This window comes from Carassius gibelio, chromosome A6 (genome assembly GCF_023724105.1).
Source record: "Carassius gibelio isolate Cgi1373 ecotype wild population from Czech Republic chromosome A6, carGib1.2-hapl.c, whole genome shotgun sequence".
In the NCBI taxonomy this organism is placed as follows: Eukaryota; Metazoa; Chordata; class Actinopteri; order Cypriniformes; family Cyprinidae; genus Carassius; species Carassius gibelio.
Window position 1 is genome coordinate 10,652,189 of NC_068376.1, and position 121,896 is coordinate 10,774,084.

At 37.2% G+C, this 121,896-nt stretch overlaps 3 protein-coding genes across 9 annotated transcripts; 1 reads left to right on the forward strand and 2 right to left on the reverse strand.

The window, feature by feature from the left end:
• The first annotated feature begins 29,742 nt into the window (after window positions 1-29,742).
• lhfpl4a (LHFPL tetraspan subfamily member 4a) lies at window positions 29,743-69,721 on the forward strand. Its single transcript, XM_052599329.1, has 3 exons — window positions 29,743-30,809; window positions 58,111-58,347; window positions 68,889-69,721. The coding sequence occupies exons 1-3, from the start codon at window positions 30,404-30,406 to the stop codon at window positions 68,891-68,893; spliced, it is 648 nt and encodes a 215-aa protein (XP_052455289.1). The 5' UTR covers window positions 29,743-30,403; the 3' UTR covers window positions 68,894-69,721.
• Window positions 69,722-76,325: 6,604 nt separating this feature from the next.
• LOC128015475 (histone-lysine N-methyltransferase SETD5-like) lies at window positions 76,326-110,172 on the reverse strand. 7 transcript variants are annotated; one of them, XM_052599335.1, is made up of 25 exons: window positions 110,077-110,172; window positions 109,711-109,887; window positions 100,703-100,938; window positions 98,313-98,415; window positions 91,012-91,265; window positions 90,398-90,456; window positions 88,223-88,410; window positions 87,939-87,977; window positions 87,555-87,800; window positions 86,496-86,644; window positions 86,222-86,339; window positions 85,943-86,052; window positions 85,596-85,842; window positions 85,409-85,489; window positions 85,052-85,255; window positions 84,616-84,957; window positions 83,725-83,970; window positions 83,404-83,527; window positions 83,021-83,283; window positions 82,833-82,889; window positions 81,411-81,896; window positions 79,669-79,928; window positions 79,109-79,254; window positions 78,946-79,028; window positions 76,326-78,703 (listed from the first exon to the last, which is right to left on the reverse strand). In XM_052599335.1, the coding sequence occupies exons 3-25, from the start codon at window positions 100,771-100,773 to the stop codon at window positions 78,164-78,166; spliced, it is 4,416 nt and encodes a 1,471-aa protein (XP_052455295.1). In that variant the 5' UTR covers window positions 100,774-100,938; window positions 109,711-109,887; window positions 110,077-110,172; the 3' UTR covers window positions 76,326-78,163. The 7 variants fall into 7 exon arrangements, with proteins under 7 accessions (XP_052455295.1, XP_052455291.1, XP_052455292.1 ...); XM_052599331.1 differs by adding an exon at window positions 80,566-80,658 and having other exon boundaries at window positions 76,326-78,700; window positions 91,012-91,295; window positions 109,711-110,160; XM_052599332.1 differs by adding an exon at window positions 80,566-80,658 and having other exon boundaries at window positions 109,711-110,159.
• Window positions 110,173-112,391: 2,219 nt separating this feature from the next.
• On the reverse strand, window positions 112,392-120,641 carry LOC128015476 (probable peptidyl-tRNA hydrolase 2). Its single transcript, XM_052599337.1, has 7 exons — window positions 120,381-120,641; window positions 119,956-120,038; window positions 119,593-119,664; window positions 118,523-118,597; window positions 115,221-115,318; window positions 114,346-114,460; window positions 112,392-114,058 (listed from the first exon to the last, which is right to left on the reverse strand). The coding sequence occupies exons 2-7, from the start codon at window positions 120,034-120,036 to the stop codon at window positions 113,972-113,974; spliced, it is 528 nt and encodes a 175-aa protein (XP_052455297.1). The 5' UTR covers window positions 120,037-120,038; window positions 120,381-120,641; the 3' UTR covers window positions 112,392-113,971.
• Between the last annotated feature and the right edge of the window lie 1,255 nt (window positions 120,642-121,896).

Consider the following 121,896-nt stretch of genomic DNA (forward strand, 5'->3'; position numbering starts at 1 on the left):
GACAGAATGGATGTTTCAGGCAAGTATACAGTTCACATGCAGTGGAAGGAGCGAACACTTCTCACCATACAGTTGAATGGCAGGGATACAGCAGACTCGAAGTCAACAGGTTGCACAGGGATTTTAGTAAATAGTAAATATAGTAAATATTTCAACAGGTCATCTCTTCTCCTATTAGTAAAACAAGGGGGTTAATTCACATCCCAGATGATAATTCCTCAACATCCAGACAGTTGGAACAGATCAATGTCACAGAACTCTTACTATTGACAGTCAGCCTGCATAACACATGGAGATTGCATGGCAAAAAGGAATATAACTTCCACACACACGACAATTCCACTTCAAGCATATAATGTGGGGGAAAACATCAATTTTAGGCACTGCAAACTCACCTCACAAAGTGCAATTTAAAGCCAGCACTCATGTTCGGGTCTCTGTCCGAAGGGAGGGGGGGGGGGCGCGATCCTCTATGCCACTGACGATGTTCTGAGATGTTTTTCTTCATGGTCACAGGCAGAGTTCACATCACCATTTATAAAGAAGGGAGAGGTAAGGGATCGGTAATGAATCAATACAATCAACCCAGTGATATTTATGATCGTGATCCAAACACTCCAAACCACATCCAATTCAGTGTCAAACGTGTATAATTACGAGAGGCAGTTCTCAGCTACTTAGCTCCTCTCCAATGCAAACGGGGTATTTCACTCTCCTTCTGTTGTCCTCGAATCCCTCATCAAAGCAACACTTTTCTCTTCATTCACCCGTCCTCCAGTAACTATTACCACCCAATAAAACGACTTTTGCAAGGGAGAAAAACCACACCAACCGCCTCTCTCTCTTGCTTTTTATCCTCTCCAATGTTGACGAGGCCTCATCCAGACTCTCCGAGTAAATCCCCCACACCTGTTGCCAATCCATCATTTGGGGTTGTCATGGCCACAAACGCACACACAGGCCTGGGGACGGGGTTACACTCAAACCGTCCCACCGGGAACACTGCTTCAGCGGGAATAAGTTCCATATGCCATTTGTCACACCGTGACAAAACGATGGATAAAAAATAAAAGAGGAAAACATGTACGGAACAAAAGAAGACTTATGATAAGGCAAGAAGTAGGACATGTGTAAATATTAGATCAAAGTAAGATAATATGTTTAATACATGTTATGATCGGACACAGGATATGAGAGATCCAAGAGCAGTGTATTTATTAGGGAAATCCAAAAATCTAAATCAAGTTAGCAAAGGTCAAAATCCAGGTAAGCAGTCAGAACATTAACAAACAAGAAACAAAAAACAAGAAACTAGAACCACAAGGGAACGCGAGGAAACTGGGTGACGGAAAATAGCACTCCATGACACAGACAGAAAACAGACCGGTTTATATAGACAGGAAAATGACAATGAAAGTGAAGTCACCTGAGTGCAATTAGCAGGTGTGCAATTACCATGATGAAGTGACAAGGCTTTGTGGGAAATGTAGTGTCTGCGGTGAGGTGCCTATGAGGAAGGGAGACCACTAGTGGACACCCAGGGAAACACAAACCAGACACTGTGACATTACCCCCTCCTCTACGGAGCAGCTACCAGATGCTCCACCCGAACACAAGAACAAACCAAGGAACACCGAGACCAGGAGGGAGGTGGACCGGCGGAGGACCAGGGGGAGGGACGGAGGGCCAGGTTTATTCCACGACAGAATAAGTCGAGCGCTCAGAGAGTTTGGCTAAGACATGAAAAGGCTCTGGAAGTTCCGCAGAGACGAGGAGAGGCTCTGGTAGTTCAGCAGAGACCTGGAGAGGCTCTGGTAGTTAAGCAGATATGTGGAGAGGCTCTGGTAATTCAGCAGAGACATGGAGAGGCTCTGGTAGTTCAGCAGAGGCATAGAGAGACTCTGGTAGTTCAGCAGAGAAGTGGAGAGACTCTGGTAGTTCAGCAGAGACGTGGAGAGACTCTGGTAGATCCGTGGTGTTTTGACTGGATTCAGGAAAATCAATGGTGACTTGACTCTGCTCATGAAGATCATTGGTGACCTGACTTTGCTCATGAAGATCATTGGTGACTTGACTTTGCTCATGAAGATCAATGGTGACTTGTATTTGCTCATGAAGCTCAATGGTGACTTGCCTTTGCCCATGAAGAACACTGGTGACTTGACTTTGCCCATGAAGAACACTGGTGACTTGACTAGTCCAAACCAAGTTAAGGTTAACAATTTAATTGAGGTTCAAGAAATAAAAAACAAATGCAATATGGATAAACAAATGATAAAGATTGGCTTATTGAATATCAGATCCATTTCTACGAAAACACTTTTTGTAAATAATATGATAACTGTTCATAATATAGATGTGCTCTGTTTGACAGACACTTGGCTAAAACCTGATGATTACATTATTTTAAATGAGTCCACCCCCCAAGATTACTGTTATAAACACGAGCCGCATCTAAAAGGCAAAGGGGGAGGAGTTGCTTCAATTTATAACAACGTTTTCAGGATTTCTCAGAGGGCAGGCTTCAAGTATAACTCGTTTGAAGTAATGGTGCTTCATATAACATTATCCAGAGAAACCAATGTTAATGATAAATCCCCTGTTATGTTTGTACTTGCTACTGTATACAGGCCACCAGGGCACCATACAGACTTTATTAAAGAGTTTGGTGATTTTACATCCGAGTTAGTTCTGGCTGCAGATAAAGTTTTAATAGTTGGTGATTTTAATATCCATGTTGATAATGAAAAAGATGCATTGGGATCAGCATTTATAGACATTCTGAACTCTATTGGTGTTAGACAACATGTTTCAGGACCTACTCATTGTCGAAATCATACTCTATATTTAATACTGTCACATGGAATTGATGTTGATAGTGTTGAAATTATTCAGCCAAGTGATGATATCTCAGATCATTATTTAGTTCTGTGTAAACTTCATATAGCCAAAATTGTAAATTCTACTTCTTGTTACAAGTATCGAAGAACCATCACTTCTACCACAAAAGACTGCTTTTTAAGTTATCTTCCTGATGTATCCGAATTCCTTAGCATATCCAAAACCTCAGAACAACTTGATGATGTAACAGAAACTATGGACTCTCTCTTTTCTAGCACTTTAAATACAGTTGCTCCTTTACGCATAAGGAAGGTTAAGAAAAACAGTTTGACACCATGGTATAATGAGCATACTCGCACCCTAAAGAGAGCAGCCCGAAAAATGGAACGCAGCTGGAGGAAAACAAAACTAGAGGTATTTCGTATTGCTTGGCAGGAAAGTAGCATATCCTATAGAAAAGCATTAAAAACTGCTAGATCTGATTACTTTTCTTCTCTTTTAGAAGAAAACAAACACAACCCCAGGTATTTATTCAATAAAGTGGCTAAATTAACGAAAAATAAAGCCTCAACAAGTGTTGACATTTCCCAACACCACAACAGTAATGACTTTATGAACTACTTTACTTTTAAAATCGATACTATTAGAGATAAAATTGCAACCATTCAGCCATCAGCTACAGTATCACATCAGACAGTGCCCTATAGACCCCCTGAGGAACAGTTCCACTCATTCTCTACTATAGGAGGAAGAATTGTATAAACTTGTTAAATCATCTAAACCAACAACATGTACGTATGTTAGACCCTATACCACCTAAAAGAGGTGCTTCCAGAAGTCAAAGATCCTCTTCTGACTATTATTAATTCCTCATTGTCATTAGGATATGTCCCCAAAACCTTCAAACTGGCTGTTATTAAGCCTCTCATCAAAAAACCACAACTTGACCCCAGAGAACTTGTTAATTATAGACCAATCTCGAATCTCCCTTTTCTGTCCAAGATACTAGAAAAGGTGGTATCCTCACAATTATATTCCTTCTTAGAGAAAAATGGTATATGTGAAGATTTCCAGTCAGGATTTGGACCGTATCATAGTACTGAGACTGCTCTCCTTAGAGTTACAAATGATCTGCTCTTATCATCTGATCGTGGGTGTATCTCTCTATTAGTTTTATTGGATCTTAGTGCTGCGTTTGACACAATTGACCACAACATTCTTTTGCATAGACTTGAACACTTTGTTGGCATCAGTGGAAGTGCATTAGCATGGTTTAAATCGTACTTATATGACCGCCATCAGTTCGTAGCAGTGAATGAAGATGTATCATATCGATCACAAGTGCAGTATGGAGTACCTCAAGGCTCAGTACTAGGGCCGCTACTCTTCACGCTTTATATGTTACCCTTGGGAGATATCATCAGGAAACATGGTGTTATCTTTCACTGTTATGCTGATGATACGCAGCTCTATATTTCCTTGCAGCCCGGTGAAACACACCAATTTGAAAAACTAATGGAATGCATAGTCGATATAAAAAATTGGATGACGAGTAATTTCTTACTGCTAAATTCAGAAAAAACTGAGATGTTAATCATAGGGCCTAAAAACTCTGCTTGTAATAACCTAGAACACTGTCTAAAACTTGATGGTTGCTCTGTCAATTCTTCATCATCAGTTAGGAACCTAGGTGTGCTACTTGATCGCAATCTTTCCTTAGAAAGCCACGTTTCTAGCATTTGTAAAACTGCATTTTTCCATCTCAAAAATATATCTAAATTACGGCCTATGCTCTCAATGTCAAATGCAGAAATGTTAATCCATGCATTTATGACTTCAAGGTTAGACTATTGTAATGCTTTATTGGGTGGTTGTTCTGCACGCTTGGTAAACAAACTACAGCTAGTCCAAAATGCAGCAGCAAGAGTTCTTACTAGAACCAGGAAGTATGACCATATTAGCCCGGTCCTGTCCACACTGCACTGGCTCCCTATCAAACATCGTATAGATTTTAAAATATTGCTTATTACTTATAAAGCCCTGAATGGTTTAGCACCTCAGTATTTGAATGAGCTCCTTTTACATTATACTCCTCTACGTCCGCTACGTTCTCAAAACTCAGGCAATTTGATAATACCTAGAATATCAAAATCAACTGCAGGCGGCAGATCCTTTTCCTATTTGGCGCCTAAACTCTGGAATAACCTACCTAATATTGTTCGGGAGGCAGACACACTCTTGCAGTTTAAATCTAGATTAAAGACCCATCTCTTTAACCTGGCATACACATAACATACTAATATGCTTTTAATATCCAAATCCATTAAAGGATTTTTAGGCTGCATTAATTAGGTAAACCGGAACCGAAAACACTTCACATAACACCTTACTTTCTACATCATTAGAAGAATGGCATCTACGCTAATATTTGTCTGTTTCTCTCTTGTTCCGAGGTCACCGTGGCCACCAGATCCAGTGTGTGTCCAGATCAGAGGGTCACTGCAGTCACCCGGATCCAGTACGTATCCAGACCAGATGGTGGATCAGCACCTAGAAAGGACCTCTACTGCCCTGAAAGACAGCGGAGACCAGGACAACTAGAGCCCCAGATACAGATCCCCTGTAAAGACCTTGTCTCAGAGGACCACCAGGACAAGACCACAGGAAACAGATGATTCTTCTGCACAATCTGACTTTGCTGCAGCCTGGAATTGAACTACTGGTTTCGTCTGGTCAGAGGAGAACTGGCCCCCCAACTGAGCCTGGTTTCTCCCAAGGTTTTTTTCTCCATTCTGTCACCGATGGAGTTTCGGTTCCTTGCCGCTGTCGCCTCTGGCTTGCTTAGTTGGGGTCACTTCATCTACAGCGATATCATTGACTGGATTGCAAATAAAAACAGACACTATTTAAACTGAACAGAGATGACATAACTGAATTCAATGATGAACTGCCTTTAACTATCATTTTGCATTATTGAGACACTGTTTTCCAAATGAATGTTGTTCAGTGCTTTGACGCAATGTATTTTGTTTAAAGCACTATATAAATAAAGGTGATTGATTGATTGATTGACTAGACTCTTGAGGTTTAACTGTGGTAGTGCGTAACTCATGAGTCTTAACGGTGACCTGACCCGACTTTGGAGTTTTAACGGTGACCTGACTCAACTCTGGAGTGTTAAAGGTGACCTGACTTGACTCTGGGCGGTCAACGAGGACCTGACTCGATTCTTGAGGGTCAACAGGAACCTGACTCGATTCTTGAGGGTCAACAGGAACCTGACTCGACTCTGGAGGGTCATCGGGAACCTGACTCGACTCTGGAGGGTCACCTGCGGCGGCCATCTTGTGCAGTGGCCACCTTGCGCGGTGGTGCTAGGCGCCTTTGCTGTGGCGCTGGGCTGGCGGCCATCGTGTCTGGAGAGAAGGGTGTGGTCTGAGTATCCCATTGACTACGATGTTGAAGGTAACTGGTGAATCCCCAAAAGTCCAGAATCTCCAGCCCCTTCATCTCCCACCCAGGCAAAGGGTCATCCAGGCAGCCGCTGAATAGGTCCTTCAGGGCCTCATCATTATACCACAATCCTACCGCATAAAATACAGAAATCTTGTGCCACACCACCCACCTCATTCCCCCTTTGACGGAGGGTGGTTAATCTACTAAAACTTCTTCTCTGCTCCTCCATGCTGGCTGGGGAACGGAGACAAAATCCCACACTGCTGGATCTGATTGGATGGAGTCCTTCTGTTACGATTGGAAACAGGAGACGAGAGATCCAAGAGCAGTGTGTTTATTAGGGAAATCCAAAAAATCAAAATCCAGTAAGCAAAGGTCAAAATCCAGGTAAGCAGTCAGAACATGAACAAACAAGAAACAAGAAACTAGAAACAGATGGGAATGCGAGGAAACTGGATGACGGAAACTAGGACTCTAGTATAATATATAGACAGGAAAATGATGATGAAAGTGAAGTCACCTGAGTGCAGTTAACAGGTGTGCAATTAACGTGACAAAGGGACAATGCTTTCTGGGAAATGTAGTGCCTGCGGTGAGGTGCCTATGGGGTAGTGAGACCACTAGGGGACACCCAGGGAAACACAGACCAGACACCGTGACTATACAGCAGATTCTGTCATAATAGTTGCCTGGGTAGTGTACGCATGTGTGGGGCAGAGCTATCAAAATAGGGGCAAGACCCTTTCGGATTAGGGACATGTTTGTTTTGGTGATTTGAAATATCAACACTGGCTCCAAAAAATAACTTATCCCACCTTTAAGATGTATAAATAGAGGTCTACACAACAAACAAAGACCAACAAATGAAGATCACATGAACTGAAGGTTTACTGACATTTGTAAGCATTTAAATTTACATTAAACAATCATATGTAAATCATTAGGTAATGTTTAGTAAGTTCATTAATAAAAATTAACAAGAACATTATCTCATATTTCTAGCTATGTGAATATATATTAATTAATCATCTGTTTTATTTATGATTAATACTTTTTTATTTTCTTTAATGGGCAAACAAAATATTGGATTTACAGATAATTAAACCTTTTGTAAACCTCTTCCCCCAATCCACCCAAATAACGTGTCAAATACAGTTACTTGTAGATTGCCATCATAGGTCTAACAAACACAAATAAATTCATTAAACTTCAAATTAAAAAAGAAATAAAGAAAGAAAGCACAAAATATCACAGAATAAATATAGCGTTTCAGCGTCAGTTCAGGCAGGCCATGTAGTCAAGCTCTGCTATCAGCTGATACCCAGATCTAACAGCTTCAAACAGGGCGCCCTATTTAAGTGCATTTTCAGTCTGATGCTTGGCTGCTTCCACTGCATTGCTTGCAAAAGTGCAGCTTTTTTGCATACAATGAGATTACGCTTATATTTTGCAGTACTCACCCAACTGCTGACCATTTCTACCACCGCCGCAAATGATGAAGATCAATGGCAAATTTAATCCATCGAAGAATCCCAGCAACAAATAAGTAAAACAGAAGAAGCCATTCAAGATGAAAGCAATGCTTCTGTCCGTCGGAGCTCACGTCTGTCAAGTAAATCATATAGTCCTCTCAGCATCATTGACTGGCCACTACTGGAAACCTTGTATAGTCAAGATATCCCAGCACTGACTGGAGCTATGCATAAGGAACTTTTTGCTTTGCTCTGTGAAAAAATGTACGTCCCAGCAGCAGATTTTCCTCCTCCTCCTTTCTCCGACTGGAAACAGGCGCAGAAGAGAAAGAATATCGACCTAGCTTCCACTCTGACTGATGTTGCACCCAAGAGGGCAGGTGGTTCAGTCACAAACCAAGCAGTCAACTCTTCTTCAGTCCAAAGCAATGACCCAGTGTTGTCTGTATTGTCCAGCATTCAGTTTTCACCCTCCGAAATGAACTCCAGAATACAGGTTTTGGAGTCCAGTTCAACATCAAAGTCCTCGGCAATTCTTCTCTCCTCCGACAAGTCTTCTGAGAACTCCTCATCGGCCACGGCGCCGGCGCGGCTGTCCATGCTGCAGGACGATGACGTTATCAATTCGGGGACTATACCACGAAGAACGATGGGAAGTGCAGTTCCAGTGTCTACAGGCTCTCCATTCTTTCCGCCGGCTGCTGCGATTTCTCATCAGTTGAGAAGCCAAATTGTTGCAGGTAATGATGTTAATCTTGTGAAAATACTGCTGTGCTCAGAAATGAGTGAGAAATGTGTTGTTGACTGCGGCGATGTATCGGTTATGCTTAAAGACACCGATCCCGGGCTTTCCAAAATGTTAACACTAGCTGAATTTAACGCTGCATTTGGTGTTTACAGAGATGTCATATGCGAAATCTTACACCTATTTAGCAATTATTTCTGATTTGGCTTTGACTTATGGAGGAACTCCCTTTTATGACTATCATAATTCATTCTCTGCAAAAGCTGCTATGTTTATTCAACATTTCAATCAGAGATTGGACTGGTCAGTTGTCGACTTAACCCTCATAAGCAGACATTTCACTGGTCATCAAGCTATCTCCTGCTCAATCTGTGGCTTTCATTCTCACGCTCTCAATCTATGCCCAAAATCTGTGTCTCCTCAACCCTCTAAGTCTGGCTTTCAAACTGTTGACTCTAAGGTATTTGTTAGCAAATTTTATCATTGTAAATGTGTTCATGCTTGTAGTTACTGTGGGGATGGCCACCCAAAATCTGTGTGCCCAAGACGAACACGCTTTATGAAAAAGGAGAAAAAGAAATAAAGCCATCAACCCTAGTCAATGTTCCAAAACTGGGACAGGCACTGAGAAATCATCCTAACCTCTGCTTTGTCAATTATTTAATAACTGGACTTATTCAAGGTTTTTTTCAGGACTGATATGGTTGCCTAATTTTTGGTTTTCCTGTAATAATTTGCTTTCTGCTGTAAAAGAACCTGAAATTGTTGATACTTTGTTAGAAAAGGAAGTTAAGTACATTTTTCGGATTAACCCTATAGGGATTGCTACTCGAAAATATTCAGGGAAAAAATGCTTAATTTTTGACTTGTCTGCCCCTCATAATGACGCCGCTCAAAGTATCAACAGTCTTATTCCACTAGCTCCGTTTTCTCTGTTTTACGCAACTATTGACGATGCAATTAAGTTCCTAAAAATTGCAGGTAGGGGTGGATGGCTTCCAAAGGCAGATATTTCAGATGCCTTTAAAGTTATGCCTTTACATCCATCGCAGTGGCATTTATTTGGCATCAAATGGAGGGAAACATTTTATTTTTCAGTCAGGCTCACTTTTGGCTGTCGCAGTAGTCCAAAAATAAAAATCAGAGGCGCTATGTTGGATTCTCCTTAATAACTGCAAATTACCAAATGTGCTCCATCTTTTAGACAATTTTCTGCTAGCTGATTATAAAAATGCAAAGGCAGAAAGATGCATTTCGATTTTAAAACACACTTTCGCTGATTTAGGTGTTCCCCTTTCTGAGGAAAAAAACTTTAGGTCCTCTTAAAGTTATCAAGGTTTTTTTTGCCTGATAATAAAATGTCCACCGCTCTGTTGGAATTATATCCCATAGTTATAGCTGGTATTCTGTGGAGCAAACAATGGTCTGGAAAATTTAGTTTTTTTGCGACAATGAGGCAACAGTTAATATTATTAACAAAGGTCATCAGGCGCCTCATTTTTCGAGCTGCTCACATTCCAGGCTTAAACAATCAAATTGCTGATTCTCTTTCTCGATTTGAATTTCAGAAATTCCACCTCCTGTGTCCAGGTTCAGCATCAGTCAGCTTAGTCTGCCCTCCTTTCAGCCAAACCGTAATAGATTAGACATGACCCTTTAATCTTATTTACATTCAGCAGTAAAGTAAATGCGCAGTGGTCTAGCAACTTCAACATTAAAAATGTACGACACTGCTTGGTCTCATTTTAGTTCTTTCTGTGCCACCTTCTCTGTAAATATATTCCGTCAATGTATCATTTGTTAGTGCATTTATAGTCCACTGTTTTGAGTCCCGTAAAATGCAGCCTTCATCCATAAAAAGTATGATCACCTGCATCCAATTCCACCTGCACTGCCTAGATCCATCGACTCTCAGCTTGCTCAAAAATTCATAAATTCGTCTCCTGCTAAACGGACTTAAAAACGAGAAACCTAAAGGCAATGATCAACGTCTCCCTCTCATACTTCCGCTTCTGAAAAAGTGAAAAATATCACGTCTGAGAGAGGGATGCTTTGGGACTTATTCTGATATGATGTTAGAATCTGTTTTGCTTATGGCTTTCTATGGCTTTCTTAGAGGTGTCGAGTTTTTAACATGAACAAATTCCTTCAATCCGTCACATGACCTCATAATATCAGATGTTTCAATTTTTTCTCACCACTTCACCATATTGCTTAAGCACTCAAAAACTGACAGTAACAAGGAAGGATCTGTTGTGTACATTTCTGAAGCTTTTTGTCCTCTGTTGTCTATGTTGTCTTATCTGAGGAGTCGTCCACAAGCTTGTCTGGAGGACCCATTATTTACAATGGAGGAGGGAAATCCTATGTCCAGAGCCTGGTTTGCATCCCGTCTCCGCTTGCTTTGTCAATACTGCGGGCTTCCCCCAGAGTATTATTCAGCTAATTCATTGCGCATAGGGGCTGCTACAACTGCAGCTTCCTCTACTCCTGTTTCTACCCTTAAAGCTATGGGAAGATGGTCTTTGGCAGCTTATGAACGGTACCTCCGGCCAGATACTCAAGCCATCCTTGATGCTCAGAAAGCTATGAGTAATGCTTGTGATCTATAGTTGAAATAAATATTGCTTCATTAACTAATTGGCTTATTTAATTAAAGCTTTGTTAGCTCAGCTTCCTTCCTCTGTTAGCTTCACGTTAATCCATTGGCTTATTATTTTTACTAATTAAGATTTGGCTTCTTGAAACGCTTATTTTGATCCTCTGCTGGCTCTTCGATTTAGCCTGGTATGGTCTGTTTGGGGGGAATTTTATTTGTTGCTCTCCCAGTTTTAAATGGGAGATTGTTCCCAGAAGCTGCTGCTGTTCCCTGACTAGCTTTCATGGAGCTCATGAAAAGGATGGGTAACTCAGAACAGAGCCATACCGCCAAATGTAACTTTAACAATCATGCAAATAAAAGATATACAAATTTGACTTAAATAATTGTCTATGGTATTTTTGACCCAATCATCCTGAGTGAACTCATTTACATTCTTACAATGTGTCTCACCACAAGGACTTTACTAAGCATCCTCAATAAATGCCATACATTTACCCAGCCTATGTAAACATCTATTTTTTTGACTAATCTATATGACATGTTTTAACCTGCTGTCCGCCATCCCCTCATAATATTTTTTCTCCCTATCATAATACTTATTTGAATCCACTCAACATCAGCACTTATAAAAAAATAAAAGCAGATCTCCTTATACAGTTCATAAATACTTGGAGAAAATTCAAAGCAGCATCCTGCCACATCTTAAATTTAGTTATGAACCTAAACCCAAAATTCTTGTATTTAACATCAAGTCTACAAAGCATGCATCAGGTCTCCGACTTCGCTCTCACATCTCCAGCCTACAGCAGAGTGCTTTAGACCAAGACTAAAAAGTCTGCTCGGTGTCCAATAAAAACGATTTCATATTTTTTATTGTATTTGTGAACAATATTTGAGAGAAATAGAAAAAATACATAGAAGAAGTCTTTGAGCTAATGTTCAGCTAATGAAAAATGGGGGCAAAAACAATATAATTTTGTTCAGTGTACTTATATTTTAACAGAGTTAAATATCTCAGGCCTTCATGTGTGGTGTTTTTCATCCAATTCACTCTCTTTATTTTTCCTTTCTAAATTCGCCAAGGGTGTGTTTCCCAAAACCATAGTTGCTAAATAAGTTAGCAACTTTGTTGGTTGCAATGCAATTTCCCATTGCCAACCAACTAGGTTCCTAACAGTTTATCAACTATGGTTTTGGGAAACGCACCCCAGGTCTCCATTAGCATACTGAATGATATAACCTCTTAACACTGCCTTCAAAGTTTCCCAAGCAATTTCTGCAGAGGGCACTGTTGCCAAATTTGTCTCTTCGTAAATTTTGATTTTAGATTTTAATGCCTCCTTAAACTCTGTTATTTGTGAAAGTGAAGGATTATAGGAAATATCAATCTGTAACAATGTTGACTAATCTGACGTGGGATAATTTCCATACAAAGAGAGACACTTTGGGGTCACTTCATCTACAGCGATATCATTGACTTGATTGCAAATAAAAACAGACACTATTTCAACTGAACAGAGATGACATCACTGAATTCAATGATGAACTGCCTTTAACTATCATTTTGCATTATTGACACACTGTTTTCCAAATGAATGTTGTTCAGTGCTTTGGCGCAATGTATTTTGTTTAAAGCACTATATAAATAAAGGTGATTGATTGATTGACAAAGAGAGACTTTGATACCAAAAAGTAATCGATTCTAAAATATAGTTTATGTGGATCAGAATAGAATGTATACTCTCTCCCATCTGGATTCAGAATCCTCCAGATATCTACTTACCCAAAAGCTTTACACATATTTTTTTTTAATTTCGTATAAGGTTTGGGTGTTTTACTCTTCATTAAACTGATCCAGTCAAGCACTGGGTCAAGCATGAGATTCAGATCCGTGCCTAAAATAATGTCACACTGCCCACAGATTAATATTTAAAGATTAAAATAATTAAAGGCATACTCCACCACAAAATGAAAATTTTGTCATTAATCACTTACCCCCATGTTGTTCCACACCCGTAAAGGTTTGTTTATCTTCGGAACACAATTTAAGATAATTTAGATGAAAATAAGAAGGGTTGTGTCTGTCCCATTAACTGCCAAGTAAATTACACTGTCAAGGTCCAGAAAAGCATGAAAGACATCATCAGAATAGTCCATCTGCCATCAATGATTCAACTGTAATGTTATGAAGTGACAAGAATCATTTTTGTACATGAAGAAAACAAAAATAACAACTTTATTCAACAATTCCTCTGCTTTGTATCTCTCCACATCACTGTAGCACAATTTTGGAGAATATCTGCTTTTCAAGTCATGAAAACACAATCATAGAGTTTTTCTTTTGCTATTTGAGCAAATGGGGCTGCAAAAAAAATATTTTTTTTTTTGGTGGTAGTCTCCAATTTATTGCTATACAGTAAAAGTTTACTCAACCATGACAACTACTGCTGCTGAGAAACCCAGAAATATTAGGGTGACCAAATGTGCCATTTTCCCAGGACACGTCCTGGCCAGGATTTCTATATTGCCTAAAATATCTACGTTTTGGCATGTTCAAGTTCTTGTTCTGTCCAGGCTGGACTATTGCAGTGCTCTCTTGGCAAGTCTTAACCTTTACAATTAATCCAGAACGCGGCAGCAAGATACATTTTTAATGAGCCAAAAAGAATACACATCACACCTCTATTTATCAATTTGCACTGGCTACAAATAGCTGCTCGCATAAAATTCAAGGCATTGATGTTTGCCTACAAAACTACCACTGGCTCTGCACCGATTTACCTAAATTTATTACTTCAGACTTATGTGACCTCTAACACTAGCTTGCTCTATTCTTTTTCTATTCTATCTGTTTTGTTTTTATTTAGTATATTATTTAAAAGCCCTTGCTACGTGTACTGTGTTAAGGCAATTGAGACTTGTTATAGCACTTTTTTATCATTGCTCTTTTTGTTGATTTTGATTGCTTCCACTGTCCGCATTTTTAAGTCACTTTGGATAAAAGCATCTGCTATATGAATAAATGTAAATGTAAATGAATGAAGAGGTATCATATTGATCACAAATGCAGTATGGAGTACCTCAAGTCACCTGTTAGGAACCTAGGTGTGCTATGTGATAGCAATCTTTCCTTAGAAAGCCATGTTTCTAGCATTTGTAAAGCTGCATTTTTCCATCTCAAAAATATATCTAAATTACGACTTATGCTCTCGGTGTCAAATGCAGAAATGTTAATCCATGCGTTTATGACCTCAAAGTTAGATTATTGTAATGCTTTATTGGGTGGTTGTTTTGCACGCCTAATAAACAAACTCCAGCTGGTTCAAAATGCAGCAGTTAGAGTTCTTACTAGAACCAGTTAGTATGACCATATTAGCCCGTTTCTGTGAACACTGCACTGGCTACCTATTAAACATCGTATAGATTTTAAAATCTTGCTTATTACTTAAAAAGCCCTGAATGGTTTAGCACCTCAGTATTTCAACCCGCTCTTGTTACATTATACTCCTCCACGTCTGCTGCATTCTCAAAACTCTGGCAATTTTATTATACCTAGAATATCAAAATCAACTTTGGGCGGTAGATCCTTTTCCTATTTAACGCCTAAACTCTGGAATAACCTACATAACATTGTTCGGGAGGCAGGCACAATCTTGCAGTTCAAATCTAGATTAAATACCCATCTCTTTGGGTATTTAACACATAACACACTAATATGCTTCTAATATCCAAATCTGCTAAAGGATTTTTATGCTGAATTAATTAGGTAAACTGGAACTGGGAACACTTCCCATAACACCCGATGTACTTGCGACATCGTTAGAAGAAAGGCATCTACACTAATATTACTCTGTTTCTCTCTTATTCCGAGGTCACCGTGGCCACCAGTTCCAGTCTGTATCCAGATCAGATGGTCACTGCGGTCACCCGAATCCAGTACTTATCCAGACCAGATGGTGGATCAGCACCTAGAAAGGACCTCTACAGCCCTGAAAGACAGCGGAGACCAGGACAACTAGATGAGTCCCAGATACTCCATTCTCCATTTTGTCACCGAAGGAGTTTTGGTTCCTTATCGCTGTCACCTCTGGCTTGCATAGATGGGGACACTTCATTTACAGTGATATCATTGACTTAATTGCAAATGATGGCAAAGATACTATTTAAACTGAACTGAGCTTGATGATGACATCACTGAATTCAATGATGAACTGCCTTTAACTGTCATTTTGCATTATTGACACTGTTTTCCTAATTAATGTTGTTAAGCTGCTTTGACACTACCTGTTTTGTTTAAAGCGCTATATAAACAAAGGTGTCTTGACTTGACTTGACTTATGAGCTAGTGCCCGAAGCTTATATGACAGTGTTTAACAATTAACAAAAACAGTCAATCAAACTTGTACTGAATTTGCTCGAGAAAAGAAAAATCTCTTTGAAAAGTAGTTTAGTGAACTGTGTGAAACAAATTTGTGCTCACCAACAAAAATGTTTTTCCAGTGAGCCAGGGTGTAGGGTGTGGAAGCAGAAAATTAGCATCAAGGCTAAAAGAGTCGCATTTGTTCAATCCGCTGCTGGTGTTGAGAATTCTATGATATCAAAAGTCTCTGGTTATGAACCTTTGGTTAAGTGGAACCGTTTCACTCTCCCCTGATTCCCACGCTTACCTTGTCTCGATTCTACGTGACACTGGAGCTGGTCAGTCCCTGATTCTGGATAGTGTTCTGCCTTTTTCACCTTAGTCTTACACAGGCACAAGCCTCTTAAGACGCTTTTCCACTATTGGGCTGAATGGTTCTAAGAACTGTCGGCTATGGTTCCAGTGGTATTTCCACTTGAGCCTGGAACGGCACGCACGGCACAATTACAAACCCGGAATTCTCAGCATGGTTAGACAACTGTGCTGTTAGAGTGCACATGTGTGACATCGCCAATCTGTTGGCTGGCTACCAGTTTCTCCATAGCTGGCTAAACAGAAGTGTTCCATTTAATCAAACAGCCAAGTAAACAGCTATGCTATGTGCAATATAAAATATAAAAAATGTCTGATACAGTTTTGGCAGTGACATAATTTTTTTGTTTTGCACAACATTAATTGACTAATCAAATCAGCAGCACATGTGAGAGTGTGAATGAGTACTAGTCAGTTTAAATCACAATCATACAAATTAAGAGCACACTGATTACAATAAAAGGAGGGAAGAAGTGCTGGATGGAATCGTGTCACCACCAGTACAGAGCTTGCTCAGGAATGGCATCAGGTTTATGTGAGAGCATCTGTATGCGCAGTTAGACCAAGACTTTTGGACAATGGCCTGGTGTCAAGAAAGGTAGCAAAGAAGCAACTTCTTTCCAAGAAAAACGTCATGAAGAGAATGAAATTCTTCAGGAAGTTCAAGGATTAGACAGCTGAAGACTGTAATAATGTAGCACTATGTCACAAGACAAGAGTGATAAAGAAGTGGCTTGAAGATTATTACATTTAAATTTTGGATCCATGGTCACACAACTCCCTGGATCTCAATCCCATAGAGAACCTGTGGTCATTCCTCAAAAGGTGAGGGGACAAGCAGCAGTCCACAAATCAACTCCTAGAACTAATGAGGCAAGAATGGATCACCATCACAAAATGGAACGGTTAAGGAAAGAGAAACCTTCGGCCCGATAGTGGAAAAACTGCTTTAGTTCGAGGTGTCGATTTACAACACTGTTCCATAACAGTTTAACCCAATATATTCAGATCTGTGCAGCAAATTTTACAGAGGACTTTTTCCTGATCCTGTGGGAGTACAGTACAATGCCGGCTGTTCTGACTCACAGACTGTAAGTACGTTTTCAAATTTAAAGGATTTGCCACTGATCATTCAACTCAAGTTTTGAGCAGTGTAGAGATTGGTGCTTGTTGTTTGTCATTTCTCCGATCACAAATGCAGACATGGTTTTACATGTCCACCTACCCCAAACCTAAACCTACCCTTACAATAGGATAAATACAGTGTTGCATGACATCACAGTATGTTAATGGGGTATAAGCCTAATTTCAAGGAATGATCTGGCAGGTAGCAAAGTGTTTATCAAGGTGTTTATCAGGTTTATCAAGTAGATAAAACTGAATTTTGTGGTCAGGCAAATTGATCATACCTGTTTTTCCACTGCATTTCCTGATTGTTCTGTCCACTGTCATGCACAAGAATACGATGATGAACGATGCTTGAGCATTTATTTGCAATCAAGTCAATGATATCGGTGTAGATGAAGTGACCCCAACTAAGCAAGCCAGAGGCGACGGCGGCAAGAAACCAAAACTCCATCAGTGACAGAATGGAGAAAAAAACCTTGGGAGAAACCAAGCTCAGTTGGGGGGCCAGCTCTCCTCTGACCAGACGAAACCAGCAGTTCGATTTCAGGCTTGAGCAAAGTCAGATTGTGTAGAAGAATCATCTGTTTCTTGTGGTCTTGTCCTAGTGGTTGTCTGAGACAAGGTCTTTACAGGGGATCTGTATCTGGGGCTCTAGTTATCCTGGTCTCTGCTGTCTTTCAGGATAGAGGTCCTTTCTAGATGCTGATCCACCATCTGGTCTGGATACGTACTGGATCCGGGTGACTGCAGTGACCTTCTGATCTGGATACAGACTGGATCTGGTGGCTACGGTGACCTCGGAATAAGAGAGAAACAGACTAATATTAGCCTAGATGCCATTCTTCTAATGATGTAGTAAGTACATCGGGTGTTATGGGAAGTGTTCCCGGTTCTAATTAATACAGCCTAAAAATCCTTTAACAGATTTGGATATTTATAGCATATTAGTATGTTATGTGTGAGCCAGGTTAAAGAGATGGCTCTTTAATATTGATTTAAACTGCAAGAGTGTTTCTGCCTCCCAAACAATGTTAGGTAGGTTATTCCTTTTTTAGAGTTTAGGAGCCAAATAGGAAAAGGATCTGTCACCCGCAGTTGATTTTGATATTCTAGGTATTATATAATTGCCTGAGTTTTGAGAATTTAGTGGACGTAGAGGATTATAATGTAAAAGGAGCTCATTCAAATACTGAGGTGCTAAACCATTCAGGGCTTTATAAGCAATAAGCAATATTTTAAAATCTATACAATGTTTGATAGGGAGCCAGTGCAGTGTTGACAGGACTGGGCTAATATGGTCATACTTCCTGGTTCTAGTAAGAACTCTTGCTGCTGCATTCTGGACTAGCTGTAGTTTGTTTACTAAGCGTGCAGAACAACCACCCAATAAAGCATTACAAGGTAACACTTTAGAATAAGGTTCCATTAGTTAATGTTAGTTAACTACTTTCGTTAACATGAACTAAGCAAGAACAATCCTTCTACAGCATTTATAAGTCTTAGTTCATGGTAATTTCAACATTTACTAATGCATTATTTAAATCAAAATTTGTGCTTGTTAACATTAGTTAATGCACTGTGAATTACCATGAACTAACAATGAATAACTGTATTTTCATTAACTAACATTAACGAAGATGAATAAATACAGTAATAAATGTATTATTCATTGTTTGTTCATGTTAATTAATACATTAACTAACATTAACTAATGGAACCTTATTCTAAAGTGTTACCCATTACAATAATCTAATCTTGAGGTCACAAATGCATGTATTAACATTTCTGCATTTGACATTGAGATCACAGGCCGTAATTTAGATATATTTTTGAGATGGAAAAATGCAGTTTTACAAATGCTAGAAACGTGACTTTATAAGGAAAGATTACTATAAAAAAGCACACCTAGGTTCCTAACTGATGACGAAGAATTGACAGAGCAGCCATCAAGTCTTAGACAGTGTTCTAAGTTATTACATGCAGAGTTTTTGGTCCTATAATTAACACCCCTGTTTTTTCAGAATTTAACAATAAGAAGTTACTTGTCATCATATCATCAGCATAACAGTGAAAGCTAACACCATGTTTCCTGATGATATCTACCAAGGGTAACATATATAGCGTGAAGAGTAGCGGCCCTAGTACTGAGCCTTGAGGTACTCCGTACTGCACTTGAGATCGATATGATACCTCTTCATTCACTGCTACGAACTGATGGCGATCATATAAGTACAATTTAAACCATGCTAATGCACTTCCATTAATGTCAACAAAGTGTTCAAGTCTATGCAAAAGAATGTTGTGGTCAATTGTGTCAAACGCACTAAGATCCAATAGAACTAATAGAGAGATGCAACCACAATCAGATGATAAGAGCATGTCATTTGTAACTCTAAGGAGAGCAGTCTCAGTACTATGATATGGTCTAAATCCTGACTGGAAAACCTCACATATACCTTTTTTCTCTAAGAAGGAATATAATTGTGAGGATACCACCTTTTCTAGTATCTTTGACAGAAAAGGGAGATTCGAGGTTCGTCTACAATTAACTAGTTCTTTTGGGTCAAGTTGTGTTTTTGTGATGAGAGGCTTAATAACAGCCAGTTTGAAGGTTTTGGGGACATATGCTAATGACAATAAGGAATTAATAATAGTCAGAAGAGGATCTATGACTTCTGGAACCACCTCTTTTAGGAGCTTAGATGGTATAGGGTCTAACATACATGTTGTTGGTTTAGATGATTTAACAAGTTTATACAATTCTTCCTCTCCTACGATAGAGAATGAGTGGATCTGATCCTCAGGTGATCTAGAGTGCACTGTCTGATGCAATACTGTAGCTGACGGCTAAATGGTTACAATTTTATCTCTAATAGTATCGATTTTAGAAGTAAAGTAGTTCATAAAGTCATTAATGCTGTGATGTTGGGAAATGTCAACACTTGTTGAGGCTTTATTTTTCATTAATTTAGCCACTGTATTGAATAAATACCTGGGGTTATGTTTGTTTTCTTCTAAAAGAGAAGAAAAGTACTCGGATCTAGCTGTTTTTAATGCTTTTCTGTAGGATAGGTTACTTTGCCGCCAAGCAATACAAAATACCTCTAGTTTTGTTTTCCTCCAGCTGCTCTCCTTTTTTCTGGCTGCTCCTCTTTAGGGTGTGAGCAGGCCCGTCGGGACAAGACAGGCAAACCAAGCAATTGCTTGGGGCCCCGAGCTGGCCTGGGGCCCCAAGACAACGACTGGTTAAGAATAAAATGCAACGACACTGTGTGAGTGCCCCTTTGATCGTCAATGCAGTAACGTGTAATGACACTGTTATCGGGATCCCCCTCAAGGGGGCCCCTCTCAGTTGTCGCTGATAGCAGCCAGCCAACCTCGTGATCTCACGTGATGGACTAATATCTGTAAATATTAAGCCGGAACAGTCTATTTAAATATGAATCCTGCATGTTCTGCGTGTCTCTGTTAATGAATGGAGCAGAAGCGCAAGTTCCTTTATTAACACACAGTGAAGTGCGCGTGATGCTCTCGGTAATTTCAGCGTCTGCTGTCTCACTAAATAAGACGAGAACACATGAACAACATCTCCAGAACTGCTCTGAGAGTCACGTCATGACCGTTTGAGTAAAACTAGTGTCACATCAAATACACAGAACTGTAAAGGTACGTCAACCCGTCAAAATTAAAGTCCTGTTTTAGACAAGTATTTGCCAGAGATGTATTTCTATTGTTCAGCAGAATGTACATAGCTTACTACTAAAAAAAATCAAACTTTATTTTTTAAGGTTTAATCACACAAAATTTCTTCCATGTTTTATTTTTAATAGTAAATCCCCATTGTTTACCAAAAAGTTAAGTTTGCTTAATTTTCAATAATTTAAATAATAAATTAAATTAATGTTTTGTGTTTAATGTTTAATGTGCATCTCAGAAATTGCTTTATTTAAAACCCCAACTGAATGGCACTTAAATGCACTTAATTCATCTGTCAAACTTTATTGTCATTGTTCACAGTACAAGTACAGACAAAGAAACAATGGATAATAATTAAATGTTTATTTTTGATGTATGCATTGCATTCTATGCATTTAAAAATAAAAAAAATAAAAATTTTCTAAAAAAGGAAACTTATTTGTTCATTTTAAGAGACCCAGGAGTCTTATTTTCTGTTGCATAATTAATATTAATAAGCAAAAACACATTTTATCCGATTACTTGATTATTCGATGGAATTTTTGGTAGAATACTCGATTACTAAAATATTTGATAGCTACAGGCCTAGATGAAAGTGGCATAGCAAATAGCATGCTAAACTATTCCACCGTGATAATCTATTTACCAAATGGGGGTTAGGAAAACCAAACAATAAATTCTGTGCATCAAACATTAGCTTGGGATGTTTTTAAGCATAGGTAGTGAAAGCAGCTGCCTGCATCCCTTCGCTTCTAATATCAAAATATGGAAATGCTAACATATCTTAAATTTTTCGGTAAACTTTATAATAAGTAAAAATACTGTTTGCTAACAGTTAAATGACAATTAACTCAAGATTAATTAACTATCAATTTATCATCTTTTAATGATTGTTATTACAAAGTGTCTACCATCTAACTTAGTTAGCAACTATGCTTTTGGGAAACGCACCCATGAGCTGTTAATAGTGACCTCTTTCAATATGCTAACAGTGAAATGGTAAAACGTACTTCACAGGTAATTTCTGATTTTTTTTCCAATTATTTTCCCAGCTACACCATCAACTTCATCCTCAACATCAACAGATGAATCACTTCTCAGTGCTGATGTTTCCTCTATATAGCCAAGGTACCACAAGCTCTATAATTATAGCTGATATCCTGCACAGCCCAGAGTTTAAACTGATAAGTGTGTGCTGTCATATTATTAGAAAAAAAACAGTGCAAATCACTACTGAATTCCCACCAAACTATTTTTTCAAGCAGTATTTGCACTGTAAACCTTTTTTATTTATATAAAGTGTGGGTGAACTTAAACTGTATGGCTATGCTGTGGTTCCTGTAGGCTTTGCGTGCGCGCGGGGGTTGGGGGGCCTCTATGTCCATTTTGCTTGGGGCCCCCAAATTCCTTCAAACGGCCCTGGGTGCGAGTATGCTCATTATACCATGGTGTCATACTGGTTTCCTTAACCTTCCTTAAGCGTAAAGGACCAACTGTATTTAAAATGCTAGAAAAGAGAAACTCCATAGTTCCGTTACATCATCAAGTTGTTCTGATGTTTTGGATATGCTAAGGAATTCAGATACATCAAGAAGATAACTTAAAAAGCAGTCTTTTGTGCTAGAAGTGATGGTTCTTCCATACTTCCAGGGCCGTATACAGAATTCCTAAAAGAATTTGCAGATTTCCTCTCAGACTTTCTAGTTACAGTTGATAAGGCGCTAATCATGGGTGATTTTAATATTCACGTTGATAATGCAAATGATACATTAGTACTTGCGTTTACTGACCTAATAAACTCTTTTGGAGTCAAGCAAAATGTCACTGGGCCCACTCATCGTTTTAATCATACAGTAGATTTAATTATATCATATGGAATCGATCTTACTGCTATAGATATTGTACCTCAAAGTGATGATATTACAGACCATTTCCTTGTATCGTGCATGCTGCGTATAACTGATATTAACTATATGTCTCAGCGATACCATCTGGGCAGAACTATTGTTCCAGCCACCAAAGAAAGATTTGCAAATAACCTGCCTGATCTATCTCAACTGCTATTTGTACCCAAAAATACACATGAATTAGACGAAATTACTGACAACATGGGCACTATTTTCTCTAATACATTAGAAGCTGTTGCCCCGATCAAATTGAAAAAGGTTAGAGAAAAACGTACTGTACCATGGTATAACAGTAATACCCACTCTCTCAAGAAATTAACTCGTAGTCTTGAACGCAAATGAAGAAAAACTAACTTAGAAGTTTTTAGAATTGCATGGAAAAACAGTATGTCCAGCTATAGACAGGCTCTAAAAACTGCTAGGGCAGAGCATATACACAAACTCATTGAAAATAACCAAAACAATCCAAGGTTTTTATTTAGCACAGTGGCTAAGTTAACAAATTACCAGACCCCACCTGATTCAAATATTCCACCAACGTTAAATAGTAATGACTTTATGAATTTTTTCACTCATAAAATAGATAACATTAGAAATACAATAGCGAATGTAGATTCTACAGCGTCTAACACTTCAGTTTTATCCATCGCACCCAAAGATAAACTGCAGTGCTTTACAAATATAGGACAGGAAGAGCTAAATAAACTTATCACTGTATCTAAACCAACAACATGTTTATTAGATCCTGTACCCACTAAATTACTGAAAGAGTTGTTACCTGTAGCCTAAGAACCGCTTCTCAATATCATTAACTCGCCGTTATCTTTAGGTCACGTCCCAAAACCATTCAAGCTGGCGGTTATCAAGCCTCTTATTAAGAAACCAAAACTAGATCCTAGTGTACTGACAAATTATAGGCCTATTTCAAATCTTCCATTTATGTCTAAAATTTTTGAAAAAGTTGTGTCTGCTCAATTGAGCACCTGCATAAAAATGATCTGTATGAAGAATTTCAGTCAGGTTTTAGGCCCCACCATAGCACAGAAACTGCACTTGTTAAAATGACAAATGACCTGCTTGTTGCGTCAGATCAAGGCTGCATCTCATTTCTAGTCTTACTTGATCTTAGTACTGCGTTAGACACCATAGATCATGACATACTCATAGATCGATTACAAAACTATACAGGTATTCAAGGGCAGGCTCTAAGATGGTTTAGATCCTACCTGTCCGATCGCTACCATTTTGTTTACTTAAATGGGGAGTCATCTCATTTATCATCAGTAAAATATGGAGTGCCACAAGGATCCGTCCTAGGTCCCCTTGTATTTTCAATATACATGTTGCCCCTAATATTATTAGAAAATAGGGAATTAGCTTCCACTGTTATGCTGATGATACTCAGCTATATATCTCAACAAGACCAGATGAAACTTCCCAATTATCTAAGCTAACAGAGTGTGTTAAAAATGTAAAAGATTGGATGACAAATAATTTTCTCCAATTAAATTCGGATAAGACAGAGATATTAATTATTGGACCAAAAAACACTACACAGAATCTTGTAGATTACAATCTGCAACTAGATGGATGTACTGTTACTTCCTCTACAGTCAGAAATCTGGGTGTTATATTAGACAGCAATTTGTCTTTTGAAAATCATATTTCCAATGTTACAAAAACTGCATTCTTCCATCTTAGAAACATTGCCAAGCTACGAAATATGTTATCTGTTTCTGATGCAGAAAAGCTAGTTCATGCATTCATGACCTCTAGACTGGACTATTGTAATGCACTTCTAGGTGGTTGTCCTGCTTCTTCAATAAACAAGCTACAGGTAGTCCAAAATGCAGCAGCTAGAGTCCTTACGAGGTCAAGAAAATATGATCATATTATTTTACAGTCTCTGCACTGGCTACCTATTAAGTTCCGTTTCAGTTACAAATTATCATTACTTACCTATAAGGCCCTAAATGGTTTAGCTCCTGCATACCTAACTAGCCTTCTACCACGCTACAACCCATCACGCACCCTAAGGTCACAAAACGCTGGACTTTTGGTAGTTCCTAGGATAGCAAAGTCCACTAAAGGAGGTAGAGCTTTCTCACATTTGGCTCCCAAACTCTGGAATAGCCTTCCTGATAATGTTCGGGGTTCAGACACACTCTCTCTGTTTAAATCTAGATTAAAAATGCATCTCTTTCGCCAAGCATTCGAATAATGTATCTTTTAAATTGTGAGTGTAGTTGCATCTGATCAAAGGTGCATTTTTATTCATTAGCTTGGGTTAAACTAATTTTACTTTATTGGATCAGCAGCTATGCTAATGATGTCTCTATTTTGTTTCTATGTTTCGCCATGGGATTCACATCCTGTGGTAACTAGGATTTACACAAGCTCCAGTCTGGATCCAGAACACCTGAGAAGAGATGATGCTGACCCTCAGAGGACCCCAGATGATGCTAACCCTGAATCAACAAACAGAACTAACGAATATTGCTACATGTGTGACTGCATCATATAATAACTTAATTAATAATATTGATAGTTCATCGTCTAGCTGACTACGTCTTGTATTATTATTATTATTTTTATTTTTTCTAAAATCCTGTTAAATGTGCACAAACTACTAGCTACTACTAAATATTGTAGAAACATAATTTTCTGTAAAGTTGCTTTGTAACGATTTGTTTTGTAAAAAGCGCTATACAAATAAACTTGAATTGAATTGAATTGAATACTTGTAACAAGAAGTAGAATTTACAATTTTGGCTATATGAAGTTTGCACAAAATAATGATCTGAAGACTGAAAAGGAGCAACTTGTTGCTATGCAACAGTCAGACACAACCCTTAAGCATTGCATTGAAGCTGCTAATGTGGATATTAAGCCGCCAGCTGGGGTGCAGTATATTATTGGGACCATGAAGTTTTGATGCGGAAATGAAACCCCAGTTTAGCTGATGATGCTCTTGCTAGCTATCAAATAGTGTTACCCTCTGCTTACTGCTTGCAAGTTCTAAAGCTATCACATGAGCATGTTCTTGCAGGTCACTTAGGGATTACAAAAACTTATAACCATATCACTAAGTACATGGAATTAAGTGTTTCCTGATTCTGTAAAGCATGTCACACATGTCAATTGTCCGGTAAGCCCAACCAGAAAGTGCTCCCAGCCCCTTTAAGTTCAGTACCAGCAATGGGAGAACCTTTCCTGAGACTATCCCTTTGCACTCTATAAATTAAGTAAATTATCAAGTTTCTTTCTACCTTCGGGTACCCAAAAGTCATCCAGACTGACCAAGGGACTAACTTTACTTCAGAGTTGTTTGGGCAGGTATTAATAGAGTTAGAGTCATGTGCTGTCTAGCGCATATCATCCAGAGAGTCAAGGTGCTGTGGAACTCTTTCACCAGATTCTTAAATTGATTTTGCATGTATATTGTTGAAAGTCTTGAAAAGGATTACCCTTATTGATGTTTGCCATCAGAGAAACAAAACAGGAGTCAGTAGGGTTTAGTCCAGCAGAACTGGATTCTGTGAAAGCTCCTCTTAAACTGCTGCAGAAACATCTACTCTCTGTAAATCCAAGCCCAATGTCTATGTTGGATTATGTCAGATGTTTTCATGAGAGACTTCAAGCTTATAATTTGGCTGAAAGTCACTTGTTAACAACCCCTTTTTGACCACACATTTGAGCATTAGGTAGTTTCGGGGAAAGTGACTTAAAGAAACTTAAATGGGAAAGAACTGGTGTAAACTACTGTATATTTATTTAGGTGCGATAACATTGAATCGATTTTGTACAGTACACCAGTGAAACACCAGTAAATGTGTATACCCTAAGGCTGTAATATCAAATATTAAATGTATGGATGGAATCATAGTCTGAAGCAAAAAAAAAAAAAAAAAACAAAAAAAAAAAAAAAAAAAATATATATATATATATATATATATATATATATATATATATATATATATATATATATAAATATATATATGTGTGTTGTGTGTGTGTGTGTGTGTGTGTGTGTGTGTGTGTGTGTGTGTGTGTGTGTGTGTGTGTGTTTGTGCCCCATTTACATTACGCAATTTTCTGAAAATCTGTAAATTCTATCAAAATCCACTGACTGGCCCTGACTTTCGACAACTAATGTTGACTCATCCAGATTATTATTTGGGTTATTTGCAAGTTGTAGTTTTTAAGTAGATTTTAGATGTAGTTTTTTGTTGTTGTAGTTGTTGTTGTTTTGCCAACCCAAAGAAATCACTGGGTTTTGATGTTGCCGAACAGCTTACCCCTTTCCCAGGAAGCTGATCTCCAGCAGATGGTAAAGCAGGTTTAAGGGCATCTCGTTAGTGATCCCCTGGCAGACCCATATTGTCGCTCATGACATCAGATGGGCAGAATTTTAATTCAATGTAAAATAGATATTTAACTTAACTTAATTTAAGTTTACTTTTGAATATAATTTGAATTTAGTTTGAATAAAAGCCTAAATTAAAGCTGTTCAGATAAACAGATCATGACTCTTAAGAATACTTGGGTTAAACCACTCAATTCATAGACTACTTTTGCCATGTGTCAGAGAGTATTCATTTGTGTTTCGAAGATGAACAAAGTTTTTATGGCTTTGGAACAACAAGAGGGTAATGCGTAAATTATAAGATTTTTTTTTTTCGGGTAAACTTTAATCCATTTAAACTGACAGAAATGTTTTAATTGTCAGTAAAGAGAAAATTACTCACTGCTGTTGACTGAATACTGAATAACTTTTTAGCTTTAATGAGAATTGCAAATGAAACAAAATTATAATTCATACAGTGAAGACTGTGTTTTTTGAGAAATTTGTTGTGATAACTGCACTGCATCTGTTTTGAAAGGATTGTAGTGTGCATGAAGGAGAATATGTTAAATTAAGGACGGGAAAGCACTTGGTTTTCTTCTATACTATTTATCTTAGGCTACTGTAATGACAATGTTCATTTTCTCTTCACTTCTTTAAATGATTGTTTGTAAAAACAAATCTAGCAAAATAGTTTATATTGTTACACTTATAGCTCTAGAAAAAGGCATTTGCTAAAGTTTCTTTTTTGTTGTATTCTACATAAATTACTGTCAATAGATTAAAATGTTTAATTTGATTAACCACACACAAAATTCAGTTTACGAAAACATTTCCAGAGAAATGGCCGAGCGTGGTTACAGACGATCCTGGCTCCAATGCCAGCGAAAAATAAAAAGCCTCCGAGCCAAATACAAACATTCATGTTTAACGTTAGCTACTTCCGCAAACAACGAGTGACGTCGTTCACCATTGAGTACTCTTCTGCGCATGCAGGTCACTTCTGGGTCATTTCATGTTCACACAGGAGATCACAAAAGGTCGCATTTAATTGGAAATGTGAACGGCCTTGCAAAAAAATCATAATTGAGCTTTAAGCCCTGCAGTGTGAACGTAGCCTAATTTTCATTTTTGGTTGAACTAACCCTTTAAGGATTTGACTTAATCACATGCTTAACTTTGACAGCCCAAATTTTAAATTGATTAGATTTTTTTGGTAAATATAGGCTACTTTTTGATTGTATTTGTTCCCATTTCTGAGATCCCCCTACAGGATCATCAGGCAGCAGCTGTTTTGAGAAAGACAGATTGACAATTCTGTTCCTATCAGGGACGCCCCCAAGGGGTGGCCAAACTCTGGCCACCCCTGTGGCCACCCCTAGGATGATTTGCAGTGGGTACTATTAATTTAAATGCAGAATGTAAATTCACAATAGTTTAAGAAGTGAAAAAAAATGCAGCACCTGCTGCAGCCACAGTTTTGAGTCTCTGAGCAACATTAAAGTGCTTCGTTCCTGAATGAATCAACCATTTAAATGATTCGGTTCAATCGCAATGACTCACTTATTAACAGTGACTCGCTGCCACCTATTGGCGGTTTTAATTTCACATTTTATGGAACCTTTTCATTTTTTAATAATTTCAAACATCAGTTTTCAATGTTTTATCTTTAAAATATAAAAACATTATTTATTCATTTGTAACTGTAGGCTAAAGTATTCCATGTTCCACAGAGCTGCATTCAACAGTGTGTAAAAACATCTAAATGGCACTTCAGATGCAGCTTCTATTTTATCTGCATTGCAAAGATCAATTTTGTTTATAATGATTGCATTTGCTTGGTAGAAGCCCAAATGCAAGTATTTGACCTAAAAGATGGGCACACTTTTAGAAACAATGGTGTAAAGGTAAAAATAAAATTTAAAATATCAGGTGTCAGCACAATTAAACATAAGATATCAGCAAAATAGCACTCAGCAAAATAGTCTAATTATCGTTATCGATAAAATACTAGAACTCACAGAGATATAACTTTTTGTCTATATTGCAAACCCTTAAATTTTTTTTTCCTTCATTTTTTTATGTGCCACCCCAAAATGTACTGTGGCCTCATTTGGCCACCCCTGTTAAAATTGGCTCTCCTCATGCTGTCCTGACAAACTGATGTTTGAAAATATATATATATATATTATCTGAAAAAGCTTGATTAGAATATTAGTCCATTGACTTGATCATTTTCTTTGGTGTGTTGGTTAAAAAAAATTATTTGATTTGCACACCAATTGTGTCAGCAGACAATAAGAGAAAAATCCTGAGGTCTACATATAAGAGACCTAGGGCCCTCTCATTTCTTTGTGGTAGAAAGAATCAGTTTGCAATCTGATTTGCAATCAAGCAGTACTGTAACTTTAAAACAGACACATTTACAAATTGGTCTAAATGCCAAATGACAATAGGAGAAACTTTTTTTTTCAATAAATGAATTTGTGACATGAAAATAGTTATTTAATGTGACATATTACTTTAGTGTTACAATCTACAGCCATTTTGGTTTCATTTATTCTATTTCATATTTTTGGTTTTCGATACTTATCATTGATAGCATCAGTTCCTGTCTCCTAGTGTAGGTTAAATTAAAATAAAAAGAGCTATACAATTGTAAACATATAACGGGCATGAAAAATTACAACTGAACAATTACAGTTACTACTGACGCATGTTAAAGGGGCGTGAACTTATAGACATTTCTGCAATATCCCAAATCGTGTGCGCGCATTCACCGGCAGCTCTGAACATCACCATAAGCGTGTGCGCGCAAAGAAGAAAAAGCCCGGACAACGTTGACGCGGTAGCTAGGAAAAAGAAAGAAAAAACCTAAACTGCGAAACGGAGTGCTATTTTTAATGAGATTCAGATGTTTTTGTCGACGGACGCATACAGGTTATTACGACAATGTGCGATGCCTGTCTCCAGATTTCGTTAAATCTGCTCTCGTTTCTTTGAGGAAGATCCATCACTGAGATCTTGACAGCATTACAGCCGATGAGAGGTGCACCGGATATACTATTTATACCCATACACAAAGAGCAGCAATAATGCTTATTGTCGATTTTGCCATTGCCATTTGTTTTGCAATGTAATCTCAGTAGTCTCACTTGTTTTCTAGAACAGAGGTGGAAGGAACAGAACGGGATTTTTTATTCACCGAATGCATTATACTACCAAACATTATTTATTTAATTCATTCATGAACAATTCTGGTGTGACAAAAATACTTATTCTATCTGGTCAATCAAATCAAGGACGGACAAATCCTTACTACTTAAAATTTGATCAAATCTTCATTTATCTCCAGTCAGTGGACTCGCGGCAGAAGCGCATTTCTGAGGGTACTGGTGGGGGAGATAGGGGGAGATAGAGACGCCGGAAATAGCTGAAACAAGTCACAGGAGAGTAGACGGTTGGGAGCAGCGAGAAAAATGCTTCCTTCGCAAGAAGCCTCAAAGATTTACCATGATAACTATATGCGTAACTCTCGAACCATCGGCGTCCTGTGGGCCATCTTCACCATCTGCTTCGCCACCATCAACGTGGTAGTTTTCATCCAGCCTTACTGGATCGGGGACAGCGTGAGTACACCACATGCCGGTTACTTCGGGTTGTTCCATTACTGCGTGGGCGACGGAAACTCGAACCGGGAGCTGATTTGCCAGGGAACATTTTCCGACTTCAGTTCCATCCCGTCCGGCGCGTTTAAGGCGGCCTCTTTCTTCGTGCTGCTGTCCATGGTGCTCATTTTGAGCTGCATCGCCTGTATGGCGCTCTTCTTTTTCTGCAACACAGCCACCGTCTACAAAACATGCGCTTGGATGCAGCTGCTTTGTGGTGAGTATTTGTTTTAGTGTTTTGTGGGAAATAGATACATCAAGAATACGGCATAATTGTACATTTACCTTAAGTCTAGAATAGATGTATCTCTCCTTCCAACAAAATACACGTTGGTTTAAGAACTGATGCCTGATGCTTGTTTATTTGAAAGGAGCTCATCGTGTGTGCGTGTGATTTTAGGAGGGTCAGTGATCATGTCTTCATTTCCTTGTTAGCTCACAAAAACAAAAACAAAAACAACAATAAAAAAATTATATATATATATATATATATATGAATAAATTTTCAAAATGCATTTTCAAATTGAATATGGCACAATGTAACGTATGCTATTTCTCACATTTTTATACAGAAAAAAAAACAGGTAAGGGTCAAAATCAATGAAGCACTTTTGTGTTTTCTGTGCACTTAATGAATCTCTTTTTATGTTTGCAATATTTTATATTGTACATTTCCATATGAGAGTGATCTGTTTTCCTACAGAAAACAAGTAGGCTAATCTTACTGTTTTCCCTGGGGTAATTTACATTTCTGTGGTTTTTAGATATTGTTATGTGGTGTTATATGTTATTTTAAAAAGTAAAGAAAACCACAACAACAACAAATTAAAAGAAAGAAAAAGAAAGAAAAATCATATATATATATATCAGTTAAGATACATCCACACTTAACAAAATGCAAACTGCACATATTCTTACCTATCTGCTCTGAGCCAACTCAATTGTGCACAAACACTCTATCATTTCTTACATTCCTACAATTTCACATTTCTACCTGATTTAATACTTCTACTTTGCTATATTTATTGTGCTCGTCATGTTTATTGCCAGTTATATTTAATCTGCTCTTATGTCTGATCCATGTTGTCATGAACACGTGTGTATATTTGTTTTGTCAGTGTCTTTGCACCTTGGTCCCTCAGAAACAACATTTCGTTCTTCTGTATACTGTGGAAGAATGAAAATAAAGCGAAGCTGAAGTTGAAGTTGAGTTGAAGGTATAGAAGATCTTGAATAGAAGCAAAAACAGCTGGGCGAGCCCATCCTTTTGGAAGGCACATTCATAAATATGTCTATAAATATAAATTATTTAATTACATAGTGTCCAATACTTGTCAAGTATTAAATAAATTATTTAAGCGATTTCCTGTGTTTCTGATTTTAAGATATTTACTTTGATAGATTCATTTGTAATCTTTGGAGTCACAGGTCAGCAGGTCTTTAACAGACATATTGCAAGTCCAAATTTTGATATCTTTAATTCATATATATGAATGTATGATTATTATTGGTTTTATGAGAATTAAAATTTGGATTTTAGTGAATGAAAGCCTTAATGATAACAGCATACTACAGTTACTAACATCATCAGTACATATATATATAATATATATATATATATATATATATATATATATATATATATATATATATATATATATATATATATATATATATATATATATATATATATATATATATATATATTAATTTTACAACAAGGTTTTTTGGATGATTGTGAACACTGAAGTGTTGTTTTGTTTTTTAGTTGTTGTTTTTTTTACTGTAGTGTTTGTTTACATCAATGATGCTGACATATTTAAACTTTGGAAAATAATATTTGTGAGTTTCTTTCCATCTTTTTTTTCTTCCTCCTACACGTTCCCCTACCCCCTTTTGTATGGCTTCTATACAATCTGTTATTCATACAGGGTCAGACAGCCTGAAAGCCATGCCTGCATGGGAGCTGTTTTTTTTTTTCTTGTGCCTGCAGTGCTGTGAAAACTTCTTTGTCCCTCATTTTGTACACATATTTATTTGTGTGTGGTAGTGTAGCTTTGATGGTTAAACTGACACAATCATTTGGTGCAGAATTATCCAGAACTCTCTAGAACCCTAGAGCAACATTCAAAGATGAGGACTTTTTTTGCCTTGGTAAAGGTCAGTATACATGACCCTATCATCAGAAATACACTGAGCATACACTGAGCTAAAATGGTATTCATGGTGGAAACCATTGTTCACAAAAAAAAACAAGAAAGCTTGTCTTATGTTTGCTAATAAGCAACTGAATGTTCCTCAAGATTGTCACATGTCACATGTCACATGGACTACTTTGATTATGTTTTTATTACGTTTCTGGACAAGGACAGTTTACCATACATACATTTTCAATGGAGGGACAGAAAGCTCTCGGACTAAATCTAAAATCTTAAACTGAGTTTTCCGAATATGAACAGAGGTCTTACGGGTTTGGAACAACATGAGGGTGAGTCTTTAATTACATAATTTTCATTTTTGGATGAACTTACTCTTTAACATCAGTGTTAACTCAGCAGTAGAGTTACTCTCAAGGGTCACTGCACTTATTCACAAAAGAAAAAAAAATTCGCATCTGCTTTAAAGCCTTATTGGTTATTTAAATGTTTCATTTGTGTGCTGTTTTGACATGCAGTTTTTCTGAGCACACTCAAAGTGCACGCATGAAAACTGTGCCTGATTGCTGAACTTTAATGTTAATAAAACACCTAACACAAAGAGAAAAATCACTCAATACTCTTGACTGAAATACTTGAACACAGTTGCTTTAATAGGAATCAATGTACCGGTATATAGGGCTTTATTTTTATTTGTTCATTCAATTTAATAACAAATATAAAATAATGACAAAGATTTGGTCTAAATATCTACAATAATTTATCATATTTTGTACCTTTGTCTTTTTTATAGGGATATCAGTTTGGCTGTAATGATCAATCAGCTTGCAAAATAGAAAAACCAACATGACAAAGAATTTGCAGTAGCTTTCAACATTTTTAATAGCTTTCAACATTTTAATGATAGTCTATTTTCAGGTAGGATGAAAGTGCTTTATATAAGTGATTTATTTTATTTTATGCTTTAATAAAAGTGCTATCTAGAATTTCCTAGCAATAATATATATTTCTTATTTCTTCTTATTCTTATTCTTTGATTGAAACCTTTGGTCATCTCATTTAAGTCTTAAGTGTGATGCCAGCTGTCATGATTACACTAGCTATCATCTTTGCATAGGAAATAAGTAAAAGCGCCTCACAATAATGTGCTAGATCATAAATAACTGGGTGGTGAATAATGGCAGCTGGTAGAATACAGCTGCATATATTTACAAGTAATTTAAAATGGTTGTACAGTTGTGTGGGTGTTAATAGCTATGACCAGTAATTTTTTAAATCAGCAATGAATGATGGTGGTCAGGATTTGATGGATTTCTGTATCGATCAACTTCGTTATTTTGATCAATTTAAAGCTGCAGTCCATAATTTTTGCCTCTTTTTTGCCATCTCTGTTTGAAACCTGCAGTTGCATTTATTTGAAGAATTATCTTCTTTACGTGTGTTGTGCATCGGCATGGCATGCAGATGAATCTAATGTTTCAAGGTGTTTGTGAGGGCTGTCAGTCAAAATACCAGTGTAGATATTCACTGTACTTCGGAATTGCAGATAGTACATCTTGTAAGTATGTCCAAAATAAGAAGTTTCGCCAAAAATGTCATCTGAACAAGCAAGTAACATGTCTGATAGTTTTGTTCTGACCAACTGAAAAAAAAAATGTTTTACAATAAATCATGCTACCAATGGTGATTCAATCTAATGATCGCGAAATTAGCTCAGACTGCATCAAACCGCGCAAGTTATTATTGTTATACTTAATAGTTAATGTTAAAAACATCAATATTACGTGATTACATATATTTTGTGTTTATTAGCATTAATTGTAGATTATATTTCCATACAGCATGATCTCTAATTGTCATATTTTTCAAATGTTATAGAATTTTTTGTCTTTTAATCTCGAAAAGCAATTTAGTGTTCTTTAGAGCTCATTCTCTTTAAAATAAAAATCTTTTGTAAATAAACAGGTGCTGGTCATATAATTAGAATATCATCAAAAAGTTGATTTATTTAACTAATTCCATTCAAAAAGTGAAACTTGTACATTATATTCATTCATTAATCACATACTGATATATTTCAAATGTTTATTTCTTTTAATTTTGATGATTATAACTAAAAACTAAGGAAAATCCCAAATTCAGTATCTAAGAAAATTAGAATATTACTTAAGACCAATACCAGTGTTGGGTATAGTTACTTTGGAAAGTAGTTAGTTAGGTTACAACGTTACCATCAATTAAAAGTAATCAGTTATGATACAGCGTTACCTATTCATAAAAGTAACGCGTTAGAGTACTCATGCGTTACAAAAATTAAAAGCCGTTCGCAGCGGCTCACACACGACACACGACAGACATAGCCCCTTGCCCCTTTAAATGCACCTAGAAGTCGTGACTCCCGACAATGAATAACGTCAGACATCCGACTAAATTAACACTGCAGGATAACAATAACAGGAAAGACAGTCAGCAATAGGCTATTCCACATGGCGTTTTATTTATTTATTATCACAGAACATATTATTAATCAAAATTCGCACTTACCCAGCCCGGGAAGCCTAGGCTACTGTATATTATGAGCACCACAAGATAACTCCTGATTTTTCTTTAACTTTAAATAATGCAGTTATCAAAGTACAAGTATGCTTACTTGTAAACACAACCTTAAACAGGCTTGCAGATTTAAATCCATTTAAAAATGATGAACAATCAGCCAGCCAATGATCTAACAGAAGTTAACAGCTGCCTGTCAAACAAAAATTATAACAAACCGAATTAAATCCTTCACCGCCACACAGGCAAATGACAAATCGCTTAATAGCCGAACTAATTATTATTAAAGTGTCACTCACAGTCAAAAGCCTAAATTCGCTTTAACACAGTCCTCTTACATTTACTCTTCCATAAACCAAACGCTGTCCTCTCTGCTATCTTGCCGGGAGTTCGACACACACAGGGTCAGGCGCAGGGCACAGACGTTTCACAGCCATTGACTTTACGATCACAGAGCTTCGGCTCCGCTGATACATCCGCAGGTGGCACAGTAGACCTAGGCAAACTGTCTGACAAAAAGCAGGCTGCAGTCGGGATTTTCCTTTCCTTAAAATAACGGATTACTTTTTTTAAAAAATAACGAAGTTACTGATTACTTACGCACGAAACTAACGCGTTAAGTTACACATTTCAGGAAAAAAGTAATTAGAGTACTCTAACGCGTTACTTTGTAACGCGTTACCCACAACACTGACCAATACAAAGAAAGGATTTTTTGAAATCTTGGCAACTGGAAAGTATGAACAAGAAAATTATGAGCATGTACAGCACTCAATACTTACAGTAGTTGGGGCTCCTTTTGCCTGAATTACTGCAGCAATGTGGCGTGGCATGGAGTCGATCAGTCTGTGGCACTGCTCAGGTGTTATGAGAGCCCAGGTTGCTCTGATAGTGGCCTTCAGCTCTTCTGCATTCTTGGGTCTGGCATATCGCACCTTCCTAGATTTTCTATGGGGTTAAGGTCAGGTGAGTTTGCTGGCCAGTTAAGAAGAGGGATACCCTGGTCCTTAAACCAGGTACTGGTAGCTTTGGCACTGTGTGCAGGTGACCTTGGACCTCAGAAAACACAGTGGACCAACACCAGCAGATGACATGGCACCCCAAACCATCACTGACTGTGGAAACTTTACACTGGACCTCAAGCAACATGGATTGTGTGCATCTCATCTCTTCCTCCAGACTCTGGGACCCTGATTTCCAAAGGAAATGCAAAATTTACTTTCATCAGAGAACATTACTTTGGACCACTCAGCAGCAGTCCAGTCCTTTTTGAAGCGAGATGCTTCTGACGCTGTATGTTGTTCAAGAGTGGCTAGTCTTGCATACGTCTCTGTGTAGTGGTTCTTGAAGCACTGACTCCAGTTGCAGTCCACTCTTTGTGAATCTCCCTCACATTTTTGAATGGGTTTTGTTTCATAATCCTCCCCGGGGTGCGGTTATGTTTATTGCTTGTACACTTTTTTTCTACCACATCTTTTCCTTCCCTTCGCCTCTCTATTAATGTGCTTGGACACAGAGCTCTGTGAACAGCCAGCCTCTTTTTTCAATGACCTTTTGGGCCCTATCTTGCACCCAGCGCAATTGACTATGTACACTGACGCATGTGTCATTACTATTTTGCACCCGTGCAAAGCGCGCTTTTCCCTCCACAGAAGCACGTCGCTAAACTAGTGAATGAACTTGCGCTCCCTGGGCGGTTCAGCGCAAAAAAGGAGGCGTGTTCCGGCGCAAACAATCCCTGGTGCTATTTTGCTGTTCCATTAAACAATTGCGCCACTGACCAGAAAAAACCTAGTCTAAAGTCAGTGGCGCGTTGCGCGTTGTTCATTATGCTATTTTAAGGGCGCATACACTTTGCTCATGTAATCTACACAGATGCAACAGTTATTTTTGCAAATCATAAATTGTTACACTAAAAAATATTAACACGTGAGATGACGGAAATCATTGTGGTGTGCCACGAAGATGTGAAAAAATAGGCATAAATCTAGCTTACAAATTATTCAGGCTAATTGTAGTAATTAAGGATCAGACCTGTTGGCCAAATAGTGGCAAGACATATGTGTATATAAGGACATCTGACAAATTGTGGCTATTTCCTCCCACGCCTGTTTAACCGACGCTATATTGGGTGGGTTTCTCCGATCCCCATACAACACAACTTCTCTGTCTTTCACTGCTCTTACAAGAACATCAGTCTCCTTGGCTGTGAACCGCTCCTGGCGTGCGCCTGGTAAATACGCCATAATAATAGCAATCCATAATGGAACTTGCGCACCTGCTTTTAAAGGGAATGTTGAATGAAGTTCTGACTGGTTTATTTCACGTTACGCCCAAACCACACCTATGAATAATGAAGCTACTTCAGACCAACCCATTTTAGATTTGCGCCGAGTGCAAGAGCCATTTATCCCGCCGGGAAAATAGCAACAGCGCCGAGACCCGCCCACAAAGTTACTTGCGCTTCGTGCTTTGACACTTGCGTTTCAGATTGTTAAAATAGGGCCCTTTGTGTCTTGCCCTCCTTGTGCAAGGTCTCAATGGTCTTCTTTTGGACAACTGTCAAATCAGCAGTCTTCCCCATGATTATGTAGCCCACAGAACTAGACTGAGAGATCATTTTAAAACCTTTGCAGGTGTTTTGAGATAATTAGCTGATTAGACTGTGGCACCAGGTGTCATCAACATTGAACCTTTTCACAATATTCAAATTTTCTGAGACACTCAATTACTGGGATTTTCCTCAGTTGTCAGTTATAATCATCAAAATAAATACAAATTTGAAATATATCAGTCTGTGTGAAATGAATGAATATAATATACTTTATATAATTGTAACTTTTTTAATGGATTTAGTGAAATAAATCTACTTTTTGATGATGACCAGCACCTGTAGTGTAATACCATATTTAAAACTAGACTATAATTTCAGTCACTTAACAGGGGTTTCATTACCATCATGCACCATTTAAATTATTCCAGCTGCTGAAAGAAGAGGCTAAAAATAATTTATCACGTGCAGCATTCATACACGTGATATTGTCTCAGTGTGCCAAAGACAAGGATTAGGAGAGATGCATCTAATGTAAACTTCACTTTTATTAAGTAAACACAAACTCATCACAATGGAAGTATCTCCGTGAAATCAACTGAGATGAATGTTACACTGTATGGGAACAGTCTTATCTGAAGCACCCGGTTTCCAGTCCACAGGGTAATGAGCACATAAAGATCTTGAAAGTAGGCAGAGCACAGGTAAGTAACATTAGGCATAACCTTGAGACCAGCTGATGAGCCAGAGTGGTGAGTGTGCTATTACAATGATCTGATAATGAGGTGCAGGTGCTCAGTACTCTGGTGATTGGGGCATGGCTGAGTAAATGGATCTGTGGCTGTGGATGGTGTCTCCATGACATATATAGCCTACTAGCCAGGACACCTTTTTTATGTATACAGACGTGACATAATGTTGCAAAGATGAATGAATCACTCAAATTAGATAACATTACAAACTAACCGTAGTGAATCGAGCTAAATTAAGATAATTTTGAACACTGATTATAACATAACTGACAGTAAACACTGAACATTACAACAAAATAAATTATATAGATATATAAATAAGCAGATCTATACAGGTGGAGCTGTGAAAGGTGGAGGGTTTCTGAAGTAAGCTGTGCTTTCTTACGGCAAGCTCTAGTCATATATTTAAATTTTTAGCAGCAAGCTTATTGGCTAATAATACAGGAGAGAACCAGTCAGCTGTGCCATGTGATGATGTCATTACGTCATATTGAGTTAGACCTATCGGACTGCATCAGAGTTTCATGCCAGAACTCTATATTAATTAAATCAAAATAAATAGTCTTCAGGGATTTTGTAAGCCAACCCTGAAGTTAACATTTCCCTGGTTTCCATGAAGAAAAGCAAATAGGATTTTTCCATTGGCTTGTGGATTTTTGCAGAAAATATGCTGTGTTACCAAGAAAAGTTTTGGGATTGTTACATATTTTGTTCGTCAGAATATTTTTCACAAAGCAATGAAAATGTATTGATTTTTGTATTGATTGAAGCCTAAATACAATCAGAAGAAGTAAATTAAAGTTAAAGAAGCTGAAGTTAAGCTATAAATGAACTACACCATGGCTGCACAACTTGAACATAACCAACACTAAGCTTATGACAAATCTTTTAATCTTTATTTATAATCTACGAGTTGGAAAATGTTTGTTTTCCAGAATAGTTGAATAGAATAATTTTCAAGGGCAAAAGTATAAATATAACAATACATTTTAGTAGTATATGGTAATAGTATATGAGGATTCTTGTTCACAGAATGCTCCCCAAAACCTCCCATTTAGTCACTTGTTTGCATTATTGCAACATTATTTTCATGTTTTACAATGTAAAGCTGCTTTGACACAATCTGAATTGTATAAAGCGCTATATATATATATATATGTGTGTGTGTGTGTGTGTGTGTGTGTGTGTGTCTGTGTGTGTGTGTGTGTGTGTGTGTGTGTGTGTGTGTGTGTGTGTGTGTGTGTGTGTGTGTGTGTGTGTGTGCGTGTGTAGGTGACTTGATTCTTTGAGATCTCACTTTAAACAGCAAATTCAGGAGATCTTCTTTTTGATGAATTGCAGGTTTGTTCAGAAGAGACTAATTTGTTAGACTAGATTGCAACATATGTGTTTGCGCATCATTGCATATGTCCTCCCCTAATACTGACATGTCTCTACTAATTTAGGATAGAGTGATGCATGAAAATTTATGGAAGACCATTGATCTTGTACACTATTAATGGATAAAAATCATTGAGGTCCTCTTATTTAATACAAATGTAGACTGAATTTTGAGACTATTCTCTGTCAGACAGAGAATGTCCATATTAATCAGCTCCAAAAAAAACTACTGCTTCCTAAAAATAAGTATTAGACAGCATCATTGTAATGGGTTAAAATTAGTTTAATTTCACCCACATAGACCTTCTTTGTTGTCTCCTACCGGAAAATACATTCCTTTTTACTTTTTGTGCCTTTGGCAGTAACTCAGTTAATGACTAAAGTGGAGTCCTGAGTTTAATTAAAAGTTGAAATTGCCATCTTAATAATCTCATTAAAGTTTGTTTCTTTTTCCCACCTAAATTACAGTTGAAATGAAATACAGTTGAATGTTTCACCAGTTGATCATGGAATACACTTGTACTTACAATGTTTAGCTGTCTGTGTTTATTTGCTTACCAAAACTCTGGGTCTAGCTTGTTTAATTGGGCCTTACTGGATCACCATCAATTTATCTATGCTGAGAAAAAATAAACTTCCTGAAGTGACAGCCAAAGGTTTGTATTCACTCTTGTTCCTCTGTTAATTCAAGACTGTTCATGATTAGATATCAGAGTAGGAAATGGGGAAAGATCTGCCCAATTTCGAAAATACTAGAGTAGGAAAATGAAAATATTATTGAAAAGCTTTACTATAAGTGGTTTCAACAGCATGGGTCTAGCCCATTTAATTTTCCTACTATGTTGGAAGCAACAGTTGACTCCAGGATGGAAATTAACTCTTGGGAGGCCATTGTTAATTCAGAGATTGTGTAGCTAGAGGTAAAAAAATTTCTAGTTATGTCTTATAAAGTGCATAAACCAATTTGTTCTAAACATGTGACAAGCTTCATATTTAGACCTTTAAAAGCTAGTAAGACATTGTTTATAGTTTAGTTTCATATATTAGTTTAAGTGGCTCGGCCCGTCAAAAGCTCTGATAGAAAGGCTGCATATGATGCTGACAGACACTAGGCTACTCATATATATATATTATTATTATATCCCATATATATCCCAATATATATATATATATATATATATATATATATATATATATATATATATATATACATAAAATACAGATTTTTTTATCCAAATACAAAAATTAAAATACAGAGATAAATTAACATCTCGCAAATCAGCCAAAAAAACACAGAGATATGAATTTTTTCCCATATCGCCCAGCCTTAATATAAAGGTCATGATAGGACAAGTGAGAATGAAGCCAATAGATATGGGGAAACAGAATGAAACCACCACCAGTATCTGCAAAGATAAACATGTTTTGTTTATAACTTAAAGTTGCCTGCTGAGCATTTGACATAGTTACTAGAACTTGAATGGTGAGGATGACCATGGACACAAATGCTTTACAGAGTTCTGCTGTGTTCGTAGCAGCACCTGTCCAAATGAATGACCTCTGTCAAGATAAGGTGATAGCCAGGGTTCTCTCCATCTAGACCACTGCATTGTGACGAGGTGGTTGTTAAGTTAATGAAATGGGTAGTATTTAAGTATTTAAGTTCTAACAGAAAACTCAGAAAAACTGTTACCGAAATAAAAATATAAATATTTTGGGGCTTGACACACTGCCCTCTGAAAACCTCTACATGAACACACTTGGCCAAATTTTTTTTTACATTTTATAAAATGTGGAAGTGAAGACACATCCCCTGCGTTTTCTATGCCCATGCACATGACACGAATTCGCAGGTCAGAGTTAACCAAGCTTGCGTTTTTGGTTTGATGAATTTGCATGAGTATGTATATGCAAGTCAGTGGGATGAAAAGTGAAGTGTGACCGCCCCAGGGTAATACTCATGCAGTAAAGGGCTACATGAATGAAGAAACATAAAGACAAAACATACTATTATGAAAACCGATGGCTTAACGTGAAAGAATAATACAAACAACATAGTCTTTATCAGTGGAAAATTATATGAAACCACATCAGATAACGAAAGGTTATTTCTAAGACTGGATGTTATTGAATGAGTCTGAGTAAAAACATGTCAACTCTTTCCCCGAGTTATCGCGTCATTTAGAAGACAAGGCTTCCCAGACAGTAAGCAGTTTCGGCCCAGATCCGGCCCACATCTGGCCCACATGGATTTCACGTGGGCAAGATAAAACTGAATGTTGACTGAGTAAAATGTTGATGAAGGAAGTGGAACAGGTGCATCTCAATAAGTTAGAATGTCATGGAAAAGTTCATTTATTTCAGTAATTCAACTTAAATAAATTCAGTGCACACAGACTTTACTAGTTTAAGTCTTTGGTTTTTTTAATTGTGATGATTTTGGCTTACATTTAACAATAACCCACCAATTCACTATATCAACAAATTAGAATATGGTGACATGCTAATCAGCTAATCAACTCAAAACACCTGCAAAGGTTTCTTGAGCCTTCAAAATGGTCTCTCAGTTTGGTTCACTATAGGCCACACAATCATGGGGAAGACTGCTGATCTGACAGTGGTCCACAAGACAATCACTGACACCCTTCACAAGGAGGGTAAGCCACAAACATTCATTGCCAAATAAGATGGCTGTTCACAGAGTGCTGTATCCAAGCATGTTAACAGAAAGTTGAATGGAAGGAAAATGTGTGGAAGAAAACGAGAGAACCGCAGCCTTATGAGGATTGTCAAGCAAAATCGATTCAAGAATTTGAATGAACTTCACAAGGAATGGACTAAGACTGGGGTCAAGGCATACAGACGTGTCAAGGAATTTGGCTACAGTTGTAGTATTCCTCTTGTTAAGCCACTCCTGAACCATAGACAGTGTCAGAGGCGTCTTACCTGGGCTAAGGAGAAGAAGAACTGGACTTTTTCCCAGTGGTCCAAAGTCCTCTTTTTAGATGAGAGCAAGTTTTGTATTTAATTTTGAAACCAAGGTCCTAGAGTCTGGAGGAAGGGTTTCCACAGTCTGTGATGATTTAGGATGGAATGTCATCTGCTGGTGTTGGTCCAATATGTTTTTTTAAAACTTGTTTATCAAGATATTTTGGAGCACTTCATGCTTCCTTCTGCGTACCAGCTTTTTGAAGATGCTGATTTCATTTCATCCAGCAGGATTTGGCACCTGCCTACACTGCCAAAAGCACCAAAAGTTGGTTAAATGACCATGGTGTTGGTGTGACCAGACCTGAACTCCACAGATTCTATTCTATTCTATTCTATTCTATTCTATTCTATTCCAAGATACCAAATAATGCAGATGAGCTGAAGACCACTGTCAAAGAAACATAGGCTTCCATACCACCTCAGCAGTGCCACAAAATGATCACCTCCATGCAACGCCAAACTGAGGCAATAATTAAAGCAAAAGGAGCCCCTACCAAGTATTGAGTACATGTACAGTAAATTAACATACTTTCCAGAAGCCCAACAATTCACAAAAAAATTTTTTTATTGGACTTATGAAGTATTCTAATTTGTTGAGATTTGTGAATTTGTGGGGTTTTGTTAAATGTGAGCCAAAATCATCACAATTAAAAGAACCAGACTTAAACTACTTCAGTCTGTGTGCACTGAAATTATTTAATACACGGGTTTCACAATTTTAGATGCACCTGTATATGTCTGTGCAAGCTTTGGAGGTATTGATGGAAGTGATTTACTGGATTTATGCTTTGATAATCATACTGCATATTAAGTATTCTCTTCAGTTGAAAACAAGTAGTAAATGCTTCACATCAAAGTTTGAAAAATATATCATGGTCATGTTTCTATTAAATGCACGTTAAAGGTGACAGCTGAGCTTTCAAAGATCTTGCAGTATTATGTGAACCAATCAATACATTCTATCTGTTCTCAGTACTGTACTTCACCAATAATATGCTGAACAAGTAATTAAAACTTAATTATTTCACAATCGCACTGAGCCAAAGTGCAACCTAGGCTCAATGTGGGTTAATCATGCAGTGCTAGTCTGCTAGACTAACCTCATATACGAAAAATCACACCATGAGTGTTCACTTAATATGAGCATGCACTTTGTCTTAAACACTGTGAGTGAGTAGCCTAGTAGTGATGTTACATTCAGCACCGAGGATTTGAAGATTGTATCAAAAAGAAGCAAATCATCTCAATGCAGCACTGTATCAGCTTCACAAAGCTTGGTTTCACCATCACTAGTGAATAAACTTCCAAAAAATAAATTCTACACCACACCACATGTGTATAAAATACTTATCATGGTGTTAGCTGAAAGAGACTAGCAGTCATGTTTTTTGATAGGAGGCCTGGAGAGTCTAAACTGAAAGTTTACATGTGCCTACAGACAAAAATATAAATTGGAGATTAAAATGTGAGTAAAATTGATGTGACAGCTCGATGAGCATTTGAAATGATTGCTGATATGAACTTAAAAGCCACACTATTGTTTCACATTTTCCACTGAGAACATTTTTAACGCTTGTAGTGGGATGGTCAAACAACTGCATACATTTACATTGAGATTAGTTAACTAACTGATGCATCGTGAAAGGAATGTCATTTACACAATCATTCACAGAAGGTTAATTTTAAATTATATGTCATTATTTTATGAAAACCTGGGCTAAAGTTTTAAGAGACTTCTCTGACCAAGTAGTGAATGCCGGCGTCAGTATCTGTGAAAACAATGATGAGTGGGAACAGAACTTATATACTCCAGGTGTTGTGTACTGATTGGCTAGATCTATGAGTAATGAATGACATGACAGTAGAGACTTCCCGGCTGAATTTGCAATAAAGCTCCCATTTATTCACCTGCTTTAGAGGAAATAATGTCCATACCAGTACTTGCTTTTCTTTTCCACACAAATCTCGCTTACCACATAAAGATTTGTTATCTAGCTAAAAAAGGTGAATGGGAAGAGCTTTATATGTTTCCTCTTGACTGTGTTGTTTGCTTGAATTCATCACTTTAATTTACCCTTCTTGTGCATTGGCTTACTGTAAGCCAATCACAGTGATCTCTCTCACTGCCTGGCTCTGCTGCTGATACAACATGCTCAATCAGCCAAAAAGCCACTGATACGTTTCTGAATATTGCTATCGTTGTAGAACACAGCGTCAAGTCTACAGATGCTCAGTGACAGCCTTGTGTTTGTCAGTGACTGACCAGCATGGTGTGTCACAACCTTTACTTTTGGTTATTTTATTTATTGTCTCGTCATTAACTTTATTTGTGAAAAATACTGTAGAAGGGTAGAACCACTAGTTTATGAAACCTCACCTATACCATGTTTGGTATCTACAAATTTGCATTTTGATGATTTAAGGAGAGTGTATATTGTATGTGGATACCCGTGCAACATATTAGTGTTCTAGGAATCTTTCATTTTTTTTCATCAACACCCAATCCAGTTACATATGCAAAATACCATGTTCAAAGACAAAGAGTCATAATTTTTGCCTTCAAAAACTCACTGACCCCTGGAGGTATGACATCCATAGAAGTTAAAAGACCACAATAGTGATCTCATTTCTTCTCTCTTCTCCGGCGATCTTACCACCTTACCTCTTGGACATCTAATTCACCCACAACCCATGGGGGTTCCCCCCGTGCCTGCAGGACATCAAAGTTGCAGCAAGCCATGTTGCAACTTTTCACTCGGAACAGAACTCTCCCAATAACAATTGAGTCAGAGAAAATTTGGGTGTTCAACACTCTTCAACACTCTTTCTAACACCACAAAACCTTCAAACCTTCAAGACTTTTATCTGAGACTGCATCTGGACACTCATTCAAGGGCCATATCAATGCAAGTATTGTACATTTAACTAAACCAAACAGAGGTTTAGTATAAACTGTAGACCCTGTTGTGAAATGGTATTGATTGTTTCTGCTCAGGTGGTTAACTATTTTCCATAGCTGCATTCTCTGGTTTCATTCATTCTCGTTAACTCCCCTTTTTATGTATGTTTTAGTGATGTTAGTGTATTTTTGTTAGACTAGTTTAGTGTTAGTGTTTAGTTAATAAAACCTTTGTGCACAAATTACATGAGTTTCTGATTCTGTCACTGCTTGTGGATAATGTCCCTTTAATGATACCTGATCTTGTAACATGCTCTAATGCACTAGTACTGTAAGAATGTTATTTTCTGAGACAATGAAAACATTATTTTTCAGTTGTTATGAAATTACACTGAATGTTCGCTGGACAAACAGTTTAGTTGATGGCAATATTAATTCTGCTACAGTTACTACTGGCAGCTGTTATATTATAATTAATTGTTGTTATTATTTATATACATTTCCTTTTTAGCCTATTTGCTGCATACTATCTTAAAATGAAACAGTGTGATATCATAAAGAACTACATCAGCTTTATATCAGCTTTGGCTATCCTGCTCTTTAAGATATCAGCATCGGCCATCAAAACAAAAATAAAAAAATAAAATAAAATTCCATAGCAGTGTACTGTTCTTTTATCATATTTTTTGACAGAAAAAAATCTCTGTTCTTGAATTTCCATGATTTCTTAATATAGTATTAATATGCTATAATGTTATAATATTAATATGATTCAATTGATCTAATTTTGCCTGCGTCTGACTCTCATCTTGGTTTATCTATTTATCATTGCAGTATTTTGTAAGGTCTGTAGATTGGAATACTGTGTAAAAAGTATTTAGAAAAAAGTCAAAACGTCTCTGTCTGTATTTTATTCAGCTACAGGTATAGCTGGATGTTTTCAACCATATTAGGGATTTCCTGGAACCTCTTAAATTGTATTACTCCTGTGAGTCTGTGTAAGGGTGTCCTCATGCGTTAACTATGAATGAAACATAAATTACATGTGAGGGTTTAACACTCTATTATGGGTAGATAAAAAAAGGAAAAAAGAAAGATATTTAAATAAACGATAATCTCTATCTTTTTACCTGACACTTTTAGACTAAAAGCCCAAGGGAATGTAAATATAATTAAACATAGACAGGCTTTATACCCATTTCAAGGTTAACAAAATAATTGCAACTTACTCTCTGTACAGTGGCCAAACCTGCAAGATAACGTGGTGGAGTTGGGTGAACAAGTTGGTGGTATTTCAAGATAACAGGTGGTGGTGAGTGAGTGGTGGTATTGCTCCCTTTTGAGCTACGACAGAGTCCTGCATACTGTCTATCATATCCCACCACACTAGAGAAGTAGTTGTGCATTGTCTCTGCTTCTGTTTTATCACCGGTGGCAACCAGCATTAAGGCTTTTGTCTTTTTTAGGCATGGTGGCATATTACATTCTGCTCTCATTATTTTGCCACTACTCCATTATTTTGCCACCACAGATCCTCTATTGAAGTTCATAAAGACATGCCAAGAAACTGGTCAATGTGTGATGCCTCTGCCATAACTGTGGTTGCTTTCTTCTCACAACTGCATAATGGCATGGACGAAGACTGTGGCATTTATATCAGAGCACTTGTCACAAAACCAGCAGTTAAATTCCAGGCTGCAGCAAAAGCTGATTGTGCAGAAGAATCATCTGTTTCCTGTGGTTTTGTCCTGGTGGTCGTCTGAGACAAGGTCTTTACCTTTACCTTTATTCTTCTAATGATGTAGCAAGCACATCAGGTGTTATGGGAAGTGTTCCTGGTTCCGGTTTACCAAATTAATGCAGCCTAAAAATGCTTTAACGGATTTGGGTATTAGAAGCATATTAGTATGTTATGTGAAAGCCAGGTTAAAGAGATGGCTCTTTAATCTAGATTTAAACTGCAAGAGTGTGTCTGCCTCCCGAACAATGTTAGGTAGGTTATTCCAGAGTTTAGGCACCAAATAGGAAAAGTAATTCTGATAAGCTGTCGGACACGGGCCGGTCTAGGGCCTGAGTGTCTCCGGCTAGGGCCTAAATTTGAGGCCCATGCAGGGCTCTAGGCTGGTCTGCCTCAGTGGGCCAACAGCGCTCGTCAATGTCAAAATGATCGAGATGGCCAGTCAAATCAAAGAATGTCATTTTGATGGCAGTGAATAGTTTCTTTTCTTTCCCATTAAAGTAAAATAACTGAACATAAGCATATAGGAAAATAACAGAAAATAATTATTTTAGAAGAATTCGTTTAGAAGAAACCTAGAACTTATTTTAGCATTCTTATTTACTTATACATATGATGCAAATTCAAATTTACCTTTCTCTTTGGAGTGTTACAAGAGATTGGTGGATAAAGAAGATCTGTAAAGTTGCAAAGACTAAAGTCTCAAATCCAAAGAGATATTCTTTATAAAAGTTAAGACTGCAACTCCACAACCAAAAAAAGGCTCATTCAAACATGCCTCCACATGTCTACATCACTATGTGGAAATATTTGCATAATGCCGCCCACATTTTCAAACAAAGAAAGAAGGAGTGGTTTCAGTAACCACAGTTAGTGTTGAAGCAGCCATCTCAGGAAGATGCTGTGTATATCTAGGCGAAAGCAAAAGCACTTTATTTGGTCTTCCAAAAGAAGATGCATTAAGCTTCATTAAGTTTCATTAAGCTAGGAGAGGAGGTAATTCTGACATTGCTACAACAATCTAGCGCTTCTGAATCAGCTACTCTAAGAATGTTTTGTTATTGGTTTTAGTATTTGCTATTGAATGTTCAAAAGTGAAGTTTTGAGCACCGTGTGTGTGTGTGTGTGTGAGAGAGAGATGGTCACACAGTGGAGTGAGCTGTCTTAACCGTCCATGGCTTGTGTACTGAAAACACATAAGAGCTTCATCACTGTGTTTGTCACACCACTCTGTTTTCTGACTTTCAGGCTTGAACTGATGGTAAAACTAATGGACATTATTTACTGTCTCTACATTTATTTTGAAAGATGAAGCTTTTATGGAAAAGGCCGTTACATTTCCGACGAGTGCTTGTGGTGATCGGATGGCCAATCACAATGCAGTGGGTCAGTTGGCCAATCAGAGCAGAATGCACTTGTCAGGAGGGACTTTGTAGAAAACAACGCATTTGATTGTACAGTATTTGAATTTTTTTTTTTTTTTACATTAAAGCATGTCAACATTTTCTGTTAAACCAAATGCACAAAATAATGATCTTTAAAAAAGCATTATATGACCCCTTTAATTGCTTTATTATTATTATTATTATTATGCAGTAGATCCTTATGAGTGTGTGGCCTCACAATCAATCAGGGCTGCGTTTCCCAAAAGCTTCTTAAGCCTAAGAAGTTTGTAAAAACGATCGTACAACTGATTAGGGTTAATTCACCCAAAAAGGAAAATTATGTCATTAATAAATCACCCTCATGTTGTTTCAAACCCGTAAGTTATCCGTTTATCTTCGGAACACAGTTTAAGATATTTTAGATTTAGTCCGAGAGCTCTGTCCCTCCATTGAAAGTGTGTGTACGGTCTACTGTCCATGTCCAGAAAGGTAATAAAAACATCTTCAAAGTAGTCCATGTGACATCAGAGGGTCAGCTAGAATTTTTTGAAGCATGGAAACTACGACTTTATTCAGCATTATCAGCATTATCTTCTCTTCCGGGTCTGTTGTGAGCGAGTTCTAAACACTGCAGTGTAGTGATATCCGGTTCGCGAACAAATCACTCGATGTAACCGGATCTTCTTGAACCAGTTCACCAAATTGAACGGTAACACTTTAGAATAAGGTTCCATTAGTTAATGTTAGTTAATGTATTAATTAACATGAACAAACAATGAATAATACATGTATTACTGTATTTATTCATCTTGGTTCATGTTAGTTAATGAAAATACAGTTATTCATTGTTAGTTCATGGTAATTCACAGTGCATTAACTCATGTTAACAAGCACAACTTTTGATTTAAATAATGCATTAGTAAATGTTGAAATTAACATGAACTAAGACTTATAAATGCTGTAGAAGGATTGTTCTTGCTTAGTTCATGTTAACGAACGTAGTTAACTAACATTAACTAATGGAACCTTATTCTAAAGTGTTACCAATTGAACTGAATCGTTTGAAACCGTTTGCGTCTCCAATAAGCATTAATCCACAAATGACTTAAGCTGTTAACTTTTTTTATGTGGCTGACACTCCCTCTGAGTTCAAACAAATCAATATCCCGGAGTAATTCATGTACTCAAACAGTACACTGACTGAACTGCTGTGAAGAGAGAACTGAAGATGAACACTAAGCCGAGCCAGATAACGAACGAAAGATTGACTTGTTCGGTTTTCGGATCACCAGTAGTGTTGGGAATTTCAGTTCTTTTCCGCGAACCGGTTCTTTCGGACAGTTCAGTTCAATAAAGCGGTTGAAGAAAACAGTTCACCGGTTCTTTTGTGCTTGACATAATGACATCATTGGCGAAGATTGCCCTTGATTCAAGCCTTTGGTTTATAACGTTAGCACAGAATCAGTTCAGAATCAGTCACCAAAACAATCAGTTCAGCTTAGATCCGCTGTGTGTCAGTCTGCTTCACACTAAATAACACATGCGCAGTATCATCAACTCCTCGGTTCTCAAATCGGATGCGTCTGACAGAAACGGTTCTTGACTCGAGAACAAGTCAATTGTTCGTTCGTTATCTGGCTCGGCTCGGCTCATCTCCCTTTTTGGGTGAACTAACCCTTTAAAGGTTTGTTTCCCAAAAGCATTGTAACTTCAGTGACACTTGAAAATCATTGTAGATCTGCGAGTGCTCTGGAATAATCATAAAGCCTTGAGTGCATTGTAAGAAGATGGATTTATGCAGTACAGTCGAAAGATTGCATCTTAAATTTTATTCTCTTCGTGAGATATCTATACTCTTTACGAGAGGTTGACGAGATACAACCATTATTGGATGATAAGAGCAGGTCATTTGTAACTCTGATAAGAGCAGTCTCAGTACTATGATACAGTCTAAATCCTGACTGAAAAATCCTCACAGATACCATTATTCTCTAAGAAAGAACATAGCTAAGAGGATATTGACTTATTATTGTAGACAAACAGCATCAAAACTTTAATGGTATGGAATAAAATGTCGACCAATAAAGAGGTAATAATTACAGTCAAGCTTTAGGGTGTTGATTGACTCCATCTACTGTATGTTTTGATTATCATTCTGAATCCAATTCATAGTCTTTTTTCAGCTTGTTGTTCAAAATGTTATTTCTTTATTTTTTATTAAACTTACCCACATTAAAGTGTTTTAAAAAAGAATGCATGAAGCTAGAATAAAATGTTTTTTGTTTACAAGCAGATGCCCTGTTCTTTCTTTGTATGTTTGTATGTTCAGATATTCATACGACAAAATATATACAAATTAAAACCTAAACAGGGACATAGTTGTATACTTAAAGTATGATGTAACGTTCACTTAAAGAAAACGTATAAGTATACTTGCAGTATAAAACTACTAAACTAGTAGTTTACTGAGACTATACTTCAAAGTGTACAAAGTATTTAATTAGTAAACTATGAGTTTACCTATAAGTTCACTTTTACTATAATTGCAGTACAAACTAAAAACATAGAGGCAAAATAGTTTGCTACTGTTATACTTAAAAGATGCTTAAAAGTACACTTTCAAATATACTTGAACTTTACTTAAGTATCCTTAATAAAATAGACTTGAAGTACTGTACACTACTTTTTGGTAAGGGTGGTCATTTGTAACTCTGATGAGAGCAGTTTCCGTACTATTACACAGTTTGGTACTAGCAGCGATTGTAGGTAGGGGCAGCGAATTACCAGCGCTCTCTTCCACCCTTAATATCACAACTGAATTGAGACCCTTGAGTAAGTCACCAAATACCCAACTTCTCCCACATATTATGGGGCACCATACTTGGCTACACGTCACTTTGACTAAAGTTTTCTAACCATTTACCGAATGACAGTCCCACAACATATTTTCATGTCTGATACCTGGTGACTTGACAGCATACCATGGCAGCATCTTGGAACCTTGGAAGATTGTGATAAACATCAGCACATCTCCTTTGATACACTGTAACAGTGTAATGGTGGTGTCCCATTTCTTAGGGGAATATTTTCACCCCTACTCTTTTTGTTTTTCATCATTTTGTTTCAAGGGCCAAGTGGGTTGGTGTATATAATAGAATTGTGATTGGACCTAAGTGTAGCGGTGCAGACAGATGAAGTTTTTACCTTGCATGCTCCTTACAGTAGGCTGCTCCTGCTTGTCTGAGGTGCCAGAAGGTAGTCCAACATGACAAGATGTGTAGAGTCAAGTCAAGTCAAGTCACCTTTATTTATATAGTGCTTTTAACAATATAGATTGTAACAAAGCAACTGAATAGCATTAAATAGGAAAATAGTGTGTCGATAAAGCAAAAAGGCAGTTCAATCAAGTCAACGAAATCACTGGTAATTAAGTATTCCCAACTAAGCCAGCCAGAGGCAACAGCGGCAAGGAATCAAAACTCCAGGAAAAAAACCTTGGGAGAAACCACTGTAGTGATTCCATGTCTCATCAGTTGCATGGTCAGAGAACTTGACATACTACTGGGACATATCAGAATGTTTGTGAATTCCTTAGTACTCAACTCCAGGTCTGTAGTGTCAGTTTAGTGCTTAGCATGTCTGTTTTTGATCTTCACAGCTTAGTGAAGCAGGAATTTGGTCAGCTTAGTGGATATTAATGTTCCTATAGCATCAACATCATGCGAGTATGTCTACCTCAGACAATAAAAGTTGATGATGTAATGTAGGCACCTATTTATATACACTGGTGCTCCATGTGATGTCATTAGGACCACCATCTGAAAATATAAATTCTCCAGTTTGTATTACAATCCATAAAGGTCAGGTGAATAAAAGACGTTGCCTGAAGGTATGAGTGTATGAAAACATAAGTGTTTTTTAGTCTTGTTATGGACTGGCCACCTGATGATGACTGATGATGAACTGGCTCCAGCATTCTTCGTCCCTCATATCGTTTGTATTAGTAGTATTAGTCTCCTTTGTCATATTCTCAGAGGGAATTTACGTATCCAGACCAGATGGTGGATCAGCACCTAGAAAGGACCTCTACTGCCCTGAAAGACAGTGGAGACCAGGACAACTAGAGCCCCAGATACAGATCCCCTGTAAAGACCTTGTCTCAGACGACCACCGGGACAAGACCACAGGAAACAGATGATTCTTCTGCACAATCTGACTTTGCTGCAGCCTGGAATTGAACTACTGGTTTTCGTCTGGTCAGAGGAGAACTGACCCCCCAACTGAGCCTGGTTTCTCCCAAGGTTTTTTTCTCCATTCTGTCACCGATGGAGTTTCGGTTCCTTGCCGCTGTCGCCTCTGGCTTGCTTAGTTGGGGTCACTTCATCTACAGCGGCTTATTGACTTGATTGCAAGTAAAAACAGACACTATTTCAACTGAACAGAGATGACATAACTGAATCATTTTGCATTATTGAGACACTGTTTTCCAAATGAATGTTGTTCAGTGCTTTGACGCAATGTATTTTGTTTAAAGCACTATATAAATAAAGGTGATTGATTGATTGATTGATTCTCCAATAGTGTGTAAGAAACTGACTCAAATTTCCAAGCATTAAGCATTATTTTGTAAGTTACAAAAAATTATAAAAACACATTTTCACATTCTAAAAGCTGTAGTAGAGTCCAAGTGAGATTCTTGACTTGGCAGGTTGTTCGAGATTGATGAAGTACTCTCTTCAATAGTTGTGCAGTATAATTGTATGCATAGAGTAAAATTTGCAATAAAGTGTATTTAAAAAAAAAAAAGGATTAATTAAGAGAGCTGAGTAAGCTAAATATAAACAATATGCCAAAAGGCAACAGAAACAGGAAGTGATTCTACTTTCTCGTAGCTCGATGTAGATGTTGTAGACAGGATTTTAGAAGAAAATGTTTGGAATTTTCAAGGAATTTTGAATAATACATTGTGCCTTTTCCATGCATTTACAATAAATTCATTATATTTAAAGATAATTTACAATCTCTGTAACACAAGCATAGTTTATTTTAATAATATACCTTGCTGTGTTACATCAAATAAAATATTAACTTCCATATGCATATTGAAACTGAAACTTCATTGTATTGATGAGTGAATATTAATGCAATTTAATAATAACAAAAATTACAATTTGACATAAAAATCTTTTATTCAGAAAATGTATATACAATACACAAATTCAGTTGTCCTCTCAGGAACATACACTTCTACATTTAGCAGCTGGTATTGCTGTACCCCCTTTGACAGAAATAACTGTTTGTAGTCATTTCGTAAAGTCTCTTACATCAATTATGAAAAAATGCTATTTCTATTGCAAGAAATTCCTTTAGCTTTAAAAAATGGCTGGGTATGCATGGCCCTTAACCATTTAAAAATATTTATGGGCTCAAAGTACTGACACACTTCGGATGGCTGGATATAGACAGCTCATATCATGGAAATAAATCATTTCATTGTCACCGCTTACAATACTCCCCGACGTACAGATTTAGATATTGTGTGATGTGATATTATATACATACACACAGATACACACATACACATATATACATAATTACAATTATAATGAACATGATGCAAAAAAGCTGGTCTAAACATACACACATTATTAATAAATAGATGAGAATGTGACTGGGCAATTATGTAAACTCTGTGTTATAATACTACAGGGATATTGCAGACATGAAATCTGACACTTTATCAGCTTCTTGTAGAGCAAGACACAGATTGACAGCACTGCTCTCTCTGGTCTTCAAGTGGGCATGCAGCTCTCATATATTATATATAATATATATATATATATATATATATATATATATATATATATATATATATATAATACAGATTAATTATATTTAGAAAAAGTTGTCTCATTCAAAAACAGTGAATATGGTGCATATTAAATATGCAATTACCGACATTTCACGTACCATATCAAATTGGTATGAGATCAGACGCTTGCATATTTTGGGTCAGTGCCATGTTTAAAGGTCCAGTCATTTTTCAAATTCAATATTTTTTGCTTATGGCTTCTTATTTACCACCTTGTTTTACAACAAATATGAGGTTCATTTTTTCACATGCAGTGTTTTGTTTACACTAGACATGACATTTGTAAATGTGATAAGACATCTAAATATATCTAGATAGATTTATATATCCAGAGCAAATTCTTCCAAAAGTCCTGTTTCTTATATGATATGAAAGCAGAGACACCTACTGTATGTAGGAAATATTTGCATTAAGGTAAAAAAAAAAGGCATCATCACTATGCAATCCAGAATTCAGAGACTTTAATTAGTAGTTTAATCTCCTTCAAGACGTCAGTGTAAATGTTATGATTGGGTAAAATCTTTCCTGTCTGTCCATATCACATGGCAGTGGGCCAAAGAGGCAAGGATGAAGTAATTTTCGATCTGTTCCTGTGCAGGCAGTCTTGCATTGATGTATTCATCTTAATGACATCAGATAGAAGTAGAAACATGGAGCCTCCAGGAAAATTTCAAGGGACTGGCCTGAGGGTGACAAAAATCCTAGGTTGGCACACTAAAACGTTAACCTGCATTTCAAGGATATATTTCTACTTGATCTATCCCATAACAATTACTTCCACTGATGCAATCTGTCAGTTTAATTTAGATATTGCTGACATTAAAAAAGTTAGATTCAATTATATTTTTAGCTAAGAAAGGTAATATATTTTATTAATTTAAGATCATTTCATTGTAAAGCTGTGAAATTCATCTGCGTGAAGAACAGGTCCACAGTTTAAGCAATTATTTATAGAAACCCTTCCTCTCTGCTACGCCTGTTTAATTTATAGTACACCCACAAATTTCCCAGTCATGTGGAAACAAATCACACTTATCGCCATATAAGGAAATAGGAGGAGTAAAAACGGCATAAACTTAAATGTCCCTCCCCTGCATTGTTGCTGTGCCAAATTTGAATATACAGAAAATACAATGAGAACTAAAGGTAAATACATATGGAGGGTAGGACATGGTACGGCAGCAAAGCTCCTTGATTATTACACAGAATTGAGAGTATAGTTCTTAGCCATATGATCCTAGAAAATTGCAAATTTTCATTTTCCTTCAGTCTTTGTACATGATGTAACTACAGAGGAGTCAAGTTTTAAATAGGAAAAATATAAAAACTTTTCAACGATTACTCTATTAATTGAGACTTTTATTCACATCCATTTGACACACACACACGCATCAGAACTGCTAAACCAAAGCTCAGACATAATTGCCTTATGCTTGAGGACCAATCATATTTTGTCACATGTGGTACACAAGCACATATGAGCTTCCACAAAAGCCATTGAAGTTTGTTTTCAACAATCTGATGAGCTTGTTGGAGTCCTGAACTAAAATGAACAGGATTCATATAAAGAAGAAGCAAATCCAAGGAAAACAGTAGCAGCTGAAAAAAGATTGCAATCAAAAAATTAAAAATAGAAAAAAATAGAAAAAAATAACAAAAGAGCTAAAACATTGAACATTTGCATTTCCACCATTAGGACAACAATTAAGGAGTTCCAATCAACAGGAAATGTTACAAATCTGCTTACAGTATATTGTCTGTGTCTGTGTCTGTACTGTCTTAATGCAATGTGAGGAAGACCATTTGAGTGGCCAAAGACTCTCCAAGGATCACAGTTGGATAATTGCAGAAAATAGTTGAGTCTATGGGTCAGAAAGCCTTATAATGTGCCGTGATTGGATCGTCCAACAGAACAATGATCCAAAAGCACCATCAAAATCAACACGGAAATGGGTCATAAGCACAAGAGGAAGGTTCTGCCATGGCAGTTCCCTGACCTGAACCGTATAGACAACTGAAGTGGAGAGGGTATCAACATGGATCTGGAAATCTGAAGGGTCTGGAGTGATTCTATATGAAGGATTGGTCTCTAATCTCTTGTCAGGTGTTCTCCAAACTCATTATATCAGGCATTTTAGGCGAGACTTATAGCTGTTATATTAGCAAACAGAAGTTGCAATGAGTATAAGAGAAAAACATTTATGAGATTACAATGAGATTTCACTTTACTACATCACTCTACCATTTTACTTCAATGAAAGGTTAGGGGTTTGGGATTTATATATATTTGGGATTTATATATATATATATATATATATATATATATATATATATATATATATATATATATATATATATATATATATATATATATATATATAGACTAGAAACACAACATTAATCTGAAGTTAAACCTGTTTCCTGGTAGGTTTAATTTAAGCCTCAGTTTAATAGTTCTAGTCTTCCTCCAGAAAATCAGCCTATTAAATTCTGGTCTAGACTATAAGACTATTTAAAGCCATAACAGAGAAAGCAGATTTCTGTTAATCTGGTTTAAAGGGCCATTTTAGTCTAGGACTTAATATCTGTGAGTTAATAAATATACTCTATAAAATATATTAAAATGTAAAAAATGTTTTTCAAGATATCCACCTTTTGAAAAGAAGGCTGAAGCACATGTTCATTACATAAATAGTTAAAATGTATAGCAGTATGTCTGCATCTAGTTATAAATAAGATACAATAATTTAATTAAAATTTAAATGAGATACATAATTTAAACCCACTAAAAGCTGTATCATTTTACTACATTCTTATAAAAAGTAAACATAAAATATTCTATAAGTAAGAGTAAAATAAGTATGTTTTCTGTAAATATACTAAAATGACACAAAAGTGTGCTTGTATTTTAGCTTATTTCTAGCTAACAAAGCATATATGTATTACCAAAGTACTTGTAGTATACATATATAATATATATAAAAATGCAATTCAATACATTTTTTATGGATTTCAAGTAAGTATGTTAGGAGTATAACTGTAAATGATTTTGAATTTCAAGTACATTTATAATTCATAGTACATTTAAGAGTACCTCTTTTTCATCTGGGTTTGTGTAACTAGTGTACATATATTTTACAAATATACACCACTGTTTCCTTTTTAAATTTATTTATGCTTTTGTTAAACTTTTTGTTATACAATCCTTTGTCTCAGTCTCTCAACCTTTCTCTTTTGGCAGCTGTGTGCCTGGTGCTGGGCTGTTTGATTTTCCCAGATGGCTGGGATGCAGAGGTCATCCGAGATATGTGCGGAGAGGAGACAGGAAAGTACACACTGGGCAACTGTTCAGTGCGCTGGACTTACATACTGGCCATCATCGGCATCCTAGATGCTCTCATCCTGTCCTTTCTTGCATTTGTCCTCGGAAACCGCCAGAACGACTTTATACATGATGAAATCAAGGCTGAAAATAAAGGTGAGAGGTGGCCTACAGATTTTTAATCAATGAATTAATCAATTCTAATCAATTGTTATTATTTGATGTGGCAAAACGGTCACAGTATTGCTGTGGATTTTTTGGGACAGCTTCAAGGTGCCATCGTTTTGTTAGCTCCGCTTTGGTGACTCATATGGTTTGTACAGAAGCTTGAGTGACTGGGGATATTTACACTTGGCCATCATAACTATTTATTTATTTAAAAAAAAAGTGTAAATGCCTTCCAAGGCACATTCAAGAAGCAATGCATTCCAGTCTTCAGGAGTTGGTTTAGGATTATTTCAGTTGCAAATCTTTCAAATGTAAAAGCATCTGCTTTTTCATGTAACATATGCAAGCTTTACTCCTTCCAACTGGGAGTATGTCAGCATATGGAAGACTGGTAGCCCTATAATCCACACATGAGTAAGCAATGATGGGTGAGACGCATGCAGCAACCGCAAATCTCAAACATTAATTGCCATATGGACAGAAGAGAGTGGTTTTATTACAACATTTTAGTTGCATTAATGCAGGAAGGGTATAACAAATTTATGTTTGATTTGTGGACACACATTTATCTAGCCAAACATTAATAGAACAAGCTCAATTGGATAGCATTCCAAACAATCAAAAATGCATGAAGTGGCCAGGTATAAATACCACTCTGATGAGTGCATGCAGAGGTATACCACATGTTTATAAATATTTCATATCTTAAATCAGACTTTTTGACAGTATTTCCTTATTTTCCTCATCATATGAGTGCTTTTACTACAATTAATAACTGGCAAGAAAAAGAGAGAGAGAAAATCTGAAGAGAAAACACCCGTAATTTTTTTATAGCATGAAAAATCAACTGGGGAAATTGATTACATGATTACATGTCCGATTCCAGCCAGATAACAGGATCTGCTGCTCTCTCCCCAGCAACTTGATTCTCCATAACTGTCATGGCACATACATGTTCTCTATCATCCTCGCTCTTTCCTGATTCATTTGGAAACAAGGCACATAAGTGATGATGACAGAAAGGCAAAAAATGTGAAAGCTTGTGTGCACATCATCTGTGATATCTTGGGCATAAGTCCTGAAAAATCAATACACACCTTTTGGTAGGTTGCCAAACCTCCCTTAACTTCCTTGTGTTAACTCTCCCTGAAATCTACTCTACTGTACGCCACCATCTCATTTGACCCCCAAAATCTTTAGTTAAATCTTATTCATTAAAGAAATTAAATGACATTTTCCACTATATGCATTCTGTAGGTCTAATGTAGAAAGACCTACTGCGCTTTAAGAACAAAACCACCAGCACTTGCATAAAAACTAGCAAAAAATAAAACATCAAAACAATACAAAGTAAAATGACAGATAGGCCTACTTGGACCGCACATTATCACGAATAAACAGGTTGGTTGTTGGCACAGTTCGCATGACAAGCAGGACAGCAAAATCAAGAACACCGAACCTAGACAAAAATAGCAAGAAGATTTCCATTGTCTTTACAGTCTTTTTTAAAGGCTTTGGGGAGAAACTCCAGTATTAAAACTACTAAATACACAAAACACACCTTACTAAACAATCGCTTCTATTCTGTCTTCACAGATTTGGCAGGATCCAGGGTAAGTCGTTCAGCTGCTGTGACTTTTGTGCTTGTGTGGTCATTGTAAAGTTGTTGTGGTACAAATATTAGTCTTGTAGTTTCTCCCTGACTATATGTACTTTCCGTTGTCATGGTTAGCAATTAGCTTACTTTATAAAATCCCCATTTTTGCAGACATATACTTATTTATGAATGTCATCCATGGGTAGACATTAAAAACACAAAGGATAAAAAGTCATTTATTATTCAACGCAGGTAAAACACTGCATGAAACAGTGCATGTTTCAAAAGCTATGTTGGATGTTTCTATACAATAAATGATTAGACAGAGGCATTCAAAAAAGATTCTATGTGCAGTGTTAACAACTCTACATTTGCCATATTTGGTACATCTGATTGTTGGTATTTTATGTATACATTAAAATGTGTGTGAACGGTTACAGTGTTATCAGAATATTATTAACAACCGTTTTCCTCCACAGCAACCTCTATGTGTAGGGTCTTCTCTTCGAGTGGATGGAGTAAGCTTAACTTGAGTACAGTTTAACTTCACTGTTTTTTATTAATTGACCCACTCCCTAAAAAACTATGCATGCAATAATAGCATGTAGCTATTATTACCAAAGAGCTTCACACTTGACAAATTATATTTAACACTCCCTCGTTGTGTCATTTTGTGTGCAATGTCCTTGGCAGTGGCATGACTATTTGCAGTTCAGGTGGAGTTGGGCCCACAACAACCAGGCCCTTTCACATTGTTTTACATTCACAGCTTACAATTATACCCTAAAAGTAAAATGTTACATGTAAAATAATAATAATAAACTTCAAATAATATTCAGTGCTTAATTTCACTTATCTTTAAATTTAAAATGTAAGAAAACTTCTGGCCATATACACATACCTCTTCCGAGTGCTGTTATCCCATGCTGTACCAAAAAAATCAAATAGTAACAACTGCATTTTTAGAAAATCTGCATAGTGTGTTTGAAGCTGAACTGAACAAATAGTTTTTCAATTGTTTCTCCTTTTCAACTATAGTCTGATATATTTGGTTTGTCTGACTCAAAAAAAATCCCATTCTGTCTGATAAATTACAGAAATTAAAGGGATAAATTGTCATCATTAACTCACTCTTGTGTGGTTCCAACCCTGTATGAATGTATAATATATTTTGAAAAATGTTGGTAACCAAACAGTTTTGATGACCATTGACTTCCACTGTATGGAAAAATAATATTTTCTCAAAATACAATGTGTCTCTTCCACAGGAGAAAGAAGTTTATACAGTTTTGGAATGACATGGGGGGGGGGGGGGGAATTGTTTTACAGTATTTTCTTTGTGAGAAGAAATCTTTATGTTCTAAAATGCTTTTAGAATTAATGTTTTGTCTAACCATAGTTGTACTATAACGTTTACAGAGCGAGACATGGTTGATATTAAAATAGGTGCAGTTTCTGTCCTTTGGACAATCAGTCCCTACTCATGAGAATTCGTGAGAGTGTGCAATTTTACATTAATTCACTTGATATTGATTTTGTAGGGAAAATGTCAACATGACTATCAGGGAGCAGATTGTACAAAAACATACAATACATTCATACGAATTTGCAACCAATTCACCATATCATAAAATACTTAAGAATTTCTGGAAAGTATGCCCTAGAGAAAGGAAAACAGTGGGATCATTTGGATGATATAACAGACTAAGACGAACTATTAATCAATTGAATAGTCTCTAAGATGAATAATTGAATAATCCCTAAAATGTTATGTTTTTATGATTGACATGCCTTGATAAACCATTTCACCCCTAGAAACAGTATAAGATAACACAAGATATGAATGTATGTTTATTAAGAATTCCACCTCTAAATGTTTTTGTAGCTTTTGTTACAAAGTTGAGACGATGTGGCCCACCACAGTCATAATAAAGGCATCTTAAAGGAAGAGACTAGTATCTACACCTGACTTCTCATGCAAAAATACTGGTTAGAAACTGATCCTAACAACATTTTTAGTTTATCTCTGGTAACGCTATTTATACTAAATTTAAGAAAGGATGTTATAAATAGGGGTATAAGATTGCCACAGAGTTAAAAGTGTCATATGCAGATTATTAGAGGTTTTATAAAAAATTGTTCCTTGTATATGGCAAATTATTGTTTGTGTAATCCATCTTTACATTACTGTAAATTGCATTCACTCCCAAAACCCACAATGATTTATTATGACTCATGTGTGTAATCTCATTTGTGTAAAATTGGCTTATGCTTCAACATGAGTCATCAGAAAGTGCTATTATTAAAACAGCAAAACAAGTGAACTTCCATAGAGACCCAGGCCTCAATCTACAACCTTAAATCCAACCCTTAGAGAGAGAAAAAACAGACAAACATGAACTTTACGTGTAACCACATTAAAATCAGTGCAATATGTGAAACACAAGTTAAAAAACATGAAACACACATGAAACATGGTTTCGAAACATAATGGAGTAAATGATGTGAAACCCATGTGATGACATTGTCTAAGTCCCCACTATTGATCACAATTGATCACATGGATTTCACACAATGTTTCATATGTGTCTCACACGAGTTTCAAATCATTTCACATGTGATTTTAACATGCAATTATACATGTGAAATTCATGTGGTTTTCTGTAAGGGAGGCCAGCATTCAGATTTATAAAAATGGTCTTTAACATGGAAAAGTGCTTAGTATCACATCAAGGTCTAAGCAGGCATACACACTTTTTGATGTCTGAGTACTGCAGGTATTTGAAAATTTAAGCATTTCTTTTTGCTCGTCTTTCAAGTAAAGGGTTTGGACGTCAAACCATTCATCATTTGTAATTTATAAACTTCATAGCTGACAGAGAGATGTACACACGTTTTGTGTGTGTTCGTTCGTTCTCTGAATCACATCTATGCACATTTGAGAAATAATCAAAAGATTAAATGTAGGACGGTTTCTACAAAACATTTTAGAAATGAGGACCCTAGTGTCCCACCACTCTGTACATTTTCTCTGTCTTTTATCTGACACATTCATACTTATTTCAGTTAATAGAGCTCTCTCCTAACGAGCCACTGATGTGAATCAGGTGTGTTAGATAAGGAAGACATAAAACATGTGCAGAGCTTTGAATCCCCAAGACCAGAGTTAAAAACCACTGCATTAAGGAGTCTTAGTATAATGGTCAGGAGTGGGTGGTGGGTTATTGTGTCACATGCATTTGTTTTTCCACATGGACTCCCAGCATTTCAGGCAATTTTTCATCTGTGGAATCACCCATACCTGTCTTGTTTCACCTGTCTTGGCATTTTCATTCAGTTACCCGTTGAGTGCTTTATCTTCATGTTTCATCTGTCCCTGAATTTCCTCACCTGTTCTTTGACTGTTTTTGTTGTTTGTTTGTTTTTGTTGAGTTAAATTTAGTTTGCTTTGCTTGCTGCCTAGCAGATATCCATTGCCAGCTCTGTCTATGTTCCAGTGTAGCATTCAGGAAGGCAAAGAATATGCACATTATTATGCAGCTTACTGCTGGGGAGTGGCTGTGTGGGAAACCCTCTCTCCTTTTTTCTGATTTTCCCAGGGAGATGAAGAAGTATTATTGTTTACTCTATGGCAAGGAAGCACATCTTCTCCTTCACCTTCATCAGGGGAGCTGAATATCGCACTATACCACTGAGTCTGCATTGACTGTTGTTGGGAATTACGTTTATTACATTGTGGATAGCTGAGTCATTTTTCAGCAGTATGTACAGTAAAAGCTGATGCTTGTCAGTAGATACATTTTGCTGCTGTGTGCAACACTGCTTTCTCCCACATTCTCTGCATTCTTCTCCCAGCTACACTAAAATGTAGTTCCCAAAGTCACTAGCTGTAGATTTGCAACAACTATGGGACTAACGAGAACTTTCTTTGCATGGCACTGGCAGACAAGGATGGGCTACCTGTTACTGAGTTAAGCTCCCCTCTGAGTGCCCGTGCCCTTAACGGTCAGTGCCTCGCTTAAATCTCCTAGGCCAGTGGTTTCAAAGTATAGCATTCCCTGGAGTGGTTGCCTAGGCCTAATCTGTCCCTCTTTATGGTCTGTGGAGCCTGGTTTCCTCTTCATTGTCAAGGAGGATGTCTCTCTGTAACCATGTATTGACTATGATGGGTTCATGTCTTCTGCTCTGGGACTGCAAGGAGCCATCATCTTTACAAAGATAGATGGTCAGAATGCATATTACCTGGTCAGTATTCAAGATTGAGTACTTGGTGATGCCCTTAGTTTGACTAAATGCATCAGTTGTCTTTCAGGGACTAATAGAAAATCTGTTGCAGGACGTCACCTTTGTCTAACAGTGGTTCTCAACTCCTGATTAACAACAAAACAACAAATACTTGGGTTTGCATTCTTCTTACTAAGGTTTGTCCATAATTATAGCCAGATGCCCCCACCCCCTTAGTTGCCTGGCATATCTCTGCTCAGAGGGAATTCGGTGACTTTAACATTTACAGATTCACTTTCCCAGATACTGATGTCCATTTTATTGCAAGCAGCCCTCTTTCAACACTGTACCCAAGTACAGCAAAGTGAATCCTTCTATGTCTATAGGATAGAGAAACTATGACATTGGAAATCATAAACTGTTGTCTGTTAACTAGATGTTGGAGTAATTATGACTGGATGAAGGGATCAAAGGTGTCATTACTGGTGTGAATCAACTATAGAAACCAAGAATATATCCAAGCAATCAAATGTTCGAACTACCAAGGCAGACGATGTTCTGTTTGCTTCCAGTTCTCCCATTCTTACTGTGCAAGATGTCTGATGGCTATCCCTTTCCTTCCCCAACGATTGGTATGGCCTTCTTTTTTGTGGGACAACAAGAAACAGGTTTGGAGTGCTCTCCAGTGCTACTCTTTTGGATGTTCTTTTTGCCATTATCTGTATGATATAATTTCGTTAAATACTGTTACCATCTATCTGCTAGTGGATTTCTCATTCAAATATAATATTACTCAGCAGCAAATCCTGTTATAGAGCAGTAATGCATATACATGCACTGACATACAACAGCCATTTTGATTCATTATAGAAAAAAATATTTATATGATCCAGGATCCATAGACTCCTTGCACTCACAAGCGTAACTATCTCCTCATCCCATATATACATATTCTCACCCCAGGAGGGTATCCTAGTAATGCCACTGTCTGTTATATGCACATGCTTGTTTACCCTCATCCTTACCAAACAAAGACTTAAGTTGAATTGGAAAGAATCTGTAATATTCTTTTAAACAGTATTTCAGGGGTTCTCAACTCTGGCCCACAAAGTCAACTTTCCTGCAAAGTTTATCTCCTACCCTATTCTAGTCTTAGCCTCAGACGTCACACCCATGGACTTTTGGCTGAATGTCTGATGCATACTGTGCAGAAAGTTGGAAACACTTCATGTTTTGAAGTCATCATCAGATTGGTTGAAGTATACAGGATTTCTGGGAGACGTGCATGTTGCATTCTTTAATGTCCTGCAAACAAACAAATATTCTGTGATGCCAAACCCACTCATGTTAGAAGAACGCTGTCATCTTTCCAAAAAGTATGTAAAATATTTGAAGTTTGCAGCATAGAATCTTTAAAATATGATTTTTACACATGATCTATTACATTAGGGACTTTCCACACACCTAAACATGACGCAGCACAAACCGAAAGATGATTGGATGCTTTATCTGTCAGTCATATGGCCTCTTGGGCATTCCTTGCCATTTAAAGCGGCCAGAGTTCCCAGACCTTCTGCTGTCAGTCTGAAGGTCTGGCTACGTGAGACTAACCTAATCAAACACAACAGAAACCAGCTAAAAAAGGTCCTCATGATTACTAGAAAGTTACAGACAGGTGAGATGATCAAGGTTGGACTTAAACACTACAGGAAATTGGACCTCCAGGGCCCGAGTTGAGAACACCTGCAATATTGTTTAAAGAATATACTTGGGGAAAATATTGATTTTTGCTACATTTGAAAAATCTTACCCTATATACAAGTAACTGCAATTTCATTCTAAAATGTTTAATTACTCTCAAATTGATTTTCTCCAGTATAGATGAAAACTGATAATGTACAATATAAAAAAGAAACTCATAATGTCATTAAATAAAGTTCTACAGTATTCACTTTTAAATACACCAACACAACCAATGGGCATTTTTAACCCACTAAATCTAAACTTAATTTTAAAACCCAAATTAGTCCTTCCCCGAAATCATACTACCTCAACGAAATTATCTACTGTTCTGACTCTTGCACACTTTTCAAAACTTGTTCTTCTCTTCTTAGTCCACCTCCACCTCCACCTTCATTGACTCTTACAGTCGATGACTTTACAGTTTTCTTCACAAATAAGACAAGAATCATCAGTGACCAATTCTCCTCACCGCAGACTGATGATAACTTTATAAGGGCTAATACACACTCTCTCTCCTCTTTCTCTCCACTCTCAGAGACGGTCGTTTCCAAACTTATCCTGTGCAATCATCCTATCACTTGTCCACTTGATTCTATCCCCACTTACCTCCTTCAAGCGATTTCTTCTTTAGTCATGCCTTCACTTTCTCACATTATCAACACCTCTCATCACTCTGGTACATCACTCAGGTAAGCCCGCTGCTTAAGAAACATCTCTAAATCCAGCACTTCTAGAAAACTACAGACCGGTATCCCTTCTTCCATTCATTGCAAAGACACTTAAGCAAGTGATGTTCAACCAACTCTCTATGTTTCTTGTACAGAACAACCTCCTGGACAGCAACCAATCTGGCTTCAAAAGCGTCCACTCAACTGAGACTGCTCTGCTCTCGGTTACTGAAGCCCTGCGACTGGCAAGAGCAGCTTCCAAATCCTCAGTACTCATCTTGCTGGATCTGTCTTCTGCTTTTGACACAGTTAATCACCAGATTCTACTGTCTCACCCTCATAAAGATGGGCATTTCTGGAACCGCACTCCTGTGGTTTAAGTCCTACCTCTCAGATAGATTCTTCAGGGTGTCTTGGAGTGGTGAAGTTTCTAAGACACAACTTCTTGCTACTGGGGTTCCTCAAGGCTCAGTACTTGGACCACTTCTCTTCTCCATCTACATGATTTCATTAGGATCTGTCATTCAGAAGCATGGCTTTTCTTATCACTGCTATACTGATGACACTCAACTCTACTTCTCATTCCAACCAGATGATCCATCAAATTCAAGGTACTGATGCTTGCCTACAAGATAACCACTGGCATGGCACCAATATACCTAAACCCATTAGTTCAAACTTGTGGGCCCTCCAGAAGCTTGCATTCTGTGAGGGAATGACGCCTTGTGGTGCCATCCCAAAGAGGTTCAAAATCACTCTCACTGACCTTTTCCTGGACTGTGCCCAGCTGGTGGAATGACCTCCCAATCTTAATTTGAACAGCCGAGTCTTGACCAACTAATACTAGCACTTACCTTTTCTTGACTATCCTATTCTTGGGAAGAAAAAAAAACAGCTACGGGTTCTGTGGTAGACTAACTGAGACTTGTCATGGCACTTGTATACTGTTGTTTTCCTCTAGTTGGTCTTATTGCTTCTATTGTCATCATTTGTAAGTTGCTTTGGATAAAAGCATCTGCTAAATGATTAAATGTAAATGTAATCCTTAGAAAGATCCACATAAATTTCCCAAGCATTTAAGCCACTTACAATGCATTCAAGTTTCATTCTATCATTCTATTATTTTGCATGTACCCTTGGAATCATTGATAGTGCCATGCTATACATTTAGAGCTACAACAAAATATAGCTCTAAAATGTAGACAATAAAACATTTTCTCCTCAAGCTGCTTATTTTCATATAACATGTGCATTATATTATCCAAAGGTTATTAGGCTCTGTGACAGACTTGTGAGATGAACGCCAAAAAAATGCTATTTACTATAATCTCTCTCTCTAATCTTCATTTGTCTTAATGGAATTGGAAATCACAGTGCTTTTAGTGGTCACTAGTGGTCAGTTCAGCTTGAACCTGCAATGATTTCTACCTGCAGTAAAAAAAATCTTTGCAAAAAATATGTGTAGGGTAAAATATTTCTCATGAGACTAAGTAGGATACCTACGTAAGTAGATCTTAAGTCACATAGACTGTCATTTTACCATATTCACAGAAATATTATATATCTATAAATTATAGATGTATTGTGTATTCAAAACAATTGAGTCTCTTTTTGGTTATGGTTTGATATGTGGTTTTCACATGTTCTTCAAAAAACTTTACCTTACAGGGACCAAAGTGTGTATGGCGGTAGGAGGATGTGTTATTTGTCTGAATGAAACCTTTCCCTTCCTCTGTCAGTCTGTGCTGATCCAGGATGCTATATTACTCCTGTCCTCTTTCCCCTGATTCCTCCTTTGCTTGAATGTCCCCAGACAACTGAAAAACAAAAAATTTATATAACGCAAAACAAAAATGCCTATCAATTACTGAGTGTAGTGCTGAATTATTGATGCTTATTAGGTAAATAATTTTATGCTGTAGTAATTCCAAATTTATTAAGGTAATTAATGGGATAGTTCACACACATAAATAAAAACAATTCTGTCATCATTTACCCACTCTCATACCATTTCAAACCTGTATAACTTTCTTTCATAAAACTCAAAAGAAAACGTTATGTGACCATGGACTTTCATTGTGTCGACACTGAAACACTGAGACATTTCTCAGACCTTTTCCTTATGCTCAACGTGGAAAAGTCATAGAGTCTTGGATTAAATACATGATGACAGAATTTTCATTTTTGGTGAACTGCCCCTTTAAATCAGTCAGTTCTGATCTTTAAGGTCTTTACTGTTCTTTGTTCTTTGTATAATTTTCTTGTTCTTCCCCCTCTCTTTTTATTATCTATTTTAGATTGAGATCCGGGCTAAAGACCCTCGATTCGGTGTCCAGCAGTTTCCGTGAGGAGACAGCATCCTCCCTCCTTTATCTTCTCCTCCAACCCTCTCTCCTTGTCCTCAGGCCTGCGTCTCTAAACTCAGTCAGGATGCTGCTAGTTCAGCTTTTGTAATATTGAAAAAGACTGGAATACACTTCAAGAAGAGAACATATTCAACACCTATTTAAAACCATGAGAATTTAAAACCAATAAAAAGAAGAAAAGATCAGCTTTACACAAACCAACAACTCTGGGAAATTAACAAGTTACATATATTGCTACTGTTATTTAATAATGCTTTGATGACAATTATGATGATAATCATGATTATGCTTGCAACAGCGATATTATGTTCAGACTTTCATATTTTATCTAAAATGGGGAACATATTTGTAGCTTTAAAAAAATATAATGAATCAATGCATATATGTACAAGAGATTGGGTGCTACTCTGGACACGCAGATGAAAAGGAAAAACATCAAGCCAAAAATTTAAATTGAAAAAAAAAAGACAAAAAAAAAGAAACATTTTGTACAACACAAGATGTAATTTTGAAGGCCATTTTTTCTGACAAATTTTGAATTCCCCTCTTTGTACAAGTGGTCAGCAATCAGAGTTAATTGATGAATTAAATAGTTAATTTGTAAATTCTATATTTATATGGATACAGGGTACAGCCATTAAGCATTTATTCACCCACATCATATTCCTTCTACAAACTGGAGTGGATTTATCTCTCAGTTCACCTAAAGGTACCAATAACCCTTCTACAACTGTGCAACAGAAAAGGCTAACAACAGTTAAATACACCACTATCCCACAGACATCTAATTTGGCATGAAAATCTCTTTTTTACAGACACGTTCTCTCTTGATATTTCCTTTTTCACTAAACCTTTTGGAGAAAGTGAGATGCATTTATCAATAGTGATTAGCATGTAAATATTCTTTGGATATTCTTTTACATTGATTTCCTAATTATTCATTTTCTGCAGAGTTTTGTGGTCATTTAGACCAAGAATTTGTTTTATTGTTTTCATTAACCATTTGTCTTGAGAAAAAGCCCTGCATGCTGCATTTTACTCAGGCCCAACATGTTCTTATCTGCCATCTCCCACATTGGAGCACAGTGGTACAGCACAAAGTTAACTGGAACACATCGAGGTGACTACTAAGACTTGGTACACAGTCATGAAAATGACGACCTCTATGTTTCCAAGGCAAGATGTGTAGCACAATGATTCACAATGATTCAAGCATAAACTCACCATACATTCAATGGACTGATGTGGCTTAATTGTTCACAAATGGAACCAACCAATGATATCAACGGTACCAATTGCGAATAAGACAAATATTAATATTTTGTTAAAGATTTCTTAAATACTGTACCTGCACCATGGTGCACCATCGAAATCTGAATTTGTGTGCAAAATCAATATTGGTCGAAGGTTTTACTTTGTTACAAATGTGTTTTTATCAACATCTCCCTCCACTCTGTGTTAAACAATTTTGTTATGGCATGATTTCTGCTAAGTGGTGGGAAGTAACACAGACCTGCAAGATGTACTGGACAACACCAGTTATGATCATCTCAAGAGGAAAGCCCCGTTGGGGTAGGTCTGTCCCCTAGTCTGCGGCCCCTTGAGTGGTGGATTTTGGAGGCGACATGATAAGGACTCAGAGCTGAAAATAAGATGTGATGTACTCCATGGTGCTTAAACCCTCCTCGCCCTTAGATAAAGACTGCTTTGCTGCTCCCCATCTACCTCAGCCTTGAACCCCTCCTACTCTATTTTCTTGATACACTCCGCTGGGAGACAAGCTAGAAATGAATACTAGATCAGACGGAGAGTGGGGGTATGAGGAGCAGGAAGAACAGACTGCATTGGACTTTGAGGCTAATGGGTTTCCATTCCATAATCTTAAAATACAGCTTTTGTATAAACTCCCTGCATCCCATCATTCATCTACTCTACCCTTAAAAGTTTAGGAAATGCTAAGAGATTTTTGTTTGTTTGTTTTAAAGAACTTGAGACTTTTCCTCACCTATGATGCATTAAATTGATCAGAAATTCAGTTACGTAAAGCCATTTACAATGCTGTACAATGCAGTTATCAATGATGTATTATATACAGCTGTATTATAAATGCTGCGTTATTCAAACTCTGTTCATCATAGAGTCTTACATGTGCAGCATGTATTCAAGCAGCTTATTAAGACATTCAAATGAACTTTCTTCTGCTTTCTGCAGCACTTCCCATGAACCTCAGCTCAACACTTGAAACTTAAATTCATCCATCTGTAATACCTTTTTAAATAATAACAATAATAATCACATTAATAATTTTCAATCCATTATTTATGTTCCCTTTTAAGCATTTTCTTCTGCAAGATTCATTTTGAAACTGTATAAAGGTCAACAGCATCTTTTCCTCAGTGTTGAAGCTGGACTTTAATGTTTACCATTCATTGAAGCTTCAAGCTGAGCAGCAGTTCGTTTCTCAAACCAGAAATGAGTTGTGAATCTCAGCTGTCCACTTCTCTGATGTGATAGATAGATCCGGTTTACCTTCTTCTTTTAAGACACTAATGTGTGGAATAGCCTTAATCTCTCGAAGGAACAACAGACAGATATTTCTAGAAAAAAAAAAAAAAATTGTCAAATCAAATAATTACCTGCAAAATGATTTGTGTTAATAATAAGAAAGGTTTCTTGAGTACAATACAGGCACATTAAAAGGTTTTCTTAATAGACTGGCGCAATGGTCTGTGAAAATAGCACTTTGTCATCACTGCTAAAATGTACTTTTAAAGTATCTAAAAATAGAAACCAGTTATTTCCAAACATTTTCATGTAATCTACAATATCACGGTTTAATAACATTTGGTTTTGATTTATTAAATGCTACATCGGTAAACAGACGGATGAATTTCTTTCAAAAACATCAACATGTCTTGGTTTTGCCAAACATGCTAGTGTATTTCTGTATCCATCATTCCTCATTCATATTTCATACTGTACAATACATCATTCATTGCCCAGTAAAACGACATACAAAAATGTATTTATTGGTCATTTCATCCTTGGTTAACTGTGCTGGTCAATCTTTATTTGACATGAAAAACACAAAGCATAGATTCACATACACAAACAAACAGTACATATCTTGTAATTCCAGACCATCCACCCCTGCACTATTTATAATGGGTTGTTAAAATTCACCAAACATTACCATTACTGACGCCCAGCTGTTTTTACAAGTTAACTGTTTCATGCAACATTGTCATCTTGACACAGTTTAGATGTAGAAAGAAACTTTTGAGAGAAATGTACTGGACTGCCAGAATTCTGATCAAAGTGTAAAACTAATTTGATATTTATGTGTTGGTCATAGCCAGCTTCATTACCACACAACATCTATTCAGTTAATCTCATGTGAAACAACATTGTCATCCAACATCCAGTCCTTATTTCAATTTAAAAAACAAGCTTTGATAGGCCCATGTTACTGAAGGCTTAGTGTTTCAATTTCATTTTAGTTTTTACTCTCTTCTGTCTTGCAACACTTTTTATTGATCTACTGTTAAAAAAAAAAAAAAAAAGAATAAAAATGTGCCAAAATTACAGAACAAGACTACTGTGGCAAGATATGACAAGGTTGATTTCTGCAGTTCACACTGTCTTTTCTTGTGCTTCAAGTTTAATGCCTTTCTTTGGAAGATTATTGCTTTTTGCTCTAGTTGTAAATGTTTCCCCCTCTGATCTTTCTGGAATGCTGTAATCTCTAAATTAAACAAAAATGTATTCAAATATTTCTGCAAGTCATAGGGGAGTACAACATAACTGACATCGTCACCATCACTGAAACATTGTTGGCGTTGTTGTTTAATATATATATATATATATATGAAGAGTTCAGATGAAAAGCCTCTAAGTGCCATCTGAAATTTTCATCTACAGTTACGATTTTTATCAGGCTCCTATATTTATGTTCAGTTATTTCACTTTAATAGCCTGGAAAATAACCTGCACATTGCAATTAAAGTAAAATGACTCAACCTAAGCATAGGAGCTTTATAAAAATCTAAATTTTAGATGAAAATTTCAGATGGCACTTAGGGGCTTTTGCATCTGAACTCTTCGTATATAAATATATATATATATATATATATATATATATATATATATATATATATATATATATATATATATATATATATGTTTTTTTAATACCTGTATTCTCAAAATAAACATGGGTTTATTTTGAGAATACAGGTATTAAAAAAACTTTTTGCAAAGCATGATATGTATGCTTTTAACAATAATAAAAAAAAGAAAACAAGGGAAGCTGGAAATATTCTTGATCAATGCTTCTGATCAGAAAAAAGTAATAAATAAAATTATATCTAATTCGTGGCTGAACAAATTACAACCAAACATCTAACATACAACTTCCCAAAAATATTATGTGGGTAAAATGGTCATCAGAAAAAAAAAAACACAGTAACATCCCATTTAACCATTTAACTATTTGTTTTGATTCAATATGAATTTGAGTGTGTGTTTGTGTGCTATATTTAGCTGTATCTGAGTAAGAAAAAAATGCTGGAAGCCTACTTGCGAATTACATAACTATTATGAAAAAAAAAAAATGTCTGTGTGTCCAGTCTGGCAATTGTCGGCAGAAAGCCACTTCCTGTAGTGCTGATTAACAGCACCAGGAGAATGAAGAGCAAGATCAAAAGAGCGAGGGATGAGGAAAGAGAAAGGCTGGGCACTGGCCAACACAGACAGGATGGGCCATGGCCAGAATAGGTGCCAACATATCAGCAGGCATTAAACGGCATCTTTGCTGCCAGGTACAGCAATCTGTGCTATAGAGAGAAGCACCTCCACTCTGGGAGTAATTAAAAGGTTTGGCTTCACCAGAAATCCAAAAATGGGATGTTGGGTTCCAAAACGATACATATTGTGTTCCATTACACCAAGTATTGATATAGGTTTACTTTTATTGCTATTTTTATTTTGTCATACATACATATTTTGTTAACATGGCTTGCAAATTGTATGGATTACACGAAGCTATGAACAAAAATGTTAATGAATTTCATGAAATATAATGCTAATACTTGAGGTTAATCTAAAAGTTCAGTATCGTGATAAAAGAGTTCCGCAACAATACAACAATACACTGTGATTTTCTTAATCTATCTTTGGCATTTGTGGATGTTGTATATTAAAATGGCTTTAAAGGGTTGTTATTTTTCCCTTTGCTATTTACTTGAGAGTTTGGGCAATATTAAAAGATTAATATGTGCTGTGATGTTAAGAGAGAGATTGGGGCAGTGTATTGTATACACATACATAGCAGAGTGCATGAAAAATAATCTTCAAATAACATTAGCCTGTCCTAAGCTTGTTTACCTGTGCTTCATTGTGGCCTGAAAGTATCAACAGAGCAGGCATATTTTAAAAGTATATACTGTCAGAAACAGTTGAGTGCTACCAATATCAGTGAGGTTGACCCCATTATCTTGGACCACCAAGCTGGTAGAGCTGTTAAAGATGCCATCAATCTGCAGCGTTTCACTTGAAGTTTGGTAACAGCACACTGGCATGCCAAAAAAATTGGGTTTATAGTTAGTGTTGTGGTGCATCTTAAGGAAATCAGGATCTTGACAATGCTTTGGTCAGCTGAAATAAAAGTTGGAACTCGGTGATACCAGATGAATGCTATCTATCACCTATATCAGTGGCAGTTAAAAATGTGGGCACTAAAAATGTCACTAATCACTGTGCTCAAGAAAAATGCACAAGCAAGCATACTTGTAATTTTCATACTTTTCACCTGCTGTTTAAAAAATAGTGAATTCAGAAATACCATTTTCACTTACTGTTTTTCGCCTTCTGTACGGTAGAAAATGATGCGATTTCAGATGTAGCCCATAGTAACCACCGAAACGTTGGGCCTGACCCAATACCTACATTTTATTATAACCCTTACTTTACCAGTAAAGAAGTACATTAACATTAAAGGGTTAGTTCACCCAATAATTAAAATTATGTCATTAATAACTCACCCTCATGTCGTTCCAAACCTGTAAGACCTCCGTGTTTCAGATTGACGGAGATCATTTGGATTATTGGGTGAACTAAACCTTTAACAATCTCTTTTAAAAGAGTGTCCTGGCCTGGCCATTTGCAATCTTGAGAGTGCATGCGCATCACAGGTAAGTGTTCGCAAGACTGTCCAAGGTAGAAATAGTGACCTTAATGCACACTAAATCCATATTATTAAACCAAATAAGAATGAAATTTCAGCCAAAGCGTATCCCATCATTCATCATGTTCAGGAACTAACATCTCCTGATATCTTTTAAGAGTCCAAGGAAAACTTTTCAGTTAGTTAAATTAATTGGATATTACATATCTCGTAGTAAAAGTGTTGTGTGTTTTATTGGTGCAGAGATGAGTATGTGCATTTTGTACATCATTTGCAACGGTTTTATCACAAGTTTACATTAAAGTGCAATGTATTGAGAATCAAAATGTGTAAAAGTCTTGTCAAATGTTTTCTTGCATCTTTAAAACATTTTTGTGTGTCTCATGAGGTAATCCAAAGTTTTCCACACACACTTGCGGTCTTCATGCCCAATTAAACATCTGGGCCAAATACGGAAAATATGATAAGTGGTCAAGTGCAAAGACCGCAAGTGACAGAGACAGGCCCTGGACTCTTGGTGTCATTACAAACGTGTTCCGAGTGCATCCCTTCAGCTTTGTACCAGTGCCTTCTAGATGTCAGAAACCATAATACTTGTAGAAGCTTTTATATTTTAGTTCAATAACGAGTCTTAAATAACATTCCTTTACCTCTCCAACTGCAAATGGCAAGACACGTTGATATCAGACATACAGTTGTGTGAACACTTCTGTGTGTATTTGTAGGAAACACACTTCAAGTTATTTCAACTGAACAGGTAAAAATGCACATAACCAGCCAAGTTTAAACCCTTGTTTTAGTGCAGTGATTAACTGACATGAGAGTAGGTGCTCTTTTACTGCTGTTCAAACACATTTGACTACATAAGCGTGTGCTTTGATTGCCATGTGGTCACATGTATTTTCTACCTCCTTCAAATGAAAGTAGACAGACAGACTATTTTGGACTCCATTTAGACTTGTATTTAGCATTGTAGACTTTCACAAACTCCCATTTTAATAGCCAGTTTAAAAAGAGCTTTAATGAGTACAATGAGGTTAAATTTCTTTAAGGCCCTTCATAGATCTTATTTTGTAACTACTGCATAGGGTGTTTTGAAATGTTATCAATAGAATAAACCATTGTTATCAATCATTCTGAGCTCTCGGTCCATGCAACCAATATTCAGCAAATGCTAAAACTAGTTAAAAAAATGTTCACAAACCTTTTATTTAAAAAGCAAAATGTGATGCATTTATGTCATGTAAAAGGGAAGGGTTCAAATTTGGTTAAAAAATACAACAAAAATATGTCTATGGATGCTAGAAAAGTGCCAACTGTTTGTGGGGTTAAGAAGAGGTGAATCTCAATCAAAACCTGATCCCAAAAAACCAACCCTAGACTGTAACAGTGACACATAAAAGAAATATCATGCAGCAAATTTGGTGTACTATATTTCTCTGAGAACAGAATGACACTTCAGCCGAGTACACATGATCTTGTAGTTAAGGTGCTGGTAAATTTCAGGTCACAGAGTCTTTTTTTTTTCTTTTCTTTTCAAGAGACATTCATATAAACCAGTGAGCTAAGGCTGACCTCATTACCTCTCATCATTTCAAGATCCTTTTACATTAGGGCAAAACAAAAACAGACTTAATCTTTTCAGTTGTTGGACCACATTAGAATAAATCCACCAAGCAGACAACATTGATTCTTTAAATGCAACAGGGGTATCAGTTTTGTTTGAAGTGGGGTCAATATCCCACTACTGTGGTCATAATTGCACATGACTTGTCCTCCAAGGGAAGAACAACACTATGCCTATTCTGTAAAAAAAAAAGGCTGTAACATGAGCAGCTTTTTGTAATTAAAAAGGGGGAAAACAATTACATTTGAGAGACCACAGCAGCAGCACACTTGCTTTGTCTTCTTTACTGATCAAACCATCTGGCCACAGCATTTCTTTACTCTCTTTTTGAAAATGGTGGTTGGAATGCAAAGACTGGTCAAGTTGAGAAAATTAAAGAGAATGAAGTGAAAGAAGCAAAGTATACACTTACGATTAAAGGGCATGGGCAGGGGGACACATACGTTTAACAGAGTATAAATGAAAACATTTCTGCAAAATCTTTTCGGCAAAGTCCTGTACTGAGGCTTTTTAACAATCATTGGAAAAAAGTTATAAAACACAGTTTGAACTGGCAATTGCATGTTTTTACCTTAAGAGAAAACAGAAAACTGGGAAACCGAAACAGTTCAACTGGAGCAACTGAAGCACCAAGATCAAGTATTATATATCAAGTGAGTAGTGATTTTATGACACTAACAGGAGACTTCCTAATGATCGCTAGTCACCGGAATGATTCAGAGTAAGGAAATAACTCACTGTTCACTAAGAATTGCTTTCATATGCATTCAAAAATATTTTCCTCTGAGCCAAGCGTGCCATCCGTGAATACACTACCTGACTGTTCTGATGCCGACTACTGATAACTGGAGAGTCCAATCCGAGTCAACCTTGCAAAGCATTTTAAAGAATGCCATTTCATATGGTCAGGGTATAACTCATTAGACTTGAAAGTTGAAACTCATCTAAGATCAGCATGATCACTTGTAGTCTTAAACATGACAACACTTAATTTTAGAGAAAAACGGTTTTGTTTCAACACTGTTGCTTAACTCCGTAATTTTCTTCGTACTCTTAAATACCTCAGTGTGAACATCTTTGTAGCATTTGGGTGACTTTTCAAAATACATTTAAATCTGGTTATATACTCCAAACGAGTTACTTTAATGTTCCATTGATTTGATTGTTATGAAGTCCACACTAAGTTACAAGTAACTGCAGAAATTCAGTTTTTGGAAAAAGATAACAGGAACTGGGGAAAGTAAAGAGAAAAAAAGTAGACCATCCATACAGAACTCAATACATCAAATTCCCTCTTAACAACACATAGCTTCTCCACAGGAAAAAGTGAGGAGGATGTTACACACTTCTCTTTTTGACACATACATACACACACACACACACACACTGTGGGTCCTAAAAGGTCCCTGACTGTGTCCATACCCCTGAACCCTGTAGATTTCGTTGTGGATAGTGCTGTGCCCCAGAAGCCGTGTGATGTCTCGAGTTAGCCTGACTGGGTTTGTCTGTTCTCTGGCTGTGCACTCTGGATGACTGGGCCAATCTGGAGCCATGAGCACCTTGTGTGTGCGGTACTGCTGCGTTGTCCATTTTAAAGTGACCTCTGGCGGGTAGAGAGAGAGCAGCAGACAGGGTGCTGTCCGACAGTTTAGCTTTAAGGCTTGAGGTGTCCATTCCACCTCCACTGCTGCTGTGAGGATGTGGCGCACACAATGATGAGTCCACTGAGGAGATCGATACTGTAGAAGAGGACGGGCTTTCTTGAGTAAGTGGGATGTGTGTGGGCAGCTTTGAAGAATAGTAACCTGGGCCCCCAGAGCTGCAGCGAGGAGGGGAGGGGCTTACAGACGGACAGAACGGAGAGGAGGAGCTCTGCTGGTCGTAGGCCGGGCTTTCCAAATGCTGATGGGATTCTGGCTGGAGAGGCAGCATCTGCTGGATGTTCATTAAAAGACAGATTTAACATACGGTTTCCACAAAAATATCAAGCAAAACAACTATTTTTAACATTGATAATAATAGTAAATGTTTCTTGAGCACCAAATCAGCATATTGGAAAGAGGATCATGTGACACTACAGCCTGGAGAAATGGCTGCTGAAAATTCAGCTTTGCCATTACAGGAAATGATTACATTTTTAAATGTATTAAAATTGTTATTATTAAATTAAAATGTACCTGATGTGGGTGAAGAGAAGGACTCTTTAAGGGAGATGTCAGAGATGAGCTTTGAAGATCGAACATGTTCATCTCAACAGCATCTGACAAGACACAAAGAATTAATCAAAATCTGCTGATAGCATACGCAGTTCTGCTAAAAAAAATTTTTTTTAAATCATACCAGAGCTCTTGTCATGACTGCTGATTTGGTCATTGATTCCCACATCTGCTCTTTTAAGGGCAAGCTCTATGTTCAGATTACCCCTCAGAACACGCTCCAGAGCACCCTGTCCCTCCCTCAACCGCTCAACTGATGTAGAGACCATCCTGATAGACACACAGAAAGACAGAGTCACATTCACGATGACCGTTCATTAGGGATCTATGAGAATGCGAATAAAGAGCAAGAATTTAGCAGGACCAGGTTTGTTACTGTTAACTAAAACTATATATAGTGGGTGGGTGTATATATTTTATATTATATATATATATATATATCTGTGTGTGTGTGTGTGTGTGTGTGTGTGTGTGTAAAAGGAACTGTACAATAACTAGAAAAAAAAAAAACATTAAAATGAAAAATGTCAGCTAAAAAAAATTTCATTACACTGAAACTGATCATATAAAATTAAAAACTAATTGAAAACTTGAAAACTCCCAATAGTGTCAAAATAATAAAACAATGACACTGAGCAGAACTGTTGAGATGGGTTGGTATGAATTTCTGTGTTTTCTTCTCACCAGTGGTTGGACTCTGGTCCGCCCAGCGCTGTTGTCTGTGTGTGGTTTCCAGACCTGATGCCAGGAGGACTGACCTCCTCTATGTGTGGAAAAGCTTGGCATTCTGGAGAAAATGAATTGCTCTGAGAGACTGAAGGCTGAAAATGAGTGCGCGGCTGTCCTGGAGACTCTGTGTGAGGGCAAATGGAGCTGAGGTTTGTGACGTGGGTCGCTGGGTCACGTGGTCCTTTCTTTCTTTCCCTGTACTCCAGCAGAGAGACCTACATGGAAAGAATATGTATAAGAATGATTAAGAGATGCACAAGGATGATTATGCAAGCAGTTCTGTCCTTCAGTACAATTTCTTAGTACACACATGCATTGTAACATTCATGTTCACATAAAGCAACACATGCATGACCAATTGATGTAGAATGACATCAATAACTTCAGTGAGTATGAGAAAAATACAACATGCATTATTACCCAACGCTGCTATTCAGAGAAACACCACACTAAATGCTGCTACATTAAACACTCATCTAAACCCAATCAAAAGCAGTTTAATAAAATAAAAACACATGCACTTTTTCTTTCAGAGCTAGAACTTGCAAAACTAACAACAGGCCATGGGAAAAGTTTTTAAATCAGGAATCTACACTCCATAACAAAGGCAAAGAAAACCCCACATACACATACAGACATATTCACCATGAGAACTGCTTTTAGATTAGACAATGAAAGCACTGGTGTCTTTGAACGAATACAACCCACTCTGCAGAAGTTAACGTTTTTGTTTTTTTCTCCATCAAATCAAAATCAATTTGCTCAATACAGATGAGGGAGTACATCATCTTGAGATGCAAATGTTTATGGACATGCACACTTCTAGATGGAGGCCACTTATGTGATATTCACCATGTTCTGCCCTGGCTTGAACTGGCCCCTTACAGCTAATGCCTGGTACCCAGGCAAGCCAGCCAGCTGACTACCAGCACTCACCATGACCCTCTGCCTTGAGAAAGGGGTGGAAAGAAAGATTTGGCAAAAGTTTTAAGAGCAAAGAGGAGAAAGAGAAAAACGGAGCGAAACAAAGACAGAGTAAGAGTTTCATGCAAGATAGAGGACCACCCTTAGCAATTTAAATGTATGTGAGAAAAAGAAAGGCAAACCGCTGAAGTTTTCCCAAGCTTTTAGATGAGATCTTTTGGAATTAACAGTTTGAGTTCATATTCCAGCAGTTATTACTTTATATTACACCAAGTCATGAAATATCCTCTGCTAATTATTATTTGTCTGTCCCCAGATGTCCCTACAAATAATAATAAACTGCACATCAATATTTGTGAGATTCATTTCATCTGAACAGTTTTTAGGTGAAAGACAAATGCATTGTCACTGGATAATGATGTGGGAATTTATTATAAATTATTATTATATTAAATTAGAAGTATTTGTTAATGGGGGATTTCTGAACAAAAGATTTAATTTAGATATATATGGTATGGGTAAAATAAACAGAAAAGAAAACATTTTACTTTAAAGTGACAATTTAAAAATAGACCCTTGGAGGAAGATGCCCCAGTTAGTATATGTTAACATGGGGGTCATCTTACACCTGTAGTTGGGCAAGATGGTCCCCTTTTATCTATTTCAATGTATTTATACACTATATTGATGATACATTACCATCATCCTGTACAGGCTAAAGGAAAAACAAACAACTTGTAAATTGGAGAAATTGATGCGGCCGTAGAACTTGCCTTCTTCTTCTGTGGTGGATTGCTAGGTTGGGGGGATGTGCTGCTCTCTGAATATCCACCTCCAAACTGTGTGTCTAGATACATTGAGAGAGAGCCAGACCCCGCCTCCATCAGAAGCCCCTGGCTGCACATTGTGCTTAAGTCGGACTCAGCCGTGGACAAACCGCCCTCTGATTGTGGGAAGTGTCTGTCACTTATAGGACCAGTGGGTAGATTGGCATTGAGGGGAGAGCATGTGTAAATGAGGTTAAATTCTGTCCTAAAGGCCTGTTCTCTGGTCTGTGCCTCACTGGCATGTGAAACCAAGGAAGAGTCACATAGACTGGACACAGCAGCTGAGCTACGGGGAGTCCCACCGCCAGATCCATTCAGAGAGTCTGGAGCAGCAAGTGAGAAGTCATCTGACACAGGAGCAGGGCTTCCCCGGCTTGTGGAAAAGTCAGGGAAGGCAGTGACCCGTGAAGTGAAATCAGGTCGCAAACAGGGCTGAACAGAAAAAAAAAAAGTGAAATGATTAAAACACAATGAAAAACTTTCTTTATGAACACTTCTAGTATTTTAATGAGTTACACTTATTAATAATTGTTAATACATTATCTAACAATGACCAAAATATTTGTTACAGTTTTAGTTAATCATGTTGGCTCAGTTCCATTAAACAGTATAAGAGATGCTAATTTTTAAGGATTTAAAAATAAGTTATTAAAAGGTGACATTGACATTAACTAAGCTTAAAGGGTTAGTTCATCTGTCCCAGCATTGAAACAGTGTGTACGGTATACTGTCCAAAAACATCATAAAAGTAGTCCATGTGACATCAGAGGGTCACTTAGATTTTTTTGAAGCATCAAAAATCAATTTTGGTCCAAAAATAGCAAAAACTACGACTTTATTTAGCATTGTCTTCTCTTCCGTGCCTGTTATGATGAGTTCTAAACACTGCAGTGTAGTGATATCCGGTTCGCGAACGAATCACTCGATGTAACCGGATCTTCTTGAACCAGTTCACCAAATCGAACTGAATCGTTTGAAACGGTTCGCATCTCCAATACGCATCAATCCACAAATGACTTAAGCTGTTAAATTTTTAATGTGGCTGACACTCCCTCTGAGTTAAAACAAACCAATATCCCGGAGTAATTCATTTACTCAAACAGTACACTGACTGAACTGACGTGAAGAGAGAACTGAAGATGAACACCGAGCCGAGCCAGATAACGAACGAACGATTGACTAATGTTAATTAATATAATATAACCTGGTATGACTTACTTTGCAGTAAAAATGACAGATATATGCTTTTTGGCATAGTTTTCTTCTTAATTTTAGCCAAACAAGATCATCAACAAATCTTCCAAACTTAACCATGATATAATACAACCAAGCAATAACACTTGCATGTATGTGCACACTGAAACTTACTTCTGGAGTCAGAGATTCTGATCTGTGCACAGGAGAGGCCTCAGGAGAAGAAATGTTCTGTTAAAAAAGAAAAAGAAAAAAAAAAGTCATGTATAAAGCTATTCTGTCTTCTGTTACTACAGCGAATCTCTACAAGCTTCTTTATTAAGACATAAGTAAATTTCTTGTGTGTGTTTTCATCTGTTCACCTCAAACTGTAGAGGTGTATTGCAGCGGCTGGTGGTCCGGGATGTGAGAGGAGAGTAGGAAAACATGGTAGCATTCAGCTTCTCTACTTCCCCACCTAAATAAAGCGAGCAGGGAGTCATAAGCGAATGAAGAGGCGTTGTGGGAAGTTCAGAGGGCAGAGGTGGGGTGATGGGGGACAACGGTCGTAACAAGAGCTCAGAAGGTGGAGCTGCCGTTTCTGATGAACACTTCAATTTCCTCTTCTTAATTGGTCCTGCCAGCTCTGAACAAAGGGCAATATCAAAAAGTTAAAACTATGTAAACTAGTTAAAACCCCAAATCTGTGATACCAAGGCATGTAATTCACATTCTGTTGTCTAAGAAGTGGAGTAAGAGCCATTACCAGGTTTAAACGGTTGAGAGCTGCTGGTGCTGCTGGTGGTACTCTTGTGGGAAGAATTGGATTCTGTTCCATCCTCCAACAGACCAGATACCATGCTTTCATCCAGCGCTTGTTTCATCCACCTCTGCAATAACAATAGGAGCCACAATACAAATTTAAATTGAGACTACCAAGTCTTTGGACAATTCAGCTACAACTTAATATAATATTTAAAAAAAATAAAATAAAAAAAATCTACAAATTCATTTCCAGGCAAAATACTACTGACACTGTAGATCTGTGTGTTTAAGTTAGTTTATTTATTCAGTAACTCATTCTAACCTTCTTGCAAGAACCATATGCAGGGTCAATCATAAAAGGTCGCCGGCGTCTTTCAGGGTTAAAGGGTGAACCAAAACGAACATAGTGTTTGGGGGTAGTACAGATGAGAGGTGAATGGGATAGTCCGGGCAGCATGTTGAGGGTGGTGGCCAGAACTGTAGGGTCAGTGGTGATGCGTAAGGGGCGTTCCACAGACTCCTCCACCCGCTCTGGAACCTTGTCATTTAACCACTCTGTTACCAGGTACTGTAAATATAAACATAACATAACAGCTTTGAAACATAGTTGACCAGAGTCAAGTCACTTTTATAATGCTCTTTATACAATACAGATTATGCCAAAGCAGTTTTACAGTGTTAAACAGCAATAATACAGTAACAGTACAAATAAATATTTTCTTAAAGTCACCATCAAATTAAAGAAGACATTTTTTAATGGAATATTTGAGTGTAATGCACATCACACATGCACATTTTAATCAGACGCCATTTTTATCTTATAACTGGGCTACAATTCATTAATTATTTTTTATTTATGTAATTCCTCTCTTGCAATGGCTTCTCTTTCTCTGGTTAAGTGTGCACTGGTGCAAGGGATGGACAACCTGTCAATCACATGAGATTGCAGCAATAGGAAATTACAACAGTCCAACCAATTCCTGATGGACCAAATTTAAATCCCGAAAGCACTCATCTTCAAATTATACTGGGTTAAATACTTTTCCAGGCAAAAAAATAATAAAAATATGATTTTGCTTGAGCCTATACAGGACATGCAGTTTTGAAAACAGATATAATTCTTTATTTGGGTTAAGTGTACAACACAGCAGATCTCCTCATGACTTATGACAAGAAAAACGGAAAAAGGATTAACATCATAAGATGAACTCACCTTTTTAGTTTTTGGGTATCTGATATTTGTCTTATTACCCATCCCTGAAGAGGTGGCACCACAAAGCTCTCCATCCTGGAGACTCCCACAGTTTGGAGCTCCCTCTCCCTGGCCCTGCTCCCTGAGGCCTGCCCCTGCACTGCCTTCTTCACCGCCCACCACAACTCCCTCGGCTGCTTGCTGAGAAAGAGCCTGCCGCTGTCTCCGAGCACGCTGGGCTGAACTGGAGCGGTACCTTGAGATTCGGCTCTTGGGACGAGGTTTGGAACTGCGGGAGGTTTGTGCTTTAGGGGCAGGACTGGGTGTAGCAGGGGGCTTTTCAGAGTCAATATCTGTTGTTTCCTAATGAAGACAATGAGACAGTGAACGTGTGTAAAAATGCACAGCCATCATGAGCTAAAGCTAAAGTTGAGAAAAAGGAGAGAAAATTAACTACCACAGCAGCAAAGGAGGTGCGCCTTGTACTGACTCCTCCACCTGTTCCTGTATTTGGTACACTGTTTCCTGCTGTAAGTGAAGGCTCTTCTGCCTCCCCTGCATCCAGTTTGGTTTCTTCAGGTGTAGCCTGACCACGTTTCTTTCTCCTCTCAAGGTTCTCAAACATGTGCATTATGTCCTCTGCCTTTCGTTCTTCACGAGACTGAAGGGGGCAAAAGGAAAAAGGGCTTGATCATATCGCTTTTTTCCCCAAATACTTATAACAATTTAATTAATGTTTCCAAAAATAATCAAGTGAAAATGTAATTCCCATTTTTTTAAATAAATAAACAGCATGTATCGATTAAACTCTTACACGTCTGTTTGGTGTAAGAGCTCCATTCTCATCTAACTCCTCTTCTCCATTCTCCAACTTCACTCCGTCCATAAGAGCATCCTGTAGCACAAAAACAAGACCAGCTTTATTACCATGTGAGAATCATCAGCATTATGCCGCAAAACTGCAGCAAAAAGCTAGTCAGAGTTTATCCTTAAACACACACCTCTGTATCGCTGACTCCCTGTGTCTCGTTTGCATCTTCCAGCAGGTGGTTACTCTCATCAGAAACACTGCTTATGAGCCTGTCCCCTTCCATCTCTCTGCGTCTGGCTCTTCTCCTCCGTGTTTCTGCTCCAGGCAGGGCAAAATTTGAAGACTGGGGGGATGGCAGTTGAAAGGGGCGGAGATTGTGTCTCTGTACAGGACAGTCCTGATTGCCCTTATGGCATGCACAATCCACTTTATAATTACTGTGGGAAAAATTAGAGAAAAAGTGTCAATACCCACAACTTCATATCACAGTTTATTTGGAATTTATAATAGATGGCAATAAATTAATAAGTGACTAACCAGCAGCTAAACTCATAGTCAAAGCCAATTGTGACTTCCGAATCTTTTGAGATTTGAGCAACAGCATAGATACACAGGTGAATCATCCCCTCTGCTATCATGTGCCGCACCTGCGAGTTAGTGTATACAAGATAAAAAGTAATATAATATGAATCAAATTTAGCCAGACTGTTACTTAGAGTGTGTCTGTTCATGGTTTCTTTGCTGTTTGTATAAATGAACATATAAGTGAAGCAACCCTACTATGTCAACAGTTAGTATTCAACAAATTAGTCACACCTCAGCATTGGGTGTGCATGATCTTCTGATAAACCGTGCATCATTGCCAAATGTTCGGGCATCCACACACATCTCCACTTCGTTGAACTTGGAGTAAAACAGGACAAATGGATATGGCCTTGAGAGGAGACAACAGAAGAAATTAGGAAAGACTCAATTTACAATGTTTTATAAACAATATACATTTTCCTACCGTACATTTACAAAATTCCCCCGATTCTAATCTAATTGATAAGATAAGATCAACTGAATGTTCAACCAAATACACTCTTACTTTTTGAAAAAATGTCCGTTGACTTCAAACTGCTGTCTGAGCATGACTTTGCCTCTATACTCAATGATGAGTGTTTCAGGGTCCAAATTCCGTGCAGCTCTGAGAATCTTCCTATGTTTCTGCACACGTGTTACACGACCCAGCTGTAACTAAACACATTAAATACTTGTTGGCAATTGAAAACACCACCGTTTTTCCATATTCCACTATGTTCTTCCCTCAAATTAGATGATCTGATATGTAACTCTCCCGTCTCAGTGTGTGCACTGAGATGGGAGAGGTACATATCAACTTGTCAAAGTTGAGGGAAGAACAAAGTGGAATGTGGAAAAACGGTGGTGTTTTTTCTTTAAACGAAAATGGCAGTACAACAGTACATTCGGAAACAACAGTTTCAATTCAGTAAACAAAAATTATTTTACAGGTTTTATACATTTTTAAAAACAATAATATGAACACTGTGAATACATAAAATATATATAAAATCACAGATTCATTTAAAATATCACAGAACAACAGGCAGGGACACATAAATGACCATATGCATGGAGAATTCTTTAGAATTTTCCACATAAAGAGAAGACAGCTTGTAAACTTCCAGTGAAGTGCCATTTAATGTTGCGGAATTCATAGGTAGAGACTCTTGAGACCCTCACAGAAACATAGCAATGACTGGAGTAATTTTTTTTACACTCATCTTTGTCATTCCTGAAACTGTATATGTGGACAAAACCTTTCTTCAAATTGTGAATAGATTATGTACAGAAAGTGTGCTTCCTCTTATAGCACAGTTGATTTTGACAGTTGACCGGAAATGACTGAGCTGGCTTATCTAAAACCAGGAAGCAACTGTCAGATTGTGTCCTTAACTATTGCTTATCAGTAAAATAGTGTTCTTTGCAAGATTAAAACACTCCAGCCATGTTTTTCAGTGACAGTTTTTACACTACTGAGTCTGACTATGTGAGTTCATGGAAGATGTGTTTTATAAATACCATCTATGACATATGATACATGATACAGACTTACTCAATTTAAGAAATGAAACAACATCTATACCTGCATTTGCGAGCCCAACACAGTGTTGTTGCAGGCTAGTTCTGTTCTATTAATGGTGTCCATTGCGACAGTAGATGGCTTGGGGGACAAGTTGCCGTTAGCACAGTAGTGTTTGAGGAGCTTCTGCACATCAGCACTGTACTGGTTAGACAGAGCTTCCTCGTACTGGTCCGTCCACTGGCGGATTCGTGTCTCCCATCCTTCTGTTGTATTCTCATCCAGAACATTAGCCTCAGACGCAGAGTTCTGCAACAATCACAGGGTGTATTTGATTAAAGATTCATCTGGTTATCTTTAGTCTTTGGTAATGAATAGTACTAAAGGTCATTTGCAGAGCAGAAGAGGGGGGGATCAACTTTTTTTTCTGCATATTTGAGTCCATACCTTCATTCTCATGGATTTTCTGGAACCCTCTCTGTAAGCCTGAAATGAGAATATAAATATAATGAGAATAAGCCTGAAATTAGAATATAAATCTAAATTTTTATTATCATATAATAGAGAGGATGGAAAAACTGATAAAAAGTGAGACATGCCCATGATCACATGATTCAAACTCCATGAACATGTTCACTTGCTCTGACAAAATGATTATTCAACTAGAATTCAGAGTAGTCATTTTTGCCGTCTATGTCATGTGAACTGGATTGTGCGTGTATGTGTTTTACCTTAACTTTCTTGGCTTTAGGAGTAGTGCGTGTTTTCTCTATGCTCTTCTTTCTCTTCTTAACTTTGCTGGGTTTAACTCTTTTGACAGTGAGAGTGATGCTAGTGGGTGTGTGTTGAGTGGCCGTATACGACACAGCAGAGGCTGACATGTCCTCATCTCCACTCTCTGTAGCACTGCTCTCACCAACTGTAAAGGCAGATATAAATTAAGCTCAAGATCAGCATGACCAACCATCAGCCCGTACATGAGAGAGCACTGACACTGGTAAGGTTTAGACAAAAACACACACAACATTCTCCCAAGGTTTTTTCCTCCATTCTGTCACTGATGGAGTTTTGGTTCCTTGCCATGGTCACCTCTGGTTTGCTTAGTTGGAGTCACTTCATTTACATCGATATCACTGACTTTATTGCAAATGATTGGACAGACACTATTTAAATGAAAACAGAGATGACCTCACTGAATTCAATGATGAACTGCCTTTAACATTTTGCATTACTGACACACTGTTTTCCTAATGAATGTTGTTAAGTTGCTTTGACGCAATGTATTTTGTTTAAAGCGTGATATAAATAAAGGTGACTTGACTTGACAACACACAAAAACCAAACATTAATTTATCCCTCACTGTGATAAATTTAGAAAAACAACCCTTATTTAAAAAAAAAACTGGCAGAAATTACAACGGATGAAATAAAGGTATTACTGGGAAGAGATGTAACAAATGAAATCAGGCACTGCTCTGATCATTATATTCAAGAGCTGTCCCTGAACATCTGTAACCATATTCTTAACAGTTGTTGAGGCCGTATTGAATACATCAACTGATTTATGAATTAAGTGTAACTGTTTAACGTTAATGCGTTTGGTTTTATTGTTACTATTAGTGTTGAATAGTAACGGACAGATGTTATTTGGATTATGTACAGTTGATAAATCTTCCTGTCCAAATTATTTTGGGCTAGAGGTTCTCCAAATTTTTACATTGAGTTTTTTTAACTTTCACACATCATCTTTCTTTATCTATGCATTAAAACAATTAAAACTATCAGTTAAATATTAAAACTTAAAAGGCACATCAGATGCCCATTTTCCACAAGCTGGTATGACTCTTCATGAAATGTCTGTAACATACTTTAGATAAAATTCCTCTATTATAGTGTAAAACAACACCCTTTTCACCTTCTCACGCACAGCTCTGTTCACAGCGACCCGTTTCGGTGCATGTCCCTTTAATGATAATGAGCTATCATTATCATACTAATACTTCTCACGCCACCAGTCTCTTCCATGGGGCTTGTCAAAACATTACAGGTGAAGTGCCACCATGGACTCCCATATATATGGCTCGGAGATGGTCATATTCAAATATATAGTTATCTACATAAATTGGCTGCAAAGTAAAACACTTCGCCGGATGACAGTTTCAGACTCAGACAGCCCATAACAAACTGGCTGTGTGTTTTCTTTTCAGCTTTTCTGAGCTGGCAGATATGCCAGAAACCTAACAAAATGATATTAATAAAATAAAAACTAAAAAAAGTGTTACAGTTTCATCCGATGTCCCCTTTAAATGCTGAGACAAGGCTTTGTCGAGTCAACATGAAAGTATGCCATGACAAAGTTTACCTATATAAGCATATAACCAAACTGAATCAACATCAAACTGACTCAAGCTGAATAAGATCACATGGTCTTCTGTGGAACTGCTTACAGATGAATTGAACTGGTTTCAAATTTAATGAGCTTTACACAGACATTGAACTGAACTGAATAAACACTGAACTGACTGAATGACGACACTATTGTCTTGTTAGAGCTGCTTTGCAACAGAATTTGCATATTGAATTTCTCTCATATTTGATGAACTTTGCATCACTGATTCTCTTACCATTCTTGTTTATTACTGTGATGCTACTTTTTTTTAAGAATCTGTACTGTATAAAGTGCTATTTAAATAAAGGTGAATTGACTACATAGTTTTATTGCTAATACTGGTACCTTAATTAATTTTACATTCTTATTTACACATTTTTCCACAGTTTGTGTGTTTACTGATTATTTGGCAATATTTTTAAACAATATTTTTGAAAAAGTACTTTGAAACTAAAACTAAGAAGCAAAGTGATTCAGAGTGAGTAAAATCATGTTCATTATCATAAGAGTGGTTTACCTGAAACATTCTCTGCTTTTCTGCGCTGCCCATCCATCTCTTGGTTCTTCTCCAGACCCCTGCAACAAGACCAGTCCTTCAGTTCACATTTTCTATCCATTACAGCAATAACTAATTGCCATAACTCAGAGTTAAGCTATTGGTTCTTATAAAGGTGAACCACTGTGAACCATAATTTAGCCAATTTACATAGACAGAAAGCTGATTTAAGGCCTAGGCATTTAAGGCTGGACATTAACTTTTGCCTCAACGAGATATAAAAAAATGAAAAAATTTGAAATTTTACTAACGAGACTTCAGACATTGGCCATTTATTTGTTATTGTGAGATCAAAAATAAAACCTTCACCAACCATTAAGATATAAGCTTAGGGGAACATCTTGACATTTCCTGTAATCATCGGTTATATTTCAATGATGGACTGTATTTGGCATTAAATCTAGTGAAATCGCTATTTTCTGAAGGGTTAAAGCATGTGTATTTTTTTGGGTGTGTGAAGTGTTCTCAGAGAGTGACGAAATGGTCATTCTCAGTGGGAAAATCTGCATGTGATTTACATACCACTAAAGCACAGTACCATCTGAAATTAAATATTTCAGATACAAATCACCCACCTGCATCTCTCACACTTAATGAGGAAGCCATCTTGCATTGGACGGCACTGACACCAAGAAGGTGGATTTGCGCCTTCCACCACCTCGTCATCCTCGGAAGAGCTCTCACTGTCAGCAGAGTTGTCTGGATCATTGATGGAGAAACAGGGTCGCGATCGTCCCAGTGTGCCATTGCGTTCCATATGGGAGAAAACGGTCTGGGAGAGTGGGGAGGCAGGAGGGGTGGGAGGGGGTGGAGCTCCATAGTTATGATCCTGACAACACACAACGGAAGACTGTTGCATCTTCAAACAACGGTGTTCAGGCACAACAAAAGGGAAAAGGAAACAGAGAGGGGGGAGAGAATAAAAGGTGGGGAGCAGGGAAAAGGGGTAGGAAGAAAGAAGAGGTGGAAATGAAAAACTAAAAAATGTGGTATTCATAATTAAATATTTCACATAGCTAAGAATGTTTTGGCTAAAGTATCTTAAACTACAACCATAAAACAAAATGAACTTCATTTATGTAAACTTTACTATAAAAAAAATTATTGAGGAACAGTAATGCTCAAGACAAAATTGCTTGTGATGTTCCTTATTTGAAAGTTGCCTTTGATAACATTTGCTAAATGATTAAATGCTAGAGCAACTTTTGTCAACTTTGATCTGCAGTTTTGTTCAAGTCAGCTTGTTAGCTTTGGGAGTCAAAATAAACTCTGTTTGGTCCATGGTAAAATCACTTATATTCAAACATAATGCACAAGGTTATTTAATATGATTCAGCACCATGCATGTAGGAGCTAAGTCTAATCATTTATGCTACCGAGTTGCCTGATCCCAGAATAATTAGGTTGACGCGCTTACTTTGTTTGAGGTTCCGTTGTTTTCTTCCTTATTGCATGTCTCCATAAGGAACGAGAAGACCATTCTTCTGTTGCATCAACATACACAGTTTATTGTTTCCACAAAACACCAACGTGAATAATGTCCAATTCAATATCCAACATATAGACCAAAACAAAGTTTACAATGTCCAGCAGTTTCACTCTTGTCATGTGTTGCGCCTGTTGCATGGCCCTGCACTACATTGCTATGCGTTGCGATGGTCAAATTTTTTTTTGCCCTTCTGGGTCAGTAGGAGGGTAACCAATATACTAAAATATTGTAATGTTTACAGTGCCACTCAGTGGTCAAAATGATAACAACATATCACCTTATTAAACATATTTTGGCTCCTACACCCTGACCCCTAACTGCTAATGGTGGACAAACATAATTCAAATACAATAAAAAGAAAGAGCCCAAGTAACCACGAGGAGTCCAATAGTCCATAATTACTACTATCTTTTTTTTTTAATACCGGTGCCAAATTGATACTTTTAAAACAGTTCAGGTGCCTAAACCGATACTTATAAAAGAAAAATGATAAAATGAACAAAAATTCCCCCAAAAATGATGGATTGGCCATTAGGACTATAAACACATGTGTTTCATTCACACTGGACACCAGAAGGCGCTCTCACACTGAAAATCCACATATCCAGTCTAGGGCTGGGCGATATATCGAATATTAGCGATAGTATCGGAATAATTTTTACAACAATGTAAAATTTGAAAATATCGGGAATATCGAATATTTCAAATCCAAGTATACTTTCCCAAGATAAAGCGCTGAACATTCGAAACAGGAACATGTAACTGCTCTACCCGCCTCTACTACGAGAGCTTTCATGAGAGCGGTTGCCAGATTACAAGAGATTAAATCCCTGAATCAGAGCTTCGCTGTTACAAGGATACTTGATTTGTATCCCGCCGATGATCTGAAAACACTAACAAGCTGGAGTTTAGTGATCTAAAGAGAGTACGTTCAACCGGTCTGTGTTCTTTTGACTACTTCAGTTACATATAGGCCTACATGTGTTCATTTAATAAAAAGCAGAAAGTGATCACTTGGTCTAGATTTATTTCAACTGCTTAAATAAGCTGTTTAATCATCCTTTTTTTCTTTTTTTTAAGGGCAAAATTGACAATATTGAGATTAATTACTAAGTAACTAAGTAAATAGAACATAAAAAAGTTTTGAATAATAAAACTAAGACAATAAACACTCGACTGCAACAATACAGTTTATCTGTTTTATTCCAACCATCTCTGATATTTATTATAACAATTAAGAATATTTATAATCCATTGCTAATTGATGTATTCTTTTATAAAGTAGCCATTGGAACAATTTTCACCAAATGTTCTTCAGAAATTCTTCAACCTTTCCTCTTGATGCATCTTCAGCTGGATTGTCCTTAGAACTGACATCTCCACTGTGAGGGTTCAACTATTTCTCTGATGGTTTTGAACCTGTTGGCCACAAATGTACAGAAACACTTGTCTTTATGGTTGATGTACTTCAATACTGAAGTACTGTCAGTCCAGAAGACTGCAACTACAATCTGGATTTCCAATTCTGCTTTTAACATTGTGTCCACCTTGGTAGCAAACAACTCCCATCAACTCCAAACGGGGAATGATTTCAGCCTTCGGTGGTGTCACTCTGTTGCATCATGTAGTTCTCATGATTAGACATATGTCATTGTGCCGTATCCATTTTCACTGGAATCCTGTAAAATGGTATAGTTGAGTGTGATTCAGTTTTTTTTAATCCCCTGGCTTAATGCACCTGTCTACGGTGAATGCAATGGACAACTTTAGATCTTCCAACAATCTTTTCCACTGTCTTAAGTTGTCCTGTGTGTGGCATCATCCTATCCACAACTTCTCCTGCAGAGTTCCTGTTGCATCATCTTGGCAAACAAAATGACTAGCGATAGGAACCCCAGAGGATCATACACAGAGGATCCAATTCCAACTTGAATTTGAAAGAGTCCATACAGTCAGCCTATACTCCACAAGTTTTCAGAGATGTTTCCATCTGGCCACCAAAGCAAATGAAGCAAATGTCTGTCTTCTTCAGCAACCTTCACTTGATGGAACATAGACTGAATGTCATCTCTAAAAGCTATGGGTTACTGTCTGAAACAAGTGAGAACTTCAAGAAATGAGCTGGTAAGATTAGGACCTTGCAGAAGTTTGTTGTTCAACAATGTTCCCTGAAACATTGCTCCACATTCAAACACTACACAAAATATAATTTTCTTGGATGGCGGGCACCATGATGAGGGATGTACCATACTTTCCCAATTTCACAGTGCAGCTGTTCTTGAGGTACATCTTCTGCATAGACCTTGCTAAAGACATTCGTGGATCCTGCATATTCCTGGTGAAAACCATGGTTGAGAAACCTTTTCTTCAAACCAAGGATCTGTTGCTTTGCCACAGCAAAGTTGTTAGGCAGATAGACTTCTTTAGTCTTAAAAGGTAAATTCAAACAATGCTTCCCATCTTGACATTCCCTCTGACTGCCACGTTTTTGCGAATTGCAAGAAACTAACTTGTTTTCCGATGATGACTGTTTCACAGCTGCTGATTGCCCTTTGATGTGAAGCACCATAGGGTGACTTTGATGACAAACTTTGCAGGAGTAACGCCCTTTAAATTGCTTTTTTTAAACTGACCACACTCCTCCAATGAGTGATTATTAGAACAGCATAAGCAATCAACCTTTCCCTGAGTGCCTTTCAGTAAACTCCCAATTACTGAAAGGGTATCTATGTTTGCTACTGTAGTAGCAAAATTAGCTCCCTTTATTCATTCCTTAGCCTGTGACTTAAATCTGGTCAATGTCTTTATTCTAGTGACACCAAACAATGACTCTCAGCAAAGAGAGGGTCAGAAAGAATCCGGACATGACAGTGAATGAAAGTGACCAGATCAATAAAACAAGCTCTGCGGCGACATGTTTCCATTATGTCATAAGCTGTTATTCTCCACTGATCCCTCAGGTTGAATGGCAATTTGGAAATAACACTTTGCATGTTAGCAAGCACATCCAGTTCTTGCATGTACTGGAGCTCCTCCATTACATTGTAACATCCACACAAACATAAATCATAAGCTTTTAGTCATTTCACGGCTCTCCAAGCAAGAAGTTTTTTAATTTTAGCAGTAGCAATTTTTTTAATTTCCAAAATGTTCCTGTAAAAGACTCTTAACCACGCTTAGGAGCCATATGCTGACAACTACACACCAAAACTCATAAAATTGTTCTAAATAGTACAAACAATCATGCCTTACCGGCTTTTACTTCCACACCGTGCTCAAAGGCTTTTTATTATAAAGGTTCAGTATTGAAGATAATTCCTATCAAATATGGGAATATCTCTTGATGGCAATGACATTGAATGCTGTTTTTGAATCAAGGCAGTTGTGATCTCATTTTGCCTGTGCATGACAGTAAGCATATTATTAGATTGATTCTGACCAGTTGCATTACAGTATATAGATTGCTTGTCCTTTAATTAAGAAGTTGTATGTGTTGATGTTCCATGTACAATTGTTGCTTGTCGTTGTTTATTAAACACATACTGTTGGCTTGTAGCAGTGTTAATCCAACTCTCACCAGTTTTAGGTCCCACATCAACTATTTGGCCAGGTGGTAGTAAACAGAACCTTTGTTGAACTGCTTTCCCTGCTCCAGCTTTGTATTTCTGTGCCATAGGGTTTAACCCATGGCCAGATTACCTTAGTGGGAATTCATGACACTTGGAGATGGAGATCCCAGAGAACAGATTTTTTTGTTCAAAAGCCTCCAACACTGCCAGCTTAGCAATGTATGCAGCTAGTTCAGCCTCCAAATCAGGCTGCTCCCTTTTCCTCCTTAACTGCTGCTCTTGGCTCCTTGAGGACATGCCTGTTCTTTAAAGCTGCAACAAGAGCAACAATTACAGCTCTATTTGCCTTTGCTTTTATCCTTGCAGAGGATGTAGCTACTACTGCTCCTGTTGCTCATTTTCTACTATCAACATTAGACACACTATCATTTGGATTAATGCCATCATCATTAAAGGTACAGGTTGTATGACCTGCCACGAGAGGGTGCACTACCAAAAAAATTAACAATCGCGTGGTTTGATAGCGTGGGATGATGGGATTTGTTGTCTTCTACCCAACCGCTGACGGCCATCAATCAGACGGAAATATAAATCATGGATTTAATGGATGAGGTCACATTTTATAAATGTTGTGCTTGATGTAATAAATTTCAAACACGAGTTCAACGATTTGCACGAGTAGATTACGTTCAAAGACATGATCAGACGTGTCCTCGCGCGGGTCTAGAGACGCGATGCCCCACATTTGGCCTCTATGCCCATTATACTAATCATTCGTTTTCTGTAAAGATACGGATCAAAACAACTCACCTGTCAAGTAAAACACAAGTTTACGGGAGCTGTCCTTGTTGACAGAACCAGCGGCAGATGGTAAACAGTAATTATGTTCCATAAATAAGTAACACAGTCCACCATAAAATGTGCAAGAAGAAGTAAATAAGGAACTGCTTGAAGCAATTAAGTGGTTTGCTGGACACAAAACACTACTTCCGCATTTGTCCACGACACTGTTGTCATGTGGTTTCTACGTCAGTAAATGCGGTCACAAAGGGTAACTAACGTCATTGACATGCGACTGCACTGCCCCATGTCACAGTTTAGAATGGTAATTTTCTTATAACAAGTAGTTGAAAATATTAGAGCTATTGTTAGTAATCAGCTGGACAAAATATATAACACTAGCCTAGTGGTCTTTGGATATTTTACTGCAAACATCTTACAAATTGTACCTTTAACATCTCATTCGCTTACAAACACGTTACCTTCATCAAACAAAACCAATCAGCAATGCACTCATCACTAATCACCATTTTTGCTTTAAACAACATTTCATGTTCTTCTCTTTCATCGGGTGGCAATAAACCCAATACGGACATGGATGCTTTAAGCTGATCACATACCTCAATGAGCTCTTCAAGTGCACTCTGTACCTGAAATTGGTCCCCCTTTGAATAAAACCTTGCAAGGATTTTCTTATATTCTTTGAATTATTCAACTTGGCTTTTTTGACAGCTTGCAACTTATCTAATTTATCAGATAATGTTTTAAACTAAAGTTTTACCACGCGTTTTTCAGTTTGTGAAACCACACGGTTTGATTTACTAGCAGCTGACACACCAGACCCCACAATTTTATCTGACGTTTCGTCATAAATCTTCATAAGGTATAGACTGTTTTTAAGAGTTTGTTGCAACAAACAAACAAAAAGTCTATGATCTGCCTGCATCGCCGAACAGACCTTTTAATGCATTTTTATTGTGTGTGCTCCCAACATTAAGCCATTAAACAGTGTAGCGCTTCACGTACCTCAGCCTCAGTGTGTTGGGCGCCATTAGATGATCCGCTGTTACTGTGTTCATCAGTCAACTTTAGAAGTTATAAATCCAGCATCGCGATGTCCTTTACAGTGATACATAACTGCAGAATTACTTCCCAAAGACGAAATCCGATTCCCATCAACATTGCGTCCTCTTTGTTTTGTATCCAAATGTGTCAAAGTTTCCAAACACAAGTTCAACAAGCCAAGTTCAACAAGTCATGGTTTTTTACGCGCTTACTTTGTTTGATGTAATGTTGTTTTCTTCCTTATTGCATGTCTCCATAATGAACGAGTTGACCATTCTTCTGTTGCATCGACACCAAATTGAATAATGTCAAATTCAATATCCAATACATACACCAAAACAAAGTCTACAATGTCCAGCAGTTTCGCGCTTGTTTCCCTGCACTACGTTGCTATGCTTTGCGATGTGGCCAAAAACCTTTTGCCTTTCCAGGTCAAACGCCTACCTACAGCTGAAGGAGGGCTACCTATTTACTAAAATCTTGTATCATTCACAGCACCACTCAATGGTCAAAATGTGAATAACATATCACCTTATTAAAACACATTTAAGCTCCTACATGCATTAATGAGGTGCTATTGGGTTACACATTGTTTTAAATGACATTATCACTTAATGGACCCTTTTCACAGACTTTGATGTGCATTTTAATGGTCATCAGCATCATAAATCCTGCAGTTTTTTACAAAACAAATTTAAGTACATTCATAACACTTTGTACTATACTACCATTGCATAAAATTACAAAAAACTAGTTACCACTACTGTGAGGTTGTTTGTAATACAGCGTCTATGGAAGTGAAGGAAAATTTGACAATTTTCTATTCTGTCATTATCAGTTTCTCTTTCCATTTTTTCTGCTTCTGTTTGAAAGTCATGAAAACATTGTAGCATTTTTCTTTTTCAATTTGGGAATGCTAAAAAAGGTCCATCTTTAATTTGTAAAAATAAAACAAGAATAAAAAACAACTTACAGCATAGGGAAGGCCCCCATATCCATGACTCTGTGTATTCCCACAGCTGCGACTTGAGTAGTTTTTCTCATTTACTGCTGGGCTCGCTTCAACTGACTCAGGACTGAGAGAAAGAAAGATTTTTGAGAAGCTGGCAAACAAAATGCTAGTTATAAATGTAATTTTGTGATCTCCAGATGACTGCCAGAGACATTGCTTAACACTAGTGGATACTAGATACTACACCAAAGCATGTTTTCCAAAAAAAAAATGAACCTAGATTAAGAGGATGGGGGCTCCAGGAACAGGGTTGAGAACCACAGTACTAAAAAAAGGCTGGACTGAAAAAGCCACACCAAAATTGTTAGAGAAAACCAAAACACACACATCCATTTAAAAGAGGATGAAATTTACAAATGAAAATGCCACATATTTCACCCATATTAGGAGCAGAGGTAACTTAATGTGGATCAGCAGGCCATCAAGGTGCTGCAGAGTACTCTGTGCTTGTGCAGGAAGATACTGTGTAATATAAAGTGGGATATGGGGTAACAGTATGGCATTTAGTCAATTAAGGGAAAGCAAATCCTGCTTTAGATGGCTAGACTTATTTTGTCATTCCAAACCATGAGCTACACTGAGTGGTCACTTCGGATGCAAAGTTCCACATCTGCTTCAGTGAACCTCTGCACTATTTTTTTTAGTGTACGTAGCCTCAATTCTCCTGTTTGAAACTAATTTCTGGAAAGAGAATCTGCTACCTGATTATTTGACACTGGTTGTCAGAATTTCCAACTATTTCCACCATCAATGCACAAATTCTTGCAGATTCAAAGTTTGCATTCTTTTAATTCAGCTAAGAGAGCACAATTCTTATATTGGTCATATGTCTTCATGTGATATGAATTCATAAATAAGAATTCATCAAACCCAAACTTGAAGGCATTTGCATGATCTTAAGATCTTGCGTCTCCTCCATTCACATGCATATGTAAGTCAATGGAATGAAAACCATAGTGTGACCTTCCCTATTAACTGCAACTGATCAAACACACCTGAACCAGGACATCAAGGCCATGCAGTATCCCTATAGCCTGTAGAAGTATTCTGTGCTGCAAAGTCACACTAAACCAGAATTGAAGCTGTAAAATGCTGATTTCCCAAGCAGTGTAATAGACTGACAGACATTGTTAGAGAAATCAGAGGTATCCCAATAAATATGCTTTGTCTCTTTTACAAATAGACCCAGCTTTTGAACAGAAACAGCCTGGTGTTTTAGATAGCCTGCTGTGTGTAAGGCACATTTTACATCTCATATTGATTTCTTTTGGTTCTTTTTGCCTTGATATTTTACAAGCAACAAAGCAAAACAGCATCTGTTAAGTAAAAAGTACAAACAAGTGATTAATTCCCTTTAAGTGACTCAAGTGATTTAAGTGATACAATTCATATTGTAATCAAAGTACGGTAATCATATTAACCATTGTAATTAATCATATTCAGTTCATTAACTTTTCTTTTCTGTTTCTACCTCAGGATTCTCATCCTTAGGTGTTCATTGTTTCTGATTAAATCAATATGTGATGTTAACTAACTGCAAGATTTGGATCTTAACTGTAATTTAACTGTTTTTCAAAAACATTAAATTTTATGTAAAGCTGCTTTGAAACTATACGTATTGTGGAAAGCAAAAAAAAAAAAAAAAAAGTGACTTGAAATGAATATAATAATAGTTATTGCTGTCGCATCTGAATTGTTACCAAGAATTAGATCTAAAATTTTGGCATTACAAAAACTCTGCTTCATTACAGTTTGCATATATATATTTTTGTCCTTCAAAACACCTTGTAAAAGAGTCACGCGATAGCGTATGTCATCACTACAACACTGCATTAGATCTGGCTTTTGTTCACACAGCACTCATTCCGGGATCAGTCCCGGGACGTGTTTGCTTTCACACCAACACCACCCCCATTCGTTTTTTAAATGAATCCGGTATGCCCATTTATACAGGTTAACATGCAAGACAAAATGATTCAATTTATTTTTCTTAGTCTAAACTAATGCATTTACCTTCACAGAATTCCACTATAAATTTCATATTTCTATCTTAATGCAAGTACTATGGAGATATTTAACCATGGAGAAAAAAAATGCAATAAATAAACAACCTCACTACTTCTTTTTCAGCAAAATGGTGCATGTTCTGGTGCCAGAACCCATTCTTGGCCAGTGCTCAGCTGGCTCAGTGTTTCCACAGACTTGATAACAGGTTTTGTTGCTATAGTCTAAAGTATACTGAAACTAATTTTCTGCTGTGGAAACGCATGATTCAGGTTAGGAATAGGCACCAACCAGGAACCCACAGCAGAACCATTTTTTTGGAAAAGGGGCTCAGAACAGAAACTTACTCTGATCCAGCGGCCATATCGGTGTAAGGTGTCTCAGGTGTGGTGACTCCCAGTGTGATTACTATGCTCATGACGTCAAGCGCAGCAATGCAGAGAAGGGGATAGGGATGGGGGGCGGGGAGGGGGGGGAGGGGAGGGAGAGGGGAGGGATGAGGAGAATCAAGGCCTCCTAATGGCAGCAGTGAAGCACTCCTCAGATGGGGCGCTGCTATACCACATCATGCACATCAGGAGACCTAAAACCATAGACCACAAAAACAGAGAGGGAGAGAGGATTAGTTACATGTCATGTGTGTCAATGCAGCCCTAAAATCTTGCTAAATTGATAGCGCACACACAAAAAAAATTTGGCTTTTTATGCACCATTCAAATTGGTTTGTATAGCTCTCGAGTGTATAACGTGATTACTGTAAAATGTAGTCTCTTGTTGCTAAACTGTGGTACATGTCTTTACTCTGCTAACTGAGGAAAATCAGCAAGAGAAGGAGGAGAAGAACAATACAAAAGGAAAGGTCTTTGAGACTAGAAGTTCCATTCGTTCCATACGCTTTGTTTTTTAACATTAAGTGTAATATGTGCAAGTTAAAGTGGGCCATCTGAGATGATTCACATCACCCTCAATTAGTAGTGCTGTAGATTATACTATACTAGGAGTTAAGACCCAGAAATGAACAAGTGTCCAGCAAGCTAAACCATAGGTTGAAGTCAAGCCAAAAGTGTTGTTCATTTTGAAACACTGTAGCAGATTTCTCATCAGGCATATAAAATGCAGTTTATTTGTAGCCAAAATCATTTTAGGATTTATACTGAGTTAGGACAACTTTTTATTGTACTGAAGGCCAACTGTTGGTGTTGAGACGAACTTTAGCATACAGGAAGTACATTTTTTACACAAGCAAATTTGAGACACACACAGCTTTCAGCATAATTAGGCATCTTCTTCACTGATTTCCACATAACTTGTATAACTTACATTTCACAGGTATATCCTCTATCTGTAAATGTTAGAAAGCCATAGAAAATATTTACATACATTTTTCTGTCAGAAGTTCATGAGCCTTCTGCTCTGGGATTCTCCGCTAAACTTCAGTGAACGAGCACCGCCTTTCACATGTGCGTCAAACAGACAGAGCTCAATTAAATAGGAGTGCTATAATTATAATCAAACAAGTAAGTCTATTTTTATGATAGCACTGAATACTAAATAATATTTCTAGCACAATGCCTTTATGCAAAAATGAACTTTTATTTTGCAACCCTCTATGCACACCTTGGCAATATAATCGCCATTGGCTAGTAAAGTTTTTAGTTTACTCCCCAGACTGATATACTATTTCACACACACACACACACACACACACACACGATTCCAATCAGCTTATCTTTGTAAAATGGCACAGCTTCTTAAATCTTAGCTTTTTAACCAGTCAGTCAAGCATTGTATTAGGGTATTTATACTATTTAATGATAGAAGTTTAGTGATTAAAACTAAAACTTGATAACCATGTATGAATGCATATTTTTCATTTTAACTGAACTTAAGACTGGTGGTGATGCTTAAGATATTTTTGGTCATTGAGGGTTTCTGTAAAATAAAAAAAGTAATAGATCTTATTAATTATTATTAAAAGATAATACTAGTACTAATTCTGCTCTATGGATTGATGAGCTGCTGGGTTCATGAATATTAATCACGTTGTCTACGTTCGGTGAAAACTGATTTGCTGAAATCAAAACAGGGATGGTAAAACATCAGCGCCAGCCAATGAAATTGCCATTTGCGCATTAGCTCAGCACACTACCGGAGAAACCGGCGTATCAAAAAAGTTGAATAATTCTAAATGAACTCCATTATTTTGACAGGAGAAGACAACAAAGAATATAACTTAAATTTAGTGTGTCAATTCAGCATGGTAAGACTCTTGCTCTCTCTCTCTGCATGTGTGAGAAAAAGCGCTATCAGCAAAGCGACGGCAAGTCGTGCGCCTTCACAGAGAGTTTACAGTGCGTCAAATACAGGTGTGCTGTGCGTCCATGAATTGAAAAGTACAGATCACTTGATGGAGAGCGAAACTCTGAAGCACTCAGTCAGTGTTCAGCGAGTGAAAATGTGCTAATCTTGAACACACACACTGGCGAGTAAAGTCTAAGAATTTATTAGCCAATGGCTAACAATAAACCCAATTTAGTCACCCAGAGTAAAATTTTATCGTACATGCAAGTGATTTACTCCCAATGACAGGTTGAATTTTTACGGGTTGCAGTGAATACCATTAAACTGACACGTTTTACTCAAATGAAATGGTAAAATGCTTGCCTCAGAACAGTTCTGGTGATGTTGTTTATATATTTATGTCCTCGAGACGGCAGCCGCTGAAATTTCTGCAAGCGTCATGCACTTCAGTCTATTTGGTAAATCATTCATTCTTTCACACAGAGACGTGCAAAAACATGCAGGATTCATATTTCACCCAACTTTTGCAGCTTAAAATTTGCAGATACTGGTCCATATGGAGATTTGATTTGTTTAATTTAATCAAATGCTAACTTTGACAAATTCCCTGACTGACCATATTAAAATGTAAGTTTCATTTTTTATGACTGGATTTGGAGATTGTCCGCATTTTCTGCTTCGCGGAAATCATAGCATTGTATGCGTCAAGAACTGGGTTTAATGGGTAGTCGGTAGCACCGGTACTGAAACCTTGTACTGTGACATTTTCATTTATTCAGTACCGACTTGGTACCGAAGTACCAGATCTTTTGACAACACTAACGGGGAGACTAGGGCTGCACGATGTGTGGTTTAAGCATCGATATCGCGATGTACGAATCCACGATAGTCACATCGCAGGATGTGCGATGTAGGCTGTCGTAGTTTATCCGTTATTCATTAACTGTACGGGCCAGCTGCTCCCGGCCCTTGACGAATGGAGAGAGCGCGCATGCGCGAGAGAGCGAGAGCGAGAGAGAGGGAGAGGGAGAGAGAGAGAGAGAGAGCCCCGGCCGCACGCTCACTGTCTTCAAACAACACGAGCGCTGTCTTGCTCTCACTCCCTCGCGCATATTAATCAATTGACACGATGGTGTTGATGTTTAAATCATTTAAAATGAGAACGTAAGTGTGCTCACCCCATTTTTGTTTTTATGAAAAAATTTGATTATATTTCATATCGCAAAATATATCGCAGAAAGATAAAATATCACAATGTCATTTTTTCCCCAATATCGTGCAGCCCTACTGGAGACATTGCCACAGTTTGCCAAGGCAATGGAGTGTGTTGAAAGAGGTCCAGCATGGACTATGGCCAGAGATATCACAAAATCATGAAATATTGTCATTATTAAGAGTATTTGGCATTTCCAATTAATGTAGACCTGTTATTTTCTGACAATTATAATTAAATTACTTCTATTATTCAATTAATATTACTATAACTTTGCTTCGCAACAATTTCATAGCACATCACCGCATAACTGAAATAAAAATATATTAAATCAAAATAGGCTATTAGCTTAGGCTACTCCTCAGAATGTTTTAAAAATGTATTTTAAAACAGGTTATTTATAGCTTAGAAATGAATTATAGACCTATAGCCAAAATTAAATTGTTACACTTCGGTAACACTTTTATGCAATTTTATGCTCCGCTTTCAAAAACAACCTGTTCAACACAAATAATGTTTCTTCAAATTTTTTTCATTATGTTCGGGCCATCGGAGAAACATTAAAGAAATAAATTAACACAGATATACCACATATTAGGAGATTTGTCTCTCGTCGTCTCTGAATACGCACTGTTAAGGTGTGTGTTATCAGATGTCGTCAGTTTTTACTTTTACTATCATTGTGAAAGACGTTCACTGGCATAAGTTTGACTTGCACATAGTTTGCACGTTGCTTCTATGATATCCACTGGCTCATAAGTAGCTTATTTCCAATATTGCAATGCACCGGCGCTACAACCCGAATAGTCAGATGTGGACACACATCTGGGACGCTCATAGTGTGCTCAAACACAACAAACTCAAATAATTCACAACTTCTTTTTATTACGGTAAAATTATCTTTATAATATTACATTCGCAATTATAGTTATTAATGTTGTGCATTGCTGTTGTGCACAAGCTGCATGTGCTGAAGCTGAAGAGCTGAATGAATAAAGCTAAACTGAAGTACTGCCAGCTTATTCAACACAAGGAAACGCATCATAAATTCAGGTATTTATACAATACAAATATAATGTTAGAGCTTATATACATACAAAAAGACCGCATAAGAAATGCACACGTGAACTCGAACCAAGTTACGTGCTAATCAGAATGTGTAAATTCTGTTGTGGATGATCTTGTCTCTTCCAGCAACAATGCGCTGAAACGAATTCATATTGTTTTATTATAATAGTCTTCTCATTATAATGTTATATAACAATCTTAATCATAGTTATTAATGTTGTAAGCTACTGTTTAAGCTGCGTGCGCTGATTTAAAGATGATCACCATTCACCAGCAAACTGAAGTGCTCTATTAACCCTCTATAGGATATATCTTAACCAAACTCTTTCTATATGAGAAGAAATCTGATTTATATGCATAAAATAAACAATATTACAACGTACAATTGCACAAAAGACTGTAAATACACAAGTGAACTTAACTGCTAGTCGTGTGGATCCATTGTGGATGTGCTCTTCTCTTAATAATGCGCTAAAACATAGGCGAACAAAGATTCCATTACATTATTTTATAGTAGCTAATAATCTCATTAGAATATGACAAACTTTTTTTCATTTTCGAACTGTTTCTAATTATATTTCAAGCAATTAAAAACCATCATGGTAAACAGCGTGCATCTGAAGTGTTTTTGCAGGAAATAATGCATTTATCAACTCTAAGATAACGTCCAAATTATCTTATCAGTTTGATAACGATAACAGAATTTATCAATTTAGAAATTATCAACTGATATCGATATGGTGGCCAATATATTGTGCATCCGTGAACAATAACACTGAATATATATGAATATACCACATTTCTGCCAAAATAACATGGATACAGTTAGTGCTGCTGTATTAGATATAAAGTAAATCTTGGTGATTTGTCGACTGTAAAAGCCTTGTAAATGGATCATTCATGGCACAATGTTTATGCTATTTTCCCTGTCAATGCTGTTAAGAATGTCAGAGAGGTGTTTCAAAGGGCTTTACACTAGTCTAAATCACAGAGAATTCTGCATCAAATTCAAACCTCTGCACTGTCTCTTGGGCCAAGATAGCATGGTTCAAACAAGTATCGCCAGTCTGTTTTGTAACACTGAGCATTTGCCATTTGATTTTTATCATATACAACAGAAATGACAGGTAATAATGAGAGAGAGTTGGGAAAGTTTCCCTGTAATAATTTAGAGAACCACTGGTTATACATAAATCACATAAAAGCGAATGTTTTATTTTCACATATATAAATTAGTTTCAGTTCAACACACTCTCTCCTTCTCAAGTAACGTTAGTAATAATTGCATAATTTTCTTTCTTTGCTATCGACATTTCTGGCAGAACGAGCACATGAGCACAATATCTGGAACGGTACTGATAGTGTTGGTATCAATGAATCACTAACACAAGTGTAAAATGCAAGTTGTGCAATAAAAAACATCTAAAAGTACTACACAAGTCATATTTGATTTTTTTTAAATCTGTGCTTGTTAAATAAGACACAATTGTTGGTGAAAATTCAATTTAGCTTTTTTGTGAGAACTCAATTTCACTTTCTTTGAAAGCAAAAGTATTGCTCATCTGGAAAATAATATCCACTCCTACACCCATTGACCACTTGTCAGTTGTTTTGTAATAACAGGAAAACACAAAGGCAAGATAGAGCCTACATAAATGCACAAAACAGGACATGGCAGCATGACTAAATTTGGCATAGGCTAAAAATAGTTAATGCAGGAAATACCCTATTATCAGGAACACTAGAAATATATTTGTGCCAATGAAATCATGTTAAGGCATATATACAGACTTGTCCTAATTAAATTTTCCAATCCAATAGGACAACAGTGTTTTATAAGCCGCAGGTACCCAATGGCTGATTGTCGGGTGAGCAGGGGGTTGTTCTCTCTTGACTGGACTGCATCAAGAAACATTGCAGTTACACAAATGGGATAAGCTGTGGTCAATTAATACTATTTTTCAATGATTATGTAACCCTTTTATACCTATAAACAATGCTGACCGTTTGTGACAGTATCACCAGACACAAATGTGAAAATTAATTTTAAGTATATTCTCTCTGCCAGTTTTTTTTTTAAGACGACCGACCCACCCTTGCCAAATACCTGAGAAAAAAAAAAACGATCAGGAGCTAAAATGGCTGCACAAGGTTCACAGTAACAAGAGATGAAAAAGAAGCTTGAGTGGCAGAGTTTGTATGGATTCCACATTCAAGGTTCTTCAGCTGCCTTTCAATAAAAAAAGTAAAATAAAAACAATGTTTATGCTACTATCATTTTAAGATTGTGCTTATAGTCGTTCCAAAGCACGGGTTAGGGAGGGGTGTGGGGGAGGGGTGAGAGAGAGAGAGAGAGAGAGAGAGAGAGAGAGAGAGAGAGAGACCAACCAACAACACTCAGAAGCATCTGATTGGCTGAGGGTTTCTGAAACCACCCAATCAAAAGCAGAAGAGAAGCAGGCATCTCAGCAACTATTTTTCAGTCTCAGTACATGTAATAGCACAAGAAGAGCTAAAAGCCCCAGAAAACCAAACACAAAAGCTATTTTCTCAATGTATTTTCTATACTTATAATTGTTTTAAAAGCAATGCAGGTCATAAAACCAATATGACTGTTGCCGGATTCTTCAAAACTATTAAATTATTTTAAGTCACAACTTTTGAAAACATTAGTTTGGCAAAAAAAAAAAAAAAGGGTTTACACTGCTAATAAAGGCTGTGAGATCTCACAGATTTGAGAATTTTTATAATATATATATTGTTTGTCTGTATTTTGTGGAATTTTGTACATATTGCACACATTTTATATATATATATATTCCAATTTTGTATATATATGTACAAAATTCCAAATCAAAGCAATGAGGACATAAAGCATTAAAAAACAGTTGTGATAATAAAACGCATTGCATATTTGCCATTAGGTCTTGATTTGTGGTACAGTTTCTCTCCATTCACATATTCCCGCTAAAGCCCAACTATGTTCTACATTTTGATACTAAAATGCTCCAGGCCATTTAATACATTTCCATATATGCTAAACTTCAAAAAAATGTTTCAACTCTCCACGTTTGTCCTCTGTCTCTGGACAAAGACACACGTAGACTTTAGATAAGGAGTGAGTCACAGAAAGATCAGGTTTCACATAGTTCAAGGCGGACGAAAATAAAACCTGAAAACATACTGGCAAAATGTCGGACAGGCCCAGCATCTGCTTACAGTTGCCAGCAAGCTCTCCAGGAATACAAAAATGTGTGAATTATATCAGGCACTGTTATAGACAGTCTGTGTTTCGGGTCCTGGTGACATCAAATTTATCAGCATACAGACAAACAGGACAGTACGCTCTCAGAGGACCTCTTAAATAATATAATGTGTGTATATGTAAAAGTAACCCTGAGTATGGTGTACGCCTTGCCACAACAGCAGGCGTTTCTTCACGGTTCATTTTACACGCTGGAAATAACATAACAAATGTTACATATTTACAGCTTATATATAATATAACAACTAATATATAATAATAAGTTTTTTATATGCCATCCGCGGTAACGTGAGCGAATTAACGGTTGCCTGGTCTTCCTTGTCGTTTCCACTCACTTGTTGTTGAAATAAAAATGGAGGCTAAAAAAGGAAAGGCGAGTTCCCATTAGAAATACCACCCATTTCTCATGGATGGAGTTGGGGGTTGGTTGATGGGGGAGGCGGAGGTGAAGAATGAGAAAAGCAAGTCACGGTTCTCGGGCCAGGGTTCGCATTATTTTCGCTTCCACAAGAAAACACAAGCCAGATCAGGAAATTATAAACACATAATAAAGTTGTCCCATAGTCAAGATAGAAGCAGTCAAAAAAATAATACAAAAATAGATGTATGCATATCAAATAGAAAGCACTTCTCAACAGGATACCTGCTTATTCCGACAAACTATCTTCTTTCAGAACAGACAAAAAATAAATAAACCCACTTGGTAAGTCCAACAAAGTGCCTCCATAAAGTTATTAAACGAAGGCAAAAAATAAAGTTAAGCACTTTAATACATCATTCTCTATGTTCTCTGAAAAATATGTTGATAAAATTCAATTCTGACAAGCACGGATGTTGTAAATACAAACTCTGCCATGTCTGTTTTCACACAGAAACTTGATTTAGCAGAAAACAAGTCAACTAACACTAAAATGCACAGAGTCTCAGTTTCTGTCACAACCCTAATCAATCGTTTCTTCTATTGTTTTCAAATTAAAATCCCTGGCAAAAGAAACGATTTTTAGCATTTTAATACATTATTTTAAACGTACTAGATTTTAAGACAGCAAATTTCGGCTAAGCTAATTGCTAACTAAAAGGATACCTTTGCTCACATTGATGGAGAATTAATTATGTTGAGTGGCACGAATGCTATGAACTTGATATATATGCGAAATATAAGACAGACAGTATAATAACAAGTCGATCGCTGAATGATTACAGCAAAAAAGCAGTTCTTAGCACGAGGTTCTTGGCAAAGTGTGATTGTGATTATGGCTAGGTTACATCAAGCTAACATGCAAACCAACCAACACGGTATTACATCATAAAAATAATTTGATTTGATTCATTAACGTGACAGCAGAAACAATCAACCAAGAACAGTTGAAACAGAAAAGCTACAATGCGTGTTGATAAACAAGAGCTGATAAACTGAGCTCCCAACTTCTGCATCAACTTTGCCTAGTTCATAAAAAAACATAAGCTACTGCCATCAAAACCTTCATGGAAATAACAAAAAACCTTACCTACAGCGTCCTTCCGGCGTAATTGAAATTCAGATGCCTATTAAAGACGTCTGGTGTTTTTAGAAAACCCAACATCAATGCGAGGCAGAGCAGCAGGCCTTCTCTTGCAACCTCGGTGTTTCCTGTGAACTGTAAACCGCGAGGCTCTCAGGCTGTCTTCCAAACTTCTCAGTGTCCCTTAGGCAAGAGTTGAAAGTTTCACATTTTCTCCAATTTAAGACATTGCACGGTCTTCAAATGTTCACGTTCAATTGTCAAGGAATACATCAATATACAATGTTATTTAACATAATTATAGTCGGTATTTATATTGGTATGTACAGCACTTGGTGATTCTAGACTGTGATTCAGTCTCATGTCCTTTACATTTGCAGTATTGCCCATCCCCCTCTGTACACCGGCATCGACCGCGGCTCCCAGCGAAGCCTACACACGACCATAGAACAGGGTTTCCTCCACGGCGGAGCAGGGGTTCATTAGGAGGGCGGGCTTTTAGCTCTAGCTCGCGCCCTCTGGTATGCTATTGGGTAGAAATGTGTCAATCACTGTAACAAACAGGAACGCGCATTCGTCGTTGGATCATCGCGGAGCTTGCTGTTGTCGTAGACAGAAAAGAGGCAGAGCCCTATATTTTCCGGAGGTGGTTCACTTCTCCAGTCAGCATTTCCATGCAGCATGAGATGGCGTTGAGAAGGCTGCTGGAGTAAGCTTCGAAGACTAACGACTAGTTAAAATGGATACTCTCAAAAGAAGGGACGGAGGATTTGGGGAAAGAGGTTGTGTTACTAAATACACACGCCGTGGAGTTCAATGGTCTTTTCAAATAAGGAATATATTTGTTTTCTTGTATCCGTGTAAAAGGGAATAACAGTGTTGTGTTATACAGCTGTAGCAGCGCGGGGTTTCCTGGGCGCTGTCGCAGGGAGCGCGACACTAGAGCCTCAACAATACTGTGAGGAATACATGAGGGATCCAGGAGTGGACTGGACGTTTGATTTGGCACAGGATTTAATTATATACAAAATATTTATCAAGTTGGCGAACTGTGGTTTTTTTTATTTAAAAAGAGGAAGAAAAGGGACACCAAACATGGGCCAAAATAATTAACCACGTTTAGACGACCAACAAACCAATTAACGTTAAATCACTAATCGTAAAGGATTTAAATGCAATTTTCGTTGTCTTTTTTTTCTTTTAAAGTCAGATGATAAAACATTTATTTTAAGAGTGATTGCCTAAGGATTGTTGAAAAATGTACACTTGACGTGGTAATGCTAATCTAGTATATTCTACAACTAACAAAGGAAGGCTTGAGCCGTTTCTGTGGCGTTGTTGAACAGCGACTCTACAGAAGCGTAACGTTACTTGCATTACTCAATAGCAAAACCCCCACGGCTTACCGGAAAACATACTTTTTTCTAAGTTATGGTTAATATCGGAGCCTTTGTGTTTCGATCTGTTTTTATAGGTTTCAATATTAATAAAGTGCCCACTCACAACGCCGAAGTCTTCATAGACTTGTATGTGTTCTGGTGAACAAAATTAGCTAAATGAAAACGTCTCTTGTGAAACACATGAAACTATATGACATTTTACAGTAGATATATATAAACGATTGAATATGTAATTTAGCTGCTTGCGGAGCTGCGCGCGCAACTGAAGAGGGCGGCCATCCGTACGCGTGTTATTCAGGATGTAATACGTTTATGTAAATATATATTTGTTAATATTATGTATGTTATATAATTGTATTCGTATACACATCTGTACATACGAGTACATAGTCATTAAGTAGGTATTGGGTATTTTTCTGAGTTCCTAAGTTCTATCTGAAGAAGACAACTTCACAGGACATCAACCGACATTACATATGACTTTTCATTATTTACTTTTACTAAAAGTTACTAAAATGTGTATTTATTAGTCTAACCGCCATGTTTGTCTTGGACCGAGAGCCTCAGTCCATTTAGGTGACGCTTGTATTTTTTATTTAGTACGTCAAGCTTGTCTATGTATTAGGGTTTCAATACCTTGAAACACATTTTTTGATTTGTTCTATATTATTGAAACCCGTTAATTCACATATTTTGAACCATTAAAAAAAATATTAATGCATGATAGTTGAAATTTGAATTGCCAGTAGCATAAGGCTGTAAGTATATAGGCTGTAAGTTTGTTACCACTGTCTTACTGTTGCTGCATTGTAATTTTTTGTCTGAATAAATTGAATCATTTTGAGTTTGCATTCATTGTCAACTCTCACAGACAAAGTTCTATCAAATAAATTAGGCTACACTACACATCCACCTGCAGAAATGTCAAATACGGATTATGTTGCATTTACATAATTACATGTCCATCTCAATGTTTGCAGTCATCTCAGTTTTATGTGCATTAAGTGATGGTAGAAAGCCAGTTTAATGTTGCTGTTCTAAACAAGAGACATGATTTCTGTAATATAGTGTACCATATAGTGTAACAGTAAGTCACATCCCATGTCCGAATATATCTACCTCCCTGCAGTACATGAAACAACATGTCCAAATTCACAGTTACAGTAGGCAAAAAGTGCCCATAACTTACTATTCCTGCAGAGAATCTTAAGAGGGTATGAAATTAACACCTTACTATTCCACGAGGTAACCGGACAGGAATTGTAAATGAAAAAGAAGTGACACAAATTACTTTGTCCAGAAGTGAATCTAGACACAGGCTAATTTTATCATCACAAAGGGATTGAGTACATTTAATCGTAAACAATAAAAAATATTCCCACAATAAAAAAAAAATGTTATACATTATACTTTGATAATGGCTATTTGATTTCACAATCATTAAAACACTGGGTTCTACAGGCACATTAAGAATAACACTAATGTGATTATACAGTTTTTTACATTGCCATTTAATTGACATCTCTTTGAGGAAGTTTTTTTTTTTTTAGCTCTATAGAAATTAAGTGACTTGTTGATAATATCTAATAGTTGTTTTATCACATAACTTAAGACCTTTAAAATGCAATTATTTCAACATATCTGTTGTGTTAAACTACTGTATTTTCCACAGTTTTCACTCAGTAATTTTTTCCTTCATTAAAACATACAAAATAAATTAATTGTAATATAAAAAAAGTTTAAAATCACATGAGATGTAATTTCAGTGGTCACCAAGTGGGTTGCATTACCAGTCAATTTATACTAATTTTATCTCGGTAATTTACCTCCATCCCCATTTTGAAGGACTAATACACAAATCATAGCTTACTGTGCATTTCTAAAATAGTATTGATAGGGATGTGAAGCAAAAATGTAACAATATTATAGAGACATACATCAGATTATAGAGATATACTTCACAATATATAGTTTTATGACAACTACTTCTTAAAAATGAGAATCTTTGTGAATCCAATTTCCAAGTAACGGTCGATCTATAAAATGTAGATTTTTATCATTAATACTGCAATAGAACTTTAAATATAGTGTTTTATTGATTACATCAACTTTGTATTGTGTTTTTACTGCAAGCAATGAAAAAAAAACAATACAGGTTAAGTACGATGTTAATTATGATTACTTTTTTTTTTGAAGCCTCTTCTCCACTTTACAAGTCAGATAACCTTCCATGACAATACTGAAAACCTTTAAGCAACTACATAAAATTACCCATTTTAATTTAGTTTAATTTAATCCAAGTTCTTAATTTCTGAATTTACTCAGTGTTATTTTCATAAGGATTAAGTGAAAGCTGTAATGGATGTTGTTTGTAAATCAGAGCATTCTGCGTTGTTTGTTTTGTGTGCCGTTTACAATGACAGTTTAATAGAAATGAAGTTTCTCTTGTCGTTATTTAGTGATACACAGCCTTTTCACATCACATTCAATTCAAATTGCTAACTCAAATTCACAACTGGATTAAAATATGGGTTCTTTTGTTGTGGTGCTGGAGTTTCAGAACTGCAGGAAACTTTGGCATAACCACAATAGAAACAATACATAAATAGTTATACTGGTTGACAAAATTATAACGGTATATAACCCATCCCAAGGTAGCAGTAACAGAAACGGTTTGTTTTTGTGTAAAGATGCATCCTCCTTGTTAGGTGTCAGTGCAAGTCATCACAACATAAACAAAAAATTACTGAGTGCACCATAATCTTGCGGGAAAACATGCTACTGTGGGAAACGCTGACCCCTGTTCTTTCTGTGGTACACAACAAACCTACACTTGAAGAGTTTTCCTCAGCATTACAGTAGTTTCCTCAAAGCAGTTTGAGGCTGCCTGTGACATTATTCACCATCTCCTCTTCTCCTATGATGGCAAGCACAGTGCATGAACCTGGCTCCACCTGCACACACAAACAGTACAAAATCTATTTCCAGGCTTTATCACGATTTACACAAAAGTTTAAATCACACAAAATGAATCACATATCTTTAAAAAGTCTTACTCCTTAGATTTTCATGTTAAATATGTAATTAGCATAAATATATACACACATACACGCAATATATATAATGCTTCTTTTATTGTGTGTTATTTAAGGTATATTGTATAGATTTAAAACATAAAAAAAGAAACGTACAATGTTCCCACAATTATAACAATACATCATTGCATAGATGTGCCGCTAACCTGTGTGTGTCCAGCATCCTGTACCAGCTTTGTAGGAAGACTGAGGCTCATAGCAAGAGCCTGCAGCTCCAAAAGGTGTGCCACGTTAGTGCCTTGTAACACTATCTTCTTAGCTCTAAACAGGCACAAAAAAAGTTTTAAAAGTTTTATTGCACACTGATCTGTCCCTTCTCTGACAAATGCCTCAATTTATTTCCTGTTATTATGAAGCCCCTGCCTCAGAAATAAACGATGGGCTGTGATTGGTCAGCTGGCTCATTGTGTTATGATTCGCTAAACTGCCTCGAGCACATCTAAACATCCCACCCCTCAAGGTAGAGGAATGAAGCTGCCAAGCCTTTTCTGTCTAAAATAACAAAAGCGGCACTAAAAAAGTAGCTCCGGTTGTAAACAATGACATCCTTTATATTGCTTATCAGTCTGAGCCCAGAACATTAATGAAGAGGATCACGCAGAACCTGTGCAAGCACGGTTCTTGTTTGTTTGTCGTGGTCTCATATTTTTAGATAGGCTGTTGTTTATAAATTGTAATGCTTCAGTTAGCTTTTATTATACGGTTTTATTCTGATTAAAGCTTTAATACAGTACAGCAATCATACAATCATCCATGTATAACACTTCTCATTGCTGTGTTAAAATCATTAGTAGACAGAATGTGATTCATATGAACAGATTTTTTGTGCACCCCTAGTTTTCTCTTCCTCTTGTGTAAAGCAGCACAGCATGGCAGATATTTGCAGATATTGTTTTTGCTCAAACAGCAACATTACACACTAACGTTAAAAAAGTGAAATCCCAATCAACCACCCCTTATTTAAAAACCCCCATTTATTAAAATAACAACAGAAGGATGAGGCCACAGTGCTATCCCTTACCCAGCATGGTCCCATCTGCAGGCCATTTCCCTCCAACTGTTTTTCTCCTGCAAGGCCTGATACAAACCCACTGCAGCATGACCCACCTGTGCCGCAACCTGCAGGGACACAATGCAAATCTCAAATCTATCAAAATCCAGGGACCACACACACGACAGTGTTCTCTAACAAATAATATTAGTTGAACTGGAAAAGTTGTGCTAGAGTATGGAAGCCCATTTCCACCACAGTTGAGTGAACAATGCGATTAAGTCATAATAAGGAGAAACTTTGTAACAGTAATTACTTTTTTTTTTTTTTTTACACGTAATTATGGCATATTGTGTGCATTCAAAACGCAACAGATGAGGAAGCAGAGATAGGAGAAAACGTCTAAAAAACTGAATTGGTTCAGAAAATGATTCAGTCCTGAAAAATCCTCACACTGGCGACATCCGCTGGTCAGAGCCATATAAAAACAACAAGAACACAGTAAGGCACTTTCTATTAATGCCATTATTATTAACCTTTCAGCTTTTATTTGCATTGCATGGAAAAATAAATGCCATTACACCTAAACTTAATAAATGCATGTTACTTAATTGGTCATTTTGCTAGATTTATTTTATTAGCATAAGCAGGCAATATTGTTTGTCACAATGGCAACCTCTTGGGCTAGTGAACACTTTAAAGGGGGGGGGGGGGGGATGAAATGCTCGTTTTCACTCAATATCCTGTCAATCTTGAGTACCTATAGAGTAGTACTGCATCCTTCATAACTCCAAAAAGTCTTTAGTTTTATTATATTCATAAGAGAAAGATAGTCTGTACCGATTTTTCCCGGAAAAACACGACCGGCTGGAGGCGTGACATTTGGGCGGAGCTAAAGAATTACGAGCGCCAGTAAGCTTTTGCGTTGAGAGCGTTTGGAAGCTGTGACACCGTGAGGACAAAACCAACCAAAACAAAACATTGCTAACAGTCAGATTCAGCGTATATTTATGATCCAGAATCAGATACAGAGGCTGAAATTTAACAAGAGCAGCATCAGCAACAACGTCTCTATGTGGTATGTACTGAAACTGTATATATTTGCTTAGCGGTTTTGGAAAATGACTAAGTTCCACTTTATGTCGTCTGTTTTTTTTTTTTTTTTAAGCTGTACATGTGGAAAGTGCAGTTTGATGACAACATCGCATGTTGTTTACTTGATGTGCTTACGGGCTGATAGCTAAGTTAACAACACAGAGATATTTGAAGCAGTTTTACTCACCGCATGCGGTTCCAACAAACAATCGTGACCCTTTTTCGTTGGGACTGCATTATCCTTAAGAAATAAACGATGTGCAAATCCGGCGTCAAACTGGGCCTTGTTTGTAAAACAAGCATCTTCGAAATGCAGGGAACAAACACAAACACTTGGACAACTCCGTTGATGCTCTGTAAAAATAAACTCCATCCACTGGTCCCTTAATGCTGTTTCTCTTTTGGTAATCTGTGCAGGGTTGTCTTGCCCTGGCAACCAAAAACACACTTCTTTTGTGACATTTCGCGACGCTCTCGCTCTGATCAGTGAAATGTCTGTGCTGCTCAGCCTCGCTATAAGGGAGCGCGCGCTCTTCCGGCAGAAGTGCCTCAGGACCCATATAAGGAAATTCCGCTCCATCTAACGTCACACAGAGCCATACTCGAAAAAAACTTTCCGAAACTTGTGACAAACCGGAAGGAGTATTTTTGGAACAGAAATACTCCTTCAAATGTACAACTTAATTTTTGAAACTTTGTCCATGTTTAGCATGGGAATCCAACTCTTTAACAGTGAAAAAAACTCAGTATGCATGAAATAGCATTTCACCCCCCCTTTATATGAGTAAAAGCACCTATACACATGACAGCTCAATTAAACTAAAAGATATGGAAAACTTTTTTCTTTTTTTTTATCATCGCACATATATTCATGTTTGCATGCTTAGGCACATTGGCACAACGCACATGAATCTCTCATTAGGACATCTTAAATCATTATTATGAGAAAGTGTCTCATTAAGAAATACCAAATCATAATTATGAGGGGTTTTCCCTCAAAATTGAAATTTTATTTAATATTTATTAGAAAATTTCTCATTATGACTTAAAGGGTTGCTCCACCCCAAAATTAAAATTTAGTCATCAATCACTTACCCCCATGTCGTTCCTAAACCGGAAAAGCTTTGTTCATCTTCGGAACACAATTTAAGATATTTTGGATGAAACCCGGAAGGCTTGTGACTGTCCAATAGACTGCCAGGTAAATTACACTGTCAAGATCCAGAAAAGTACGAAAGACATCATCAGAATAGTCCATCTGCCATCACTGGTGCAAACATAACATTATGAAGCGACGCAAGTACTTTTTGTACGCCAAGAAAACAAAAATAATGACTTCAACAATTGGTCTCCTCTGTGCACTCTTCTGTGTTAGCCGCGCTGCAAAGATCCACTGTTTACATTCAAATAAAAGCAGAAATACATGCAGAAAATGTATCCTTGTGGCGCGGCTGACTCAGAAGAGCGCACACTGCTTGCATTCAGCGGATATTCTCCAAAATGGCACTACAGTGATGCAGAGAGACACAGAGGAGACAAATTGTTGAATAAAGTTTTTTTTTTTTTTTTTCTTTGTGAACAAAAAGTGTCCTCATCGCTTCATAATGTTACGGTTGAACTACTGATGGCAGATGGACTATTCTGATGATGTCTTTCATACTTTTCTGGACCTTGACAGTGTAACTTACTCTGCAGTTAATGAGACATTCACAAGTCTCCCAGTTTTCATTTTGGGGTGGAGTATCCCTTAAAAGGATGACAGTTTATAACTATGGAAAAAATAAATAAATAAATAAACACACAAAACAAAATCTAAAATATCTGCTCTGAATTCCAATAACTTGTTTAAAAAAATTGTATTGCAATCACTAAAGAAATTGTTTATGGATGGATTGGTTTTATTAATCACTTAGGAGAAAGTGATATACACTTTCAAAACAATTATAAATCATATTATTTTGAATAGTAACACAAGCTAAATGTACTATTATTATATTATTTATTAAGCATTCTGTCAGTTCAAAGAACAGAATGTGATGTTATAAACACTGAACTGTGATTGGTTTCACTTTTTTCATGACAGGGAACACCTTTCGATGGATGACCAGTGATGAATGAGATCACAAAACAGTGAGGGGGAAAAAACAAACATAATGGTCTTTTGTTCATCCCTCTCTGTAATTAATTTCTATATTAAGTACATTGTAAATCTGAAAATTGGAATAAACAATATCTACCTTCCCCACACCCATGGACAGCTCCATATTTACAACAAACACCATTTTAAACATCAGGTCCTCATCACCCTCTTCCTGCAAAACAAAACAAAACACAATTAATAAATTAAAAAGAAAAATTGATTACCATCATGACTGCATCAGCTACACAGCGTTCTATTTAGATCTATCGCTGTTGTTTCCAAAGTTTCTTAATACAACTTCTTTTTGAAAAAGAAGAAAAAATGGGAATTAATGTACATTTTTGTTATTGGGTAAATAAAAATAAAAAATGTTTATGCTATAATTGTTTCACAGGTGGCCTTGATAGGCCACTTTCATCTGATTTTAAGAATTATTTACTTGTTAGAAATGATATCTTTTGCTGAATCAAGCATCACGCTCTTCTTCTGGAGTAAATTCTAGGCTTTATACTGTGGGAACCGGCTGCGATGCGCATGGGTGTAACCACAATACAGATAATGAGTCAAAAAGAAAAAAAGTTCCAAAATGTTCATATTGCTCTCTCTTTCTCTCTCTCTCTCGCGCTCGCTCTCTCTCTCTCTGCCCTGTTAAAATGACAGGACTTAAAAACACATGCAAATGATAAACTTTCACTCTGTAATGGTTAAGATGTGCAATTAATCCATGAATCACATACGTCAAGGGCCGGAGAGCAGCTGCCCGCACAGTTAATGAATAACGGATCAACTACGACAGCCTACATTGCACATCCTGCGATGTGACTATTGTGGATTCGTACATCGCGATATCGATGCTTAAACACTTTAATGTGTAGTGTAGACAGCTTCACTGATTATGAACAGGAGTTATCATGAGAGCACAGAACATGTGAGTGATAGCTTCAGGGATTCTTTGCTTACTATCTGTATATAATCTATTCACTGTTTGAATAAGTTTTTTTTCTTGCTGTTGAGAGAACCAGTTGCCATGTACACATCGCACAGTTTCAGTCATGGTAACAACATTTAATTGCAGAATTAACTCTCCTAATTCAGTGGTTTGTCATATGCAAGAAGCCCTACAGACAAAGCTGTATTCAACATAACATTAAACTACTTGAAATGTACCTCGTTCTCTAGTTTGTTGAAGTAATACATTGCAGCCTCCTCCGCAGACACATTCTGAGTGTGCAAGAGTGCCTGTAAAAGATCAATAAAAACATCTCATGCCAAAAACCATGACATAACATGAACAGCTTTAATGCATGTAAGATTCTGCTAGCATAGCAAAATTAACGATCTCATCAATATACGTCAAACAATAAGGAGTAAACAAACAGTTCTGGTTCTCAAAATGGGTGCACTTTATTTTTATATATACTTTGAGAAATAAACACTGTAGAGTGGACCTGTAGAGTTGCAATCCTGCAAATACAATGCCACTTCATTCATTGTAAGCAGGTTAATGGTATTTTGTAATGTGCTGTGTACCTGCTTGGCGGCCTCCTCGGGTATGTCCAACTCTCTGAGCTGCTGCAGGAATACAGGGTTCACTTCCTGCTGGGACTCCATTTCTACAACACAGACATGCACATTATAACTCCCGTATTAACATACTGTATTCTAATAGACTGTAAGTGATATACTGTCATGTTTTAACTGAAGAAAGCAGCCTGTTCGGATTATAGGTGGGCTCACTGACGCTCCTTGAAACATAAATAAGCTTTCATTTCACTGCGACACCTCCAAATCCGTATAAAATCAACAGAATATGGTTTAAATGTATTCATATTTTCATGGTAACCAGAGTTTGTAGCTGCGTGTGCTGATAATGCCAGTATTGCCACACATTCTGGACATTTTTAACAATCTAACTGAAAGCAGTAGTTTAGGCTGTTGTGGATAGTGGCTCTTACCTGCTTCACTACACTACTGCACGAGCGATTATCCCCTCTGTGAGCTTCTGCACGAGCGACTGTTTCGTTTTATCACTCTCAAATTGGCATAAAGTCATTTGTGATATGGGATTATTTTTAACCTTTTACTTGTAAATACTGCTTATAGTTTTAATTAATTTGTTGCAACAATAGCTTACGGCGCAAAACGTCAACTAAACATGACCGTATACAACAAGTTCGTGTCGTGTCAATTACATTTCCGGGTCATCTGCTTCTTCTTCTTTTTCTTCTTTGTTCAATGGCCGTTCACTCCTTAGGAGTATTACCGCCACCTGCTGTATATCTTGCGCACATGAGTGATGAATCTGTATTGCTATCAGAAAAAAAACCTTTTGTTATGCCCTACCCGTCCAGAGGATCAGAGTCCATGCAAGCTTCAGCTGGCGCTGCGTGTTCAGTTTCTCCAGCTTCCACACTGGGCTTCTCAACTCCTGAGATGGGCTGAAACATCAAGATCCTCATCCTCAAACATTAAATCCTGTGGTCTAGTCCTTTAACCTCTAAAAATGTCAAAACCACCTTAAATATCTGATGATCACTCAAACCCTTTCCCAGAAGGTCCCTGACGCTCAGTGGCCTGTTCCTTCTATAATCATTTACTCACCATCTGTCCAATTTCATTCCAAGGCAGACTCTCTTCTGCAGAACACAATATATTTTAAAGAATGTAATGATCCACACAACATTGTACCCCACTTTAATTCAAATATTTTACTAAGAATGGCTTCTTATTGATAGAATTTTTAAGTTACCCTCAACTCCATGATTAGCTGGAATGTCCTGCTATGTAGAAGCAAGGTGTGGTTCAACTTTCTTATTACGTTTCCCCTATGTAGGGTCACGGGAGTACATTCCAGTGCCTCAGGCCGAAGGCAGGGATAAACCCTTGACAGGTAACCAGTCAATCAAAGAACTAACAAACAAAGACACACATTCAGGAAGAAGGGCAATCCATATTCTCAAATTCATCTAACCTGCTAGACTTTGCACTGTGAAACCTGAAGTCAAAAACATACAAAGAGAATATACAAAATTAATAAAAAAGGCCTTCCGGCTCAACCTGGGGCTTAAATTGGGGACCTATTATGCTAAATATCTCTGCTAATATTAGTCTGTTTCTTTCTTATTCAGAGGTCACCGTAGCCACCAGATCCAGTCTGTATCCAGACCAGACCTCTACAGCCCTGAATGTCAGCAGAGACCAGGACAACAAAATGTCCAAAACGGCCCAGTAGAATATAACATAAGTAACTTATGACAAGCAAGAAATCCCTTTTATGGATAAAGGCATCCCACTTTTGCTGTAAGTACTATCATGTCATTTCTAGGTAATAAATATAGTATATGAATAATGCAGTGCTAATTGACATAACATTTAAAGGGGGGCTACAATGGTGTTTCATGTATTCAGAGTTGTTCAGAGTGTTAAAGAGATTAATTCTCATGCTAAACATGGCCAAATTAAAAAAAAATA

Bases quoted from the DNA above. Each gene is read 5' to 3' on its own strand.
- LOC128015476 (XM_052599337.1), bottom strand. From the start codon at position 120,036: ATGGAGTCCCAGCAGGAAGTGAACCCTGTATTCCTGCAGCAGCTCAGA. The intron at 118,598-119,592 runs GTACATTTCAAG...TTTGTTTTGCAG, and splicing joins TCAACAAACTAGAGAACGAG to GAAGAGGGTGATGAGGACCT. The intron at 114,461-115,220 runs GTAAGGGATAGC...GTGCCTGTTTAG, and splicing joins TGCAGATGGGACCATGCTGG to AGCTAAGAAGATAGTGTTAC.
- lhfpl4a (XM_052599329.1), top strand. From the start codon at position 30,404: ATGCTTCCTTCGCAAGAAGCCTCAAAGATTTACCATGATAACTATATG. The intron at 30,810-58,110 runs GTGAGTATTTGT...CTCTTTTGGCAG, and splicing joins TTGGATGCAGCTGCTTTGTG to CTGTGTGCCTGGTGCTGGGC.
- LOC128015475 (XM_052599330.1), bottom strand. From the start codon at position 100,773: ATGAGCATAGTAATCACACTGGGAGTCACCACACCTGAGACACCTTAC. The intron at 98,416-100,702 runs GTAAGTTTCTGT...TCTTTCTCTCAG, and splicing joins GATATGGCCGCTGGATCAGA to TCCTGAGTCAGTTGAAGCGA. The intron at 79,255-79,668 runs GTGAGAAGAAAA...TGTGTCTATCAG, and splicing joins GGACCAGAGTCCAACCACTG to GATGGTCTCTACATCAGTTG.